The sequence below is a fragment of the Prionailurus viverrinus genome, chromosome B3 (genome assembly GCF_022837055.1).
Source record: "Prionailurus viverrinus isolate Anna chromosome B3, UM_Priviv_1.0, whole genome shotgun sequence".
In the NCBI taxonomy this organism is placed as follows: Eukaryota; Metazoa; Chordata; class Mammalia; order Carnivora; family Felidae; genus Prionailurus; species Prionailurus viverrinus.
The window spans coordinates 102,672,450-102,816,628 of record NC_062566.1 but is presented as its reverse complement, the minus strand read 5'-3'; the positions used below and the strand labels follow the sequence as shown (position 1 = coordinate 102,816,628).

The following is a 144,179-nucleotide window of genomic DNA, read 5'->3' as shown; positions in this document are numbered from 1 at the left end:
TTTCTTTTCCCAGGTTTCAGAAGTTTTCAACCTTTATTGCTTTAAATATACTCTCTGTCTCGTTCTCTTTCTTTCCCCCTTCTGGAATTCCTATTGGTTCCTCTCATTGTGTCCTGTAATTCCTGTTGATTTTCTTCACTCTTTCTTATTTTGTCTTTTTGGTTCTCTAACTGGATAATTTCAATGTCCTATCCTCCAGATTACTGATTCTTTCTTCTTCATGGTCAAGTCTACTTTTCAAAATCTCTATTGAATTCTTCAGTTTAGTTATCACATTCTTCAACTCTAGGATTTCTTGGGTTTTTGTTTTTGAGGATTGCTATTTCCTTGTCAAACTTCTTGTTTTTTTATTAAATTTTTTTTTTCAACGTTTATTTATTTTTGGGACAGAGAGAGACAGAGCATGAACGGGGGAGGGGCAGAGAGAGAGGGAGACACAGAATCGGAAACAGGCTCCAGGCTCTGAGCCATCAGCCCAGGGCCTGATGCGGGGCTCGAACTCACGGACCGCGAGATCGTGACCTGGCTGAAGTCGGACGCTTGCTTAACCGACTGCGCCACCCAGGCGCCCCTCAAACTTCTTGTTTTATTTGTCTGTTTTTTTCTTAATTTCATTTAATTGTCTGTGTTTTCTTGTAGTACACTAAACTTTCTTAAGAGGATTATTCTGAATTCTTTGCCTGACAGTTCACAGATCTCCATTTCTTTAGGGCCAGTTATGATTAGCTTTATTAGTTTCCTTTGATGGTGTCATATTTTACCTGATTCTTTGTGATCTTTGATTCTTTACACTGTTATCTGTACGTTTGGATAATGGGGCTCTTCTTAAAGGTTTGCTTTAGCAGAGATAGTTCTTCACTGGCCAGCTCAGTTTGGGTTTCTTGTTATGTCTGCTGATAATCTTTGGGCAGTTAAGACCCAGTATTATAGTCTACTTTTAGGTATGGCAATTGTTTGAACTTTGAGGACAGGGAACAGGGGTGTGCCACTGGCACAGAACAGTAGGAATGAACTGCAAGCTTGTTCCCTACTAAAATGAAGCTGTAGGATGGGCTCCACAGTTATCTGAATTCTCTGGTCAGGCTTACTAGATGATCAGGACTGGCTACTATATTCAATAGTATGTAGGGCTATAAATTAGTTTCCCTGCCTGGCAGGGCAGCAGATGAGAGCCCAGGGCCTATAGAACTCATTGTTTAGGGGCCTGAAGCAGGCCTGAGTATGCCCTGAATTCCCTGGTCTGGTGAAGTTTTGCTCTGCAGACAGGGGAATCCACAGACTGTGCTAGCTGTTCAAGTGCTATTATGTGGAGAGCTGTTGAATGAGCTACACAGCTTCCTATGTGCTCTGGCTAGGTTTCGTGGTCAGACAGGCTCCAGCTATATTCAGCAACGAGCAGGGCTACAAATTAGACTCCCTGCTCAGATGCAGCAGCAGAAGCAGCTCTAAAGCTTTTTGTTACTTTAACTCAAGCTGACCCACATCCCAAATTTTCTGGCCATACAGGACCATTGGCTCTGCCCTGCAAACTATCACTTCTGTCTGTACTTTTCTTAGCTGGAACACCACGAGGCCACATAGGTCCCAAGAGTTGTCACCAACCCTTCTAGTCAGATAAGACTAGAATACACTCCACAGAGAGTGGGGCTATGTTTCAGCCCCCTTTCCTGGGCAGAATGGATGGGGAATGTTGTAGGCCACTCTCGATTTCCCAAATAGGCTCTCCAGTTGGAAGGGACTAGGAGCTATCTTTAGCTTTGGCTAAGAATTGATCCCTCTGCCTGTTTTATAGCATTGGAAGCCTGCATTTTCAATATTGGCTTGGCTCTGGGGGTGATTAGCTATGCCCATCCACCTCTCAGCTCAAGCACCACTGGGCCACACAGCCTCCAGGAGTCGTTACCAACTTTCTGGTTAGATGGGGCTAGAAGAGACTCTTAACAGTAGATGGATCTGTGACTCAACACCTTGCTTGGGTGTAGACAAACTCTAGGGCCAGCAAAACTTCACATCTGAGGATCTCAAGCAGGCATATCTGTATCCCACCGAGTTCCTTGGTCAGAGTGTGCTCATTCCTGACTTGGTTCTGCAGATGAGCAAAGCTTCTGGTTGGGATTAATTCTTGGGCACTGCAGGTATGAACGCAGTCAGCCAAGATCCATGCTACTTATTGCAAGCCCCTTCTTGTCTCTGTCTCACAGTCAGATGCCCAGTAGCTTGGCCCCACAGATTTCCCTGCCATCCCCATATGTGAGATCAGAGTAGGGGCTCCCACAAAGTGACCCACAAGGCTGGGAGAGGTTAGCTGTACCCCTGATTCTCTTTTCCCCCTGGAGGAACTAGTGCCTCAGGGGAGGCCTCTCCATGTGGTGCTGTGCTATTCTGAGGTAGAGGCAATGTGGTGTACATGTAGTCATTTATCTTACCCTTTTAATGAAGTCTCTTGGTCTCTAAGGTGTAGGGGATTCCTTAGCCTCACCTTCATGTTCTAGAATTACGTCAGCAGTGTCTTGTTCCTGAATAGGTGTTAGTTCTTGTGAGGGGGAGTGAGGTCAGGAATGACCTATGTTGCTATCTTGGAGATGTCACTCTCAGGACTTTTCTTGAAGGGAGTGAGGAAATACTGATAGACCTTAGTATGACTAGATTTGCAGTGACATAACCGGTGATTTTTATTTCCTCTTCCTGAGGAAAGCTCCCAGGTAATAAAAGAATGTATATCCCTCATTATAAGTTACCATTTAACTTAGATGGTAGAGTTCAGATTTTGCTGAAAATGCTAATGGAAAAAGAGGATTGTTGGTTTTATTGAGTGGTGAAAAATAATATTTCAATTTTTGGGGCATAATGAAGTTGTGAGTTCTTGATATTACTGAGGCTGCACCAAATTGGCACAGAGTGAAACAAAGCAAATTATGGTTGAGGCATTTGTGCATCGTTATTTTGCTGATTAATAAAATTGTGGTAGTGCCTAAATTTGAATAATGCAACAAATAGGCTATTTTCTGACTTTCTAGCCTTAAGTGTATATACTATGCATCCGGGCAGGAAAATGGAAGATTATATGAAACACAAAACAGATCCCATTAGACCAGTTTATTATCTATACAGAGACATGATTAAAAACATGTCAATACAAAGTATAGCAATTGTCTAGTAGTTGTCATACGAAGGTAGTACTATACTGTCTATAATCGTGAACACCTGCCTGCCCTTTCTACCACATTTTCTCTTTCCACACCCTCAGGGTACAGATTTTTCTAGACAGGGCACAAGAGGGAGGGTCCAGTATTTATATCATAACCAAATATGAACCAGTTCCAAATGATGACTTCATGTCTCTGCTAGATGGCACATTCCCATATTTTCCAGATTGCTGATGGCACCCAGTTTGAGGCCTTAGCACAAAGCAGTCCAAGCATAGCACTTCTTGGTTGGATGATTACCTAATTTTAAAAAGTCATCTCGGAACTCAAGAGGTAAAGAGATTATGAAAGGTGACAAAACTGAAATAGTGCTATAAGGACAGGAACTACATTAACAATAGACCCGGGGCCCTTCTATTTTGCAGCACTTGTTAAACTGATAGCTGATAGGCTTAGCACACTTTAGTATTCCCTTCGTCCTTCTCCCAAAGCATATCTTTGCCAAAGTTTCATAGTGGGTATTTCAAGGGTTACTTCACAGTAGCTTTCTTCTTTACTAAGCGGAATCTGTTGGGAAAATAGTATCACAACAATGCTGATCAGTTCCCTATAAAAGGTGACTTTAAACTCTCAAGTGAAAATGGGCCATATCAAGTCTGCATGATGAGCCACAGAGGATTTATGAGAATGTTGTCAAAGGTTGTGGAAATATAAGAGTTAGGGAGTCTCACTCCAATAGTTTCTTTCAGAGAACATGCTTAATAACTTTGCAAATATTACCTTCTCACATTTATGTCTAATCAGTTAAACCACATTATCTACCTTCTTAGCTTTCTCATAGAAGATTATCTGACATTTAGCATTCACCAGTTTTTCTGAAAAGGTTAATAGTTCACCAGCCAAAGTTAGAACTAAACAGAATTGATCATTCCTAAAACTCTTGGTTGAAATGTGAGGGCTTTGTGTTGACAGCCAAGGGATTGTAATGAGTCTTTCGTACATTCTTAAAGCTTGTTTCATTTGCCTTGTGAATGGAGAGAGTAAAATTATAGTCTCTAGGTGTTTTCCATGGTTCTTTCACATGCAGGCTTCCCGACACCAATTAAAGAGATTATGTCATCAAGTGAAAGGAAAGCTATAACTTGTATGTTAATGCTGTGATTACTTGAGACAGGGTCACAGGACCCAACAGCATAGCAGCTGACCTTCAAAAAATTAACTTTGAGCTCAATTCCTAATTAACCTTTTTCAATGTAAGAAAGTATAATTTCAGGCCATTGGCCCTCTAAAATACTCTTATACATGAATGTGTTACGAAATCAGTTAGTAATTATCAAGATATTTTTTTTCCTTAATGATGTTATCTTTGAGGATGAATTTTTATTTCCACTCAAAGTATTCTATTTTCTCCATTAATAAAACTGCAGGAAACACACTTAAAGCTACAAAAAATTTAGTGTTAAAATAAGTTCATGCTGATGCACAAAATGTCAAATAAGTATTGTACTCTGCCACTGCAGCAACAATGTGAGATTATCATCATTTGGACATATGGAAAGATAGATAAATTTAAAAAGTTATGTTGGATTCCAAAAATTTCCTCATTTTGAATTAATGTTCCCTGTAATTCTTAAAACCTTGCTCTACTGTATAGTGTGTATTTTATTCCAGAAATTGCTCTCTGATAAAGTACTCCAATTATATTAACTCTTATTTAGTCAGACTGAAGTTAATAGCTGGTGGACTTCACATTTCTTATAATCTCTGGTATCCTCTGGCTGAACAAAAGAGAAAGTTACTTTTAAAGTAGTGCTACATAATGGTTGAAAGGTTTGGTTCTGATATTCATGATTTGCCTCTGGAGATTATAAGGGTTCTCTGAATAAATAATTTTTACATCATTTGGTAATTATTCTCTTGTGATCTCCATATTAAAGTAGGATTTATCAAATTTAAGATCAAAATTAGCATTTTTGTGTTATAGATTTAGAAAATGCTTTAAATGTAACTTGAAATGTGGGTTCTACTAGCTCACTCCTTTGACTGCTTTGAATCCAGATTGTATATAATGCAGGCCAAAATATTGTTTTAGTAATAAATTATCAGAAACTATCCTAACAACATCTGTATTTTTCTATTTTGCGTTTCCCTTAGTTTTGCCATAGCAGCATATTTTACTTGTAGAGTAGTGGACAATGCTCTACAAATTTCTGCAATATTATAATCAAAACAATTAATAATTATTACCTTTCTGGTCAAAAGACCCCAGAATTTAGATCTGAAGTGGCATTGTGGTAGAAATAGAGCAATAGACTTTTTAAAGGGCCCCACAAAATGCCCTGAAATACACTGGCAAATATGAATTTCCCACTTACTCTTTGCCTCATGAACAATGTACAGAAGAATATACTGCTGTTTTGTTTATCAGTTGTATTTCTCTTGGAGCATTTATATATACCAGAATTGAAAAGAAGAGCTAGGACCAGTAATGAGATGCAATTAATGTCTTGCATAGGTTTCACTCAAATCAGAAAAATGACACCAAGAACACAGTAGTGAGCGCAATAGAAAACAGTTGGAGCACAGCTGGAGAAGTTGCCTTGATATCTAAGTATGCAATTGGCATTGATCCTTAGGCTTTTAAGATGAAACAGGAAAAAAAATCTTCTAGCTTGCAACCCAATCTGCAAAATAAAGAAACACATAATGTTGGAAACGCAAACAAAACATGTACATTCTGAAAGCAGATTTTATGTAGGGTTAACGTTGTTCCAAAATTAAAAAATAACCCTGGAGAGGAGAGTTCAGGGTTCTTGTAAAATGTGTGTGTGTGTGTGTGTTTATCTATGTGCTTGGCATAGAAGGAGTTTAACATGGTTATGAAATAGAATTTTCCATTTCAGGGAAAGGCAAAGTGACTTATGAAGTCACCATCAACACATTTGTTCTACTCCTAATGGATTCTTTTGTTCTGTTTGATTCTCTTGAATTAATTTTAAAATGACAGGATTTGGGGTGTCTTGGTGGCTCACTCGGTTAAGCGTCCCACTTTGGCTGAGGTCATGATCTAGCAGCTTGTGAGTTCAAGCCCTGTCGGGCTCTGTGCTGACAGCTCGGAGCCTGGAGCCTGCTTTGGATTCTGTGTCTCCCTCTGTCTCTGCCCCTCTCCCACTTGCATTCTGTCTCTTTCTCTCTCTCAAAAGTAAATAAACATTAAAATAATTTTTTTAATGATAGGATATGAGGTATACTAAATAAGCCCCATTCTTCAATTGGTGACTAGAGTGACTTAGAGCACAACGAGTACATGGCTAATGCTGACTATTAATATTTACCTTTATTTGGTCAGCTTAAATACATATTAACTCACAGAAGGTATTGCATAATTATAGAAAGGTCAGTTGTTAATAAATTTTAATAGATCTTGGCAGATAAATATATTAAAATATTTGTAACACAAATGAAATAGTTACTGAATTTTTTTCCTCAGCTAGAATTATCTCCTTGATACATAAAGATAAAATGCAAGGATTCCTGTATTCTTTTTCCAGCTCTCATGGAACTCTATTTCATTCTCCAAAATGCTCTGGAATTGGGAGGAAGACCATTGCTCTCAAGTTTCCAAAGAGACTGCTTTCTTTTAAATATCCAGTAACAAGTATCACCATCAACAACTGTGCCTGCCCTCCCCCAGCTATAGAGTGCCACAAACATATACATTTCTACCTCTTCTCAAAAGTCTTTCTATTTTCTTGATTCCTGTAACAGCTGCTCACCTATTCACCAACACATCTTTTAAAGTCTCACTGAATTATTCTGCATCTTATTTAATTCACAAATGTTTAATGAACACCTCCTATCCCAGTCCCTTTTCAATCTCTGGTTAGCTCTATGCCTTTGAGCAAAGCCCTTAACCATCCTTGGCTTTTCATCCTTAAGACAAAATCTCTAGTCCCTAGTGATTCTCTATGAACTCTCATATAACTCTGTAAGTCCTTTTGAAATCTTTTTTTCTGAAAAAAAAAAAAAAAGACAAAGCATATATAAATAGGTATTAACATGTGTATTTTCAATCTGCACTTGCTTGAATCAATTTGTACATATGGCAAATCTCATGTAAAAAAATAAACTGCAGACAAAATATCTTCAAGTTCCCAAGTTATACATGATAGGAAGTAGGTGGTATCAGTCCCTATCACTTATAACCTAGTTCCTTTCATTTAGTTAAAACATAGTTGAGGCATCAAAATTCCAATATGGGGAGTTGGGTAATCCAATGAAATTCACTGTGATGAGATCTGATATTTATACAAATATAAGCATATGTCTACATATGTGTGCAATGGTAAATGCATGTATGTGTGGAAATGAGAATGTGTATGGGTACAGTATTTACATATGATTGTGTTTTATTGCTGAAAATGTTTGGATGTAAACCCCTTTTAATCATTATTGGTGCTTGCCAATAGTGTATGAAAGCAGCTGAGGAAACTTCTTGACAAAGGAGTTTGGGGACTATGTGTGTTTTCAGCGTTTACAAGCCTTAGAATCATAGTACTATGGGGAAGACATTATGAAGGAGAGGAAGGCTCTGGTGGGGAGAGAGGCTTCTTCAATTCACCTGCCTGTGAGCAGCTCAGGATGCAGACATGAGTGTAATGTAATTCTAGAAGTTTGTGTAGGCTAGCCTCCCATAGTGCCAGGGTAGGGGGAGCTGGGAAATGAGTGGTTAACAGTGAACACTTAATAAAGACATTCTTAAACCTAGACAGAGCTGTACTGTTTGGGAGAGTCATGTCACACTTAGATAACCATATATAGATCTCTTAACACAGAAAATAAACTCATATGAGTAATAAGCCATCATTTCTCTCCAACTCAGTAAGTAGTACAGTGAGAGGGAAGGAAAGAATTGTAATTTTTAAAAATGACTTTGCAATATGTTACAATGCTAAGGGAAAAAAAATACCAGTGTCAGCATTTAGCTTGACAGTGGACTTAAGTATTTAGATTAAGTATTTTTATTGCTGTAATTTTAATGGAACCTAGAATGCTACATTTATTTGAGCTGGTATTGAATTTTTAATCCGTTAATTTTCAAAGAACTTAAACATTGCTGGAATAGATTTGGGAACAGGGTTTACTCCGCCACCTGCTGGCCATTTAAAAATACTGCTGCTCTCAGGAGTTTGCCACATGAACAAGGAGACTAAACCCTAGTTTGTGAAAATGCTGTGCTATAGGGGAGAAGACTTCCTCTAGCCTGGGTGGTGATAGAAATAGCACTGGGGGGCAGGGGGGCACTGAGGTAGCGGGGGTGGTGCGTCTCATTTTTATCACTTATTCTATGGCCAGCTGCCTAAGGCTCCCTGAATAATAAGAGCCGCTCTCTTTCCCTCTCCATGGAAGGCCCTACCCAGCCCTTTAATTTCCTCCTGCCTGGGATAGGTGTCATGAGACCCACCTTACATACCTCAAGTGGAAAAATGCTTTTAAAACTTTAAGGCATTATATAAATAAATGTATTGGTCAGAAGTAGGGGTTGAATTAACAGTATGCAGTAGTCCCTTGGCTTCCTATAATCTGTATTTCATGTGGACATTGTCAGAAAACTTTTAATATCCAACATCTAACTGAAGTCACCTTAAATCATACTTAGAAAAATGGAAAGTATAAATGTGTATGCATATTTCTATGTATACCAAACCAGTTTCCAACTTCAACGGATCCCTTACCTGTATCATCCCTCCATCTTCCAAAAATATCTATTCCAATTAAAATGCTAAAAGTTTCCAAAATTTGTGCTTCAAACAGAGATAGTACAATAATCATAAAAACAAAATTGCCTTCACGATCTTTTCTAGTTATGCCAAATAGTATTCAAGGATAGCCTTAATGGAACTCAGGGAAACAAAACCAAGATACACAAAGCATAAAGGCCAAAATTGAATTGATTCAAATTGCCAAAATGAATTTTCTTTTTTTCCCCTAACAATCTCTTGATTTCCTAGCTATGGACGATTCCATTTTTTAAAGCCCCAATAAAATTCCCACAATTTATCTTTGTGAGGAACTCTGTGGTTGAGATTTAATATAAATTTGCAGGTATTCACAAAAGGCAGGTCAGGCAACATCACATCCTCCCCAATTGCTTTATTTCTTCACATAAATATCCCTTAAAATAGGCTTTTTCATGCTCCTGAACAGCATTGCAATCACCCTCACAAAACAAACGTAGAATTCTGAACCTAAGCAAGCCACTTAGTCTGCTTGAGGGAGACAATGTCTTTCTTGTCACTTGATTTTGTCCGTTTTTTTTTTTTTTTAAGAAGAGGAAAGTTTTTTCCCCTCCTGTTTTCAGACCACCCATGAATCTTTTTATTTTTCTCTTTTAATCTGAGAAAGGGGAGAAAAGGAGACTTGTTGCCCTTAGCAGTTCTTGGGCTTTTCTGCCAGTGGGGTAAGTTAATTATTTTAACCTACTGATGAGGGGTGGCCAGGGCAGTCAGCATGGGAGGGAGGGGGAAACAGGTGTTTCAAACACCTGCATTTCTAGGCTTAATTGCTCTGAAATCTTGTAGGCTCTCAACTGCATTCTCCTTTCTTTACAGAGGCTCAGGGGGAAGGGTTCGTTTGTGGAGTTCTTAACTAATTGTAGCATAAATATGCAACCACTTTTGGCTGAACAAATTATTTTCTTTAAAATGAACTCCAGGTAAATTTAATTAGGAAAAAGGTGATTGACAGGTATTACTCTGAATGCAAGGATTAAAAGTCCTGTTGTTAAAAGCAAAAGTCAGAGTCAATTGCCAGACATATTCTAGTTGTTTTCTTCTCACCGCACTAAGTTCAGGTAAAGAAAATGCAAATCAATGATTCTGGAAATCTCCATGTCGTGTGGCATAACCACCACAATTAAGTACCAAGAAGTATTTTTTTTCACTGGGTGCATGGAAAAATCAGCTTTTAAAATATGTTGGGATAACCTATGCACCCAAATGAGTGTTTAATGTGGTATTTTACATTCAGCTTGAATGTTTTCATAAACACAGCTTATCATAATTGAGTGCTTACCACATGGCAAACATTCTTTTTTCTATGTGTTGTCTTATTTAACCCACACACCAACCCTGGGAGAGATTAACTATTATTTGCCTCATTTTACAGGTGCAGAAGCTGAGACATTAGGAAATTAATTAACTTATCCAAAACCAGGTATTAAGTGGTTGAGTAGGGATTCCAACTCAAGCAGCAAGGTCCAGAGTCTGCAGCTCCCACGCATTCATTAATTCACAAGAAGTCAATAGTTAGTAAGTCTCCCTACACTGAACTGTTCTCTAGGAAATTTTCTTCGTGATTCCTGAGGGTGGTAGAGGTAATATAGGGATTGGAACTTTCAGTGCTGAGCAAAAAATTCAAGGAGTTCTGTTGCTGAGCCCTAAGTCATCAGAAGAGTCCTGGTCACACATAGTATTATTTAATAAATGGTATGGGAAGATTCTATAAAAATACAGGAGTCCAGGATAGCCTGGGTAGTCTGAAAGCAGGAAGTTTTGGAAAACCAATTATTTTGGAACTAATCCCCCTGCTCAATAAGTAATCTGTGGTCCAGAGAAATTAAGGGAGATTTCGTCAAGCTTTCACAGCAGGGCCAGAGTCTGGTGCAAGATTATAATCCAGAAATACTGCCTTACAGCCAGTACCCTTTTATTCCCAGTTATGGATTTTTCTTCCTTAGGTGAGGATAATTAGACCAATCAATTAGACCAACAATTTAATGACCTAACCATGTGACTTCTTGTGTATTGGTGTAAAGGCCACTGAAATGGAAATACAGTCTGTTACTGACTTAATGGTTCTCATCAGGCAGCAGCTAACACAGGCTCACTTGGCACAGGAAATCAGGTGTCAACACTGGCTGATTCTGGCCAGTAAATATGCTAGCCCCAGACAAGGGAGCCTTAGTTCTTTCTTCCACCTTCCCTTCTGCCTGCCCATTTTCACCTATGGGTATTCAGGATGTGGAGGTGTGGAAATAGGAAAGCAAGAGTTTCCCCATTGGGAACTGCCTAAAACTTCTCTCTGCTTCCTGATAAATCCCAGACACAGCCTTCCATTAGCCCTGGGTCTGCCTCTCCTTTCCCAGCCTTGTTTAAGTCACCTTTAAATGGAGGTCAGTGAGATATATTAGCAGGAGACCTTGTTAAAGGTTCTGACGTAGGAGGGTTCAGGTGGGGCTGAGAGTTGGCATTTCTGGCCAATTCTTAGGGAACGTTGATGCTGCTGGTCTGTTGATCCTACTTTTGAGTAGCAAGGTGATAGAGTAAATTCAGCTTATTTATTCTATTCCATTTTTTATGAATAAATTTACACTTTTAGGGAAGGTAGTTTAAAAAATAATTACACTTTTGTGGATCAATGAGTTTTGCTATCATAGTGTGGTCTGACCTGTGTTTTTCAGATATGTGAACAAGTTAAGAGAATTTCAAGTACACAATTGATAAGGGTAACTTACATGCTTAGGAATTGCTTGTTGATTTTGATGCTTAATTTTACATTTTAGATGTTTGAAGTGTTTGAGAGAATCAGATATGCTGAATTTATAATCGTACTTTGAAATAGCTAAGGGAATTAGAATAACTATGTAAATGTTATTACAACTATATAAAAGTTAAGGGAAATTTGATCTTTTAAATTGAAATTAATTGACTGTTCATCAAAGAATAAGACAAAGGAAGAAACATACCTAATTCATGGATCAATAAAGAAATTATAATGAAAATGAGAAACTATTGAGGATGGAATAATAACAAAATACTAACAAAACTTTGGGGAAAAAACTAAATTGATAGTTAAAGAAAAAATCGGGTTTTTTAAAATTTACTTTGAGAGAGAGAGAGAGAGCACAAGTGGAGGAGGAAAGAGAGACGGAGAGAGGGAGAATCCCAAGCAGGCTTTGCACTGCCAGCACAGAGCCCCATGCGGGGCTTGAACTCATGAACCATGAGATCATGTCCTAAGCCAAAATCCAAAGTTGGATACTTAACCAACTAAGCCACCCAGGCTCCCCCTGCAAAAATTCAGTTTTTAATACTTACATTAGAAAAGAAGAAAGGCTAAACATTAGAAGTTACAAAAAAAAATTGTAGAAAAGATAAATTGAGAAAGAAGAGGAAGAAAATGATTAAGAGCATAAATTCGTGAAGTAGAAAATAGAGAATCAACAAACTCCTAAATTAGCTATTTGAAAAGACATAACTTACAAATTTACATAAAGATTGATCAAGTAAAAAGTAGAGGACATATATAAACCAAATCAGGAATGAAAAGGAAGCACAACTATAGATGCAGCAGAGATTTTTTTAAATTATAAGGATATTATGAACAACAGGTTGCAAATACATTTGAAAATTTAGAAGACATGGACAGATTCTCTTTTTTTTTAATGTTTATTTATTTTTGAGAGGGAGACAGACAAGAGCATGAGCAGGGGAGGGGCAGAGAGAGAAGGAGACAGGATCTGGATCCCAAGCAGGATCCAGGCTCTGAGCTGTCAGCACAGAGCCCGAAGTGGAGCTCGAACCTACGAACTGTGAGATCATGACCTGAGCCAAAGTTGGACGTTTAACAACTGAGCCACCAAGGCACCCCTGGGCAAATTCTAAAAATATATCTATAAATCTTAAAACTGACTCAAGAAATAATAGGAAACCTGCATGGTTTTATAACCATTAAAGGAATTGAATTTAGTAGTTAAAAAATGTCACAGAGATTAAACACCAAACTCTTTCACTTTTAACAGTTTAACAAACATGGAAAGGAGCATAGGGGGGAAAAAAAAGAACACTCCCAAACACAGATCTAAATGGAAATTCCAGGTGGATTACAGACTTGAATGTGAAAGACAAAACTATCACGCTTTAAGAAGATGAATATATTTGTGGCCTGATAATGGAGAGCTAGTTCTTAAGCCACTAAAAGCACAAACTGTGGAGGAAAAGACGAACAATAAAAAAATGTCAGAATAACAGAACATTTGAGATAACATTTCATACTCCTCAAATCAGCAAAAATTTTAAAGTATGACCAAATCAAGTATTGGAAAAAATGTGGAGGAAGAGAAACTCTTCACTGCTGGTGGGAGTGTAAATTATTACAATCACTTGGGAAAACAATTTGGCCTTATCTAAAAAACTTGAAGACATCCCTGCCATATGATGCAACCATTAACTATACGTACCAGGAAACATGTACAAGAATATTCATAGCTGCAAAATTCATAATAGTCAAAAACCTGGAAATAACCCAAATATTATCCATGTGAGAATAGATAAATAAATTGTGATACTAGTCATACAATAGAATATTATACAATATTGAAAATGAATGAACTAAAATGGCACACAACAACATAGATGAATGTCAGGAACACAGTGTCACAGAAGAATATAAAAGCAGCAAGAAGCTTTATATGCATTCCTCTGCCTGGCACTCATAGCATTCTATAATCCATAAAGCCCATTTAATCTATCCAATCTCATAACCTTCCCCAAAGCACATTAAAGGTTCTGACGTAGGAGGGTCATTGAATCCACTAGGCACTACTTCTTTCATAGTGCCTCATGTAGACCATGATCCTTCCTCCTCCCTTGGTTTCACTTACATTATCACCACTTCTAGCTCCACCCCTACAGGAAGCCATTTGAGACGGTTCAACCTCTCTCTTCCGAACTTCCACTGAATTTACTATCAGCACTGTGACATTTCGTGATAAGTTGTTCTCCAGGTAAAGTTGATTTAACAGGTGCATAGTGAGCCCCCATTATGTGATTCAGCCTGTGGGATGTGCTGCAAGAGGCACAGAGATGAACAGAAAATAGTCCCCAGTCCCCAGTTCTAAGGAGTGATCTATCAAAACTGGATGGGAAGTTAGGCAAAACTTTACAGCCTCTCAAGAGGCTGCTCTTGAGAAAGTTGTGAAGCAGCAGGTGGTGAAGTGGTTTGAGCATGGAATTCACAGACCTGCCTTTGACTCCTGGCTCCATCCCATGCACTAGTAGTATGACTTGAAGCAAGTCATTTTACTTTTCATGTTTTAGATTCAGGTATTGTGTTATTACTCACTTCCTGGGTTGTGTTGGGGATTACCCCAGATGATGCACTATGGTGTGCTGAGGGCATTATCTGGAACATCATAAGCACAGGGAAAACAGTGCCTAGTAGCAATGAAGATGGCTAAGATTTCAACAGGTAGAGATGATGTAGACAGGAAAAGTTGCTTCTTGTGAGTAGTCCAGTTTGCTGGAGTACAAAGTTCAGGCAAGAGGAGTCCAGGTAAAGGGAATGGTTCGGATATATTGTACAGAAAGTAGCTTCAGTTGAGAGTTGTGTGCTTAATCCTGTGGGAAAGGGTATTGGGGAAGTTGACCAAGAAGGCCATGCTTGTTTCTAAGAAGGCCCTGTGGAGAGGGTAGAAGCAGGGAAACTGATCAAAACCTTGCAAACTTTTACTGTTTGGGCTGTAGTACAAAAATAATAATGTCATTAATAGTTGAAAATTGTAATAATATTGAGTTTATATTTTGCTTCTGTGGAAACAGAAGAGAGTAAATAAAAAATGATATAGACTTTTACTCCATAGGTTAAACTTAATTCCATTACAACTTTCAAATGTTCCAATAAGGTTGATAATGATTTTTGTTGCTACAACTCTACTATACAAACATACGAAAGATTTTTATCACCAAGGACACCATGAGAGTGACTCAGTGCTATCACTGGCAAATCTGGTTAGCGTTTCACGAACTCTCATCTATTCTGGGAGGTAGGCAGGGGGTTGGAAGCGGTTTTAAACAAGGGCTTGAGATGCTGCCTTGAATTGATAATTAGTTTTATTTTTAAATTATCATGGCAAATAGTTATCATGTAACAAATTATGGTTGTCGTCTAACAAAAACATAGGAAATTGACTTAAAAAGTGAGCTAAATCTTTCATAGTCTTTGCAACATCTTTGAAATCTCTGCAACTCACCCAATCCACTTTTGTGCCCACACTAAACTAGACAACTCCTAAAAGATCCTCTTAGCCTTATCAGTCAAAAAAATAGAAGGATCTTTTTTCCATCCGATGTACTTTACTCTGGGCCTTTGAGTCGTTTTGTGACCCTGCCAAAAATAAAAATAATTAGAAATAAATATCATGAAATTTGTTTCCTTTGTGATTTTCTGGCAAGTGACATGGAGACCCCAAAGTTTCAATTCAATGGGTGGCAGATTCTTCACGCTGCGAATATAGGCAGTGGAGATGGAGGATTGTCTTTTTCATAACTAAGAAGTAAAAAGTCTTTTCTCCCTTTCTCTGAATACCTGACTTTCCCTGCCAGCAATTCTCAAGATTATGGCTAAGTCTCCCTCACTGAATTTACCAGTCAAAAAATTTAGAAAGTGGATTGAATTATTCATTATGACATAACCCACTTACAAATTAATTATAAAAGAGTAAATCTCTGTATAAGAAAGCCAACATTTTTCTTGCATTCTATTTCTGTGGACTGCTTTTTAAAAAATATGTTTATTTTACTCCACTATAAGTTTGTTTTGAAAATCTGAAAGACTGAATTTTGGTAAATACAGATCTTGCTTATTTCCATTTCCTAGCTATTACCCAGAGAATGTACAAAGGAATATTTGTAGTTCATCAGTAAATGCTAGAAAACATGCCATGCCAGGAAGTCTGCAATAACATAAGGTATATAGCTTCACTGACAAAGAAAAAATATCCCTTCTTAAAAATGAGTTTCAAAAAAGAGTTCTTACTTTTACAATGCACCATAATGCTATAAAAAATAATCACCATGGTTTCTTTTCTTTAAAAGAAATAATTTATAGGCATTTCAATTTTCACCATCAACTGCCACAGCTTATGAGGTAGATCAAAATGCTATATGCAATTACCTGACTTCCACAAATGCTCCCTTGAAGTGGAAATAATGGGAGTTGATCATATTTCCTACTGAGGCAGGACTCCCAATGCCATAGATAGCAGCTGTCATGTGTATTTGAGAAGTGGGAGCCTAACAGGACAGTAGACAATGTGGAGACAGAACCATGTGAGAAAGGCTCTATTACTAATGGCAGATACACTATTTGTTGCTTTAGCTTTAAAAAGCAGACACATATTACGAGCATATAAATGTATTATGAACCATGTAGTCAGTTAACAAGAATAGCGAGCATTTATTGGGAGTGTGCCTGGCACTGTTCTGAGTACTTTATGTGTTACAACTTTTCTCACTTCATCACAACAACCTGATAAAGGTGGCACTATCATCTCCACTTTACAGATGAAGAAACGGAGTCCTATGCAAGAGCATTGTCCAAGGTCACACAGTGCATAAGAGGCTCACTCAGGGGGGATCGAACCCAGGTTTGCTTCTCTGAGACCCGGACTCCTAACTACTGTGCAGCCCCACATCCTTGAAAGTTCAGGTGCAGTGACCTCTGCTATTGCCTATCATGGGCCTGAGGTGGGCCTTTGCCTACAGTGATGACCCAATGTCCGTGCGGGAGAACAAGACAAGCTCATTCCAGCCTGCTCCTCATTCTAGAGACTCGAGGCACAAAACCGTGAAGTGGTGGAGGTAGGGCTCCATCTCCTGCTTTCCTCTCTGCCACACTCTGCTGTGTACCACACTCTTCTCACTTTTCACAAACTTGCTGGTTTTATGTGCAGCTATTCTAGCAGTTTTCCTATTGGCAAAGCTATTGTAAGGGGAGCTTTACTATTTAGTTGCGATAATAGGGCTTCCTAAGTCCAAGTCCCTCTATGTCAAGTATTATGTCTGTTTTCACAGTCAGGATTATCACACCATGATTAAGTAGCTGACAGACCTCCTGTTTTGCAGAACAAGATTGCATCACCAACCAGTTTCTCTGTCACTGATATTACTGTTGGGGGCAAAGTGAATTGAATCATTTGGTAAAATGGTTCAGATTGGCCATATCACAGTTTGGTCATATTTGTCATTTGAATATGACTTAGCCCAAAAGAAAATATCCTGCCCGCATAGCTATTTCTCTCCTGTTTACCTTAGACACAGAAGGCTTCTGGAGAGTGGAGCTAAGCCATACTCAACAAATGCCAGTGGCGTCTCTGTTGAAGTTGCTGGCCTCTTCATAGTTATAATCCCCTCCCTCACAGGATTAAGTCTTCCAGGGGAGAGACAATCAAACATGCAACTACAGTAAAGTGTAATAAGGGAAAGTTGGGAGGTTTCTGTGATAACAGTGGAAGGGCACCCAGTTCAGAATTTGGGGGCCTGGGGTCAATGAAGCTTTCATAGAGGAAAGATGTCAGACCCGAAGGGAGACTAGGAATTACTCAGAATGAGTGGCCTGAGAAAGGAGAGAGGAATAGGGAAAAGAGATAAAGGGAATAGCAAAGGCTGGGAATTTGGAGGGAATATGGCACATCCCTGGAACTGGCAGGGGTTCCCAGCACTATTTTTTATTTACTGATTTACATAAGGGCCAAGGAACCCCCGATAAAAAGATTTTATCCTTGTTTGCCTGGGGTTTGGAAATATGCAGCCATAATCAAAACCAAATAGTGGGAAATGCTTGCAGAAAATGAGATGAGAGTCAGCTCTATTTACATCCCATGTCATAAGATGTGGGGTTCTGTGTGTGCACAGGAGGGGCTGTGACACTGTAGGGCTCAAGTTGACTTGCGGTGGAACATATTCCCCTCTACCCACAAACTGACTACAATCCAGAAGGTGCATTCTTCTTACTGTTCCTGAGTGATAGTGTGGATCTGTGGCCTTATGGTATAACCCCACCTTGAAGGTCTATCAGTCTCAAGGAGACCACAGTCCTGTTCTGCTTGCATTGAGCCAATGAGGGTTTTCTGCTCTGTCCACATCCAGGCAGTGGTGACAGCAAAGAATGAGAATAAGTAACACTCGGGCAGCACCTCTGTGGAACCCTAGAGGCTGGAGGCAGCCGAGTCCTGAAACAGGCAGCAAAAGAAAGAAGGTAACACTCTGTACCTAATACTTGGGGGCTCAAGCAATCTTGCTTTGGGACTCCAAGTGGGCAAAAGTAAAAACAGATTCTTCTGGCTTCATGAGAACAGTGATGCCCCCTGATATTGGGGCATACCACATTTTCAGCCCTACTGTCACCTGGTGGAGGCAATGGCAACAAGTGCAGGTACCAGCCTATAGATTTGTTGATCCTGAGACTCAGTTGTGATTTGGCCTCCACCAGCAACAAGTGATGACTGGGACTATTTATGGATTCCTGTAAGGACCTTGGGAGTTTCTAGAAATACTTTAGTAAGAGGGGACTACATAAAAGGTGAGAGCGCCTGGCTGGCTCAGTCAGTAGAGGATGTGACTCTTGATCTCGGGGTTGAGCCTCATGTTGGGTGTAGAGATTAATTTACAAAAAAGCAAAGAAAAAATTAAAAACAAAAAGAAGGTGTTTTCTGTGGCCAAGTAGGGAGCATGGGATTTAAGGCCCCTAAAATTTGGGCATGAAAGGGTTTACATCCCTCCTCACCAACTGGGGAGGTTGAGAGATGTGGGTCACATCCAGAAGACATCACTAGCATAGCTAAACGTGAAGTTTCATAGAAGTAACGTGTGGTTGAATCCCCTGTAGCACTTACTACATATCTTGCACATAATAAAATTTCATAAATACTTGACAATCTAATGACTGACTGCATGTTTCTCTACTGGATCTTTCTGGAAGGAAAACCTGTAACCATGAAGGCATAAGGATTATGGTGACACAGAATGAGGTATGTGTGCCCCTAGGCATGTGCTTGGAGAGAAACATGGTGAATACTCACTGGCACACTGATTTTTCTAAAGAGTTTTTGGACAAACACTAAATGTTTGAACTGGTAAGTAATTTAAAACATTTTGTATTAAAACAGGCATGGCCATATTCAGGAATAGTATATTAAAAAGCACATTGAATCTGTTCTTGCTGTATAAGTGATGTTTGAAATAGAATATCAAACAAAGATAAAATAAATGATTTCAAACAAACACCAGCCTTGCCTTAGACACTTAGAACCTCCTCCCTCCACCTTCCTCCCTGGAGTCTTCTGCATCTTCACTGCCTTTGGCCAATAGAGATACTTGAATAGAAAAGTCTGCAAATCACTGCCGGGTGGAAGTGTGGGATGGTGGTCAGGAGATACAAGTTTTAACTTTCTGCTTAATAAAAATAATAATCCATTTTTTACTTATTAATAGTAATAACAATAGTAGCAACAGGCTAGTGTTCGGCAAATGCTTACTAAGTGCCAAGTACTTTTAATGCCTTATTTCATTTAAAACACACACACACACACACACACACACACACACATATTTTGAGGTCTGTACTATTAATGTGTCAATTTATGAGGCACAGACAGCTGAAGTGACACAGGCTATGGGATGGAGCTGGCTTTCAAACCCAGGAGTGGGTCTTCCAAATCTAATTAAGCAATGGAACCTCAAGATGCCCACTAGCTGTGCTGCCCCCAGCTGGGGACACAGGCTGCTGGTCCTAAGCCAAAGCAGTCAGCTTTGCATTTCACCCGTGGCCTGTGGGGTAGCCGGACAAGAAAATTCGGCCCCAAAGGCATGCCTGAGATTGTGATGTCCAATGACCCCATTTGTATTTTCTTGAGAAAAGTGTGAAGGTAAGACATTCAGAAAGAGCGCACCAGGGCCAGAAGCATTTATTGCTTCTGGGGAAGCAAAGCAGGAAGAGAGGCAGAGGGTGGTGCAGTTAGAAGGAGGCTATGTCCCAGTGGCCTGAGTCCCTGGGAGAGATGACATGGTGGCCGAATCCCTCGAGCTTCCCTTAAAAAGCTACGTCTGCTCAATCTGTAACAGTGAGAAAACTTTGCTCTGCCTTTCTGTGGGGCCTAGTGAGCAACTTCCTGACATGTTTCCTAGGTTTCCTCACCTCCTGTGTAAACTTTCAGTCATCCTTCAGCATCCGAGGCCGTGTTTCTTCTTTTCAGTCTGGCAGCCCAACACAGTACCAATTCAGTGTGGGTTCCAGGCAGGTCCCTTCTTCCTCCTGGGTCTCTGGTTTCACTTCAGTCAGTTAGGCAGTTGTGTGCTCAAGTGAGGACGGTACTGCCCCCACTGAGGACACTTGGGATGTGTGTATATAGAGGGGGCAGTTTTGAAGGTCAAAAAAAGATGGAGGGGCATTTAGCACCCAGGAACCATCAATGCTAAACACTCTGCCAGGCCATTAGTACCCACGCTGAGAAACACTGGGTGATCTGGAATCTTTACAGTGGCTTCTTCCTATAGAAATATAAGTAAAGCCATTTTAAGTTTTGAAGTTCTGTTAAATGGGCTTCTTAGAGTTGAAAGTTAAAATGTTAAAGGGAAGTGAAAAATAGCTCATTATTTATATGGAGATTTCCAAACAGACTTTTAAATACTGGGTGATTTTCTAAAGGAAACAGCTTTGCTGTGACTGGAGGATTTCTGGCATGTTTCTAATGCCCTTGAGCTCTAAAGATCTAAAGTCATGATCACATGAAACACAGATGTCCTATGAGCCAGAAGGTGTTCTATTGATAAACTTTCATAGCAGAATTTCCTTAAATTGCAGGAAAAAAAAAACCCCACCATTTTTTTTTAAAGCCATTTGTACCTGATTTTATTTGTCTGCTAGTGAGGAATAATGGAATGTTTGGCAAAGTCAAACTGGAGCATACTTTGTTAAGGGCCCTTTCTTTCTTTCTTTTTTTTAATGTTTATTTATTTTGAGAGAGAGAGAGAGAGAGCCAGGGAGGGGCAGAGAGAGAGGGAGACAGAGAATCCCAAGCAGACTCCCTGCTGTCAGCGCACAGCCTGATGTGGAGCTCGAACTCATGAACTGTGAGATCATGACGTAAGATGAAATTAAGAGTTGGATGCTTAACCGACTGAGCCACCCAGGTGCCCCAAGGGCCCTTTCTTTAGGGCCATGTGCAGTTGCCTTTTTTGGTCCTCCTGGATCATATATAAACCTATGACTTAAATATTTTAGGTGTTTCTTACTGCTTATGTTATTTTTGTTGTATCTGATTACTGTGTGTTATAATTAACTGAATATTTTTTATCAGCTCACTTTTTAAAAACTTGTATTCATCCTAAATAATATCTGTGAGACAATGCTTTGATAAGCCATTTATATTTTTTTAATATACCCTAAAATGTACACATAACTTAAAAATTGTTTAAGTTCACGGGCACCTTGGTGGCTCAGTCGGCTAAGCGTCTGACTTGGGCTCAGGTCATGATCTCGCAGTCTATGAGTTTGAGCCCTGCCTTGGGCTCTGTGCTGGCAGCTCAGAGCTTGGAGCCTGCTTCAGATTCTGTGTTTCCCTCTCTCTCTCTGCCCCTCCCCCACTCATGCTCTGTCTCTCTGTCTCTCTCTCTCAAAAATAAATAAACATTAAAAATTTTTTTAAATAAAAAAATTGTTTAAGTTCATTCCATATATTACCTTAAATCACCTCCAGTAAATATAACTATAGCCATAGCCATAACCTATACAATAGTACAGAGGAGCTTTAAAATCCAGATCCTATATAGAAAACACAGGGATTAACAGAGAATAAATAAACCCATGTTTGTAACGTGAGTACATATAAGTTTATGATAGAGCTGACTTAAGCATGAGTTGGAATGTGTGAGTGTGTGTGTGAGTGCAATTAGTTATATCTAATATTTTTTGTGGCCTTAAGTTGCACCCTGGTATTACCTTCCAAATACTCCTTAATAGGTAACTGGTAAAATAGTCAGTGTTACCACAATGAATTAAAAGTGCTGTAGCCAAAAGCAAAGAAATTTGACATGTATGTTAGTCTGTCCTGGCTTTATGTAGGATGGACATACAATATCTTTTGGGCTTTGGAAACCATTGAAACAGAACCTATGGCAGACACAAGGGAAAAGATATAATGCGTGGTCATGGAATTGAAGGTGGGGTAGGAGGGAAATGAAGACAGGAAGAAGGGAGGGAGAGAAAGTTAAAACAGATGAATAGATCATGTCCCCTGAAGTTAGGTATCAACTTTACCAAATTCATAAGAAGGAATTAGACCTCTTTTCTATTCTTTCAAACATATGGATTCCTCCATCAGCGATGCCTTTTTCTTTGAAATCATTCAATAATCACAGTGATAGCTTCACTGAATGGAGGATGTTCAGTGTGTCAAAATTCTCACTAAGTCAAAAGGAAGGATTCTATTTAAGGGAAACTAGTGCCACACCATTGTCAGTTTGATACTGTCCATAGATTTTATCAATTTCTCTAGCGTCTTGCCAGCTCCACGCTGACCGAGTTTCTTACCTGTTTTGTTCAGAGTCTGAGCATCTGGGCTCAACACATAGAAGGCACTTGACAAACATTTGTTGAATGAATGAATGAAACTTGGTCTTTCCCAGCTTCCGTGAAAAGCACTGTGGGCGACTGAGAAGAAAATAAGAAAGCCTCGTCCCTGACATTTGTTGATGGAGGAGACAAAAAGTCCATGAGGATTGAGGTGAGGAGGCTTTTCCATGCCACATGGGCCTGAGTGAAAGTCAGGAAATGCACCATGACCTTATTGGCCCTTCCTGAAGCCCATTTCAGACACTTAGAACCTTAGCTAGAAAGCTCAGTAGTTCCTCTGCTCCCTCACTGGGGACAGTTCCCACTTATTTAGAGATAAACTGTCTGATGGATACAATTCTTCTGACTTCAATTTTCAATGGTCTTTGCAGCTTGAAAATTATAGTGGTGCATGGCTATTCAGCCCTCAGAACTCTTAAATCCCTTTCCTTTTGCTCAGCACTCCCCCACCCCAGCGGTAACTCAGAAGCCTAACTCTCCTTCCCTGTGTTTCAGAAATCATCCCCAACTGCTAGTGCTGTCCAATTTTATCGTTTTCAATTAAAATATTTTTAATGTATCTCTAAAAGCAATTTAACTTGCCTAGCTTTGTAAGATTTTCCCCATCTGAATATCCAAGTCATAGAAAAAAGTCATTTGGGGCATCTGGGTGGCTCAGTCTGTTAAGGATTGGACTTTGGCTCCGGTAATGATCTCACGATTCCTGGGTTGGAGCCCCAGGTCAGGCTCTGTGCTGACAGCTCAGAGCCTGGAGCCTGCTTAGGATTCTGTGTCTCCCTCTCTCTCTGCCCCTCGCTTTCTCTCTCAAAAATAAATAAACATTAAAAAAAAATTTTAAGTCATTGACAGATATAAAGGGTAGCATATGGATGATTTGGGGTTTATGGATGATCGACTTGGGGTTTGGAAAATAGGCTTACCACCTGGAAACCATGGCTATGACACTTTCACACAAAACTAACTCTCAGGCGTGGTTCAGTATCATCTGTAGTGTGTGCGTGCCAGCTACTTTACCAGCCACAGCCTGGCTTTTAAGCTTACACGAGGGCGACCATGTCTTTGCTCATCTGCACACACCTCCCAGGCGAGGAGCACCCGCAGGCCTGGATAAATGCTTGTACACTTCATTAACATCCCCCTGAGAGCTGGAGCTGGGGGTATCCGTATCGGGGCGGGCGAGCCACCTGAGCGCCGCCTGAGGCCGGGCGCCCGCAGGTGCAGAGGGCAGATGAAGCCACGGAGAGGCCTCGCCTGCCCGGCGCAGCCCCCAGCCCAGGAGTTAGACCAAACTTGTAGTGTCTCGGAGTCGGGAGCCACGCTCAGCCCACTCCTGGGGCCTGGCGGACGTCGACCTCCTCCCGGGTGCTCCGCGGGCAGCGCCCTCTGAGCCTGGCTGCAGCGCCCTCTGAGCCTGGCGGCAGCTGCACCACGCCCGCCACCCCCCTCGCGCAGCCGTGAGCGCAGTGGGGCCGTCCCGGGGATTTGTCAGTGCGCCCTAGATAGCCGCAGACAGCTGCCATCTGTTATGTTTAGTAACAACCCCACGCCGCTCCCCCTTCCCGGTGAATAAGCCTGCCTCGGTCATTAAGCCGGGAAGTTATTTTTTAACGGCTCCCACTCCCTCTCGCAAGCAGGTTTTGCCCATTAGGCAGCGGCTGCGGCTGTCTTAGCGCCGCCGAATCCTCCTTTCTCCCCGCCTCCTGGCTTGGGCTGGAGGCCGTTTTCACTGTCAGCCTAGGCCTAGGGGCAGGTGCTTCACTGCAAAGGCGGAGAGAGCACCTCCCTCCAGGAGTTCACTGAAGAGAAAAATCTGTGATGTGTGCACCATTTTAATGCATCGCATTTCAGGTCTGCAAATGCGAAGTGTAAATTGGACTAGAGTATGATTGTGAATCAGACCAGACGTCATGATTAATTTATCACCGTGCTCCAGATACATCAGCTAAAATAATATGAATTTCAAGTAACGGTTCCTCTTGCCTTTGTGTTGGCTGGTGAACTCTAAAGAATAGATCACTAAAGCAAGAAAGGAATTCACTTTCTTCTGGTATTGGCAAGGCATGGATGTAATTAAACATTCCCAACCAGGTTCCTAACACCACTTGAAACTGAATTTGCCCGTTGACATTTTATATCAGCCTATATCCAACTCTCAGTGATACACCCTAAGCGGCTGGAAAACACTGAAGTGGAGATGAGCTCTTTCATATTTCAGGCAATGTTTGAAATGCCTAAGGTTCTGGTTCTCCAACTGGCTGATTATTAGAATGTTTTAGGGCATTGCCACTCAGAGTGTGGTCCATGAAGCAGCAGCACCCCATCCCTTTCAAGATGATTAGAATGCAAAATCTCAGGCCCTACCTCAGACGTGTGGAGGCAGGTCCTGAGAATCTAACTTTTTAACAAGACCTCATATTAAAGTTTGAGAAGAAATGATTTAGTTTTTTTAAAACCACAAATATTTGCCCAAACGTCTAGATGCATTTAGTAAGCAGCCCAGATGATTCTTATAGAGTGGTTAGGTTTGGAGGTCACTGTCACAAAAGTCTAAGGTTCAGGTGACTTTTATGCTCATGACATCAGCCGAATATTTGAATCAGTAGAACTGTCTTAAAATTTGGCACAAGTGGGTTTATCTCTTTGGGCATCCATGAATTACAAATGCAGTAAAGCTTATGAATTTTTTTTGGTTAAATCACAACACATTTATTGCTCCATTAGGAAAGCTCAAAACTGAGAAGGTGGGTTTTCTCCTTGCATAACTGGCTTATTCACTTCCAGACTGAATGTAGGCATCAGAAAATCTTTTGCTTGGCCATTAAAACTGCCCCCTCCCCATCCAAATGGTCTGACTTTAGTTATAACGGTACCTTTCATTCAGAGGGACACAAAAAGTCCTTTATGCTGATGCTCAGTGCTGTTTAGGGTTATACTGGAAGACTGTGTCTAATTCTGGACTTTACAATAAAAGAAGGACGTGGAGACCTTGGCAAAGGGTTCAGAAGAAAGTCCTAAAGATTATTTTTAAAATTCAAAGTGAATCTTCAAGTTGCACAGCATTTCTAGAAAGTAGACATCCATCCAGTCATTGATGTAAACAACATGAAATGAACTGTCACTGCAGCTTGAAAGCTTTTCACTTTTAGAGAAATTAATATTGTAGGAATAAGTAGAGGAAGAGGTAGGAATGTCTCTGGCACACCAGTTCTCCCCCTTGGTCGCACATCGCAATCACCTGGGGAGGTTTGAAAACTCCCAGTGCCAATTAAGTGGGTGGTAAGGAGGCTTCAGTAGTTTCTAAAGTTCTCTAGGTGTTTCTGATTTGCAGCTAAAAACGAGAAGAGAGCAGTGCTTCCCCAACAGTAGCACACATCAGCACCACCTGGGGATTTTGTTAAAATGCAGATTCTGATGGAGCAGGTCTGGGGTGGGACTTCTGCGGCTCTAACAAGTGCTCAGGTGATGTCAAAGCTCCGGTCTGTACCCCAGGCTTGAGTGGCAAGGGGCTAGAGGCCTTTGATAGTAGACAAATCTCTCTCCCAGAAAGAGTTCAGGATCTTATTTTAGGACTATACCAAACTCCCTGTGGCTTTATCACATTTGTCAACAAGAAAAAGACATCCCTTCAGGCATCACCTAAACCAATGGAAAGAAAAAAGCAACATCAGGAACACTGCTTTGGATGAAAATATTTAACAATGATCAGTATCTCCTTGAATGGAGAAGTATTTACAGAATTTAAAGGACAGAGATATTCCTGGATTTTGGGGACAATATTGCCATCCCTAATCTCATGCTACTCTTTCCTCAGAATGGTTTTATTTAGTAGCAGAGTCATCACAATGGTATCTGGTCAAGTTTAGGAGCAGCTGGGGGCGGGTACTGCCACATCTATGTTGGGAACATCTGGTCCGTCTCAGAACCGAGAGGATCCTCTGCGTTCTTGGCATAGGAGAGCCGGCCACTTTGTCATGAGACTCCATTCAGCTGTCAACATGATGGGGCAATTAACTAAACACAGTTTTAAAAACTTCAAATTTAAACGTGTCCACAGTGAAAGGAATGGCTAGCCTAGATGACAGGGCTTTAAGTGTGCTATCTCATTTAGATTCTCAACAACCTTATGGGGTGATTACTATTATTATCCATATTTTACAAATAACAGAGCTTAGAAATGATGAGAGACTTGTCCAAGACCACACAACTAGAAAGTAGCAGAACCAAGGTTGGGCCCCACTTCCATTTGACTCCAAAATTGCCACACTAAGTTCATCTGTGTGACGATAAATCTAGCTTGCTGTTTAGAGTTTTCTATGGGTATTTCTGCTGCTATAAGCAGTGTGTTCATGTTTTCCCTAGGCTGTGGTCTAAATATTTTTTAAAAAGCAGCCTTTTAATTTTTTAATTAGCTGGGTTCCCCAAAGATAAGGCTCTTTAAAGGTCAGATGTTAGCTTAATCCTCTTTGGGTTATCATTGAAAAAGATCAGCTGTATTGACCTTGACAAAACTGCCTCAGAGGCTTGGGGACAGACAGGCCCTTCAGTATCAGTGAACACAGGCAACTGCTGTTATGGGAAGGGGCATCTTCTGTGCTTTTGATAGCAGGCAGATTTGTTTTTCTTGACAAGACCCTGAGTAAAAAGACTTAATATCCATCTTCAGTGTGAATTGAATCGTGTCCTGCTGACATTAGATCCTCAGCCCCAAGGAACACCAGGCTGGCCACTGAGGGGCTGTGCTAGGCAGACTCAATGACCGTGAGAAGAAACAGAGCGTGACAGGGGCTGAATTGCATTGCCAAAAAGGGCAGGCTCGTCACACGCTTATCAGGCTGCCTCCACCGCAAAGCCTGACCAATGACACAAGACAACAGTGGCCCACAGCTTGTGGAACACTTTCCTAAGGAGAGTCAGGACTTCTAAGATATCAGCCTAAAATGCAGAGTTTGCCTGAAAAGAGAAAAACTCTATCAGCTTTGAGTCAACATGGTAACAGCTCTTCTACGTGACAGCCGTAACAAAGCATTGCAATCCTGGGTGTATGCTGGGATAAAGATGGGGGAACGCTGACCCACCCCAAGCCTGCACAAGGCTAGAGGGGGAACCGCTAGGACCAGCATTGGCAGTTGAGACAATTGGAGTCCTTCCCTGGGATTGTTTAAACTGTAAGTAAAAGAAGGAATCTTCACCCTTCCAGGGGCAGCGGTGGAGGGATCAAAGTTTAGGAGTTGTCAGCAGCCTTTCTGGAGGCGCTGGTCTAACCTAGAGGAGGCGCTGGTGTAACCCAGAGGAGGCAACTGGTCTAACCTAGAAGGTAAGAAAGGCTACGGAGAAAGCAGGGAGGGCCCTCAGGCTCCTGGGCCCAGTTGTTCCTGAGGCTCAGCTCCTCCTGACAGCCACAATGTAGTTGTTCAACAGTAGATACTACGAAGTAATAAATTCCCTTTTTGCCTAACCTAGTTAAATTTCTATCAGTTGTCGGCAAGAAAGCCCTGACTCCTACAGAGGAAGTATGAAATGTGATCTTAGAAAATCTGCACTTCTTTTCAGTGTCCTCTCCTCTGAAGTGGACAAGCAGTGCATTCCTGCAGGGGACACTGTTTTCTCCCATTTCATAACCAGCAGGCTGATGGCTCCTTCCCAGAGGATCTGGCCATCGGCTTTCTGCCATGTGGTTTTAAGAAAAAGCTGAGAATTTCAAAATGTCTCCTCTGGGGAAAATCTGCAGTTTCTCTAAGAATGGAAGAAGGAATGCACTTCAGTCAGCTGAGGAGTGCAGGTACTTTAGGAGAGCAGGTCTCCCAGCTGGTGTTCATATGACATCATAATGTCAGAAATGGAAAGGGATGTGCATTTATGGAACGTGCCTCGCAACGTGTAAGGCACATTTTATAAAATAATCATTACATCACAGATAAGAACTGCTAGTCCATTTTGTAATGCAGCCGAGAAATATTATGATTTTAACTACTTTCTAACCCCTTACCCATATCCTCTCTCTTATCATTCAAACATCCTTGGGGACTTTCTATGTGGATAGGACTAAAATCCTAGCAGAAGAAAATTCTTGCTGTTTTAGTTCAAAGGTAGATTTTTAAAAAAAATTTATAGCAGATACCAGATTTTCAAATGTAAGAGCCAAGCTCTTGAATAATTTTTGTCTTTTTAATTCTAAAATCTTGTTTCCAAATACTAAGGGCCAAAGACAAAAGGACCTAGAGTCCGGACTTTATTCTATAAACCAGGGGTCAGCAAGCTATGGCCTTCAGGGGTAAAGCTTTTGTAAATAAAGTTTTATGGAAATAGTCACACCCATTTCTTTATGAATTGTCTATAGCTACTTTTGCCCTAGAACAGCAGAGCTGGGTGGTTGCAACAGAGACTGTATGGAATGTAAAGCCTAAAATAGTTACTTACTCTCTGGCCCTTTTCAGAAAGCTTGCTGACCTCTGCATAAATCATAGGAAGGAGGAAGTATATAATAAGAGGTGGTGTTTTCTTCCCCCAAAAGGGATAAGGGTTTCACCTGCAAGAGAGAGAAATTTAATGATGGGTGACTAAAGCTTAGAGATTTCTTAGCTCTGAAGAATAGGTACAGAACTAAGTCTAAAAGAGAGAGTGGGAAATAAAAACCACAGATTGACTTGGAAGTAGAGAGTAGAGAAACTTTTGCCTATAGGTGACCCCGTGAAGGGTCTAGGGGCAGCCTCAATACAGAGTGTTCTGTAGGAGTTTCCAGAAGATTCCTATGTCCCCTAAAAAGGACTGGAGGTGACTCAAAGGGCTGAAAGCCTGGATGAAGTCTCTCAGTTATGACATGGGACTGCCACCAACAAATGAGCTGGACCATACATGTTGGAGACCCCAGCAAGACAAAAGCAGCATTAGAGACTGAGCCAGTATCCAAAATGCTATCAAGGTCCAGGACCAGATGGCTTCCCAGGGGAGTTCTACCAAACGTTTAAAGCAGAGATAATACCTATCCTTCTCAAGCTATTCCAAGAAATAGAAAGGGAAGGAAAACTCCCAGACTCATTCTATGAAGCCAGTATTACTTTGATTCCTAAACCAGACAGAGACCCAGTAAAAAAAGAGAACTACAGGCCAATATCCCTGATGAATATGGATGCAAAAATTCTCAATAAGATACTAGCAAATCGAATTCAACGGCATATAAAAAGAATTATTCACCATGATCAAGTGGGATTCATTCCTGGGATGCAGGGCTGGTTCAACATTCGCAAATCAATCAACGTGATACATCACATTAACAAAAAAAGAGAGAAGAACCATATGATCCTGTCAATCGATGCAGAAAAGGCCTTTGACAAAATCCAGCACCCTTTCTTAATAAAAACCCTTGAGAAAGTCGGGATAGAAGGAACATATTTAAAGATCATAAAAGCCATTTATGAAAAGCCCACAGCTAACATCATCCTCAACGGGGAAAAACTGAAAGCTTTTTCCCTGAGATCAGGAACACGACAGGGATGCCCACTCTCACCGCTGCTGTTTAACATAGTGCTGGAAGTTCTAGCATCAGCAATCAGACAACAAAAGGAAATCAAAGGCATCAAAATTGGCAAAGATGAAGTCAAGCTTTCGCTTTTTGCAGATGACATGATATTATACATGGAAAATCCGATAGACTCCACCAAAAGTCTGCTAGAACTGATACAGGAATTCAGCAAAGTTGCAGGATACAAAATCAATGTACAGAAATCAGTTGCATTCTTATACACTAACAATGAAGCAACAGAAAGACAAATAAAGAAACTGATCCCATTCACAATTGCACCAAGAAGCATAAAATACCTAGGAATAAATCTAACCAAAGATGTAAAGGATCTGTATGCTGAAAACTATAGAAAGCTTATGAAGGAAATTGAAGAAGATTTAAAGAAATGGAAAGACATTCCCTGCTCATGGATTGGAAAAATAAATATTGTCAAAATGTCAATACTACTCAAAGCTATCTACACATTCAATGCAATCCCAATCAAAATTGCACCAGCATTCTTCTCGAAACTAGAACAAGCAATCCTAAAATTCATATGGAACCACAAAAGGCCCCGAATAGCCAAAGTAATTTTGAAGAAGAAGACCAAAGCAGGAGGCATCACAATCCCAGACTTTAGCCTCTACTACAAAGCTGTCATCATCAAGACAGCATGGTATTGGCACCAAAACAGACACATAGACCAATGGAATAGAATAGAAACCCCAGAACTAGACCCACAAACGTATGGCCAACTCATCTTTGACAAAGCAGGAAAGAACATCCAATGGAAAAAAGACAGCCTCTTTAACAAATGGTGCTGGGAGAACTGGACAGCAACATGCAGAAGGTTGAAACTAGACCACTTTCTCACACCATTCACAAAAATAAACTCAAAATGGATAAAGGACCTAAATGTGAGACAGGAAACCATCAAAACCTTAGAGGAGAAAGCAGGAAAAGACCTCTCTGACCTCAGCCGTAGCAATCTCTTACTCGACACATCCCCAAAGGCAAGGGAATTAAAAGCAAAAGTGAATTACTGGGACCTTATGAAGATAAAAAGCTTCTGCACAGCAAAGGAAACAACCAACAAAACTAAAAGGCAACCAACGGAATGGGAAAAGATATTTGCAAATGACATATCGGACAAAGGGCTAGTATCCAAAATCTATAAAGAGCTCACCAAACTCCACACCCGAAAAACAAATAACCCAGTGAAGAAATGGGCAGAAAACATGAATAGACACTTCTCTAAAGAAGACATCCGGATGGCCAACAGGCACATGAAAAGATGTTCAGCGTCGCTCCTTATCAGGGAAATACAAATCAAAACCACACTCAGGTATCACCTCACGCCAGTCAGAGTGGCCAAAATGAACAAATCAGGAGACTATAGATGCTGGAGAGGATGTGGAGAAACGGGAACCCTCTTGCACTGTTGGTGGGAATGCAAACTGGTGCAGCCGCTCTGGAAAGCAGTGTGGAGGTTCCTCAGAAAATTAAAAATAGACCTACCCTATGACCCAGCAATAGCACTGCTAGGAATTTATCCAAGGGATACAGGAGCACTGATGCATAGGGCCACTTGTACCCCAATGTTCATAGCAGCACTCTCAACAATAGCCAAATTATGGAAAGAGCCTAAATGTCCATCAACTGATGAATGGATAAAGAAATTGTGGTTTATATACACAATGGAATATTACGTGGCAATGAGAAAAAATGAAATATGGCCTTTTGTAGCAACGTGGATGGAACTGGAGAGTGTGATGCTAAGTGAAATAAGCCATACAGAGAAAGACAGATACCATATGGTTTCACTCTTATGTGGATCCTGAGAAACTTAACAGGAACCCATGGGGGAGGGGAAGGAAAAAAAAAAAAAAGAGGTTAGAATGGGAGAGAGCCAAAGCATAAGAGACTGTTAAAAACTGAGAACAAACTGAGGGTTGATGGGGGGTGGGAGGGAGGAGAGGGTGGGTGATGGGTATTGAGGAGGGCACCTTTTGGGATGAGCACTGGGTGTTGTATGGAAACCAATTTGTCAATAAATTTCAGAAAAAACAAACAAACAAACAAACAAACAAAATGCTATCAAGGGCAGGGGATGTTACATGTCCTGGATGCCTCATTCCTAATGCCAGGATAAACTCTTGGAGCCCCTGATTCACCCTCAGAACTCCAATTACTCCTTGGACAGAAAGAGATAAAATATGGGATCCTTGTCTAAGTGGTTCCCAAAAAGTGCTGAGGAGGCTTCCTGGAAGATAGTGTGGTCTAACTGTTAGCAGTATCTTTTAGCTTATCCTTCAGAAGTTCTGCCCCAATGAAGTGTCATCAGCATTAGGACAATAATATTGGTGTCTGAAACAGCACTGTCCACAGAACTTCCTGCTGGGGTGGAAATGTTCTATATCTTCACTGTTCAATATGGCATCCACTAACTGCATGTGGCTATTGTGCTTGAAGTATGGCTGTGCCACTGAAGGACTGATTTTTTCACTTGCATTTAATCTTTATTAACTTATGTTATAATTTAAATAGCTACAGTACAGGTCTAAGAGATTAGATTATTTTCCAGGTAAAAATGAAAAGAAGTAACTGAAGAAATCCAGGTTGAGAGCTAGTGGACCTTGTGACATCTGTTTTCTAGTCTCTTCAGTTTTGTCTCTGGATTAAATTCCTAGTGTTCCTGGAATGTTCTCACACATATTACAGATTAGAGAACCCAAATGAAGAAGCAGAACACAGATCGTTTGACATGAGGATGCCTCGAGAACTTTTCTTTTGATCCCCGCAGGCCATCTGGAGCTGATGGACAAAGAGGTCTGAGATGAGGGAAAAACACAGATCGCAAAAGAAACCTAAGGTGAGGGGGCATCTGGGTGGCTCAGTCAGTTAAGCATCCAACTTCAGCTTAGGTCATGACCTCACGGTTGGTGGGTTCCAGCCCTGCGGCGGGCTCTGTGCTGATAGCTCAGAGCCTGGAGCCTGCTTTGGATTCTGTGTCTCCCAATCTCTCTGCCCCTCCCCAACTTGTGTTCTATCTCTGTTTCTCAAAAATAAATAAACGTTAAGGTTTTATTTATTTATTTATTTATTTAATTTTTTTTATGAGAGAGAGAGAGAGAGAGAGAAAGAGAGAGAGCGAGCGCCAGCATGAGCAGGGGAGGGGCAGAGAGAGAGGGGGATGGAGGATCCGAAGCAGGCTCCATGCTGATAGGCTGACAGCAACTGCAAGCCGGATGTGGGGCTTGAACTCACAAACCGCGAGATCAGGACCTGAGCCCAAGTCGGACGCTCAACCGACTGAGCCACCCAGGCGCCCCGGCGTTAAAAAATGTTGAAAGAAAGAAAGAAAGAAACCCAAGGTAAGAAAAGAAGGTGGTGGGGCACGGTTGGGGCGGGAGATGATGTAACTTCCTCAGCTGCCTGGTTTCTCATCCCCCAGTACTGTCAAAACCCCTCCTGAACCAGTCTCCACACCCAGCTGTATTTGGTCTGCTCTTATCCCTTCTGTCCTCCGTGTCCAAGCCTGTAATTATTGACACCAGGTGCACTGCTAACACTCATCTCCTGTGACTTTATCATTCACAGAACTGTGAGTGGTAATTTGCCAACTTCCATGGAAGTTTCTTTTTAAAGGCAGAAAACGCTGGGTATCATGTTACATCACTAAAGAACCCTTAGACAATAGAAAAGGAAATGGAATTTATCCAGGGAACAAAGGAGTCTGCAGCTCACTTCTCTTCAGCTCTAGACAACACTGTGGAATTGACTGCAGGGCTCTGGGAGAACAGAGACGGTGCTCAGGACAGGAAGCGGCTTGTGGCAGGACAAGCTCCTGGGGTTGGTGCTTAGTAACTCCAAGTGGGGCATTTGCCCTAATGCCAAGTTGAGATTGAAGCGAGGAAGCAAAAGACTGGTTTATCCACTCAATAGGTTGCCAGGGAAGACCACAAAGTAGTTAGGATTTGAAGGCAGGCTTCCTGGTTTCAGACCCGGGCTTAACCAGTTAGTAGTGGTGCATCCCTGTACAAGTCAGGCACCCTTTCTAAGCCTCAGTAGTTCATCTGAGTAATAGGACAATTATCATGCCTATGTCAGGGTGGTGTTTGAAGGATTTAAAGAAGATGCTGTGTGGAAAGCACTCAACCAACTACCTGACACAGAATACACACAGTGTCAACTGTGTGGCAGTGCTGGTTTGCTTTGCTTTGCTTTGCCCAGCCGTGTGCAAAGTGGTCATAAGACAGAGTAACCGTGTACTTTGGGGCATACACCTGCAAATCTGTCATGTTCGGTATCTTTGGAAGAAGAATGTTCCATCTGCAGCTGGTTTTGTGTATCTCTTGCTTCTGTTGGCCTCTGTGCAAGTCTCTTTCCTTAGAAAGGCAGACTGACAAAGACTCCTTCCTCCCTTCAGGCCTTTACTTGGCTCAGGAGACCTATGGCTCCAGACTGAGAGGTTCGGAAGTCCCCTCCAGTGAGCTAAGAGATAAGAAGAGAGTAATTAGTAAATAACTTTCACCTTGGATGACAGACGGATGAACAAATTACACATTGTGACTCAAATACAGGGGACTCTAAACTGTGTGTTCAGCGTGTCTCCCAGCTTTGGGGTTTCTCAGGGGTGGGAAAATGAGATCCAAATCCCAAGGGTCCCTGGTGGGTTCTTCAGTCTCTTCAAGACCAGTGCAGTTTCTAAGGAGCCAGTTCTGGAGGATTTAAAATCTTATCTTAGTAACCAGATTTCCTTGCCACTCCTCCCCATCAGCTCTTCTGTGGACTACATTGCTGCTGAGGAATTTGTGTGAACGCCAGTTCCCCAGTCATGCTCCTTTCTCCGAGAGAGACTGAGGAAGAATTTAGCAAAGCAAGGAGTTAGGAATAAGGTGGAGTGATGATATGGGACACCTGGGAAGGAGAGGCCATGAGGAAGGATCAGACACCTGCCCACAGATGAGAAGCATGATGATAATTCCCCACAACCCCCTTCCTGAACTTGTCTGTGAGACTTCATCTTAACCCCTGGCAACAGGTGAAAACACTGCCTACCCTCCATTTAGACAACAAATAATCGTGGTTCACAAGTTAGAAATTAGGCCAAATTTAGTCATAGGGATACAACCAATATTCACAGTGCTTGAAAAACTGCCCTGGCCATGGGGGCAGGCACTTTGGATGGCCGCCAGCCCCCCTCCCCTTGCCCGTCAGGGCAGGAGACCACAGTGCTTGCTTCTGTGCTTCCCAAAGGCTGAGAGCCTGCCTGAAGATATCTCAAAGGTGAGTTTTTGAAAGTCATACTCATGGTGATCTTGACTTTTTGTGGTGAAAAGATTAATTGGCCAATTTGAATTTAAGACCCAAATGGACTTGACAGGCAGTGTCTGCAGTGCTGCATAAAATATTTCTTGTTATTCATTCAGCTCAACTCACCCTGACCTTGAATATGGGGGAAGCATACATCTGAAACCAAGAGTTCACCCTGCTTGCAGAGTGGTGTGTGGGAGCCCCCATGGGAGCCTTCTTCCTGCCAATGGGGAACCACAAGCCTGACTCTGTAGGGGCAGTGGACACCCAGGGAAACAATCACTTCCTGTTCAGAAGGAACCTCCAGTCGACTACTGTAGCTCATGGCCTTGAGGAAGTTGAAGGGGCCCCCAAAAACCTAGCAAAAATCTATCTGAATACACAAACTCCAAGACAGACTTCAGAGCTGTGCCCACAAAAGATGGTGCCAGCTCACCTGCTCACAAGCCAGGGGTAGGGTGTGGGGACTCAGGAACAGGGTGCACTCAAAATGACATATCAGAGAAAGGGTTAGTATCTAAAATCTATAAAGAGCTTATCAAAATCAACACCCAAAAAACAACCCAGTGAAGAAATGGGCAGAAGACAAGAACAGACATCCAGATGGCTAACAGACAGATGAAAAAAATGTTCAACATCACTCATCATCAGGGAAATACAAATCAAACCACAATGAGATACCACCTCATACCTGTCAGAATGGCTAAAATGAACAACTCAGGCAACAACGGATGTTGGCGAGGATGTGGAGGAGAAACACTTTTGCACTGTTGGGAATGCAAACTGGTTCAGTTGCTCTGGAAAAAGGTATGGAGCTATCCTATGACCCAGTGATTGCACTACTAGGTATTTATCCAAAGGATACAGAAGTGCAGTTTCGAAGGGGCACATTTCACCCCAATGTTTTTGGTAGCACTATCAACAATAGCCAAAGTATGGAAAGAGCCCAAATGTCCATCAACTCACGAATGGATAAAGAAGATGTGGCATATACATACACAATGGAATATTATTTGGCAATCAAAAAGAATGAAATCTCGCCATTTGCAACAGTGTGAAAGGAACTAGAGTGTATTATGCTCAGCGAGATAAATCAGAGAAAAACAAATATATGACTTCACTCATGTGAAACTTAAGATACAAAAGAGATGAACATAAGGGAAGGAAAGCAAAAATAACATAAAAAGAAACAGGGAGATAAACCATAGGAGACTCTTAAATACAGAGAACAAACTGAGGATTGCTGGAGGGGTGTTGGGTGGGGGGGGGGATGAGCTAAATGGGCAAGAGGCATTAAGGATGGCACTTGTTGAGATAAGCACTGGGTGTTATATGTAAGTGATGAATCACTAAATTCTATTCCTGAAATCATCATTACACTATATGTTAACTAACTTGGATTTAAATTAAAAAAGAACAGGGTATACTCAGAACTTAAGTCCAAGGTGAGCACCTCCCATTAGCCCCATCCAGGTGCCCCTTCCCCATCTCAGGGCAGCCCTGAAACAACAGGTAGGAGCTTTTTGGAATGACAGTGGCAGCCCATGTGGTCTCTGCCCCCGTTCTGCTCTCTCCTATTTGCAAAAGCAGCTGTACCACTACAGACTGGCTGTGCCTGCACCCCAGACTTTCTTGGTCTAGCAGAACTGGCACAAGCACATGCCTGGGAGGCTCCAGGATGGGGCTTTATCTGCTGTCTCCATAGTAACAACTATCACTTACTGAGTTGTTATTAGGGAGCGTCCCTGAGTTAAGCAATTGACCTACATGCTTGACTCAGGGGGCTAACATTCTGCATCAGCTGAATGCTGCCATTCTTCCACTCCCTTGTTCATTCACTGGCTTGTTTCATAAATGTGAACAGCATCTGTCACTGTTTCTCAAAGACCGGAATCCAGTCTTTCCCACATCTTCATCTCCTACAGAGAATTAGCTCAGGGGCTTGCATGTACTGTTGGAAATGTGAAGGAAAATCCTCCATGTATGTACTGGATGTCATCGACTGAATGCCTGCCATGCTCACAATTGATCTTGCCTTATCCCACGTGACTTTCCTGCCCTACGTCAGAGGTTGGCACCTGAGCTTCAGGCTCCTGTCTCAGGCTGGGTGTGGTCTGTGAGATGGCTGGTCCAGAGAGGGAGCACCGTCAAATGAGACTCTTGAGAATGGATGTTGACTAGCCAGGCAATCAGATTCTCTCCCTTGGGGAATTTTGATTAAAGGCCTATGGAAGGAGTTCATCAGTTGGTGGCAGCAAAAGTAGAAGAAATAAGTTGAGTCACACATATGGTGGAATCCTGAAAGTGAACAGCAATGTCTGCCCACATATAAGAGGCTAGAGCCCTTATATCCTTGAACGATGTAACCCTGAGGCTCTATTTGTCTAACTAAAATTAAGTGCTATATTTAGGAACATGTGTACTCTTCTACAGCCATCATCCAAATGTATAAATGCTGTAAAAGAATTTGGGAACATAAACCAAAATGAAAAACAGCCAAAGGGTTTCTCTTTGCTGAGCCCATTGTTTTCAAATTCAGGACAAGGCCAAGCACTGTCCATTGCCTGCACCTGCTTTCTTCCTCCCCTTCCTCACCCGATTCCATGGTCTCACATGGCTAACTGGAATGGGGTCTCTGGCCACACAGGCTGCTATACCTAGACAATGGGTCACTGCCTTGTTCTCCAGATGGTCTGTGGGTTGGGAAATCAAACTCTGCCTGACTGTTGTATTTCTGGTTGGCCAGGGAGGGGCATTCTCTGGACATGGTAGATCTAGCATGTGGTCTACTGTTCCCTGTAGTGCCAAATGGTAGGTGCTTTTTGTCAATTTGTAGGTAATTTAATTTTTTTCAGTGTACATTGTCTTTTTCTATCCTCATTATAGTTTGTCTCCAGATAATGGGGAATTGAGTATTCTCAGTAAATCTGCATATCTCCATACATAGTCATATAAGATGCAAACATGTTTACATGATGGGTATTGCCAGCAAATGTGACATGATAACCAAAAATAACTACACTGTAGAAAGTAAGTGTTGGGTTCAGCTAATAATATGACCAGCTAATAACATAACAGGATTTTTTTTTGCCATGAAATAAAATATATTGATCAAAATACATGCACATTGCAAATAGGTATTGCCAATTGTCCACAAAAATAATGGCTGTATTAATCTACATTCAAGAGCATATACATTCATATGTTCTCATGCATTGACCAACACAGGGTCATATCATTTTTTAGTTTTCGCCCATCTGAGAGGTGAAGAATCATACCTACAAAGCAACCACTACTCCTTCTTCTAATGGGTGGTGGTTTTTATCAGTCACAGTCTAGTCAGGAAAACAGAAAATTTATTCCAGCCTTCTGGTCCATCTCCTATAATTAGCATGAAGTAACTTAAAAAGGAAAAATCAGCTGGCAAAGGAGAAATGTAGTTGAAGGGATGAGAGCCCCAGCATCACAAGGTGGAGTTGAGAAGAACAAGATCTGGAGCTGAGATGTTAGCTTCAAGACCAGCGTATTTCCATGGTCACTGGAAGTTAATATTTCTTCTGCAGTGCTTTTGCATTGTCTTTTTTTTAATTGAAGTATAGTTGACACACAATGTTACATTAGTTTCAGGTGTAAAACATAGTGATTTGGCCAGTCTATATAACATAAGATGATTTTTGTAATATTACAAAATCCCCTTTCCTAACTCATTGTGGATATGAGGACATCCAACCTGAATGCAGGTAGAGGAAATAAAATGTCATAGAGTTTCTGTTTGGATATTTTTATATAAATGTTTCTTAGAAGACAGTGGTTTCTGAAAGTTCTGATCACAGGTTAATGCATCCAAGTTAGAACTTAACAGTGTGAGGTTGTCAAGAAACAAGGGACTTAAGATTCCAGTCAAGAAGGAGTATTGGGGACCAGATTTATCCTTCCACATGAAACAATTAAGGACATAGACAAAATATATGAAACAAAGACTTTTAGGACATTGGACAACCAGGCAGTAAGGCACAGGGATCCCTGAGAGAAGAAAAACATAAAATATGAACCTGTGAATGCCCCAGCTTATTGCTGGGGAGAGGCTACATCACAGGGAGGGGGGGATTAGATGGAGCCTTGTGACCCCTCCGCATTGGGTAGACAGAGTTTGGAGTCTGGGTAAGCTCAGGCACTAGAGTTCTCAGGAGAGCGTCTCTGAGAAAGCTTAAGAGAAAGGGCTCTAGAGAGCAGCAGAGGCTCCTGCTCCAGCTGCTCCTGTCTCCAGCTGAGCTCCAGCCAGCACATGCATATGAGGAAACTACATAAGACCAGGTACAGGATCACCCAGTACTGGATAATGTATAAATATTCCACATATTCAGTAGCAAACTTTACGTGACCTCAATTTAGAGAATTTTAAAAAATATCACCCCTCTTATGACTTAATTACCTCTTAAAGGTCCCACCGCCAAACACCATGACATTGGGATTTAGGGTTTCAACATACTGATTTTTTTTTAAGTTTATTTATTTTAAGAGAGAGAGAGAGAGAGAGAAAGAGAGAGAGAAAGCAGGGGAGGAACACAGAGAGAAGGAGAGAAGGAATCCCAAGCAGACTCCATGCTGTCAGTGCAGAGCCTGACATGGGGCTGTATCCCATGAACCATGAGATCTTGACCTGAGCTGAAATCAAGAGTTGGAGGCTTAACTGACTGAAGCACCCAAGTGCCCCTTGACATATGGATTTTTATATATGAACATATTAGACATTTGAACATTTAGCTTGTTGCATAGCTTAATCCCTATTCTCTCTCTTAAAGTCATTGGTATATTTTTGAAAACTCCCTTTGAGAATAAGGTATAAACAAATAGTCAAATCAGGACTCCTGTTTTGCAAAGAAAAATTCTAGCTTTGACTTTTGGAAAAGCCAATCAGAAAAAGATTAGCAATGAAAGTATGTCTAAAACTTTCAGGATTGATGGAATAGTTGAAATCTACCTCCTTAAAAGGAGGTGAAGATTGATGTAATGTTCTCTCTGAGATAAATGCTTTTGCTAGCACATTATCAATGTCCAGTCTACTCTCCAGGGCACATTGTCCAGACTCAAGGCCAAAAATAGGGGTGAGGGAGCCAGGAAAGCTTGGGGATGGATGAAACTCAGAGATGGAGAAGGAGGCAGGCTGGGATGGCAGTCAGTCAAAGCAAAGCTCAGGATTGGATCAGGAACCAATAGAGGGTTGAAGCTCAGGACAGAGAATTCAAGGATGGAGTGAGAATATGCTAGGCATATGTATTAATTCTTAAGAAGTTAAAAGTTGGAAAGGAAAGGGAAAGCCTTTCTTTACAGTAGAATACAGAAAGTATGGAGTTACAAAATCAATTGATGCTAAAACTGGTAGGTGAGAGTTTGATGAGGAATAGACAACACAGTCTCAAAAAATCAAATTCCACATTAATTACAAGGTGAAAAACAGTGACTTCACAGTGGAGAAAACCAGCAGATATCACCTTAATTGAGTGATCAAAGATGACATAAACCACCAATAATGGGACAAACAGGTAACATGTGCCTCCTGGATGTGATGCACCAAGGAGGACATGGCATCAGTTCTGTGGTGGTCCTGCCACAACTGCATCATCTGAACTAGTAATGAGAAAGCACTGGAAAAACCCAAACTGAGGGATAGTCTCAGAATAACTGGCTTCTTTTCCTCAAAAGTGGCACAGTCATTAAAGACAAAGGTGGGCCGAGGGACTGTTCCAGAATGAAGAAACTAGAGAGACACGACAGCTGAATGCAATGCATGATCCTGGGTTGACCTTGGAGTGGCAGAAAGGGCTATGGAAGGCATTTTGGTGTAATTGATGAAATTTGAATATGGACTGTAGATTAGGTGACTGTGTTTTGTGAATGTTATCTTTCCTGGTTATGATAATTGGGCTGTGATTATGTAAGAAAACATCCTTGTTCTATGGAAATACACGTTGAAGTATTCAGAGGTGAAGAAGTACAGTGTTTCAACTCATTTTCAAATGGTTCAGAAAACAGTAACTGCTGATACAACCAATAGTGTACTTATCTAAATGTTTTAGATAATTTAGTGTTTGCCCACTCCTCCTATTGCCAGGAGTTGGTTAAATTCACCGTCTAGTATGTAAGCTACTGAAGGCAAGGACTAAAGAGTAGACATCACAGAGATGTCCTGGACTTGGAACAGTAATTGATGACACTTTGTATTGTCCCCTCTGGGGAGGGGCTAATGCAGTTTTGAAAATTGCATTATGTGAGGCCAGGAGCATTTTGGGAAGCATTTGAATGAAAAAGACGTGGATGTAGATATTGGGAGACTAGCGAGATGATTTACAGAAGACAGTTGCCATAAATTGTTGCCCAGTATTCACCCCCTCTTCCTGTGCTCTGATCTCCTCTAGGACATCTCTTATACAGCCTTATGTCTGGTCTCAGTGCATCACTAAATTTTGGCATCTGTCTTACAATGAAGCTAAGAGGATAGACCATTCCGCTGATTACCTTGGTTTTCACTCATTTCCAAGCCTGGTTTTCCAGCCTTCTTATAAGTCTGTGAGCTTCTAGGAGCCTTGCTATAAATTTCACTTTTTCCTTAAGTATTTCCTAGAGTCAAGATCTGTGGCCTGGAAAGGAAGAACCCTGACTGATCCATTCACTGTGTGGTGGGCACTGTGGTAGGTGTTTTGCATACACTGTCAACAATTCTCAGAGCCCTCTACCAGGCTCATGGAGGAGACAGGCATATAAAGGCTAATTGCTAGCAGCAAGAACCACAAATCCATTTGTCTCAGCTAATCGAGAGTTTTAAATGGGGATCCTAAGTACAGTTTTTACTGTGGGAATCGGAGTTGATCCTCACCAGCCAGATAAGAGGAAGGGGAAAAAGAGGTTTGCAAGCTCTGTGCCTCCACCCTGTGCCCACGGCCAGGTGAGGCAGGAAGAGAAATCCATCCTCATAAATAAAGTTGTTAATCTTTTAAACAAATGGTGCTGGGAAAACTGGATATCCATATGTGAAAGAATGAAGCTGGATCCTTACCTTACACCATATACAAAAATTAGCTAAAAAATGGATCAAAGACCTAAATTTAAGAACTATATAGCCCTTGGAATAAAACACAGCTGAAAATCTTCATGACTTTGGGTTAGGCAATGATTTCTTAGTTATGACACCAAAAGCACAGGCAATAAAAATAAATAAATCAGGCTTCACCAAAATTAAAAACTTTTGCACATCAAAAGACACTATCAACAGAGTAGAAAGACAACCCACAGAATGGGAGGAAATATTTGCAAATCATCTATCTGATAAGAAATTAATATCCAGAATATATAAAGAATCCCTACAAGTCAACACACCAACAAAACCAAGCAACCCAGTTAAAAATGGGCAAAAGTTAAACTAGACATTTCTCCAAAAAAGATACACAAATAGTCAATACACACATAAAAAGATGTTCAACATCATTAGTCATCAGGGAAATGCAAATCAAAACCAGTGAGAAACCACCATAGGATGGCTATTTTTCAAACAAGTAAACAAAGAGAAAAGTATTGGTGAGGATATGGGGAACTGGAACCTGCATCATTGCTCCTGGGAATGTAAAATGGTGCAGCTGCTGTGGGTGACAATCTGGCAGCTCCTCAATAAATTGAACACAGAGTTACAATATGACCCAGCAATTCCACTCCTAGGTATATACCCAAAAGAATTGAAAACATGGACTTCAAGCTGTATTACAAAGATGTAATCATCAAGACAGTATGGTACTGGCACAAGAACACTCAGATCAATGGAACAGAATAGAGAATCCAGAAGTAGACCCACAAACGTATGGCCAACTAATTTTTGACAAAGCAGGAAAGAATATCCAATGGAATAAAGACAGTCTTTTCAGCAAGTTGTGCTGGGAAAACTGGACATAACATGCAGAAAAATGAACCTGGACCACTTTCTTACACCATACATAAAAATAAACTCAAAATGGATGAAAGACCTAAATGTAAGACAGGAAGCCATCAATATCCTCGAGGAGAAAGCAGACAAAAGCTTTGATCTTGGTTGCAGCAACTTCTTACTCAACACGTCTCCAGAGGCAAGGGAAATAAAAGCAAAAATGAACTACGGGGACCTCAGAGGCAAGGGAAATAAAAGCAAAAATGAACTACGGGGACCTCATCAAAAAAAGCTTCTGCACAGCAAAGGAAACAATCAGCAAAACTAAAAGGCAACCGACAGAATGGGAGAAGATATTTGCAGACGACGTATCGGAAAAAGGGTTAGTATCCAAAATCTATAAAGAACTTATCAAACTCACCACCCAAAAAACAAATAATCCAGTGAAGAAATGGGCAAAAGACATGAATAGATACTTCTCCAAAGAAGACATCCAGGTGGCCAACCAACACATGAAAAAATGCTCAACATCACTCATCATCAGGGAAAGACAAATCAAAACCACAATCACACCTGTCAGAATGGCTAACATTGACAACTCAGGCAACAACAGATGTTGGTGAGAATGCGGAGAAAGAGGATCTCTTTTGCACTGCTGGTGGGAATGCAAACTGGTGCAGCCACTCTGGAAAACAGTATGGAGGTTCCTCAAAAAATTAAAAATAGAACTACCCTATGACCCAGCAATTGCACTACTAGGTATTTATCCAAGGGATACAGGTATGCCGTTTCCAAGGGGCACATGCACCCCAACGTTTATAGCAGCACTATCAACAATAGCCAAGGTATGGAAAGAGCCCAAATGTCCATCGATGAATGAATGGATAAAGATGTGGTGTGTGTGTGTATGTGTGTGTGTGTATATATATATATATATATATATACACACACACACATACACACACACACACACATACATACAGTGGAGTATTACTTGGCAATCAAAACAACTGAAATCTTGCCGTTTGCAACTACATGGATGAAGCTAGAGGGTATTATGCTAAGTGAAGTTAGTCAGAGAAAGACAAATATCATATGACTTCACTCATACGAGGACTTTAAGACACAGAACAGATGAACACAAGGGAAGGGAAACAATATAAAAACAGGGAGGAGGACAAAACAGAAGAGACTCATAAATATGGAGAACAAACTGAGGGTTACTGGAGGGATTGTGGGAGGGGGGCTGGGCTAAATGGGTAAGGGGCATTAAGGAATCTACTCCTGAAATCACTGTTGCACTAGATGCTAACTTAGATGTAAATTTAAAAAATAAAAAATAAAAAAAAGAATTGAAAACAGGGACTTAAATTTGTATACCTATGTTCATAGCAGCATTATGCACAGTAGCCAAAAGGTGGAAAAACCCCTGTCCGTCAGTGGGCAAATGGGTAAACAAACTGTGGCATATGCATTGTTGGGATAATAGCTGTAAAAAGGAATGAAATTCTGATACATCTTAGAACATGGATGAAACTTGGAAGCATTATGCTAAGTGAAATAAGCCACATACAAATGGACAAATAGTGTATGATTTCACTTACATAAATATCTAGGATAGGTAAATTTCTCAAGATAGAAAGTAGACTAGAGGTTGCCAAGGGCTGAGGGGAGGGGAGAATGGGAAGTGACTGCTTAATGGATACAGTTTCTGTTTCGGGTGATGAAAATGCTCTGGAACTAGACAGTAGTAATGGTTAAACAACATTGTGAATGTACCTAATGCCACTGAATTGTACACTTAAAATGGTAACTTTGTTATGTATCTCTTACAATGATAAAATTATGTGAAGAGATAATAAAGCTGGTGAGATTTTCTCTGAGAAGTTAATTTGGGTGGCTAATGATCAAAGATGTTTGAAAAAAAAGGTTGGGTTTTTGTTTTTCCCAGCTTGAGGTTATTTTTTTACGGGTTATCTAAATCATGGATGGAGGTGTATCTAGTATATTTTCATTATTAATATTCTTCAGCTTGCACAATAATCCATATACACTAGAATTTCTCTTTGTCTTTTCCCCCAGTCACAAGAAAATGATTGGAAAGACTGTCACCAAATTTGGAGGCTTAAGTTAGTCTAACTTCAAATAATAGGCTCTGTGGCAAACATCACATTCACTTTGATGCTCCCAGAAACACTGAGGGGTAAGATTATCTGCAGAAGACCGGACTGAGGGCCAACTGTCTGCGGGCACACAGGAGCAGTTGCAGGTGAGGATAGCAGTGGAGGGGCCTCTGACAGGGCGGCTTTAGCATATCTGAGGGTTAGTGACATCAGGGCTTTCTTTAGTTAATATTGGTTAATAATTCTGCCCAGCAATGGGCAGCATAGCTGGGACAGTGGGAGGATGAAGTAGCCAGTAAGTGGGCAGAGCCCACGCTGGCGGGTTTTGCTTTTCGTTTTTTGTTTTTGCTCATCACTTATATTCAGAAAATTTCTACTCCAAAGAATTGCATTTACTAAGAAGAAAAACCTATTATTGTTTTACCTCCTGTCCTGGCCACAACTGGCATAGGTTACTGGCTCAGAATGGAAGGAAGCGGAGCACAGTGTGAGGAGGGAAGCTTTCTGATAACACAGAGCTTCTGGCAGGGTTCACACCCAAACTGTCATATTCACGGTGAATGGACTTGGGTCGCGGCTTTAGAAGCAGCTCAAAAATCGGCGCATGATAATTGTACACCCGAAGAGAGTCACCTCAGAAATAAGTTGCTGATAAATTGGAGGCTCTGTTTGATAAAGTGTTTTTTGAATTGTGAAGTATGTTGTTCATTGTTGGAACTTGAAAACAATGATACACTGTCAAATGCCGAACTGCTCTTAGCTGACTCTACGTTCTGAATGTTAATGTTATTTTGTTTTGGCTGGGAGGGCGGTGGTGGCAGAGGGCAGCGGCAGCAGCGAGCTAGAGCAAACAGGAAACCTCAAACAGCATTTCATGTGGTCCCCGCCTGTCTGCTCCCACGCACTTGCCTCAAAGTACGCAGTTCAAATTAGACCACCGCTCCTGGGTCGTGCTGGCCAAGTAATAGCTAGGCCAGCTAAGTCAGGGCTCAGCTAAGGTCATGAACGTCTCCTTCATGGAGTCACAGTTCTGCCACAGATACTAAGGCTCTCTACAGCCCCTATCTCTTCCAGAGGCTCTAGAACACTCCTCAGGTGGAAGAAATAACAGATAAACTTTGTGACTGGGTAATCAGCCCAAATTACTTAATGACTGTTAGGTTTGGGGCAGCACTGTCCTGGGTGGTGTATGAGAATAACACACAGCTCCTCTATGTGTTGTGGAGATGCCACTGAACTTGACAGTAAAGCCGATTTAACATAAGCAATGCCATATTCTTAACATAGACTTAGTGAAAAGCTCTCTTCAGGAAGCAAAGGACATAAAAAGCAGGCTTTCTTAGTGTTGTGCCTCTAAACCTCTCTTACTCCCCTTTGGGGATCTGAGTGTGGGAAGTTCCTGCTAAACCAGGCATTCTCACTGGCCTCAGCCGCCTTACCTTTTCCTTTGCTCATCTGTTTTCTCTGCTGGGAAAACATCCTGTTTAGCCCTGTCTATGCAAATCCAACCTCACCCTTAATGCCAGGTAGTCCGCTTCAACACCCAAAGATGCAGAAACACTGACCTCTCATAATTGGGAGCACTTGCGATACGAGATAATCCCATGTGGTCCCTGCATCTGCCACCAGCACTTATCTCAAAGCGCACAGTTCAAATAAGACCACATCTCCTGGAGTGTATGTAACACCAATCTCATTTTCTGCAGGCACACACACATGCACAGGCTTATTTATCCAAACGCATACTGTGGCCCCCTGGTAGCTATTAGGGTTATCCACAATTATTGTGATTTGTTCCTTTCAGGTTTCCTGAAGTTAGATGCGACTTGCTTTGACCAGTGAAACAATCCAGGTGGAGTGAACAGTAAAGCAATTCCCATAAGACCCTAGGATCTGAAGGAGACAGGCATGTTTGGCGACAGCCAGACCAGTGTGGCTGAAGCAAAAGCAAGGGAGGGGAGTCTGAGAGGTCTCAAGAACATCACATAGGGGGCTTTGTAGGCCACTGTTAAGGACTTTGGCTGTTAGTGAAATGGGAGCCACCTCAGGAATTTAAACAAAAGATCCCAGGAGGGGCAAGAGGGAATGTAGGCATCACTGGGATGGTGGTGGGGTAACCTTCCAACTTAACCTTAACTGATAAAAGAGTTTTTAGTTTTCCAGGTCATTCTATCTTGCAGGCAGGTTCAGAATCACTGCTTCAGAGAAGACAGGGAAACAATGAATAGAAGGGAAACCTGCAATCCTTACCTTAAACTTCATTTTAATCACTTTCCTAATCGAACCTACAAGTGACAGTTGACAAATGATATTGGGTTATCCCCTCCTTCCCTTTATACAAGGCCTTTGGAGAGACATACTGGAGGGAGAACAAGACGACTAATCTACCGACCAGTGATGCATTATATTGACTGCTGTAAAACATAAGGAGGATTTATGGAGCCTAAATTGGTTGTTTTTAATTTCAGAAAAATAGAATTTTCTTAAGTTAAAAAAAAATACCTTGTTTTTCCACTTTAGAACCTCTTCTTGCCCTTATCTCCTTTTCTTCCCCTCCTCCACATTCTTTGCCTCTTCCTCCTTTACCAAAGAGATAACTGCCAACTTCATCAAATGACTTCAAATTATTAAAGTCTAAGAAAGTCACAGATTCTAAGATTAAAAAGTACAATTATTTTCACATAAACATTCAAATTTTTATATCTGAACCAATGAGTTTTGAACAAAAGTGTTTGGCTTTCAGTCCAAGAAATGAAAATATCAAAACAGTTCCAAGCAACTTAGAGAACCAACTATGTAATCTTCAGAAACTGCTACTGCATTCTTCCTTATTTCAAATCATGGAGACTTGCCCTCCAGGAAGTTTCCTTCTTGGAGCCCTGCTCCTCCTGAGATGAAGCTTTTACTGACACTGTAGTTCTGTCAGATGCCAAATCCATCTGGTAGTGAAGCAGCAAACCTCTCTGAAGGTCAAGTTGAACCAGTAACACTAGTGACAGGCACCTGCAGTTGACCTTGAACAAGGATATTTATATATGCATATGTAACACACTTATAACCATATTGCCAGTAAACAGTCCAACCTACCTATATTGTAGAAATCAGGGCAGAGCACAATGATATCCAAGGATGCAGAATTCAACACCCTGAGACTTCCCTTAAAAAATGTTTATGCAAGTCCTAAAGTGAATGTAGTCTAGGAACTTACATATTTAAAACAAAGCCAAAGGACAAAAACAAGGCAAGCATTCTGATTTCAGACATAAAAAATACTAAGGAAGGACACCCAAGCAAGCTTCCTTTCTGTGATCTTGGCACATTAGCAGTTTTGTTGCCCTTATTAAATGCTAAGACCTCTTTATTTTATTAAGGATCATTGCAGCAAAATCTGTCAAAATACATCAAGAAAAGTGGACAGTTATAAAAGCTGAATTTATATAAGTAACATGAGGACTTTTATTTGCCTAATGCCAAGTTAAAAACTCACTTCCCATGTGATTCTACTGTATCAAATCACTAGAACGTTTTACTTGTTTTGTTATAAGCAGTTAAAAGATCAATGGCTAAAATAACAGAATAACTCTGCTCTTATAATGATATATATAGTGAATCTTCATTTTCTTCATTAAATATGATCAAATACACATTGAAGATTGTTAGATTGAAAATTTAAAAGACAATCTTTGGAATGGTTTCAGTATGCTAATGTGAGGTACATATATAAACCCATTTGACCTAGAACAGTCACAAACTCATCTAGCAAATCCTTTGATTTTTAAATATGAAACAATTTTAGTTGATAGCAAAACAAACACAAATAGCAAAATACAATACAAAAAAGATTTTTAGGAAGGACACAGCACGACTACAATCTAAGTCAGAGTTTGTCATCTAGTTAGAGCCTTCATCCACCTATAACAAAGACAGCACTTAAAAGAGTAATTTTCAGAGACTCGAGTGATGTCTCTGTCAGACTGAGTTGGATCCATAAATCTCTATGACCTTAATGTGTGAAAGGAACTCTGCTCACCTTACTTTTATGTTAATTCAAAATAAAACCATAAAATCATTTTCCCATCTTATCTTTATGCTTTATTATAATCCAGCATTAATATTTAAACTCTGTAATTTCCTTTCCAGGTCAACTGCTGGAATAACATTTCTCATAGCAATGTCCAAGCAAGTTGATCTGATACCAGCACATCTAGAGGGCTGGCTCTACGAGAAGCTGAAATGACAAAGAATAAGTTAGTGACTTAAAAACTGGAGATTTAATTTCAAGGTAAGAATCATAAACTTAGTATTGTCTGTTTTTACCAAACTTCATATATGCAAATTTTACATACGTATGGTTTTTCTTTAAACCTGTCATCCAGTTCTAAGGGTCAATTCCAAGGAGACACAACTAAATTGCAGTAATGAGAGAAGTACTGATTTGTAGTCTGATCATTCAAGAACAACTAACTTCAGGGGTGCCTGGATTATGCAGTCAGTTAAGCATCCCACTCTTGATCCTGGTTCAGGTCATGATCTCATGGTTCATAAAGATCGAGTGCCTCGTTGGGCTCTACACTGACATTGTGGAACCTGCTTGGGATATTCCCTCCCTCTACTGCCCCACTCATTCTCCCTCAAAATAAAAAAATAAACTTAAAAAAAAAAAACCTCTAGAAACTACTAAATTTAACGAAAAAAACTGCCATTTTTATAGATCAAAGATGGTCAAATATCAGGAATTTCACTGACTCAAACTGACATCTGAAAAAATGTACCTTATGTACTCTTGTGTACCTGTAAGGAAAGCCACAGAGAAAATGCTTTGGTCTAGGAGACCCAAGCCTCTACGTAAACTATAGCAGAGGACACATATGCAGTATGTTGAGGTAAGCCACTATCTAGGTAACAGTACAACTATTAAACAATCTTATAAAAAGCTTTCTAGATACTCTGAATCACCTTATACAAGGTATCAGAGAAATTAATATGAATCTCACTAGACAACATGCAGCAGCTGAGTCCAAATCGCTTACCCATGTCTGGCAAGTGGCTGGTTTTGAGGCAAGTAAACAAAATGCTGTAGAGGGCATGCAAGCTAAGCTTGTCTGGGGCAGTTCACCTAAGAATAGATTTTTCAACTTGAATCAAAATTTCTGTGATTTGATGGGAATTTCAATCTAAGCAATTAAGTGATAGCAAGGAAAGAGCACCCCAATATTCGTTGCTAGGTAAATAATAGCTTAAAGGGAAAAAAAATAATTGAAATAAACAATTTTTACTTAAAAAAAAAAAAAAACACACACACAACAAACCCTACCTTCAGTGTTTAAAAGAATTACAAAAAAACCAAAACCCCAGGACACAAAACTGCACTTTGACACGTGAACCTGTACTCATTACATGTGAGCCAAATAAACTTATTTGCCTCAACCCTCATTTCCAAGACTTCCCACCTTTAATTAATTAACGTGTTTTCATTATACATTTCACAATGAAAATAGGTTTTGCAGTTCCTGGAACTTCACTTACGTCACTAATTCAGTGTACTTTAAAATCCCTCTAATTATGCAAGCCTATAAAGTAAGTCACACTTTCAGACATGAACACAGGTAATACAAAATACCAGAATTAGCAGAAGCATCAAAGCACACAGACACGGCACACACACTGCTGCTATGAAGTGAGCACTACATCAGGGATACTCAATGGGTAAGGCCTTTTCCAGACCACTTCCAATTCCTAATCTCAACTCTTCAAGAGAGTAAGAAATATTTATCATCTGTAAGAAGACAAATGTAAATGTTCTTGCCAAAGAACTTCTTTGTTTCTGGGATGTTTTTATGAAAACCATCAATTCAAACTTGCTTTCAGTACTCTTCCTAAAATCAAGAAGGCACAAGACTATCAGTTCCATCTTCTTTAGCCAATTAACCAAATTCAGTTGAACAAAAATTCTCTTAATTTGTCCTAATAACTTCAAATTTTCCACGTTTCTAGGCAGAACAAAAATGCTGCTTGCAATATCAAACAATCATAAATACACACACATTATGCAATTGCCTGTTTATTTAGTGGCACCAGTTTTGCAAACTAGAAATTATTTCTACTTTTCATCTCACATACAATCTGCAACCATTCACAGGCTGAATGCAATTTCTTCAACCGACTTGAAAACAAAAAGTACATTCTTAAAATTAGGACTGAATTCACATGTCTTCTTTGGACCAAGAAAATGGTACATAATACAAAATATACATTTATGGAATTTCTTTAAAAGTTTGGATCACATAAACAGCAAACAGTGGGTGAGTTAACTGTGGAGAATTTCATTATACACTGTTTAGGAAAAATATTTCTGCAGTTGTATTAGTTTTACATTTATAGATTTTTAAAAAATGAATCTATGTATAATACAACATGCTTTTAACATGTACATGGACTCTCCACTTGTAACATTTATACAAATTAAGTGAAATAAACCATTTCAAGAGTGAAACCAACTACTATTGGGGCATATTACTACAAACAAGATACTTCCTGCGGATATGCTGATGTCTTCGTGAAGGGCTAACCAAGCAAGACAATGGTTTCTGTTTCAAAATTCTCACACATGGGAATTAAATAAGCTGTAACTGAACATCTAATTTGGGCAACAAATGAGAGAAGCTAATCAATTTTTTCATGGTCGTTACATTTTAGTAGAAATCCCATTAATCCTGTACATTGATGGCCATATGTTACATCCTATTTTAACATTCTGTATCAGTAAGTAAATACCTAATACCCTAGAATCTGAAGTGAATTAAACATTTAATGAACTCTAAAACTAGGAAGCTCAAAATTTTAAAACCTGAGTGCGATCAGAGAGTTAAATGTCTTGTGAATATACTATATTTGCACTATGCAGGTCAGAAACATTCCAAACTTTCAATTTCCATCTTACCTCTTTTCTGTTGAGTTTCAAAAGTGGCAAACTTAGAGTGATGTTATCCTCCAGAACTGGTCCAAATAAGATTATTTTATTCACCTTTAATTACTCTCCTTTCCCCCAAAATACAACCTTTAAAAAGGGTATTTTAATATCAGATTCTAGCCTAGGCTCCCATCCACCTCCTCTCTCTCTCAAAAAGTTAAACACTTCCTTAAATTACTCAAATTATTTTGACACCTTTGAAATATTTTTTACGGGCTTTTTGCAGGAAAAAAGGCTGATGAACCCCTGCAATATTGTAAACTTTGGGGAGTTAGGTACATTATATGATTTTCCTGGGTAAGGAAGTTCCTAGGATTCATCATTTTCAAAGGGGCCTGGGAACCTACAAAGTTAAGAATTGTTCCTAAAATGGATTTGTAGCGCTCACTATACCTAATTGAGATATTACTAATTTTGTCCTGTGGCTACAATCTCCTACACCAATCTTCCTTCAGGTAGTACAATACAAACACAAATGTTACTCAATGTCTTCTACTGGACCAGGAGGACTATGGAAAAGAAAGGAAAAACATTAAATTTTTCTGAATACCTAATTCAATGAGAAAGCTAATAGAAACTGAGGTTTGGAGCAATTAAAAGACCGGAAGGATTGGGTTTTGTGGTGAATAAACATTTGCATTTATTTTTTCTGTTTTTAAGTTGAAGCAGCAGTATTTTTGTTTATCATTATCTCCCTTGATGGAAAATCAAATGATCTGAAGAAGCAAAGGTTGGTTCTTGCCGGTTTATGTAACAGTTCTTAATAGCCTGGCTAGAGGAAGATCTCTCTATGGCTTTTACAACAATTAAGAGTAATCCTCTCTGTCCTCCTCACTGGCATCTCCCAAATTTTCTTTTTTTCGGCCCAGTTTTGTACAGTAGAAATTGGCCTTGGTGAAGTAATGCCCTAAACTCTTGCTCAAGAAAATGGAATCAGCCTGCTTACGTTTGAAAAAGAGACAGAGAGTCAACCACCACAAAGAGGGCAGTAGAGGAAATAAAGCAACACTTCGTGCTGGATAAGGGAGGGAAAAAAGTCACTTCTTTGTTACATCAATCCAAACAACATTTTCCCCCATCTAATAAAATGCAAGTTAGTCAACTATAATTTCAATACATCTGAGTGTTTCTAGTTGGCGCACTCCTACCTGCTGGTAATATAACCAGAAAAATACGAGAGCAGAGGCCACTAGGTTAATACATAAAGCAGGTAAAAGGGAAAGAATGAGTGAAGGTGAACAAAAGTAGAAATGTTCATTTGACAATCAAGTGGAACCAAATGCCTCTCATCATTTCTGATGGCATTCTGATTATCAGTAATAACTAACACTTGAGACTTAACTATTCTGACCTACAAAACAATACAGTATTATACTCGCAACATTTAGAAAATGTATCCTTAAATATTTCAAGCATATTCTAAAGTAATATAGAATTTAAAAATACAATCCAAAACCCATGGCACATTATTGAAGAAAATAAAGTAAAATTATACTTCTAAAGTTTTAAACTATAAAGAACTCTTCCTAATGCCTAAAAGAAAAACTAATGAGAGGACTAAATCACTCAGTTACAAAATGGTCATCTCACCGGCAGTATCTGCAAGCAAAAGTATGAAACTCTTTAAGGTTCCTTCAAAGAGAAACCTCAAAAGAGAAACATTTATGTACTGAAATATTTACATATTTTCTACTACCAAATCCTAATATAATACTGTACAAATAAAACATTATAGGCTTATACCTCTAATTCAAATTTTATGAATTAAAAGTATACATCATGAAATTCAAAATTAAAAAAGAAAACCTGTAACCAATTTTGTCACTTCTTTCAGAAATCACAAATTGAATTCACATATGAACTTGTCCAGTAAAGATGGGCAGTGAAATTATTTTTAAAAATTAATGCATAATAATCACTTGGCTAAAACTAGATATTAACGGCAGTGTGTTTCAAAGAAACAGAATTTTTCTTAAATTTTAGCTGTATATAGCAGGAAACTAATTTTATAGCAGGAGTAGTAAAAGGCCATTTGTTAAAGGTAGTCAAGCATACTGAATAGATTTGAGCCTCATCAGTCCTATATTATTACTATGCTGAGCAAAATTTTCTTTTGAATGAGATTTTTAACTTTGGGGAGAGGAAAACAAATGGAAGAGTTTTCAAGTGAATAATGGAAGCATAAATGAGCTTTTTAGGACAGAGAGACCTGCCTTATTCAGGAAAATTATCTGGCAGACAGTAGGAGGGTGACAGCTATTTTTTTTTTTTTTTGGATGAGTGATTCAGCTATAATATTAACATGTGTTAGATTATAAATTCTACTCAAATGTAAACTCCTTGAGGGCAAGGATCTAGTCATTTCTTTATAGTTCCAAGGTATTTCGCCTAGAACAGTGTTTTGCAGGTAACACTCAATATGTTTCGTGGGAAAGCTGATTAGTGGAATTAATATGTGGTCAGATGGATGATCACTAAAAATGCTAGTATAACTCAGATTATTTGAATTACATAATTTACTCTTTAAATTTCTTAATGTAGTAATAAAAAATAAGTGGCTGGAGCAGTATACTAATTGCATAGTACTCTAGAAGCAAGCATTATAATTAAAAATGTTTGAAATAGTTCTAAAGCTAAATAAGAAAAATACCATTTGGATTTTGTAAAGTTAATGCTAATATTGAGAACTGCTTCTGTTATCTATAAAAGTATATTCCTTAACAAAGTGGAAATTAAGAGAGCTTACTGCTACGACAGTAAGAGACCAGTGAAATTTTTTAATGTTAGGGTTAAGAGTCTGCTACACAAAATGAGTTTCCTATTACAAGCAGCAAAATGAGTTCATCCTAAGAAAACACTTAAATGAAAGTACATTTTGAATGGTAAATTATCATCACAAAAGAACTTTCACCCTCCAAAGAAAATAACATACAACACATCGAAAAATTTTGAGGCATTGCCCTGAGATGCTAATTAGCACACAAAAGGGGGTTGGGAGGGCAAGAACTTAAGTGGTACAAAAATGAAGTGCACCATAGAGGTGCAAAAGTGCCTTTTAAAGGTGTGGTCGGTTCCCACCACCACCATTACCCCCAGGAATCAAGAACACACACAGTCTGCTATAATAATGGATACTTCCTTTTTTATAATGAAAAGTTATATCTAGGATGGCAATGCTGACTCATGTGGAAAAGATTTAGTCTTCTCAGAGAACATTTAATAGTTTTCTCTCACTTCCAAGCTTCATTTCAGTACTAATAATTTTAACAGAGGAATAGCTTCCTCTTTTTTATTTAAAAACTCTCAAAAAAAAAAAAACCACAGCTCTAAATATGCTGTTATGGTTTGAAATATAGCTCTCCATCACATATTTTAACTTGTGATTTATGATTTTGCAGATCAAAATCCAATTCGAAGTTTTGCAATTTCTAGAACTAAAAAATTCAGTCTACTTAAAAAATTAAGAACCTGGCTTCTTATAATAGGAATTTAGTTTTCAGTACTAGTATGTCTGGTAATCACTCTATACTAGAAGCATTGTATTCATTAAATGCACACTGAGATGCTTGCAAAGCCATAACTTAGAACATTATCATACTTCGCACTCTACCACAGATTTAGACACTGAGCATTTATTTGTAAGTATGGAATTGGTTCTGTAATTCCAACTTATGAATTTCTAAATATAAATAGTACTTGTTTTTCTTCATTCATGCTGGATTGAGATATAAATTAAATACAATTAAATTACATTTAATCGCCTCACAAATAAGGGGGATAATGAAAAGGTTTTGCTGGTATGTAACTACTTAAATCTGAGACATTTCACATTACTTTTCCCACTACTCCCCTAACTTTACATTAGTTTTAAGGCTATATATACAAATATGTATATTTCCAAGTTAGGGAAAAAAACAAATGTAACAAAGTTGATTATACTACCTTTTATACACAGAGTTTTGATTTTGTATTCAATGTTGTATTGTAATCTTACATTTTAATAATTTCTAGTGGGGAATCTGCCTACTGAATGATTAAATTACACGGCAATAAATACAATATTCAACCTAAAGAGACAAAAATACAGAAGGGCACAAAACAGTAGTCTTTTCAACGTGACAGATTTTAAAACTTACTTTCACATGCTTAATCAGAGGAATTTAAGCCTAAATTAAATTAGGTTATTTTTATATCTACAATTCCTTAAGCTTCGAATGTTATTTTTAAAGGCCAACAGCTAAATATTAGCAACATGCTCTATTTCAAATCACAAATACATCTTAACTACTTGGAGTCTAAAGACATGAGCCCATTAAAAATCACAGGCAAACACACGCACGTGCACACACGCGCACACCCACCCACACACACGCACACCCCTACTATAGAGTGTTAGATTGTCAAGCTCTGACAATTATTTTAATTAAACAGTAGGCAAATTCAAGCTGATACACATAGAATGAAAAATAAGCAGCCAGAAAGAAACCCATTAAAAAACAGATTAAGAAACAACAGAGATTTAAATCTTTTAGTCTTTCTAATGGAAGGGAAACAGTTCCATCTGTGCCGTGAGTAACATTATTTCCCAATTAAAAGAGACAAACCTCTTTCCCCACGAGAAACTTCTCACTTACAATGGCATAGTGTTTTAAAAGGGCGGGGTAAAGGAGGAATTACACATACATGATTAAATTTCTTGTTTGTTAAATCAAGCTTTATTGATAAAATGGAATTCAGAATACCTTACTAGGAACAGCAGCAGGCCCAGCCAATCATGATAGCAAAAATGTGGCAGTCTCCTACTATATGTAGGAAGCTGCTGCTTATCAATTAGTAATTCAATGTAAGGACTCGGAAAAGAGGTGCAAAGAATCAAGGCATTTCGGCCCCAAGATTGATATTCTTATGAATATACTGTATTACTCCTGGCAACAAGGAGAGAACCACCTAGACGACAGTTAAATGAAGGGACCAGCTTTATCAACAGTGCCAACCCCACTGCCAAAACATGAAGACAGTTTTCAGTTAACTCCCTGGATGTCCGGCTTTGTAAGATTTGGGAATTCTTCTCCTTAATCATGTGCACATTTGAGTGCCTAGCTGACATGGCTGCTGCTCTCCCTGTCCCAACCCCAAGTCCAAACACAACATGACTTGAAAGGGCTGTATATCTGTTGCATCACACAACAAGCCAAACATTTTTTTGTAACTCTGATAGTGATTTAAAGCAGTTCATAATTAAATATGAGCATTTTGTACAAGGACAATTACACTTTACAAAAAACAAAATCATACAACAAAAGTTGCTGGAGTCTGATTTACAACATGAATTATGGTTTGAAATCACGTTTACATAAGTCTCAAATTTACAAAAAGAAAAAAAAAAAACAATCAGTTCTGGGCTAGCTGTTGTACTGCTGAAGTTCTCTGGTGTGATCCACTCTCACCCATGACACATGTCCTTCTTTAAAGTTGAGGAGGGATGTTTAAAAGGTTCAAGGAAGTTGAGCTGTACTCTCCTTTGGAGGTGAAGGTAAACTCCATGGCTAGATGAGCAGTTTTACCACATATCATCAGTCGATGTAGAATCCTTTATAAAAGGAAACAAAGCAAAAGAAGGAACTACATTAAAGCTGAGAGGTGCCAAAGCACATTACTCTTGGGATAATGCAGCAAGATAAGGTTTTGTAAAGTTGAAATTCAGCCTATAAATGCTTTTTAAAGTATGTAAGTATGTGTGTGTGTCTAATATGAAGTATCAGTATTCAAGTTGTTCAAAAAATCTGTTTTGGAGTAAAATGTTTAAAATATGATTTTACCATGAGGTGGACCAAATGTATTTCTAAACCATATAATAAAAATTTCTTATTTTCTTCAATTAAAACCCAATTTATTTTTAGACCACTTTTATAAACTTTTATTACACAAGAGATTAAGACCTCAAGTCATAAGAGATGTAAGGAATACAGATGTGAGCAGTATATATTTTCGAGCTGTGCCCAAATGATTTTTAAGTTACCACTTTTCTGTAAACACCATACTGCAACAGAATTCTAACAGGAAACTGGAGAATAGGGCATTCGTTTCACATAAGTAGAATTCTCTACTTTAGTATATAAATGAAATATATACTTCAGGGTTCTCAGACAAAGTATTTCCAAACATAAAAACTATTCAGTGGAGCTGGGCAATCTGAAGTTCTATTGTAGCTCCTTATAAAACTCAGAATAATTCAAGATTCTGAGCAACTTCAAAAAAAACATTTAGTGGAGACAAACCTTCTGAAGTTGATTGCTTGCCGAGGCTTAAAAAACCAGCAATAATTCAAAGGGACTTTCTTCTTTTTTGAGAGAGGTGGCCACTCACCATGATTATGTCCTCAATCACGAGAACTTTGGTGCACCCAGAGTTCAGAACAATCAATCAGGGGTGTGTGTAAGGGCAAATGGGTACAGTGAACAGCTCTGCAAAATACAGGTACGAGGGTGTGCACATTTAGAGCGGAGGGGAAGGAGAAGCAGAGGGAGCGAAAATGCTACTTACAGTGTCATCATTTTTGTAAGGATTCAGTCTATTGTAAACGGCTTCAATTACATTCCGCCTAAATTTAAAAAAATGCAGAAAGTTAATTCTTTAGAGCACAGAACTGCTTAATAACTCATAGGTGCTCATTAAAATGTCAGATAATCTTACCCTTAGAAATTATTTTAATTCTATTTCTTACTGTCAGTAAGTGATCCACTTTAAGATATTTGAACCCCAATGTTAAACTAGATGTGAATTTATTCTAAAATGTAACATTCCACCAACCCAATTAATAGAAGACTGAAAGTCATGGTTTAAAGAAAAAAATCAGTCAGTAGGGTCAACTTCATTTGAACTGGCTTATGTGGTTATGACTCAGCAGTGATGCTAGTCTTAAGATATAATAGTAACATATTCTGGTTAAGAGTTGAACGTTAGTTTTGAAATAGAAGTAACGTCAACATCTGCTGTGGTAAAATAATTTGGATAAATTTTTACATTTGAATTTCTGCTTTTTGTAATCCCCCTTTAAAAAGCTCTATAAAACAGAAATGTCAAATATGACATTTTCCCTGCAAAGTCTAGGAATTAATTTTTGAATAATATTTTGTTAAAAACTCTGTAGTGGTATTATAAGTTATAGCCTCCCTACTTCCAAAATTGATTTGAAGCAATTTTATAGACAGTCATTTCACAGAAGGTCACATTGGAAGAAAAGAAATAAAAGCTTCAAACAGGAATTTTTACAATTTCTATTTAGACAAATGATCATAAGGAACCTGGCTTCATTTCTATAACACAGTAGAAAATCAAGGAAATTGTCAATATATCTTTGTAGGTCAATTATATGGATAGTTAAGGTACAAATGCTTGATTTATAAAATTTCCTACAAAGATGTAAGCTTAATTTTTAACACGAATTAGTCCAGTTCTGTGAACTGAGGTGCACATAGAAGAAGGCAAGAAATGCTTCCTCCTATCTTCCCTCACAACAAAATCCACCCAACCAGGAATCAACAACCAAAAACACTGGGAAAATCAGAGATATAGAAAAATGGCCCAGATGGAGGAAGAGAAAAATGCTTATCCCTGGGGTGCTAAATTATCCAGGGATCAACAAAATCAAATTACAATAGCAGCAATAAAAATGAAAATTGTAGTGCTATGTAATTTAGCTTAAAAAATTCTTTCACTATATTTATTATACTTATGCTACATGAGGAAATCAACGTAACCCACGTCTCCACTAAAGACGGCCTTCAGTGTAATAAGTTACAAACAATGACATCCTGACACCTGTTCTGAACAAGCACCATGTACCATTAATAATGAAAAACACTGAATTGCGGTTAAACATCCTGAAGATCACTTCAGAAATTAGGTAAATACACATTTGATCAATGAACACCTAATATTTTTATGTACTGAGACAAATTTTAAGAGTGTGCAGAATGTAACTTACTTGCTTGCCAATTCACCCCCCGGTGGGAGGCTGGGGATGTTCTCACTTGCTAATGTGCGCATCACATGGACTAAGTCAGGGACGCCTTCCCCCTGCTTCTTTATGATTTCTGGGAATCAGAAGTACTTTTTTTGTAAGTGTTATTCAAATTTAATTAAAAAAAAAAAAACGAAACAAAGATAACAGGTTTTTAAAGATGGCATTTACCACATCTGAGATTTTCTAAGCTGGTATTAGAAAAAAAATTAAGTTGAGTTTTGAAAATTTATGACAAAGGGATGCACAAAATGACACACAAAAATGAGATACTTTCCAGATTAAGTTGAAAGAATGAAAACGAACAAGATAAACATGTGAAAAAATTTTCATGTTAAAACCAATGCATTACCTAATCAAGGATATAGGTATAAAAATGAAATGTCAACTAGTTTACTTTGGAGGAGGTCAACTCCTCTCTTTACACTAGAAACATGTTTCCTGAATTCTACACAGATTTAAAAAAAATAATTTCAAAATTTGAAAGGAAAAAAACCCTTTAAGTATAGGGGAATTTATTGATTATATACTAACCCAAATCATTTTTACATGTTTATATTTGCAAAACGATACTTAAGTAGCATGTGCAGATTAGGTTATATAACTGAATACCACTCACAGCTTAGTTTTTGTCTGAAGTAACTTTAGGCAATAAACAGATATATAATACCATTTCTTTAGTTGATTATTTGAACAAGGCATACAGAATGGAAAAAAGTCTAAATTTCGTAACTTTTAATTTGATAAACCATACAACTGCATTTTAAATTGTTAATTTCAAAACATCCAGTTACTAAATGGGTATAGTGATATGATCTGCAGTGTTGCCATGTAGATGCATACTGTTCCTCATACCACAGAATACCAACAGTTACGTACAAAAGACTTAACTCTGAGACTAAATCTTTACATGGGAGTTTCAGCGTATTTACTCTAAACGCAAGATCATACCAAAGGTATCTGTAAATTAAAGGTTCAAGTTTGATTCAATTTTCTGTTTTTAAATGTTTATCCTAAGAGATTTTCTTTGTCATCATTAGGGCAATAAAATTATCATTCTAGTTCTCAATTTGTAAATACCCTTGAAAGTCACAATGCATATAAAGATCTTCTGTCTTCTGATCAGGTTTTAAAATACTAATTCCTCATTAAAGCCGCATATTAAAAGACAGACATTGCTACCCGTATTTCTTTAAATGGCTCAAATTGTCCTTTTGGAATTAAAGCCAAATTTTACCATGTATTATTTTTTTGCCTTTTTTTTTTTTTAAACCAGTCTTAAATCTGAACAAAAAGCAAGGATCTCAGATTTGGTTTGCCAAGTTCCTTTATTGTATAATCTTTAACATCTAGTATATTTATTCTACATAGTTCTAATGCTGGAAATCTGCCATACAAAAATAAAGGGTTTTGATGTTTACCTAAGCTGCACAATTTCACAATCTAAAGCTGTAATACACTTAACATACAGTCTCTGCTAAGCCAACACAATTATTGGATAGATAACTAAATACAATAGAAATGAACACTGATGATAAATTCAATCAATGATAGTTTCAGGTCTAAAAAACATTACCTTAATTCATCTATATTTGATGTATCTTACATCTCCTCTGTTAAAATATATATTTGGGTATTTTAATTGTGAAGAAAATTACAGGAAGACAAATTCTTTAAAAAAAATGAATGTAAGTCTTTAAAAACAGTTAATATCTCCTATTCCACATGGGACAGTAATACATTTAAACTGTCTTACCATTAATACTATACTAGCATTGCCTCTTCTGCTTTTAAAAAGGAAAACAAAATGAATCTTAAGAAATATTCCTTTAATTGCTGTTGGACTATACATTTTAATTAGAACTGTAAAAAGACTGAATGTTTTTACTAAAGAATATATATGTATAGAAGGTGTTTCTCACACTCACATATAAACACATTCTACTCTTCCCCACTCCACTTTACACCAAGTATGAGGGATTCTAGTATTTATCTCCAAATTAGCAACTTTAAAGCTTGGGCAGTCAGCAGCAAAGATTTAAAAAATATATGTGTAGAAGAAGAACAATCTTACATTGGCTTAAAAGAAGACAACCTTAAGTGATGTGGTTTAAACTATGAGCTGAATCTTTTCACAACCCTACAGAGTCAAGTATTTAGAAGGACACAGATAACAGGAGAGCTGAAAAGCCTTTTCTCTTTTCTACGGTGTGGACAGAGAAGCCAAAAGTATTCAAAGCAAATAAAATGAGGTTTGATAGGTCACAGCAATTTTGAAGGCATGTATTTAAAAAAATAAAAAAAGAAGAGAATATTCAGTGCCTGTTTTGGAGGCTGAATGCAGTCTTTTTTTCTTAGAACAACTTTTGCAATTTAAATAGTTACATTCTGTGTTTTAAAATATAGTAGCAATTTTAATTAATGTAATATATTTATTCTCTAGTTGCAGTCTTATCAAATCTATCTCAATAAGGAATATAAAATTTAACTTCTGACACAATAATCTTAAATTGAATGGTACAAGTATAACACTTCAACATATCAAAAATATTGAGTATTGATGTCAACTCTGTTCAGGTGGCAATCCTTGCTGGATAAAAAGCAATATAAAACTTAATATTGTAACATAAAATTATGTATCTAAAGCAATTATTTAGAATTGCACCAAAAACTTAAAGAGTGCATACTAAAGAGAAAAGTTGTATTTCAAAAATGTGACCCTATTTCATAGCAAATAAAACTGAAGTATTTATTCTTTATATCAATAAGAAAACATGTACACCCAAGTTAAAGTGCCAATAAATCAAATACCAATTTATCCCAATACAGATTCTTACGGTTTCATTTTTCCACTAACCAGCAGTTTGAATCAACGTGAAATAACTTGGTAGCATTCTAAATATTTTATTTTACTGTATTATATAAATAACATATCAAAATGACTCATTTAAAATATAAAAATTCCAAGATCCTTGGATAATAGTGAGAAAACAAAGTCATTGAATAAGTAGGTCCAATGAATGAAATAGTAAATAGTACATACACACACTAGATATATCGCTATCAAGTGGGGGGAGAGCAATAAAAACAAAACAGCAGCTCCAGATAGTACTGAAAATCAAAACCAATCATGATTCTAGTATCAGACTGATAATTGATATCAAACAGTAAAAAGGGAGAAAACAAAATTAAAGTGCATATTAATTTTAATAATGCAGGCACAGCAGGATATAATAGTGTGTAGGTCAATGCTTACATGCTCTTAGATCTTTAACGTGCAAATTCATAACATCAGGAGCCCAAAATGTATTTTAACGCTTTTATAAGCATGTTAAGTTTTTCTTCTTAAAGAAACTGCATAATCTACATGCTTACTGCATATATGGAGCGAAATGCAATTCTCTGGGGAGACTTAGCATTTATATCAAGTAGTAGCTGAGTAAAAGGTTATTATTTTCAAATGTTTAAAGCCATTACACTTGACAGTTACAGACATCTTTCTAATTGTCTCAAAATAATTTGCAGAATTATGACAAATCCACTGCTGGAACTCCCAATAAAATGCTGATTTTATTCAGCATTTGCATTTCTGCCAAGTAGAGACCTAGCATATCTTCTATTCAGGTCTATGTTATCTCGATTAGGCAGTTTATGTCTTATGTCTTCAAGTCTTTAAACTTGAAACAGTTTAAAATAAATTTTTTAAAGCTGTGGCACATGAAAGTTGCTAATAACCAGGCTGTGATCTTCAAGTTATTGAAAAAAAAAAAAGTCCTAAAAATCTTAAATTCATATACATAGCTTTACACAGAAAGATGGTATTTAAATTATCACCATCATAAACAATCTGTTCATCATTAAATAAATCACAAATCAGACTTTCCTGGCATAAAATTACTCATGCCAGTGAATTCATCAAGAATTTTAAAGCACACACTTTTTAGCCTTTTTAAACAAAAGTATCCTGAACAGAACGTACAGCGCCACATGAGTTCTTATTTCTATTATAACTGTGATAGGACAATCAAAAACATCTGAACAGTGACTACAGAAATGCCCTTTCCCACCTTTGTACACTAAACACTAAATGTCAAAGGCATGTAAAGGCCTAAAAGCTAAAATATTAAAGTTTGATTGTGTTGAGGTTTTTCTTTAAGAAAGCTACTTATTTTTTGTTAAATGATCCACCTTCTACTCTGCTTTCCAGGTACTTGTCCAATTCTGCCTCCTTCTTCACTGCTTCTGGTGATACTTTGGGTGCATTTGGAAAACAGATCAATATCACACTCATGTTGTCTCGACTTCCCTAGGAAGAAAAAAGTTTGAGAAATATTATGCTTTCTTCTTGCTCTTTAAAGCTTTGAGAATCTTTATAGCCACGACAATTTTAATTATACTTGTTCCAGTAAAACATATACACATATGGTTTTTAAGGAGAAAAAAATACGCATATGTGGAGAGGCACCCCCCCGCCATACACATAATAGTACGTATGGTATACAGTATAACTAACACTCCAAAAGACAGAAGAAACACTACAGGTTAACCTCCACTGCAACAATAATTTTTCTAAATGCTATAAAAAAAAATATTGCCGAACATTTACTACTGGTGGCCTACTTAACTTGCAGTGATACCTAACCCGAATACATGTACATACTCACTCAACAAAACAGAAAATTCTAGTGGTATTCCTTACAAGAGGATTTGATCTGTAGTTACATGTATGCTTGACAAATTTATATTTAAAATGAATCATAATAAATTATGGGGCTAATTAACTTGCTTCATAATAGAAACATGAAATTAAAAATACATGTATATAGTTTATAAAACAGTTTTTAACTTTCATAAGTTAAAAACAACTGACTTTTTAGGAAGCACATTAACTTTTAAAGACACCTAGGTATTCAAAATGTTATAATTAAAATACTCGAATCAATGGTAGCCTCCCCATACTCCTCTTCCTATTGGGAACTGGAGTTAACTTTTACATGTTAAGTATTTGATGCCTCTGTATGGGAAAACTGACCTTATAACATTAGTTTAAGCAAACCATACAAAGAATTTAATATTATAAAGAATCTTGGAGAAAAACAGTATAAAATGTGGCAAATGATAAGGTACTGAGTAATTTTTAAAATGGAGTGGAATGCAGAAGAAATAAAGTGGAAGCTGAGTCATAATTTACTAGTTTCTGAATGTGATAATTCTCTCAAGAAAACAGCTTTGAATTTAGCTAACAACTACTTAATTCTCAAGAGCTACAGAATGAGACCAACAAATGGATACTACTTTTATGCATACCTAAAAGGGACAAAAAAACACAAGCATCACTGTTCATCATTGTTCGCCTCTCATCAAATTCAGAAATTAACAGTGTGCACTATTAAGTTGTTGCTCTACTGATTTTTTGTAACATGTGTTGGATGTTACATAAACTTGATTTGTATTGGATGTTACATAAACCTGATTTCTAAGTATGATCAGATTTTAATTAAGATTTTAGGTAGAGCTGGCAGTATGCTTATAAAACTACACAGAACATTAGACGACTTTCATTTTCTGCACGTTGAAAGAAAATCAAATATGTAGCCTCAGAGAGTTTTATAAAATCAACATTTGCTGGGGGGGAAAAAAACCAAAGAATTAGTTAATGAACACTACTGACAAAAAATTTAATTCCTCAATAGCCCTGTGAGTTAGATACTATGATCTCCATTCAAAAGCTGAGAAAGGTTGAACACTTTGTCCAAGACTGTAGAGTACAAAAGTAACAGAGGTAAGCCTGATTCAAGGCCTGACTCTTAAGTGTGCTTCCTCTTGCTTCAGCTTCCTCACCTGTAAAATAAAGGGGCTGACCTGGCTCATCTATATATTATTACCCCTTTTGATCCTCCCCAACAACCCCAGTGACAGTATAATAATCTCTCTTACCTTTTTCACAATGATAGAAACTGATTTTTTTCCACACAGCTTAAATAGCTTACCTGAAGTCATAGTCTCAGACCAAGTTCTTCTGACTCCATGTCCAAGGCTATTCTTATTACATCGCACCAATGATCACTAAATTCTTTGCTGGTGCTACAGATTCATTACACCATAGTCTCAAAGTACATCCATGAATATACTGAGATATCACATGATAAAAATACAATATTAAAATTCTAAAATGCTTTTCAATTACAGACAAAGGCCTAACCCTCCCTTTCCTTTTAAAACATGCACTCTGATGTGATCTTTTTGCCTTTGATAATCTTCCACAATACTGAAAGACTCAAGTAGTAATGGTTAGTAAAAGACCATTCAGATCATAACTCTTGCATATTTGGTAATTTATTTCTAAAAAATGTTCCTAAATTTTCCTAATTGGTAAAGAGTATCCTGCAGTTTTTGTGCCAAAAACTTATTTCTGAGAACCATAGTTTCTAAAATGATTAAATACTAGAGTAATAATTAAGATGACATAAAATCATTTTTATCTTTTAAAAGAAAGTCTAGCTACCTTATACAAACAGGTGTCGACTACTTCATTGCAAACTTTCTCAAGGTCATCAGTGACTTCAAGTCTGGATCTTACAAAATCACAGAGCTCTTCATTTCCCATAACATCCCAAATACCATCACATGCAAGGATAATGAACTGATCATCTTCTTCAGATCTTTCAATATCATGGACTTCGGGCTCTGGTGAGACAAGCTGCTCTGTAGGACCTTTTCCATGGACACATTTGTAATCAAAGTCCCCAAGGGCCCTCGATACAGCCAGAGAGCCATTCACACGCTGAATCATTACAGAACCACCTGCATTCTGAATTCGTTCTTTTTCCAGCGGATTACTTGGTTTGTGATCTTGTGTGAAGAAGTGAACTTTCCTGTTCCTACAAAGTAAACCTCTCGAGTCTCCACAGTTAATGAAATAAGTATGTTGAGGAGAAATTAAGACACCCACAGCTGTTGACCCACTTCTATCTGCACCATGTTTCTTCTCTGACATAACTCTCATGTGTTCATCAATCTCCAGAAAACCTGTTCTGATTCCATTCTTTACATTTTCCACAGAAGGTGCTCCTGCAGACCCTTTAAAATCCTGGTTATTGGTGATGTGATCTAGCAAATGCTCACAGCAGTATTTGGCAACCTGAGAACCAGCATGCCCATCATACACAGCAAAGAATGACCATGTTTCAAGTCCACTTGGCAAACCGATCACAGCCGTATGTGCATCCTCCATTTCAACTCGCCAACCTTGCATGCTGCTTAGCCCATATCGCAACCCATTACCCTGCCCCTGGGCATTATGTTTTTCCATCTTTGGCTTGTCTAAAAATGCTCCCATTATGTCTTGATATTCTAGGTCTGCAAAGGAAGAGAAACAGGAAAGTTAATAACTATCTCACACACAAAACACATATCCAACAACCTTTTTAAGAGTGAAGGAGACAAACCTTTAAATAAGAAATCACAACTTTTTAAAAGAAAGTTTATTTATTATGAGAGAGACAGCATGAGCAGGGGAGGGGCAGAGAGAGCGAGAGAAAGAATCCCAAGCAGGCTTTGCACTGCCAGCACAGAGGACTGGGGCTCGAACCGCATTGGTGTTCGAACTCACAGACCTCAACATCATGACCTGAGCCAAAACCAAGAATGGGACACTTAACCAAATGAGCCACCCAGGCACCCTGGAAATCACAACTCTTAGATGCCCGGCTGATTGGCTCAGTCACTGGGTCATGAGTTCAAGCCGTACGTTGGGCGTAGGGTTTACTTAAAAAAAAAGAGAGAGAGATTTAGAAATCACAACTCTTATAAGCAGACATTGTGTTGCTGATGTGGAACCTGGAGATTAACAGGAAAGAGTTGGGGGAAAGGCTGATGAGGCACAGCTTAGAACCAGGCACATAGAACTAAAGCATCAGGATAAAGGTAGCTGACCTGACACTGCCCCCATGAGGCACAACCATTTGAGGTAGCAAGGAGATCTGGCAGTAGTCATCAGCTTATTAGAGCCAGGCCAAGTGTTTAAGAATGCAATAAACAGGTGAATCTCTTAGGAAATCTCAGACCTAAGTTGTATGTGTATATTAATCAAGAAAAAGCCAAATGAATTCACAACATACCAAAAGCCTACTAATTCAAACATCTTGGTTGAAGATTCAGGATTTTCCAGTTTAATTCTGAACTACCTATAGTTTTATTGCTACTACATGAACTCTCTGAAAAAGTAAAAAATGATCTACTCACAATGGTCCAAATTTGCACACTCCTTCAAGCCTTTGCTCATGTTAGTTCCCCTAACTGGAATCCCCTTCCCCTCCTCCCTACTTATTGAGAAAAGTACATCCATCTTTTAAAGTTTAGTGCAAATTCTACCATTTCCATAGGTTTTTCAGTCTTTGACAAAGCCATTAAGTTATTAAATTACTGTAAGTAGTACAGCCTCAACTGTCAAAGTGCAAAGCAATTATCATACATATAGCAAAGCTTGTTACACAGAACAAAATCAACCTACTATAATCTACTGATGTATTAATTTAATGGTAATAACATGTATCATTATTATTATACTCTATGACCCTTAGTTATAAATAGTAAAGGAGATTAGAGGGTCTAGAAACAGCCATGTGGACAAGCCTGAAGGCTTAGCTAATCTAATCCTTTCCCAAGAACCAGTAACTACAAACCCTGGTCTGGAATGGGCCCAGACAACACAGGGAGACAGTTGGTTAGAATTTAGGTCGACCTCTACTTGAGTGATAGCCTAGGAATGCAGAGACTTGGGGTGCAAGTCATCAAATAAGTCACAACTCAATTCAAACCAATCTGAACAAAGGATAGAACGAAATTTAATAGAGGTAAAGGGGGGAGGGGAAGTAGGGGGAAGGGAAAAGTACCTAGGTACATCAGGATGCAGTTATGAGACTAAAGGATTGATGATGCCAGTGATGCTAAGCTTTCAGAAGAAGATGGGAGAGAAAGGGAAAGAGTAACTCCTCAGGAAGGTAATAGTTTCCAGTAACCTTTTTTCCCTTCTTTCCCTATCAGGGCCAAAGTAATACACAAGAGAGAAGTATGACTGATTGGTGTGATAAAACAATCTCCTGCCTACTCCTCTGTCCCTTATTACAATTCCGCTAATGAAGGTAAATAATGAAAACTAGCCATTTATTCCTTATGCTCATATTCATCAGATTACCAGATACCAACTTGATACATATCATGACAAGGGTGAGTGTTTTGACTGGACAAAGGATAACATAACGATGACACCTTAATAGCAGACAACGTTTAAGAATCATTCATTCATTCTCAACAACTCTCTAAAGTGAGTAATAACACCTTCACTTTATAGATGAATCTTAATGAGACTAAAGGACTTGGCCAAGGTCACTCAACTGATTAAGTTTAGAGGAATCAGGACTCTAATTCAAGCCTGACTCTGAAGTACCATTTTACTAAGGCAATGGTCTTGATAATAGATGTACAAAAGAATTACCTGTGGACCTTTTGAAAAATAACAATTAACAAATCAGAATTTCCAGGGTAGGGTTGGAACCTAGGCATCTGCGTATCCATAGAAAAGATTAGATGGGACGCCTAGATACGTATGTGATTAGATGATGATTGAGTCATCATAAAGTTAAGTCATCTGCTGAAAGTCAACAGCAATTTGCCTCATTTCTGTACCTCAATTCCTTTAGCTAAGCTAAAGGGGAGGAGGGAGATATAGTTAAGATGTTTGATATTTACTAATCTAGCATTTCTTCTCTATACAATGGACACATTTATACTTACCTCTGAATGTTGCTTTGAGGTTTAAATGAGGCACTCAGCAAACAAGTATTTAATTATTACTACATTCTGACATACACAGTCACATCTAGATTCTGATATTACCTAAAAGGGAACTCACTCTTTTATAGAAAAGTCCAATAGTTATTTTCCAGATATATATGTATGAAATTACAAAGTAAATAATTTTTTGAAGACAAATAGGGTAAAAGTTCTAAAAACAAAACCCAAACTTTTGAAATATATGTTAGAATATATATTCTAACATATATATGTTGAAATATATATATGTTTGAAATATACATGTTAGAAATGTAAAAATGTAACAAACCAAGTCAACCATCTGATAAAATTTTAGGTCCTGCTCAATCATAAATATAAAAATATGGGTCAAGGACACATTCAAAGTTTTGTGGTTGGACTTTCACATAGCAAAAACAGGCAATTTAGAAATTTTACCTCCTGGAATTTTGAGTAATTTGTAGAATCCTAGTGAAGCAGCTAACAATAGCTACATAAATACAGCAGATGGTTATGTAAATTAATACCAGAAATATATTTTCTTATAAATACTATGTTTACATAATCATCTTCCAAAAGTGGACTATTTACTAATTATGTAGTCAAATTATTAAAATGGCATAAATCTAGAAATAGTAAATTCCAAGGGGATTCAATATGCCAATGAAAGCTTAAGCTAGTTTCTGGGAGAAATTCTAGTTCTCACCTCATCTTTTTTTTTATGTTTATTTATTTGAGAGAGAGCACTAGTGAGTGTGGGAGAGGGGCAGAGAGACAAGGAGAGAATCCCAAGCAGGTTCAATGCTCAAAGCAGAGTCCAAGGAGGGGCTTGATCTCACTAACTGTGAGATCATGGCCTGAGCCAAAAATCAAGAGTAAGATGCTCACCTGACTGAGCCACCCAGGTGCCCCTCACCTCATCTTAAATCTACTCTGCACACATGCTGACTAGATCTCACCACAACACTAGCTTATCAGTTGATCTGAACTTTTCAAAACAGTACTATGACAATCACAAGACTGTATTCATCTTTGATATAATCAGAAAATTTGGTGAATATTTTTTGTCTTTTTAAAAACTAACTCCTAAACTGAAAAATTCTAAGGCTGAGCCAGGAAATAATTCATTAAAGTCCATCCATTGGCTTTTATTAAGAAAAACTGATCTTATAATGACAGCATAAACTCTTAATCAACCTTGTCATTTGGTTTAATCTGCTCATAAATCCTCCCCTCCTCCCCATAAAAGCTCTATATATTCAACTGTTAAGATCCTTAAGCAACATATTAGTCCAGACACAAGAGTTTTTCAAGTGAGCGTCTGGGTAGTCTTTTAATAAAAAAACTGTGGTTTTTTTGTTTACCTATGGACACATAGTAAGTGGGCTCCATACACAGAGGTCAAAATACACGTATGTAAACAATGTGAAGAAATGATATTTTAAAGTTTAGGGGGGATCCAGAGGGATTATATACAAGAAAGATTAGAAGCTCCTTGGGGGAAGAGGGAAAAAATGGAACACTAACTGGTAGCAGTGTATAAAACATGGCAAAATTCAAGTCATTTGCAGTGAGATATGGGAAGTAAATCCTCTACCACTACCAAATATTTAGCATATTCTACATTGCCCACTAATGCTTATATATAGATTTTGTCAAAGAAGAGGACAAATGCTCAGCTGACCCTGGAAATGCACATTTACTAAATAACAGAATATTAAGCAATATATTCCACAGCTGGGGTTCAATAAAGAAACACAGATTCCTTGTGGACGTATATCTGCTGTAAAGGATAATTTAGGGTACACAAACTACTTTTAACTTCCTACACTATGAGACATGGTAATTCATAAATTATATTTTGTAATACAAGGCAGTCACCTCAAAATTATCTATGGTAATGATAAATAAGTGCATGAGGGGCGCCTGAGTGGCTCGGTGGAGTAAGTGGCCAACTCTTGATTTTGGCTCAGGTCAGGATCTCACAGTCATGAGATCAAGCCCTGGGTAGAGTTCCATGTTGTTGGGCTCCATGCTGGGCGTGGAGCCTGTAGAAGATTCTCTCTCCTTCTCCCTCTCTCTCTGCCTCTCTCCTGCTCTCTCTCCCCCTCTCCTGCTCTCTCTCTAAATAAATACATACATACATACATACATACATACATGGAAAAACTTTTTACCAATTTGAGGGAAAAAAGTTAATCTTTGGATAATTTTTCTCTCATTGGGAGTCTGAAATTTCTCATCTCATTTACTTTAAAAAATGATCACACAGGGGCGCCTGGGTGGCGCAGTCGGTTAAGCGTCCGACTTCAGCCAGGTCACGATCTCGCGGTCCGTGAGTTCGAGCCCCGCGTCGGGCTCTGGGCTGATGGCTCAGAGCCTGGAGCCTGTTTCCGATTCTGTGTCACCCTCTCTCTCTGCCCCTCGCCCGTTCATGCTCTGTCTCTCTCTGTCCCAAAAAATAAATAAATGTTGAAAAATGATCACATATATTTATATTTACAAATTTGATTTTGATTAACTTGTATAACTCATCAGAGCCAAAAGGTAGAAATTATCTGTCCAAACCTATTTTACAAATGAGAAGGCACCAAGAAACAGAATGATTTGCTCAAGGCCACAAAGCTAGTTCTGCAGTAAAGGTTGAGAAATAGGACCTAGGTTTTGGACTTTTACTCCAATTCTACACATGCTATCCTGTGTACTTGCAAATGAAGTAATGGAAACCTAAAAACATAGACTTTTTATTTTTATTAATGTTTATTTTTTTTAGAGAGAGAGAAAGAGACAGAGTTTGAGGAGGGGAGGAGCAGAAAGGGAGACACAGAATCTGAAGCAGGCTCCAGGCTCCGAGCTGTCAACACAGAGCCCCACATGGGGCTCGAACTCACGAACCATGAGATCATGACCTGAGCAGAAGTCGGACGCTTAACTGACTAAGCCACACAGGCGCCAAAGAAACATAGGCTTTTTAAAGACAAAACACAAAGCACATAGGCAGGGGAGGCTGTCAGAGAATAAAGCTGAAACTTCCTTAAGTGCCATTTCTTCCTCTGCCTATTCTAACTTGTCTTCTAACCTTCTATCCTACCAAAGATAAATGACCAAAACAAACAAACAAACAAACAAAAGGAAAGGTAAAGAGAAAAGGAAAAAAGGCAAGAAATCTAAACTTCAGTTTTTTTGTTTTTTTTTTTTTTTTTGTCTGGGACAGAGAGAAAACAACAGTGAACAATTAAATTTCTGGCAAAGCAAATCTCAAATACTCAGGCTTAATAAAATATGAGCAAAGAAAAGTTAGGGGATATATTTTTAAAGATTCACAAGTTACAGGGAGAATGGGAGTACCTCAATATTCATTAGCTCCAAATTGGAAACTACCCATCAACATACAAGGTATGAGAGGTCACTGAATGAATAAAAACTGCAGGCTATCAATTAAAAAAACAAACAAAAAAACAAAAGGCACTCTGAAAGTAGGTTCATGGAAATGAAAAACTATTATTGAACTAAAAATTTCAATGAATAGCCAATCAGAGACTACAGAAAAAACAAACCTATACATGAGATCACCTCAAGAAATTCTTTTAGGGGCGCCTGGGTGGCGCAGTCGGTTAAGCGTCCGACTTCAGCCAGGTCACGATCTCGCGGTCCGTGAGTTCGAGCCCCTCGTCAGGCTCTGGGCTGATGGCTCAGAGCCTGGAGCCTGTTTCTGATTCTGTGTCTCCCTCTCTCTCTGCCCCTCCCCTACTCATGCTCTGTCTCTCTCTGTCCCAAAAATAAATAAACGTTGAAAAAAAAAATTTAAAAAAAAAAGAAATTCTTTTAGAACTCAGGTCTTTCCTCATCTTGTTAATTCCAAACATACAAACCCACCCATATCTATACCCATCCTATCCTCATACACAAAAACCAAAACCAAATTCAAACAAAAAACAAAAAAAGAAAAAAGAGAAAAACAGTCACCAACAGTTGTAGGACTACAAGCTGGTAGCCTGAATTTGACCTTCACATTTATGGTTAGCCCCTTCCCTGAACAACATGCATTCTTCAGAGTCCCTACTACTTTTTATTGACCACACGGCATCTGAGCTTGTATCATTTGATAAAGAGGACAATATCTACTATGATGGTAACAGCATATAATCCATGAGGATGAACTCTAATCTGTTATTTCATGAGTGGTCACCTCATCTCAATGTAGCAAAAGAAAATATATCTGTAATAGGCTGAATGATGGCTTCCAACGATACCAGGTCCAAACCCTATAAATATTACGTTATTTGGTAAATCTTTGCAGGTGTGTTAAGAAACTTGCAATGGGGTAATTATTTTGGATTATACTGGGGTCCCTAAATGCAATCACAAGGGTCCTTGTAAAAGAAAGACAGTGGAAGAATTGTCACAGAGAAGTGATGTGAAGATAGAGCAAAGAGAGATTTGAAGATGCTGGCACTGAAGATTACAGTGATATATGGCTACAATCCAAGGAATGCTGCATTCTTCCCTAAAGCCTCCAGAGTGAACACATTCCTGCCAACACCTTGACTCTGGCCCACTGCAAATGATTTTGGACTTGTGCCCTCTAGATCGGTAAGAGAACAAACGTGTATGAAAAATAAGAAACTAGCGGTAAGAGAACAAACATGTATGAAAAATAAGAAACTAGAGTATAAAAAGTATTAATAGAGCTAAGGAAAGAAATTTAAGAGGCAAAAATTATTGTAGTATTTTAAATGGCATGAAAAACAATAATGAGCAGAAAACCTATAGAAAACAACCTGCAAGGGGTAAAATTCAAAACAGGAGAAAAATCATCCTGTATGCAGATAAGAATAAAGAGATGAAAGTGGGTAGATTAAAGATACAAAGAATGTAGATCCAACAATTTAATTAGTACATTATAAAAAGAAAATCAAATACTGGAGAATAAACTTCAAAGAAAAGAGAAATTAATCCTAAACTGAAGGAAAATTTGATGATTTAAAATGTTCATCAAATACTAGATAATTTTAGTAGAAATGACCAACACCAAAGTATAATTTGATAATGAATTTCAAGAATATACAAATTCAGAAAAGTGAAACATACCAAAAAACAAAAGCAAATCAGGCTGGCCTCAAACTTGTCACATGATATGCAATAATGAAGTCATGCCTATACATGTTGAGAGTAAAGGGGAATATTCCCAGAATTCTATACCCAGCAAAGCTGGCATTTATATGTGAAGGTAATAGAAAAGGTATCATCAACTATGACAGCATTAAACAAGTATCATCTATGTACCATTCATGAACAACCTATTTAAAGCCAAAATGATGTCACCAAGAGATTAATCAAAACCAGAAACTCAGTAATGGAGATGTCATAATATAGAGAACTTTGGGGTGGGCAAAATATGCTAAGCAAATACAGGTGACCCTTGAAAAACATGGGTTTGATCAGCACAGGTCCACTTATACACAGATTTCCTTTTTATAAATACAGTACAGTACTATAAATGTATTTTCTCTTTCTTATGAGTTTTTTAACATTTTTTCTTTAGCTTATTTTATTCTAAGAATATGGTATACAACGCATAACATGCAAAATATGCACTAATCAACTGTTTATGTTTTCAGTAAGGCTTCTAATCAACAGTAAGCTATCAATAGTTTTGGGGGAGACAAAAGTTATATGTGAGTTTTTGGCCACGTGGAGAGTTGGTACCCCTAACCTCCATGTTGTTCAAGGGTCAACTGCGTAACAAAAGTCAAGGGTTGAGATTTTAATTTCAGACAAAGAAAAGCATAAGACTAAGTCAATAAATACGACTGTCTTTTTTTAATTGATGAGAGTGTACTCTAAAATTATAACTTCCAAATTTTATGGGCTAAATATTTTTATGCCAGATAATACAGAACAATCTTTCAAATATACTATATATTGAAATCAAGACTATATGCTCTGTTCAAACATGCTTAAAACATTAGTTAAAAACCAAGCATTTACTTGATTGTATACTGGAAAACGAAAGGGGTAAAGTTTCCTAACATACTCCCACCCATCCTACCCCAGGACCCCTCTCCCCTCCAAAAAAGAAAAAGAAAAACAAATGACACAGACCATACTATCTGACTTTACTACAATAACAGTAGATGCTGGTAGCAGTAAAGAAAGAAGAACACTTCTGAGACCTGGATATTGCTTTAAATAAGGCATGCTTCTAATAAACCTTGCACTGAGTTTGTATATTTTTAGAATTATAGGATATTTAATCCTATATAATCCAATAATAATGAGAAAAACTTTGTATCAATTTTAATGAGATGTGACCAAACCTTACTCAGGAAAATTCACACTTCCTTAGTAAAAAAGTAAAAATCAGCATACTAAACATCAACTCAGTAAGTAAAAAGAACAACCACACACACCTACACACAAGACCTATGGAGAGAAATATATTAAGAAAAATTAAGGTAAGGGGCGCCTGGGTGGCTCAGGCAGTAAGACTTCAGCTCAGGTCATGATCTCGCGGTTCCTGAGTTTGAGCCCTGCATCAGGCTCTGTGCTGATAGCTCAGAGCCTAGAGTATGCTTCAGATTCTGTGTCTCCCTCTCTCTGTTCCTCCCTCTCTCACACTCTGTCTCTCTCTCTCTCAAAAATAAATAAACATTAAAAAAAAAAAAGAAAGAAAAATTAAGGTAAATATGATGTTCTAGGAGGAAAATACGAGTAAAAATAGGTTAAACCACTAGTCTAAGAAAAAATATTATACAAAATTAGAAATCAAACAAACTGTACTTGCCTCACGGATAGGTGTTTTTTTTTTTTTTTATACAAACACACTGTACAATTCCTTGCCAATAAATTTGAAAATATGGAGGAAACAGGCAATGTTCTTAAAAATAAATTATCAAAATTTTTTCAAGCAGTTATGAAATAGAGACCAGTAACTCTGGAACAAAATGAGAAAGTTATCAAAGAACTAAAGAGCTCTAGGGTTCATGAAAAATAAAATAAAAAAAACCATAACCATTCCAGGGTAAAGAAGACCAAAGAGATGTTAAGTGTAATGTATAATAGTGCACTGGTTTATACATATTTGTGTGTGCAAAAAGAACATGCATGAGTATACACACAAAGGAAAAAAATAAAATTTGTAAAACAAATGTGGCAAATGTTAATTAGTCATTCAGGTTAATATTAAAGTTCGCTGTACTTTTTTTCTTAAAATTTTGTTAATTTAAATTGTTTTCAAAATAAAGTTATTAAAAACAAAAGTGTATCAGATAATTTCACAATCAATATTTTACAAGCCTTAAAAGAAATAGTAATAATACCCAATTTACCTAAATTACCTAAAGAACAGAGAAAAAAGCTTCCCATTTCTTTTTACAACTCTACCATAATCCTGATTAAAAACTGAAAAAGACAGCGCCCAAAAATACAACTACAGTCTGAACATATTAATACAGAAGCAAAAAACCCTAAGTAAAATGTGAATATATATTACAAATCAACAAGTAGAGCTCATTTTAAGAATTTAACTATGAGCCAACATTTAACAACCTATTAAGATGTCATCTTCTTAAAAAAAGTTCAAAGAAAAAAAAACACATGATCATCTCTTCATATGATAAAAGGGATCTAATAAAATTAATTCCATAATATAACATATATTTGAAGCCAAAGAGGACACACAGTGATTAGGACAATTCCCAGGAAAAAAACGAATACAGGATACCTGCTCTTATCCTTTAGCAATGTCTAGAAATGGTGATCAATACAGTTAACATTTTTTTAAAGGTGTAAAATTATGAGACAAGATAAAATTGCTATTTGCAAATAATAATTATGTCATGACAAACTCAAAATCTAAAACATTATTAGGAAAAAAAGTTCAGTAAGGTTATCTGATTACAGAAAATCATATAAGAAAACTATTAATAACCACTTACAAAATAAAGAAAAAATGCCAACAAAAGTATATCTGAATATATATTCAAAGAAATATTCAGGACCTTTAAGAAGAGAGCCTCAGGGGCGCCTGGGTGGCTCAGTCAGTTAAGCATCTGACTCTTGATTTTGGCTCATGGCATGATCTCACACATTTCTGAGATCCAGCCCTGTGTGGAGTCTGCTTGGGATTCACTCTCTCCCTCTCTGTCTGTCCTTCCCCCAGTCACATGCATGCCCAAGTGCTTTCTCTCTATATAAATAAACTTAACCCCCCCTCCCCCCACAAAAGAAGAAAAGAGCCTCAGAATAAAAGACACTTCTATTTCTGAGACAGGAAGATTCAATATTACAAAGACAGTTATCCTCACTTTATTAATCGATAAATTCAGTGTAACCACAACTGGGTCCTTTTGTTCCCAGACCTTGATGAAATGATTCCAAAATTCTTATGAAACAATAAATGTTTGAGAATATCCAAAACATTCTAAAAAACATTAGCACTTGCCATACATAATATTAAACAATTTCAAATTATGGTAATTAAGAGGAAATACTATTGCAGGAATGAACTGATCAGTGGAATAGAATTGAGACTCCAGAAAGACAACTGTACAAACAAAAATTCAAAAAATGGTGTTAAAACAGCTGGCCTATTTTTTTTTTAATTTTTTTTTTTTAACGTTTATTTATTTTGGGGACAGAGAGAGACAGAGCATGAATGGGGGAGGGGCAGAGAGGGAGACACAGAATCGGAAGCAGGCTCCAGGCTCCGAGCCATCAGCCCAGAGCCCGACACGGGGCTTGAACTCAGGGACCGAGAGATCGTGACCTGAGCTGAAGTCAACGCTCAACCGACTGAGCCACCCAGGCGCCCCAACAGCTGGCCTCCCCTCTCCCATGGCAAGTAACTGAATCCCTATCACACAGCTTAAAATAAATATCAGGTAATTAAAGATTTAAGCTTGAAATACTAATAATAAAACAATACAAGCGCATCTAGGCAAATATTTCTATAATCTTATAGTAGGAAAGGACTTTCTGAGTATGACATTTTTTTGCCATTGTGGCAAAAAAAGACTCTAAAGGAATAAAAAGCAACTCCAGAGGAATAAAACTTCTACACTATAAAACCAGGCTTATAAAGTTGAAAGGCAAATATCTTTGAAATAACTATTTGCAGGGGTGCCTGGGTGGCTCAGTCAGTGAGCGTCAGACTTTGGCTCAGGTCATGATCTCACAGTTCATGGGTTCAAGCCCCGCATCAGGCTCTGTGCAGACAAGCTCAGAGCTTGGAGCCTGCTCTGGATTCTCTGTTTCCCTCTCTCTCTTTGCCCTCCTCTGCTTGTGCTTTGTCTCTCTCACTCTCAAAAATAAAATTAAAATAAAATGAAAAATAAATTTAAAAAAATTGTCCATACAAATGGACAATACATGGAGTAATAAGCAAGCTCGCTAGCCATTAAACATAAATTCATTTTTTACACATTATTAAAGATTAAAAATTTATAATGTCCACTATTGGCAAAGGAATACAAAAAATATGCTTCTCCTAGATAAAGAGTAAACAGCCATCTTTCTAAAGGATATATATGACACACATTAATTTTAAATGTTGATTGCCCTTTAAATGATTTTGTATATTCACACTCTGAAGTGCCCTTCTACTACAGAAGTATTTAAAAAAAATTTTTTTTTTCAACGTTTATTTATTTTTGGGACAGCGAGAGACAGAGCATGAACGGGGGAGGGGCAGAGAGAGAGGGAGACACAGAATCGGAAACAGGCTCCAGGCTCTGAGCCATCAGCCCAGAGCCTGACGTGGGGCTCGAACTCACGGACCGCGAGATCGTGACCTGGCTGAAGTCGGACGCTTAACCGACTGTGCCACCCAGGCGCCCCGACAGAAGTATTTTTAAATAAATGAACTATAAAACAAAATTAAGAAGACCAAGCCACTTGCTAAAGATAAATTCTTGAAATACAAAGCTCTTTGTGAAGCTGAAACTATGAGCCTCCTGGGTTCAACTCCCAGAGATGGACAAGAGTCTACATCCTGTAGAGATAGTAACAGAGATTAAAAATGCCCTGTGCAAGGCTGAAACAGAATTCTACCTCACTGAAACTAATGCCTGGGACGGAAGGGCTCTGCTGCCTATAAAAGGAGCTGGAAAAGGCTACTTACTAATCCTTACCTGGGGCTATACTTTGAATGAAGTTAGGTGACCAGTGAGCAGAAGTATAGAAGTCTTTTAGTCTGTCTTTTCTTGGGAGAGATAAGGCTGATTCTGATGCTATCGAGAATCAGGAACCACACCTCCAATATAAGACATGGTTTCAGACTGGACACCCTAGGGCCAAGATGTGGGCACATACAAAAACACTGGATAAGGGCGAAAACAAAAAACTTCTAACATGAGAATGCAAAACTGAATTCCAAAACACAGGAGGGAAAAAAAAAACCAACTAACATGGACAAACAAAACAATAGACATGAAGAGGAAAAAATTTTAAACAGAAACCAAATCAGAATAGGTGGCTATTAGAGACAGAGATCCTGAAAAGGAAAAAATATTCACTGAAAATTAAAACAACTGAGGCCACGTAAACTCTAGCTGAATAAAGTCAAGAGGGTAATTAGTAAATTGAAAACTGATAATTAGGTAGTATCTGGAACATAACACAGAGATTAAAACGAACACCACAAAAGCAATATTCAAAAATTTAGGGGCGCCTGGCTGACTAAGTCAGTAAAGCATGTGACTCTTGATCTCAGGAATGTAAGTTCAAGTCTCATGTTAGGTGTAGAAATTACTTAAAAATAAATTTTTTAAAAAGACGGGGCGCCTGTGTTAAGCGTCTGACTTCGGCTCAGGTCATGATCTCACAGCTCATGGGTTCGAGCCCCGCACCAGGCTCTGTGCTGACAGCTCAGAGCCTGGAGCCTGCTTCTGATTCCGTGTCTCCCTCTCTCTCTGCCCCAACCCACTCGCATTCTGTCTCTTTCTCTCTCAAAAATAAACATTAAAAATTTTTTAAAAAGAAAAATATAAAGGTTAAAGAATTTTCTAGAATTGAAAGATACTCGTCTTTAGATCAACAATGCACATCAACCACATATTTCAAGGAATACTTACATACGGCACAGCATACACATATCTAGGCATATGAGAATGTGTTTAGAATAGTAATATTTATATCACACTTAAAAACAGGACTCTGTCCTACATACATTTTACATAGATTAATGTAATCACTGCTACAACCCCCCCACAACACAGATAATATCTCATTATCTCTGTTTGCAACTTGCCAAAGGTCACACAGTAGTGACAGATACAGAAAAGGAATCTTTTTAAAACTATCAGAGAGAAAAATTATATACAAAAGCCGAACAGCTAGGTAGAAACCAGACTTCTCAGGGAGTCAAGTTTCATAATACAATGAAATAATACCTTGAGGGTACTAATAGGAAAGGGGGGTACCTATTAGCCAAAAAGTCTTTATTTGCTAAAAAAGAAAGAAATGTATAAAATATACTTTCAGACAAAAACTACAGATATCTACAGGCCACACTCTATTATTAACAATATTACTAGAGGATATACTTTAGCAAGAAAGGTAAATCCAGGAATGAGATATAAGGAACAGTTAAGCATAATAAAATATATTGGCTGATTACATTAGGTGTTAAATATAAAAAAGAAAATGACTTTTTTATGCTACAAAAAGAGGAAATAAAATTATAGACAGTTATACAGAAGACAAAGGAATGTTGTGTTTAATCAAATATGAGCTCACAGAAAAAAAAACTCACCAAATATACAAGGACATGAGTAGGAGTTAGCATGACAAATAAGATATAAAATAACTACGTAAGGAGTATTTAACAAGATTTCTCTCTCTCTCTCTCTCTCTCTCTCTCTCTCTCTCACTCACACACACACACACACACACACACACACACACACACACACGAAAATGAGAAGAAATTTTTTAAAAATCACCAGGCAAATTGGGAAAGAATTAAATGCCACTTTTGGAAATTAAGAATTAAAAATTTATTTACTTATTTTTAATGTTTATTTATATTTGAGAGAGAGAGAGAGAGAGCGCGCGCACAAGCGGGGTGGGGGCAGAGAAAGAGAGGGAGACACAGAATCAGAAGCAGGCTCCAGGCTCTGAGTTGTCAGCACACAGTCTGACACGGGGCTTTAACTCATGAGTGCCGTGAGATCATGACCAGAGCTGAAGTCAGACGCCTGACTGACTGAGCCACCCAGGTGCCCCGAGAATTAAAAATTTTTTAAAAGAATTAAAAATTTGTTGATAACAAAATTTCAAAGGATGACAACAGACTAAAAACGAACGCAATAAATGTAGTTGACTGATTTGAAGAAATAAATAAAATTATGTTCACTTCAAAAAAACCTACAACCAAAGGATGAGGGAAAGGGGAAGGAGAAATAGAAAATCAAATTCTCCATAAACAGAAAGTAGCATAAATAGTCCACATAAGTAGGTTCTTAGAAATTTAAGACTTGGACATTGTAGGACCCCTGAAAGCCCAGGAACTATTAACTAATCTCTCTCTGTTGATGTCAACTCCCTAGAACATGGTAGTAGTAGCAGAGTTCTTTATACTCTATAATCAATATTTATTCCACTATGAAATCAGAAAACACCAGTAAAATAATGGTACCTTACTCTATACATACAGCTTAATCTCATTTAACAAACGCTCCTCTAGTATCTCATATTTTATTTATTTTTAATTGTGTATGTGAGAGAGAGAGCGCACAGGCAAGCAGGGGAGAGGGGCAGAGGGAGATAGAGAAACTTAAGCAGGCTCCACACTCAGCACGGAGCCTAACATGGGGCTCAATCCCACAACACTGGGATCATCACCTGAGCCAAAAATCAAGAGTCAGATGCTCAACCAAGCCATCCAGGTGACCCATTATCTATTTTCTAAATATACATAAATCATAGTCTCTAAATTTGTACATCTTTATTTATTTTTATTTAATTTTTATTTATTTTTGAGAGAGAGAGTGCAAGCAGAAGAGGGGCAGAGAGAGAGGGAGACCCAGAATCCGAAGCAGGCTATAGGCTCTGAGCTGTCAGCCCCCCACCCACCATGTGGGGCTCAAACTCACAGACCACAGATCATGACCTGAGTTGAAGTCACTCTTAACCAACTGAGCCACCCAGGCAGCCCCATCTTACTTCAGTTAGAAGTTTCTTATAGGGTCCATTAGTTTGCAGCTCATAGGGCTAACACCTCCGGAATGTTGCTCCAATCTCCCTCAGGCCTAAAATATTTTCACAGGTTTCTTATTAAATATTCTTTTAGGGACGCCTGGGTGGCTCAGTCAGTTAAGCGTCCGGCTTCCACTAAGGTCATAATCTCATGGTTCGTGAGTTTGAGCCCCATGTGGGGCTCTGTGATGACAGCTCAGAGCCTGGAGCCTGCTTTAGATTCTGTCTCCCTCTTTAGATTCTGTCTGCCCCTCCCCTGCTCATGCTCTGTCTCTCTCTCTCTCCTTCAAAAATAAACATTAAAAAAATAAAATTTAAATATTCTTTTAATAAAGCTCAATCTGATAGTCAGTTAAATCAACAAATAACTGTACTCTTAAGTTTCTCCTACAATATAACCTATAAAAGAATTATGCAGATTTATAATAGAGTTCTTTTGAAAAGAAACACATCCTTGTTATTAAAAAAAATTATTCACACATTTTATAAACTTAGGGTTCCAATACTAAAAACATTTAAATCATATAACATATTTCATGTTAAATAATGAATCTCAATTGTTCTAAAGAAAACTATCTTCATCACCTGCTCCTTTAAAAAGTTATATACAAATACAGTACACAATATTTTTGAGAGAGAGAGTTGGAACAAGCACAAGTTGGAGAAGGGCAGAGAGAGGAGAGGGAAAGAGAGAATCCTAAGCAGGCTCCACACCCAGCATGGAGCCTGATGCAGGGCTGGATCTCACCACTGTGAGATCATGACCTGAGTGGAAATCAAGAGTTGGATGCTTAACCAACTGAGCCACCCAAGCACCCTGGCAATATTTCTGATAAGGAACTGAATATAGGGTTTTAAATATGTCATCAAAAATGTAAAATACACGCACAAACAGTTCCCATCAGTTTTGTACTCCCCTCCTCCCAAATTTTGACTTTGCTTATTACAGGATTTTACTCCTTTAAAACTTGATGTAGGACTGTGGCTCTTTGGGGGCACTTTTAGCAAATGCTCTTAAAATCCTACTGACAATTCTAATCCAACCAGAAGGCCTCTGATCTATCAAATCAAATCTTCTTTGGCAGAAGCAACCTCTCAATTAGTGTGATTCTGCCCCTCCAATTTGAAATTCTAGAGGGGACAGTGCCATTCAATTTTCTGTGGAATATCTCTGAACAATAATCCCAAGCTAATAAGGGTTTCCCATGCTGCACTGGTTCAAACCTGAAGATCTTCAAACAACCCCCAAAAAACAAAAAACATACAAACAAACAAATAAACAAACAAAACCATGACTATAGTTAAGCTTCAAAGTTCCTATACAAAGTTCTGGAAAGAAAATATATCAAGGGCATTAAATCTCATCAGAAAATGGAATTATCATTTGTGTCTCACTGACATTATGACTAAAATTCAACATTCAGAACTGAGAACTTAAAAAAATCCCTTTCTTCTACTACATTATAACATCTTTGCCTTTTCTTCCCTCTAGGTCTTATTCTCTCCTACACAGCCTCCAAGTTTTATTCTTGTATCTACAAATTCAGTCTCCTTGCAAAAACTTTATACCATTTCTCTTCCTGTTCTTACAACCTTGATCACAATCTCTTCTATTTTCCTGTTCTTGCCTTTAATTGTTTCTCATTCTTGGGTTTAGGGGAGTAAGAAGGTAGAGTTCAGGCAAGTCAGCTGCAAGGGGAAACATTTCAGTGAACTCATCAAGATTGAGTTTACAAGGTAGAAGAGAAATGGCTACTACACACACTTCAGGGAAAGCTGAGGGGCTACTGAGCAACCCACAGTACTGGAGATGAGGACTAATGGAACATGTTCTTTGAAGTTTTAATACTAGTGAAGAGCCTGATTCTTGGTTTAAATTTGGATACAGTCTTCCAATTACTGAATAATTTTTCCTGGTCAGAGGACAAGGAAACCACCATTATTCAAGCTATAAAAGGAGGCTACATTATTCATCACTGGTTATCTCATAAGATATACAACATGCTTATAAACTGATCAGAAAGTTATCTAAGATTGCATTTATATGAAATATCAAAAAAAAATCTACAGAGACAAGAAAGTAGATGAGTGGTTGACAAGGGCTGGAGGAGAGGAGAATGGGGAGTGACTGCTAATGAGTATAAAGTTTCTTTGGGGGAGATATAAATGTGCTAAAATTACATTGTGGTTAATGGTTGCACAATTCTGCAAATACGCTAAAAACTACCGAGATACAAACTTTAAGTGGGTCAATTTTATGCTATGTGAGTTATATCTCAATAAAGACTGTTCAATAAAGCCATTTAAAAAGATGGTTTTACACAGTTTTCTGTATCTGTATTTTATTTTGCATAAAAAGATTATTTTTATTTTTTTCCAAGTTTATTTATTTTTGAAAGCAGGGGAGAGAACGAGTGGGGGGAGGGACAAAGAGATGGGGAGAGAGAGAATCTCAAGCAGGCTCTGAGCTGTCATGGCAGAACCGGATGTGAGGCTCATCTCACAAACCCTGAGATCTTGACCTGAGCCAAAATCAAGAGTCCAGCGCTTAACTGACTGAGCAACGCAGGTGTTCCTGCAATAAAAGATTTTTAAAGATGACTATAGATTATATGGGACAACATGGAAAATACTACATTAAACTTTTTCACAGATTATCTGAAAACTTCCTTAGCTGCCCAATATTTCATCTTACAGCTTCAACTAAATATTGACTTCACTCCTTGAATTAAATATTTCTTCCAAAAAACCAAATTTCATCCAAAGGAATTATAATGCAAAAAGACTGTTACAGAGTTAAATAATACCTAAATTTAAATGTCCTAAATTAAAATCTTAAAAATGAAATTTCAAAAAGCAAACCAAAAGTGACCAAGCAAACCAAGCAAAATAAGTCAAATACAGCTCTTCCATGCTAAATAGCATTTCCATGAAGTCCATGACACAGGTCATTTTTTTCCGACCAAAAATTATTCAAAAATAATTAGTCTTCGCTGAATTAGGTAAAAATATACAACTACCTTGGGGGTGCCTGAGTGGCTGAGTTGGTTAAGTGTCTGACTCTAGATTTTGGCTCAGGTCATGATCTCATGGTCCGAGATCTAGCCCCATGTCAGGCTCTGCACTGAGCAGGGAAACTATTTGGGATTCTCTCTCACCTTCTGCCCCTCCCTTGCTAATGCACACACGTGCTCAATGGCTCTCTCCCTATCAAAATAAATAAATAAACTTAAAGAAAAATGTACAACTTACCCAAACCATAGTTACTTTGTGCAGGCTATGAGCAGCAGTCTCAATTTCACATGGTATGTGCAAGTCAGAGCTTGTTGCTTTTGATGTTTCCTCCATGTTTTCTCACAATTTATTTACTTTATTTTTAAATTTTTAAAATTTGTATTTATTTATGGGGGGGGGGGGGGTGGAGAGCAAGGTGCAGGGGGAGAAAAAGAATCCCAAGCAGGCTCCATGATCCAACGTGGGGCTCGATCCCAGGACCCTGGGATCATGACCTGAGCTGTAATCAAGAGTCAGTTGCTCAACCCAGTGAGCCATTCAGGTGCCCCATATTTCATGATTTTTTAATGTGTCAATATCTTCTAGACATGTGCTGTGATATGAACTACATGCTCCATAAGGTAGTCTTATTAAACTTCTAGGTATGTACTAAAAGTACATACAAAGGTATGTACTGCATAATTTTTAAAAGTAAACTTTAGAAGTACATAATTACCTGAAAAATATCTAAGCTCAATTTAGTTTGAGGTTTCTAGTGACTATAAAAATTAGACACTGACCTATTTTCACTAACAGCTATAGTATGAGCAAAACATTGAAAAGATGTGGAAAACATGGAGCTATTTAAAGTTTTCTAAGAATGTTCTATAGTATTCACAATTTCAATTTGCCTCATCTGTCAACTATTTCAAATTTCTCAGTTTTGAATAACTGTCTACAGAAGTGGATTCAATTTCCAGTCTGTTATTTTTTAATCCTTGCATATTTGAGGATTCAGACTCAGACTGACCTAGAAAATAACTGACTCCCTTAGCCAATCCATCCTTTTTCCTTTTGCTTAAAATAAACAAACCCCCGTGTGACTGAGCATTTATATGTTTGCTGATAACCTGAAAGCGGAAATAAAACTTACTAAATATTTAAGACAATAAAAGATTTATTGTCTTAACAATATGTAGCAATTCTAAGTATTTTACACAAAATACAGAAAAGAGGACCAAAAAATATTTGCCTCTAAGAGAAAGGCTTTGGTCCATACATTTCAAAACAGATTCATTCACTGAGTCCACAAGTTTTGATGAGATGTTTTGTGTATGGAAAAGGGTGTTGGGGAAGAGAAAACATTTGTTTTTTTTTAAGTGAAGATTCTATCTTTCTAAGAGCTTAAAAAAATATATACCCAACTACCTCCTATACTTGATTAGCCACACCTCAAATGACATGACCTAAAGTGAATTTTTCAATGCCCTGCCACTTCTACTCAGTTCCCTGTGTCAGGAAATAGATCTACCATTAGTCATAAGCTCACAGAATCCTGTATTCTACCCTTATCATAGCACAGAAGACCCTGTGAATTCTCACTCATTTTAGATTGTAAGATCCATGAGGGAAGGGATTATGTCTTTTTTGTTCATAGTACTTTGCATATAGTCAGACACTTGTTTAATATGTAGGACAAAGGAGTGACAGCCATTATCATGACTTCTCTCTTGTCAACAGAGTTAGGAATTCTTTTCTACCCAGGAAAGGTATTCCCGGACGATGACCTCTGCAAACAAACTATATCCTACCATTTCCATCTTGTTATTCTACAAAATGCATAATCTAATTTTTAAAATCTCTACAGACATTTAATTGATTTCTAGTAAGAAAGTATTGGACCCTAAAACAAATGTGCAGCCTATTAATCAAAAATCTGATTTTCAGATTAGTGTTCATTAATGACTTTTAAAAGTTTCTTGACATCATTAGTTACATACTCTTATTGTTGAAAAATGCCACAGAAGACATACCAGAGGAAACAAAAGAGAAAGATGTTGTTTTGACTGTAAGTTAGAGCCTATACAGTCTCTTTCCCTGTGCTATTTATCTGCTCAATCAATAGTCATGAATGGGTAAAATTTTAAAAGTCTTTTCTATATGAGAAGCAAAGTATAAGGTAATTTAAAAAAATTTTTTTAATGTTTATTTTTGAGACAGAGAGAGAGACAGAGCATGAATGGGGGAGGGTCAGAGAGAGAGGGAGACACAGAATCTGAAGCAGGCTCCAGGCTCTGAGCTGTCAGCACAGAGCCCGACGCGGGGCTCAAACTCACGGACCGTGATATCATGACCTGAGCCGAAGTAGGACGCTTAACTGACTGAGCCACCCAGGCACCCCAAGTACAAGGTAATTTAGACACAAAGGAATAATTTCTGAGAGCTAAGAAATCCACTTTCAATATATTTTAGACAAAAGTATCTTTAACTTAGTCTGGGAGTTTTAGTGTATAAAATGAATTAATCTCATTTGCACTTAAGGAGCTCCTTATTCTATTGACTATAGCAAACCATTACACTAGATCACACTAGACCCCTGACTAGTAGAAATACTTACTTATACTATCAGGAAGCATTTACATAGATAGAGAAAAATGAAGATGACAGATATGGAGTAATTAATACAGGGTTAAGTTGTGGGTTGACAGCAAAACAAAATCTGCTATTTCTAAGATCAGCCCCTAACATCCCAAACAGGCTTACACACTCTCAGCAGGGATAATAACTACTGTTTTAAATAGTGAAAATTTTATTTACTATCTATTTACATTCTAAAGCATAATGGCATACTGCAAAGATGTTTTTCTAAAGCCTGGTAAGCAATCTGTAAACAATTGTAAACCTTGTAAACAATCCTGTTTGCAAAACAAGAGAAGAAGAACCAATATATAGCCACTCATTGTTTACCCTTAATATTTTCATTTCTGAAATTTGGTAACAAAGGTAAGTAAGCAAGTTGCATCTCCTATAGATATAATGTCAAATTAGATGCACTTTTCTACCACTCACACTAAAGAAAAGGAGCAATAGTTAAAAAACAAAAACAAACAAAAAAAGCCAAGGCCTTTATTCAGTCAGTAATGAATTACATTCTTAGAAACACCAGAATAGTTCTTGAATAACATATTAAGAGAAATAATTAAGCTACATATAGCATGACTCAAAACACACAAAAAACCCATTTATCTATCTACATCCCTGCCTGAGATAGTCATAACACAGATTTGAATAAAAAGAACGAGCCTAAATTTAAAATGGATTGTACGTGACCTATGCTCTCATAGTTTGCTATATTTCTGGCTCACAATCAATTTTCTTTGTCATGTGTTCATCAGAAAGTAAGCAAGGAGACTACAAGGATTAAACAATCCAATATTGAACACCTACTTAAAACAAATGAAACCTGGTCCTTGCTTTTAAAGATTTATTTTTAAAAAATCTTAATAAGGAAATATTCCATTTATAGTATAACTTTTACTGTAAGCCCAATTAGGTAGCTTATGCTATATTCTTAAATTCACTAAGAATTCTTCTTAAATTCACTAAGAATTTCATTTGAATAAAGGAATGATGAAATCATGTCAGTGGGTTGCAAAGTAGTGAACATAAGTAAGGTAAAACTGCATGTGGCTTATGGTACCAGTTATATTATGCCTTTATCTTATATTCTTTTTATGTAACAAAATTTAATAGTTCTTGGTAAAAAGCTCCTTTTTAAAAAAAAGATTTTATTTTTAAGTAATCTCCACATCCAACAGTGGGGCTCAAACTCACAATCCAGACATCAAAGGTCACATACTCCATGGACGTGAGCCAGCCAGTGGCCCCAGTACTTGGTAAAAAGCTCTAAAGAGAGCTGACATGATGTGACATATGACACTATACTTTTCAAATTTAGTGTACACGTCTACCTCAGACCCAGCTCAATCACAAGATTCACTCATTGAGTATGATGGAAATGTAGTTATAAGCTTCAAAATCAAAGATTTTCTTTGTATCTATTTATTTAGAGAGAAAAAGAGAGAGCGCGTGCATGAGCAGGGGAAGAGCAGATAGAGAAGGGAAGAGAGAATCCCAAGCAGGCTCAGCACTGTTAGTGCAGAGCCCGATGTGGGGCTCGATCCCACGAACTGTGAGATCATGACCTGAGCTGAAATCAAGAGGTGGATGCTTAATCAGGTCACGTAGGTGGCTCAGTTGGTTAAGTAAGCATCTGACTTCAGCTCAGGTCATGATCTCACAGCTTGTGAGTTCAAGCCCCACGTCGGGCTGTGTGCTGACAGCCTGGAGCCTGGAGCCAGGAGCCTGTTTCAAGTTCTGTTTTTCCCTCTCTCTGCCTCTCCTCCCCCCCTCCCCCCGCAACGCTGTCACTCTCTCAAAAATAAATGAACATCAAAAGAAAAATTTTTTTTTAAAGAACTGGGTGCTTAACCGACTGAGCCGCTCAGGCACCGCAGTATAATCAAAGATTTTCTAAACCATCACAACTGCCAACAATTTCTTTTAGCAGAAGCAATAAAACTGCATATATATAACAACTATGAGAAGTCCAAGGACATGTGTTTAGCTTCTGTTACTAGCTGTGAAACTGAACAAGTAACTTAACCTGTCTCAATTTCCTCATCTGTTAAGATACAACTAACAGTAATATCTACCTCATATACAGAAATATGAAGATTTAATGAGATAGTAATTAAAAATTTTCTATGATAATGCCTGGCATACTGCTCAATAATATTAGCTATCAGTGTTAGTAGCTAATGTTAAAGCTAGAAAAACTTAAAAGGCACACAAAGAATCAAATTTATGATTCTGGTCTCATTAGTATCATACCTCAATAAAGGAGTCTAAGCAGCCACAGACTGTCTATATAAAATTATTCATTTTAAAATTAAAAAGGAAATTTTACTATGCATTTTTCAAATACTGGAAATAGTTTAACAGTTTGATATGGTTTAAAGTTTAGCTTTAAGGTTCATATGAACAGACTATTCATAATGTTAGACATTTATTTTGGTTAAAATTAAATCAGTTGAGTTATCTCCCATCTTTAACTAATACATCATCTAATTACTGTGATTCCACCACTCCGGTTAAAAGGTTGCCTAAGTCATAATATCTGCAAATATAACTCTGGAAAGAGATGCAAGATTATGAATGTCCTATTAACTCTTAACTGGAAATTAAAATGAAACCATTAGGTCTAGAATCAATCAACCTAATTTTCTACACCAAAGGAAGAACTCTCCCACATTTCTGATTTGTATGATCTTCACACTTAAATATCCAGGTTCAACGAAAATAATACACAGGAAGAAAAGCAGCAATGTCCACTACTTGAAAGCTCTTAACTTTTTCCACCACCTCCAAAGCAATCACTCCCACTCTCAGGTAGATTGTGCCTAATATTTACAAAATATCTGAGTATCTACTATCCACAAGGTCCTGTGGTAGGCTTCAGGGATAATAAAAAGCTATTGTATTTTCCCCGTCAGAATTTGTAATTAAATTGAACAATTATAATTACAACACAGACACCTAGCAGTATACTATTAAAGCCACACAAATAATACAATAGATACTACTATAGAAGTACAGAGAAATGAGAGATGAAACATTGTGATCAGAGAAGGCTTTGTGGGAGAGGAAATACTAGAAAAGAGCTTTGATACAGAGGAAAGCAAAAGCTGGAAAAGGAAGGGCAAGAATTCCAAGCTACCACTTAGCATGAGTGACAGACAATCCACTGAGAGAAAAGTACAGGGTGTGTTCTAGAGATGGAAAGCGTACCAGTTCGGCTGAAATAGAGCAGTCCTGAGGTTCAGTCATGGAAAGTGTCAAAAGCCCAACAAAGATTTCTAAACTTTATTCTGGAGGAAAAGGGAATCACTGAGTATGCTGAGCAAAGAAATAATATGGTGCAAATAGTTTATTAGGACGGGGTTTGTAATGGTTTATAGAATGGGGGAGGGAGATGCAGCACAAGATGAAAGTGGGAAAGACCAGCTGGAGTGCTGAAACCATGGTCTGGTATGAAGTGACAAGACCTGTAGTATTTCAATACAATTTTTCAACCTTAAAGGACACAGGAGCCACCTGAAAACCTTAATATATTTATGTAAAGACTCCCTATTTTTTTTTTTTTTACAAGAACTGGTTAATTAGAATAATTTAGTTTTCTCACTCTCTCACATTTTTTTCCTGTAGCAGTATCTTCTTGCCCATTTCTAATCATAGACTGTAACTCCTCTTCAAAATAGCAACCCTTGTCTTTCCTCACTTACTGATCACTCTAGTCTAAACATTCACGGTTGCTTTATTACTCTTATTCTTTATCCTCTGTTTAACTGTCTATTCCCACCTAACCAACTCCAAACCCATGACCTCCCCAGCTTCATATAATCAAATAGATCTAATCATACTCTCTTCCATTACCTCTTAACTTTTTCACTTTTATAGATATATATAAGTTCTATATGCCTACAATCTTTACAACTTCTTCTAAAGTCTCTACTCAATCTCTTATAGTATGGCTTTCAGGTTCACTGCTAAAACTGTGCTCAAAGACTCAGTAAGTCTCTATTCCTGTATCTCAAGATTTCACAAACTCAATAGCAGCTACTATTTATCTAGTACTTTCTTCATGGTAGAAGAAGTCAAGTATTTTACACAATCATCTCACTTAATCTTCAAGAATATCTTATGAGAAAGACTTTTCCATATGACAAATAAAGAAAACTAAGACTTAGAGAAATCAAGTGGCTTGCTCCAAATAACCCCACTAGGAAATTCTACCACCTTCTCCCCTCTAAAGCCTTTAATGTTGTTGTATTGACTGTATGTACATAGAAACATTTCCCTTAATCCTTCATTAAGGATACCAACCATTTGAGAATATTGATTCCATTCCTCAATCTGAACAATGATAGGTGAAGACATAAAACTGTCTAGCTCTGTTGACTTCTGAAACTTGGGGAATGACAAAATGAATTTAACTTCTGAATGTTTTCAGAAGACACTCTTGTAATGGATGACTTAATCTGAATCATAGTGTTAACATTCAGCTTTTCAATTTTTGATTCCTAGGAACAAGAAGGCTCATTTAATTGGGACAAATTCACTTAGGAAGATTTTGAAAATACTTTTATATCTACATAGTTCTGATTCTGGCATGTTACTTAGATTCTGAGTCTGTATTTCTTCATTTGTAAAACAGAGATAACATCATATATGTTAGAGGGTTGTGGTGAAAATTAAAGCTTGACAAATAATAAACTATGGCTTTTATTATTCACTTTATCTAGAAGTATTTTGGTCTCATAGGATTTTAATTTAAATCATACCAGTGACAAAAACTCTAATGACTTTCAATCCAGATCCTACATAAACTCAGTCAATGGATTCCAAATAAACATATTAAGAATTATAAAAGCTCAAGCTCCCTTCTTCATCACACATTCAAGGAATGTTTAAAACATCTCTTATTTTTATAAACACATGTATCAATAGTCTACTTTATTAATACACATTAACATCTAGTACTTTTCCCTCAGTCTCTTTAAAAAATTCTAAAGTCTATTAGATTTTAGATAAAGGTACACAGAAGCTCACCTCTCTTAAACCTTTACTTTCTCCAGCTCCTCCTACCTGCCTCAGCAAAAGAAAAGCTAGGTAAAGAGATTATCTAGGTAGAATATAGATAGCTAGGACTTGCAAACGTCAAAATCATCAAGCAATATATTCTGGAGACTCAATCAAATACAAAATCTTTACTCATGTAATATGAAGCACATTAGAAAGAGCAAAAGAAGAATATAATCAACCTTTTGATTTTGATATCACTTAACCCAAGCTCCTTTCATATTAGGGCAGTTCGTCATCCCAGACAGAAATTCATTGAATTTCTTGGTTAATAATGCAATAATAGATGAAGCAACTGAATTTTAAAAATTTTGCCACCAACATTATTTGAAATGTAAGAACACATTCTGGCATAAAATTACTACCCAAGGTACAAGAAGAAACAAACTTTTGCCCAGTTGCCTCACACCTTCCCTTCACCCATCGTCCACATATTTCACAGGGCCACACCTTGTTTTATCTTCTTGCTTAACTCTTATAGGACTCCACTTGAGCCAATTTTCTTACATGGCTGCCTCACTTCTCTGATCTAAGGACGGAAAGTAATCAGTACCACTCAGAGGCAGATGCTCAGGCAAGAGTTCGATAATCACTTGGGGGGGGGGGAAGGAGGAGGAGGGGGATCATCAAAATATCACCCTATAATTAATTATTTCTACATGATCATAGACTTACACCTTAAGAAATTAATCCAGCTCTCATGCGTGAGCACTTCAAGGATAATAAGCTCTCTGTGGACATGTCAGTCTTTAAATTATTAAATAAACATTCATAGTTAAACCAGAATCAGCTACACATTCTGTTGGCCATTATACAGTCTAGGCATAATGTGAACAAATTCAAAGACTGTAAGTTTTTGGTAACTGTTTAGCAATGTTTACAATGTGACAACATGACGTTGCTATAGATTCCTTTGGAAAAAAGTTAGGTATTAGGAAACAAATTTTCACACAAAGGTTTATTAACAAGTCAAGATAGCAAGACCCAGCCTGAACTCACAGAAAGATATAATGTGTTCTTATAACGCCCTTCACATCAAACTACCCAGGGTCCTGTGCTTGTTCAAGCCTATAGTCTCAACCACCCTCTGTCTCCGACCTAAGAGTTCTTCCTTCCTCTTTCTCCTAAGAGTTTTTCTAGACTTCCCAATCCCAACAGAAAAATCAATAAAGCCTACCTACAGGACTATCTTCCCTAAAGAAGAATCACAAATTTAAAATTCTTTTAATTAAGACACTTATTTCTAAGTAACACACATCTTTAGAACACTGAAACATCTAAATGCCTGGTATGGTCAAGGCATACTGAATAGACAATGTTAACAGAATAAAAAAATTTAACTGGGCATGCATTTGACAATAGAGTATACCACTTTAGCTTTACCAATATGCAAAAGCTGAGACTTAAAAGGTTAAAGGATTTGTCCATGGACACAGATATTTTGGAGCACAGCCATGACTAAACATTTCTTATCTCCCAGCGCAGTGTCCCTTCAACAGGTTATATTGTAATTATGATCATCACTTCAGCCCTTCAATCTAAAATATAAAAAAATACAACCTGTGTTTTAAAAGAATGTGAAAACAAATTTATGTAAATTTCCACCAAAAAAGAAATTTTGATGACGCCAGCATTTAACACAGTTATTTCTCAAATATAACCTGAGATAGCTAGCCAAACCTTACTGGTCTTCTTAATATACCCCTCCCATAATAAAATTACTTCACTGAGGTCAAAAATGTTTGAGGATATCAAATCAAAAATGTCTTAAGCAACTTCCATGTGAAGTTCTCATTAATGGCTGCAACTTGCAACTTAAAAGTAATCATCCCTACATGACTGAATGTTTATTCAGATATATGTGAGTTATACATAAGAACAGAACTACAACACGAGGCCAGGGATGTGACTTTGGGCTTCAATTTTTTGACCAAAGAAACATTAAATCAAAGGTAACATCTAGGATTAGAAAATAGGCAGTGGGGTGGGTCACCATCTCTCTAATCAGTTTTCTACTCTGTAAAGAGTTACAGAAATGCAGTATTTGTAAAAGGCCCAATATGTTAAAAAGATAAAAGCTGTAAAAGTGAAGTTGTTCCAATTAGAGAGGAATTGGGGAGTAAGCCCAGTTGGACTCCTGTGAGCTCTGGAACTCAGAAAGCTCAGCAGAGTACAGTTTAAATAAATAAATCCTCTGACTCTTCAGAGCTCTTTGCATCTTAAAAAAAAAAAAAAAAAAAAAAAAGTGGTTGGGTTTAAAATCCCATCGTGCGAGTTTGAAAAGATTAAGCCTTTTTCCTCAGAACCATTTTTTTAATTTCGAATGTCTAATACCTATATCCCACTGATTTTTACACCTCCCATTACTCTTCCAATCACTTCTTACAATTCATTCGGCTCATTATTCCAATTAGCAGAAAATTCAGTGGGGAGGGTAGGGGCGGCGCAGATTTCTTTGGACAACTTAAGAACGACCTTTGTGGATTTGTAAGTCCCATGCGGTGCTTGAGAAGAGAGAAGGAAAAAGACCTCAGGTGGGTGATGAAATGTTCAAAACGTATCTAAACTGCGGTGCTAAAAGGCTCTCCACAGCCAGCTGTCTTTCAAGAAAATATTTAAAATCTACAGGCAGAACAGAACCATACCTCAACCATCAAACTCTGACGTTAAGAACTTTTACCAATTTACACAGTTAAAAATACGAGAAGAAATCAGTGTGATTTACTCCAATGCATTTGTTCGATGCCTTAATAATGAATGAACTGGAGGCATCACAGACTGGAGTTCAGAAAGAGCCTCACTCTCAGCTCAGCCCCCCTATAAACCTGAAGCAAACCGTCCAGAATTTGGTGCCTCGAGGCTAAGTCCGGTCCAGAGGAAGCCAACCCCCTTCTTTCTCCCGGCCTCCCTCCCAGGGGTTGGAGCCCTGGGCGGCCCGGCGGGCAGGGGCGGGGGGAGGGGGGAGGGGGCGGGCGCCGCGACGCCCCACTCCTCGCCCCGGAAAAAAGTTCCGCCCGCCGCTCTCGAGCCAGGATGGCCTGCGGCCCTCGCCCGCGTCGCGGCCACGAACACCCGCCCGGCCTCGGCGGCGGGAGGGTCGCGCCCCCTCCCCAAGCCGCCGCCACCAACACTCCGCCCCCGCCTCCCTGCCGCCACCGCCCTCGCGGAGCGTTAACCCCTCGCCGCCCGCCGCCCGGCTTCGGGAAGGAGGCCGGGCCAGGGGGTGGAGTTGTCGTGTCTCCTCCCGGGAGCGCCCGGGCAGACGCCCGGCTTGTTTACAGGCCCCAGGCCCAGGCCTGGCCGCCACCGCCGCCGCGCAGGCCCGCGCCGTCCGCCCGCCCGCCCTCGGCCCAAGCGTCGCGCTTACCCGGAGCAGCCGCGGGCGGGCAGGTCCCTGGTCGGCCAAGGCAGCGGCGGCGACGGCGGCCGGGGAGGGGGCTGGAAGGGGGTCACCGCGGCGGCCGCCGGCCAGGTCAGGCCGGGGAGGGGGCGGAGGAGGGGAGGAGCCGGGCTGCGTCCGGGCCCCCGGCTCTCGGCGCCCTCGCGACTCAGATCATCCGGGCGTTGGAGCGGGAGGCGGAGAGCGGGTCCCGGAGGAGGAGGAGGAAGAGCCAAAGATTCATCGCTTTCGCGCCCCACCTGCCTTGCGCCCCCCCACCCCCCCTCCCCAACCACCCGTTCTGGCGCTGCAGCCGCCCGAGCACCCGAAGCTGCGGGCCGGGCCGGCGCCGAGACCACTGCTCCCTCGCTCCCGCGCGCGCTCCCGTCCCTAGCGCCGGCGCCACCGCCGCCTCGAGCGCGTCCCCGCGCAGGCGCGCTCACGACGGCGCCGTGCGGCCCCTCCCCGACTCCTCTGTCAGCCCCGCCCCGGCGGCTCAGCGGCCGCTACAGCTGCGGCGCGGCGGAGCAGCTGGAGAGACCCGGATGTCGTTGGGCAGGAACTGCGGCGAGGGCCGGCAGGCGGGGGAGGGGCGGCCGCAGATGACATCACTGCCCTACCCTGCTTCTCTCGCCGCAGCCCCCTCGCGGCCAGGGCCCCAGGCGAAGGCCGAACGGAGCATCCGAATGCCGGATCAGAACCGGCACTGGGGTCGTTATGCCCCTGGTGTTGGGGGCTGGACAGAGTGTGTGAGTGTAAGGCGCCCCGGCCGTCGAGAGCTTCTCCAAGCCCGACAGTCTGTCCAGCAGGGACTCGGGAGCTCCCCCTTAGGGCGTCGGCTCCTCCCGCCCCGGCGCTTCCACTTGTCTTAAATACCCCACTCCCTGCAGAGACGCCGTTTTCTGAGCACCGAGGACCGACCTCTTTTCGGCGCAGTCGCGGCCTGGTTGCCGCCTCGCTGCTGTGGTTTAAACGCACTGTTGGATACAGGCTGCGGCCAGACCCCCTCCCCCTGGGCTCTAAGCCACCCTCACTAGTGACCCTGGGAGCCCCACGCAGGTGCTTCTGCTACCACACACCTCGAGTCCCGAAGGGCAGCAACACCCTGCAACCACCCATTCACACGCGAATGCAACCGATACACGGGGCACATGCTCTGAGTTTCTGGCAGGTTTTCCATCTGTAGGTCATCAGATTCCACATTGTATTTATTTGCACATGTTAGACAGTCACGTGATTCTGTCACAGGGGACCTCCTACGACCTCCAGCGAGGTTTAAGGAACTAAAGATTTTTCAAAATCTGGAGGATAATCAGAAACGTAACAGCTGTTTCTGTTAAGAGTTAGAGATCAACTGAACCTAATTGAAACTGCACATGCAGGCGGCCACAATCCAGTTTAGCTAGCTGGTCTACGGAAAACCGACCCACGCTGTTTGCAGACGCCGGGATAGAATGACAAACCCTAGGCGGCCAATGAATCAGAACTGGGAGCAGTACATCACCAGCACGAGTTCCCATTGGCTGGGGTGCCTTTCCCTTTCTTGTCAGAGGCTTAACCTGTTCAGGGATTTGACCTATACCACATTTGCTGGAAGAGAAGTTTAAAAGCAAGATCCGCGTTTTAAAAAGATGCTCTTGTGTATACAAAGAAAAACCAAATAGTTCAGTGTAGGAGGCAGGTACTTTAAAAAGAACACCTGAAAATATTAACCAAATTGTGTTCTGGCCAATAAAAAGGTTAGTATGTGATGAGTCCTATCCGTTTTTATCTGAGGAACTCACTGTAGCAATTTTTACATTGCTACTTACTATCTCCTAAAACCACTTTGCCCCACACCTCCTAGATCAAAAAGCAATCTATTTTTTCTTTTTGTCATTCAACGAACACTTAGCTGTTTTTGAAGCTGTGAAAGGCATTTCCAGTTTTTTCTACATGACTTTCTTTGAGGAAGTTTCTGTTCCTTTCACGTTTAGGCCTGGAACCTGACAACAGGATAAAACAGTATCACCAAATAGTCACTGGGAGGCCCATTCTTCAAGGAACCCAAAAGTCACTCTACCCAATATCTATGGTGTTTGAATTTCTTAGAGTAAGATGACGATGGATCTTTTCCAGGTATACAACGTGAAAATAAAATTCGCTTATGCATTTGGTCCCAGTATCATCTGAGGACACATTTCCTAATTGCTTCTCCATACACTTGCCAAAAAAAAAAAAAAAAGGAAATTAGATCAAAGATCTTTGAAACTGTTCTGTATTGAAATCCTTAATACTTCAGACAAGTAACAGCATGATTTGCATGCTAGTGGACTCATTACCATTCTGAAACTGAAAAGCCCATGTGGCAACCACCATTTGAAGTGCCCTTGGAAAACAAATTTTCTTATTCATAAGGCAGAGCCCGGACAGCCAATGGCAGTAGTGGACCACAGTGAACTTGAAGGGCTTTCCTATCTTTCTGCTTCCTTCGTTCAGGCTCCCATATCTTTCTTCTCTCTGTTCTACACTTGGAGGAGAATCTGGGTCAATTATAGCAGAAGAGGCAGAAAAATAGAAAATATGAGCATAAAGAGATTTTGAAGAAGGCTGCACAGTGTACCACAGACTGCTGATAAAGTTGTACCTTCCTACTATTTCTTATTTCTGGATACAGCTTGCAGGGACATTTTGGTATGAACTAGGAAACTCATGGGTTATAAGCTAACATTTTAAAGTTTGGAACAAAGATATCTTAGTATTGTCTGAATAAATATGCTCGATCTTATAATATCCCCCTCCTTATTATTATACTAAATATTATGTTTCCTAAATATGCTATGGGCAAAACCCAACTATTTAGAAGGGAGGAAAGGACATTGAAAAAAGAGAGTTAAAAGTTTTCTTTTCGTTTGAACTACAAGGCTTTGCTTGGGCCTCCTACACATATTTGGGATGTTCATAGTGAGTTTCTGTGAAACATCAGTGAGCATATATTCCCATAATTGTTTAGTAATTTTTATAGGTACAACACAATCCTACTTTGCGTCAGAAATCTGTTTACATTACAACTACCAAAGAGGAAGATTTTCTGAAAGATTGGCTTTCAAGTCCTGAATTTAACTGTATGTGATTAGCCTAGTAATTGGGAGGCATGCAGTGAGGATGGGGGTGGGGGCCGAGGTGAGGAGTCTGAAGCTCAATCTGGTTAACAATAACACTCTCTCTTCTTTCCCTCCACAATCGTAATTTAAAGTGAAGGTTAAATCACTTGTTCCCAAATTACTATTGTGAATCCACCCAGGAGAGTCACCCATGAGACATCCTAGCTTGGGCCTCTCAAAATAAGGGTCGCCCTTTAAGTGACCCCTCTAGGAAGCACCTGAGAATTCCCCTCGCCTCAGCCATCCTTCCTTTCCCACTGAAGTCAGTCACTCACTACTCAAGAATCACAAAGTCAAGCAGAATGAGATCCAACTCTTCCTCCTCCACCTTCATTACCTGTTCCGCGTTTCTTTCTCACATATATCCTCTTCATATGTCTTCCTCTTCTCTCTTTTCTCATCACTCTTCTCCCTTTCTTCTGTTCTTTTTTGATCTCCTTTGCCCTTCTTTTCCCCATTCTTCTCTTCTCACTTTTTCTTATCTTAGCCCAAATTACAGCCTCTGCTACGCACTTTCTCCTGAAGCAGTACAAATCAGTGGATAGTGCCCCTAAACTAATTTTGTTGGTGGGGGGTGTGCCCCCCACCCTGGTCCTATTTTCTCCATCGTCCTCCTCCCCTTGCACCATGTCAAGTCATGAAACACTTAGGTCTTTAAAGGACTGTCACAGAATGAGAAGGATTAGAGAATCCTGCCCTGTGTGACATCACTGAGGCAGCTCCATTAGGGTGGAGCAGACTCGAGCCAGCAGTCTTGTGTTGCCACTGTGACTCCTCCTAGGCCTTTTGAGGGAAGTGCAGGCCACCATGAACACCACAGGCCAAGGCTTGGAGAGTCTTTAGAGGAGGCTATCACCTCAGGAGAACTGTATATGGCCACAGCTCCACAACATTGGTGTGGATCCTTTGAGACAAATTCATTTGTTCAACAGATAGATAGCTATGGTACGCTAGGCTGGAAGTAGATAAGGATATGAATGGGCAAAGTCCTAGCCCTCAAAGATCTGATATTATAATCAGGGATATAGACACAAAAGCAAACAAATAAGGAAATTAAGATTGTGATCAGTGCTATGAAGAAAACAGATTGGGGAGATGATTTGAAACAGGTGTTCAGAGAAGACCTTTGTAAGAAGGTAGCATTTGAGCTAAAGGATGAGGAGGAGTTAACTTTGCAAAGAATCAGGGGAAAGCTTTCTTGGCAGAGGGGTCAGCATAGGCAAAGGGCCTGATGTGGGAAGACTCTGGCAGAAAAGTTGTCTACAGGCCAAAGAGAAGTTCACCAAGCATAAGGTATACATTTTTTATAAAGGCAATCAAGTTTAGAATTTCAACTTGGGATATTTGGGATACTTAATCAAATTCACGTAGAAACCACCTTCAACAGAGGGGCATGATCCATACAAAATAACTTAGTGAATTTGTGTGGCCCCAAAAGGAAAGCAGCTTGAAAAATCAAAATTACAAAATCAAAAGATCTTTATTCAATAATTAAAAATAAGAAGCATTCTATCACCCCAGGGAGAGATCCCCTCAGACAATCCAACAACAGCTAGAAATGAGTGAAAAGAATCTCTTTTCTCCCAATATAGATAGCTACTCTCAGTAAGTGAAGACTAGCAAAAATTTGGACTTCTCAGAAACAGTTTTTCTGGGTTTACTGTCTATGGTAGGCATTACAGAAGATCTCAAACCATATCTTTGAAAGCGGCAACACATTTTGCATCCTTTTTTTTTTTTTCATGTTTATTTTTGAGAGAACACACATGCGAGCAGAGAGAATCCCGAGCAGGATCTCTACACTGTCAGCACAGAGGCTGATGTGGGGGTTTGAACTCACAAACCATGAGATCATGACCTAAGCCAAAATTAAGAGTCAGATGCTTAACCATCTGAGCCACCAAGGTGCCCCCCCCCCCACTCCATTTTGTATCCTTACTGGTGGTGGCCTGGTTGAACACCAGTGATGAAATGATAATCATAATAAAGACTTTTTTCTGTATCTGGCTCTGCAGTCTTCAAAGCACTCTCACTTAGACCAACCAGTTTAATGCTCACAACATCCCTTGTGGATAGGCAGGGCAAGGACTGTTGTTCTCATCCTTTCCAGAGGAGAAAATGAAGTGTCCAGTAGCAGCAATACAGGGGCACCAGAAGTAACGGCTGGTACCCAGATTTTCCCCTGCATCCTACAGATCATCTCTAGCTTTTACATGCCAGTAATAAAGGCAGCAAGGAAACTGTATGGGCTTAGAGTCAACAGCGGTGTGTGGAGCTGGCTTATACTAGCATTGAGAGCACACTTAGATTTTCAAGGAGTTTGCCAGTAGTTTGTTAAATAAAGCCATTATTAAAATTTAAATTATATAAAACTTCAAAGTAAATAAAATTTAAGCAAAGATAATGTGTATTAAAAACTCACCACTTATGGGGCGCCTGGGTGGCGCAGTCGGTTAAGCGTCCGACTTCAGCCAGGTCACGATCTCGCGGTCTGCGAGTTCGAGCCCCGCGTCGGGCTCTGGGCTGATGGCTCGGAGCCTGGAGCCTGTTTCCGATTCTGTGTCTCCCTCTCTCTCTGCCCCTCCCCTGTTCATGCTCTGTCTCTCTCTGTCCCAAAAATAAATAAGCGTTGAAAAAAACAAAAAACAAAAAAAACTCACCACTTCCAAATTATTTTAATATAGCTTATTATTATCTGTGCTCTTGAGGTTACCTGTCTTGTGTCTGTGTGGTGAAAATTCTCTGTAATGTGTTATTGCACATCTCTTCTCACTGCTCTATTCAGTGACTTCACTTCAGTGGCTTGAAATTGGCTATGAAAGGAGTATTTACACCATAGAAATCAGCAAGTGCCACCATTCAGGACTTAACTTATCACTTTGTTGATTGTCTAGACTTAAGTGACAGAGAAACTGTCAATGCAGATTAAACTTTAAAAAGCATGTTGTGGGTACCTGGACAGCTCACTTGGTTAAGTGTCTGGCTCTTGATTTCAGCTCAGGTCATGATCTCATGGATTGTGAGATTGAGCTCCATGTGGGGCTCTGAGCTGGGAGTAGAACACTCTTAAGGTTCTCTCTTAAGGGTCTCCCTCTGTCCCTCCCCTGATTGTGTGTGGGAGCATTCTCTCTCTCACTCAGTAACTAAATAAATAATAAATAATAAATAAATAAATACAAATACAAAGCATATTATGTCTATAGCTGTTACATGGTGACTGGTACACAACATCCAGTTCTGTACTAGAGCTATTCAGATCATTGACAAAGTAAGTCCCCATACACGTTTGCTGTTTCAGTTTTATCTTAAATATTAACCAACAGACATGTCAGAACTACATTTGGAAAAGCTGATTGTTACACATTTACCAGCATTCCACTGGTTCTCATCCACTGTGCCAACTGGGCCACTTACTGGCTCTGTGACCTTAAGCAAGTCATTTAAATTATTAGCCTCAATTTCATTCTCCATGTTCAACCCCCTTGGACATGGCAGGGATTTAGGGATGCTGACCCCTTGTACAGTTGAGAATCTGCCTATAACTTTTGATTCACCAAAAACTCAACTAATAGCCTACAGTTGATCAGAAGCCTTACCAATAACACAAAACACATATTAACACATATTTTGTATATTATATATATTATATACTGTATCATTACAATAAGCCAGAGAAAAGAAAATGTTAGTAAAAAAATCGTAAGGAAGGGGAAATACATTTATAGTACGGTACTGTAAAAATTCTGCGAAAAAGTGGACACGCGCAGTTCAATCCCATGTTGTTCAAAGGTCAAGTACACTTCTTCTCATTGTATTGTAAGATTTAGAATAGATGAGGCACCCTTGACCACCATGTCCTTTTTCCTTCTCACTGGTAGATCCTTCTCCCACTACAGTTTGTATATGGATAATGCTCTCTCAGTCTCTCTTGTAGTCTAGAGCACAGTGTCCCAATCTATGTGCCAGCACACGCTGGTATGTCTTGAATGGGTTAGAGATGTGACACAGTATTGATCCCTTACGCCTTTGGAATATTCCAGTAAGGGTCAACTACTGAAACCTGAGACTGTCTTGTCTGGCCACAAGCAACCTCACTCAGGTACCCCTGTATGTCATAAAAACATACATAATCTTCCAGGACACCTGGGTGGCTCAGTAGGTTAAGTGTCCGACTTCAGCTCAGGTCATGATCTCACGGTTTGTGACCTTGAGCCCTGTATTGGGCTCTGCACTGACAGCTCAGAGCCTGGAGCCTGCTTCAGATTCTGTCTGTCTGTCTGTCTCTCTCTCTGCCCCTCCCCTACTCACACTCTGTCTCTGTCTCTGTCTCTGTCTCTCTCTCAAATAAACATTAAAAAAATAAGTAAAACATTAAAACAAACAAACAAACCATTATCTTTCTTATTTGTGTCATGATGTGAAAAAATTGGGAAGCACTGGCTTAAGGCATGGGTATGTGATGCAATTCTAACCAATGGAACCCAGGGAAAAGGCTTGGGAGATGGATCTGGGAAAGATTACTCTCCCTAATGATAAGAGTCACCCAAGAGAAAATGCCTTCTTCAACCATAAGCTGTTACGTTTATGTCTGAGCCTGGAACTTCTGAGCCATCTTGCAAAGAACCAGTGTAACACGGAAGAGGTGAATGATGACAAAGGTTGGGTCCTGCACATTGTTGAGCCATTGAGCTCTCCCTGCAATTGCCTACCTTGGGAATCTATTTGGGGACAAGGGTGGATAATAAATATTTCTCATTGTTTAAGCCACTCTTATTTTTGTATTCAGTTATTTGTAGTTAAGAGCAGCTCAATACTGCAGAAGACCTGGACATCCTTGACATCTAGTAAGTACTTAATAAGGTGCTTGCTACCAAAATACATCCTTTGCCTTTAGAAAAGCTACAAGATGAGATGTATACTTATCTTATTCTTTAATAGTTGAAGGATTTGTTCAGTATGTTGATTCATTTTTCATCTCTTTCTTGTTTCATAAAAGTGTTTCTAATTGAGTAGTAAAAGCAGTAATTGAAAAGTTAAGTCATTTAAAGCTTGAGAGGGATTGATACAGAGATGTTGATATGCCTTTTCTTGAAAGCTCTAGACAAACTAGAGCTTTATCACATGAAGATATCAATGAAGAGCTTCTATCATGAAGGTAATAGAATGTCTTCGTGTTCTGCAGAGTAGAGCTAGAGCCAATTCTTAGGAACTACGGAGAAGACAATTATAATTCAATAGAAGGGGAAGGGAATGAATGTGGCCTAGAATATGCCAAGCTCCATATCAGGCCCCTATGGGTGTTATTTAATTCTTACAATAACTTTGCAAAAAAGTTACTTCCCCTTTCCTCCCACCTCTCATTTTACAGAAGAGGAAACTAAAGCTGAGAAAAAGAGCTCTTTTGCAGACCTAGGACCATCTGAGTCCAAAGTCCCTGCTTTTTCTGTTCCAGAAACTGATTGGGCCTTCTTGGGATGACTTTCTCCCTTCTTTAGGCCCTTTCTACTGCAGTTTCCCATCCAAGAAAAAAGAACCAGTCCCAAAACGGTGTCCTTACTGAAGATGTCTTAGGAGAGGAATTACACAGCATGTTACACAGCAAAATATTTCTCATGCTCCATATAAAATCATAACTTTTCTTAGAGTTTTGCTTCCAACTGTCACCAATTCCATTCTCCTGCTCTTTACATTCAAGGAAAACTTCTCTCTTCCCTTCGTGGAAGACTCTCTCCTTTCTTTTTGGCTTATTATTTATAAAACCCACTTAATAAGATAAAAGCCAGCATAACGGCCTTTAACCCCCACTCAGGGGGTCCTTGGAGAACATCCTCAACCTGTTATTGGTACAAACATGGCAGAGGCCTCTTTGTAGAGAAGCAGCCCATAGAAGGAAGAATTCAGATTAGCATCAGAGACTGAAAACCCTAGGGGTGCCTGGGTGGCTGAGTCTCAACTTTGGCTTAGGTCATGATCTTGCAGTTTGTGAGTTCTAGCCTCACGTCAGGCTCTGTGCCTGAAAAAAAAAAAAAAAGAGATAGAGATAGATAGAGATAGAGAGAGACATACAGAGAAAGAGAGAGAGAGAGAGAGAGAGAGAGAGAGAGAGAGAGAAAAAACTCTAGAGTCTATGGTAGAGGCCAGACAGATCCATAAGTGTGAGATCAGGCTGGGTATGACCCAACAGGCCATGGTGAAAACTGTGGAGGGGGAGAGCATATTTATTCATTTTGAAGATATTCAAAACAATCATTTTTAAATACTTTAAACATATTAGAGCCAAAGAGGATATCCCAAAGCCTATCTCTGCTCTATCTTGTGGACAAGTTATTAACCTCTCTTAGCCTTGGTTTCTTCATCAGGACATGGAATAATCGCCTTGCAGAAACAGATGAGATCTTGCACAGAAAGAACCTACCACATTCCTGATACCACGGTGTGCAGACACACAAGAAAATGTAACTGTTACTTTAAAGCACATAATGTGATATTTTTAATAATAATACATTGTAAATGATTTGACACCTGCTGTGCAATATTTTATCTCTTCCATAGGCCTAGTTAGGTTCATATAGACTTGTCCCTTGCAGGGCTAAAACTATTCTCTTGAAGGTTGTTTTGACTTCTAGCCCTTTGGCTTACTGAGGCCTGCTGGAGTGTTCTGCCAATCCCACCACTGCTGACCCTTTTTATGTGAGTTTCACTTCATGTCATCTATACCAGAGGTAACCATTTGGTTCTGAACCTAAACCCTGGATTGTTCTTCTTATATTGCTTTAAAAGACTGACTCCAAACCCTAGATTTTATGTGTGTGTGTGTGTGTGTGTGTGTGTGTATGAAACTATATAACTATATGTTATATATATAAAACTATATATATATATATAGTATATATAACATATATGTTATAGTATTTGTAATTTTTATACTATAGACTTGAGTCACCATGCATTTTATTTAATCAATAGATATTGAGTACCTTGAAAATGCCAGCTACTGCTCTAGAGGCTAGGGATCTTTTTTTTTTTTTTCGACTGAACTCCCAGGCACCCACCTAGAGGGATCTTATGGTGAAGAGGAGGGGCAGTTTTCATAGACCTTACTTGGGATTAATAGAAAACAAACAAGATCATTACAGAGGAATAAATAATGGATGTGGAGCAAAGTATGATGTAGGCAAGTAGTATGGGAGAGGGGGCAAAGGAGAGGTTACTTTATACCAATTGGTGAAAGAAATCCTGTTAGAGGAGGTGGCAGCTGGGCAGGCCTGAATCACAGAGGAAGCCACCATGTAAAAATCTAAGGGAAGACCCAAGCAAGAGCAAAGGCCCTGGGGTGGGGGTGATCTTGACATGTCAAGGAACAGACAGAACTCAGGGATGTCTGGGGCACAGTCAAGGTGGGAAAGAGTGCTATGTAGTCAAGGGTACCTATAGGCCACAGTTAAGGATTTTGATTTTATTTTAAGTGTGATGGAAAACCGCTGGAGGTTTTTATGCAGGGGGATGATGTGATCTGATTTGCGTTTTGCTCTGGTTGCAATATGGAGAAGAGATTTTAGAAAAGCAAAAGTGGAAGTAGAAAAATCCTTTCATGTCAGTTTCATAAATCCTTAAAGAGGAAGTGAAATTAGTTTCAGCTTTAAATGGCATAGAATGATTACATTTTGGTGATAGGAATATGGTCTTTTAGAGAGCTCTTGTTACTGGAGCTTATGTTTTCATTTTCTGAGAACTATAGTTAGATATTTTTGCCAATGACTCATCATGTAACCTTTCTTGGTAAGTATAGTGAAATGTTGCAAGAAGTACCTTGTAGGAAAGGCCAAATTAAGAGTAGGTAAGACAGACACCCATTTAAGTGGTTCAATTTCAGGTGAATACTTAGTGCCCTCAAAAATATTCTCCAAGAACCTCATTACCCTCTCTCTCTCCCCTTGATACTCTCCCAACACACATCTGAAGGCTGAAGACTAAAATTCGACTAATTATTTATACCTTGTGCTATCCAGTGAGAATGATAGTTTAGGTGTCCTTACCTAGGGCGGACATTTACATCTTAATATGAAAGTTTTTAGATCTTTCGAATAGTCAAATTTTAATACTTGGGAAGCAAGTTCCATGGACATGCATTAGTGGGATAGGGGAAAAGAAATTTACAAAGGAATTTGGTAAAGACCTCAATAAAATTAAAGATGAATTCTACTTCTTCCATAGCCATACCTAGTTTCAGTCTTGCTCATGGACCAATGAAAGAAATACAAACACTTCACATGTTTAATCTTATTTACTACGAGTTTCCTTCCTTTAATTTAATGGTCATATATAGGTAGTTTTCAAAGTAAACCTAGAATAGGCCCTTGGAAAAGGATCATGACTAATTTTACGTTCAATGATCTTATAACTTGTACATTATAGATACCCAAGAAATATTTCATAATAAAAATTATTACGGCTATTATATTACAATTGTAGAATCTGTAGTCTCCGCATTGATGACCAAACAACAATTTCTGCCTATAGTGCCAAATTCAGCCTGTGCACTAGATGGTATAAATCATAAGTATCTACTACTGGGAAAATAATCCATCATTCCAAACTAAGTACAGATGAAGATCCTATGTGTCAAATCCATTAAACATGGAAAAGGATGCAAATAATAGTTGACATAATGTAGCGCAAACCTCCAATTTGCCAGACTCTGATATATGTCATATCCATTCTATTAGAAATACCTGTTAGAAATAATTTGTTCTTTAAATTGTATTTTATGGAAATCATAAGTTCTTGAAATAAATATTTAATAAAATATGTGAATGAATCTTTAGTTTTAAAGAGCCACATGTACATGTCCTGGGGAGGGGTCAGTAAAATTACTGACCTTTATCCAAGTAGGCAAGACATACAAAACTCTTTTGTGTTGTCAATCACAACAAAAGCATGGAAAGGTTAAAGGGAACAATGTGAGTACTTGAAACATGGGATGCCAAAAAAAAATCTTGGCCTGATATAAAATACCAGTGATTTATATGGCCTGGTGAGTCATGTGTATCATATGTGGGTTATGTACCCATAAACATTGCCTTAAAGGCAGTTAGACTATTTGGATTGTCATCACGAAAGTCATCATCACATGTCAGTCCTGCCTGAATTCAAAAGCAAAAGCTAAAATACAGAAACACATGGAATTGATAACAAATAAAATTTCTGCTTCCTACGCCTAGATTCCCAAAAGCAATGTTACAAAAGGGTGTTTAAAAGTCCATGATATGCTCCTTGTAATTCTATCTAACTTGGATTAGATACATCCTTTTTGGTTATTAATATTTGTCTGAAGGCTGTTAAGGGCAAGAACTTTCACTGACTGGATAAAATGCTCTAGAAGATGTAAATCACAACCCCCACACCTATGGAAAGAATTGTTAGCCAAACACCAAGTTCAAAATAAAAAACACAGTATGTGTCAAATCCCATTAAACATAGCAAGAGATAAAAATAATGACTACCATTTATTGGGCACTTTTTTTTTTTTTTAATTTTTTTCTCAACGTTTATTTATTTTTGGGACAGGGAGAGACACAGCATGAATGGGGGAGGGGCAGAGAGAGAGGGAGACACAGAATCCCAAACAGGCTCCAGGCTCTGAGCCATCAGCCCAGAGCCTGATGCGGGGCTCGAACTCACGAACCACGAGATCGTGACCTGGCTGAAGTCGGACGCTTAACCGACTGCGCCACCCAGGCACCCCTGGCACTTCTTTTTTTGCTAGAATCTTTATCTCTGCAGTATCTAATTGAATCCCAACAATATTCCTTCAAGGTAGCTGTCATTACTGTATTTCACAGATGAGAAATGGAAGCTCAGAAGGGTTAAGTCACTTGTCCAAATTCATAGAGCAAGTGAGTGGATAGAATGTGAATCCCATGTGACTCCAAGTTTTGCTGTTTTTTATAACATGAAACTACAGTTTAAAATATAATCTTGGCATCTATTAAGACATCAGGTTATACAAGGACCCTCTGGCCTGGGGAATTAGAACCCAGGGTTTCAGTCTTGGCTCTGATGCTATGCCACCAAGTGCAACTTAGGCAAGTCATTTAATCTTTTTTGAATTTCAAATTTTCACATATGTAAAAGGAAGGTGTTGAATCAAATAATTTTACAGTTACTTCCATCTTTAACATTCCACTACTCTAGCAATGAAATTGGAACTGGACTCTGGAATTGGGCTTCTATCTCTTCCATATTCTGGTAACAGTAATGCACATTTCTTAAGAAGGAACTGCTTCTTCCTCACAGTATAATTCCTTTATTTGACCCCAGAACCTGGTGAAGGGTTGGACACATGACCTACATGGACAAATTGGAGTAAATCCTAGGAATTGTTTGGGAGTCCTTAGAGGAAAGCCATCCTGTTCCTCTATGATTGTTAGCAGGAAGAATGATGAGAGTTTAGAGCTTCTAGGGGCATGTACAAAGATAGCCCCTCCTCTGGATTGTTCAGTTTCTAGAGGCAATGAATTCTCTATTTTGTTAAACCGATTTAAATGCGAATTTTCTCTGACTCCTAGAGTCACAATAGGGCTACTCCTTGAAGGATAGGTTGGATTTGCATTTGGAGGGGACTTTTCAGAGGGGAAAGTTTTGAGATGGGCATGACTGACTGTCTTAACTGGATTGGAAGCTAAGTGTGAAGAGGCAATTAGATACCAGGAATTAAAAGTATGAGACTGAATTGTCAAAGACATTGTAAGCCTCCGGGAGGACTTTAGCCTTGGACAGTTAGGTCAGATTTTATTTTTCAAAAAAGACCCTTATCAGGGGCACCTGGGTGGCTCAGTTGGTTAAGCATCCAACTTTGCTTGGGTCATGATCTCGTGGTTCATGGGTTTGAGCTCTGCATCAGACTCTGTGCTGAGAGTGGGGAGCCGGCTTGGGATTCTCTCTCTCTCTCTCTCTCTCTCCCTCTCAAAATAAATACCCCTCTCCAAAAGGACCCTTATCATATTTCTAGGTCTAGGCCTACCTCTCCTCTTCCAAACCTTGCCATTCTTCCATCAAAAGATGGGAGACGATTTACATCTTTTCCCATTGATCTTAGGTAAGTCTTTATTTTTTCTATTTTTATTTATTTTTTATGTTTGTTTATTTTTGAGAGAGAGAGACAGAGTGTGAGCGGGGTGTTGCAGGATTTTTTACCACGATACCCGGGATTCATTGTCTTGCCGCTTCAAAGAATTAAGAGGTGGACACAAAATGAGCAGTAGGCAAAAGTTTATTAAGAGTATAAGATTAGAAAGGAAGAATAGTAGGAAAGCTCTCTATAGAAAGGGCACATTCAAAAGTGAATGCCCAAGACTATAGGCAAGGGTCCTTGTTTTATAAGGTTCGGGTCAGCCCCCCTTGTTCCTTCTCAGGATCCACCCTTATTGCCTTGATAGCTCTAAGTGCTGGGTTGTCCATTCCTGATTGGCTCATTTTCATTATATGAGGAGTGGTCTATGGCCACACTTAACGTCTTTCTCAAATTCCTGAGGGAAACCTGAGGGAGAGTAGGTGGGGTCTGTTACATTCTTAAGAGGAACCTTAAGCCTGAGGGAGTTTGGTGTGGTCCAACACTCCCAGCATTGTTCCAAAATATGTGTTTTTTCCCCACCCAGGGACCTCAGGTTCTAATCCTTCCCTTTTCCTATTACAGGGAGAGGGGCAAACAGAGAAGGAGACACAGAATCTGAAGCAGGCTCCAAATTCTGAGCTGTCAGCACAGAGCCCAATGCAGGGCCTGAACTCACAAACTGTGAGATCATGACCTGAGCCAAAGTCAGATACTTAACCGACTGAGCCACCCAGGCACCCCTGATCTTAGGTAAGTCTTTAAAATTGCCTCAACCAATAGAATATGATTGACACAACATCGCATCACTCCCACGGCTAGGTCTTAAAAGGCAATATGGTTTCCATATGGTTTTCTCTCTTTCAGAACATTTGCCCTTGAAACCATACTACCATGTTGTGAGTAGAAGCCATGTGTAGGTGTTTTAGTTGGCAACCTGTGCAATAAAGAATTTGGCCTTTCTCCCCAGTTCCTGGGAAGCAGCCCTTAAAACCTTGGAATGTCCCAAGTGATAGGAGTATCTTTGTTATTCATCCTGTTCCCTGATAGTTTATGCTGATAGGCTGACTAATGTGGGACCTTAGGTAATTAAAACAAATATGATGACTCAAGATAGAAGATGCCTATGCCTGAAAGACCAGTCATGTGACTAGAAGTTTGGGGTTTTGAATTGGGTGATATTAACTCAACTTATGAGATGGGGGTGGGGGTGGGCGTGCGCCAGCTGGAGACTGAGTCACATGGTCAGCGATTTAGTCAATTATGTCTATGTAATGGAACCCTAATTAAAACTCTGGACACTGTGGGGCACCTGGGTAGCTCTGTCGGTTAAGCATCCAACTTTGGCTCAGGTCATGAACTTTCAGTTCATGATTTCGCGTCCCCCATCAGGCTCTGTGCTGACAGCTCAGAGCTTCCGAATCTGTGTCTCCCTCGCTCTCTGCCCCTCCCCCGCTGGCGCTGTGTCTCTCTGTCTATCTCTCTATGTCTCTCTCTCTCTCTCTCTCTCTCTCTCAAAAATAAATAAAAACTTAACAAAAATAAAAACACAACACAAAACAAAAAAACCTCAGGACACTGAAGTTTGGGTAAGCTTCCATGGTTGACAATATTCTGTATATTATCATATATCGATGTGCTAGGAGAGTGACATGCTCTAGCTCCACAGGGAAAGGACAAAGGAAGCTTCATATCTGGAACCCTCCCAGACCTCACCTCATTTGTCTCTCCCTTTGGTTAGTTCTGATTTGTACCCTTTAAATTAATCATAAGAATAGCACTTTCCTGAGTTCTATAAGTTATACAAATCAATGATCTAACCTGAGGAGTACTGAGAACCTCTGAATTTAGACAGCTGGTCAGAAGTGAAGGTGGCCTAAAGACCCCAAACATGTGGCTGGTGTCTGAGGTGAGGGAAATCTTGTGGATGACTGTGCACTTAACCTGTGCATTTTGGCCCAACTCTGGGTAGTTGGTGTCAGATGTCATTGCACAGCCCCAGCTAAGGTCCAAGCTAACTGCGAGCATCAGCCATCAGTCATGAATAAGACTTCATCTGACTTCAGTACACAGTCATCAAGTTATCCCTAGACTTTGGGTCTTCCAGTTGATGCCCTAGACAATGTGGGCCAGAGAGAAATCATCCCCACTCCATCTGGCCCAAATTCCTGACCCACAGATCCATTAACATAATAAATAATTATTTTATACTACTACATATTAAGGAGATTTATTACAGAGTGAATGACAACTGGAATGTATTTTTGTACCTGGGAGTGGGATGGAATTGTAACAATATGTAAAACATGAGGCAGTGGCTTTCTGACCAAGTGGAAGACAGAAGGTGAAAAGCTGAGGAGAGTTAGTGAAGAAAGTTGTTTGTAGTGTGAAGGGGCAGGGACAGAGGATAGATTTCAGGCAGGAATAACATTAAAAAAATTTTTTTTTTCATTTTAGAGAGAGACAGAGAGCATGTGTGAGTGAGGGAAGGGCAGAGGGAGAGAGAGAAAGAGAGAGATAGGGAAAGAGAATCCCAAGCAGGCTCCTCACTCAGCACAGAGCCCAATGCAGGGCTCAATCCCACAGCTCTGGGATCATGACCTGGGCCAAAATCAAGAGTCAGACACTCAACTGACTGAGCCACCCAAGCATGCCAAGCAGAAATAACATTTTGCACACAATATTGGGCAAAAACATATGAAGTTATCAAGCAATTTCAAATAATTTAATAGTGCCTGGTTATTTTGTTTGGGAAGGAGAGTAATGCAGTAAAAAATTATGGGGGAGAGGTGGGCCTCAGCTTAGGAACTGAGGTGCCTATATGCTATATTGAAGTTTTATAGAAGGACACTGGTAAGCCATGCAAGATTCAATAGGGAAATGATAGGATTTGATAAGCCTTTTGGAAGGATGAGCTGGAGGAAATTTGGAATCTGGGCTGGAAGGCAGTGATCTCAGAGGTTTAACATTATGCACACAGTTGGAAGTCATTGTAGGGTTTATCGACATCTAAAAACATATTAGAAATGACAGGGTCATTTTGAAAAGCTAGTTGCATCCATTCCTGTAGTAATCATGACAAACCCAGTGTGACTGGCAGCCAGAATAAGGGAAAAGGGGGTAGGTGGTCATAAAGCAATACAACAGGAGGGTCCATAGCATCTAAAGTAGACAGCCTTCTAAGATGGCCACAATGATCCCCACCTCCTGCTATCCACATCACATTGTAATTCCTTCCCCTTGAGTGTGGGCTGGACCTAGTGAGTCCTTTCTAACAAACAGAATGTGGCAAAAGCAATGATGTTACTTCCAAGATTAGGTTGCAAATGACTGTGGTTTCTGTCTTGCTGGAACTCTCTCTTTCCATTCCAACTTGTTTGTGCTGATGAAGGAAGCTGGCATGATGTGAGCTGTCTTCTCCACAGAGAGGTCCATTTGGCTGGGACCTAGAGGCTGCCTCCAGCCAAGAGCAAGTGAGGAACTGAGGCCCTTGGTCCAACAGCCTGGGAGAAACTGAATCCTGCCAACAAGAGCATGAATGAGCTTGGAAGGGGATCCATCCCCAGTTGAGCCTTCAGGTCACAGCAGCTCTGGCCAACATTTTGATTGTACACTGTGCCAGAGGACCCTTGAGGAACCTTGAGCCAGAAAACCCAGCTAAGCCACCCCCAGATAACTGACCAGAAATTGTGAGGTATCATGTGTTTGTTGCTTTAAGCCACAAAGGTTTGGGGGTAATTTGAAAGCAACAATAGATAACTAATATAGCATTGAAGCCCATGATTTCTACTCTACCCCTAGCAAGATTACAATGATACTTAAAAATTTTTTTGCAACATAGTTCTTTATACATCCCTAAATATATATGGTACATTTGCTTCAAGTTATGGTGAATAAAAACAAGTTTCATCTTGAAACATTTTTGAAAATTTAACATCTTAAAGAAATTTTTTTAAATGTTTACTTATTTTTGAGAGAGAGAGAAACAGAGCACAAGCAGGGGAGGGGCAGAGAGAGAGGCAAACACAGAATCCAAAGCAGGCTCCAGGCTCTGAGCTGTCAGCACAGAGCCCGACATGGGGCTCAAACTCAGGAACTGTGAGATCATGACCTGAGCCGAAGTCGTATGCTTAACTGACTGAGCCACCCAAGCGCCCCTAAAATTTAACATCTTTTGGAGTGATTAGAGAAATCCTGTAATGTCCCAAACCCAGGAAGTCTATAATTTTGGAAACTGGAATGGGTTAGGAGAGATTATATTCTCTTCTTTTCCAAAGACATTCAAATACTAGCAAGTTTATTCCAAATGTGTTACTAATAATTTTCTTAATTGAAAACTAGAGTGTACAGAGGGCAGTCTGCAAGCTGCAATAGGCCTAAAGAGTCCAGAATTATAAATAGGGAGGGTGTGGACCATTAACATCTTACAATTATAATTCTTTAATTCTGTGTGTGTGTGTGTGTGTGTGTGTGTTTTAAAGCAAATACTCTCACAGTGTGGTGAACAGAATAATGGCTCCACCAAAATGTTGACCTCTAATCCCTGGAACGTGCAAATATGTTACGTTACATGGCAAAAGGAACTTTGCAAATGTTATTAAATTAAGAATATTGAGAGGGCGCCTGGGTGGCTCAGTGGGTTGAGCGACCGTCATGACCTCGTGGTCTGTGAGTTCGAGCCCCGCGTCGGGCTCTGTGCTGACAGCTCAGAGCCTGGAGCCTGCTTCTGATTCTGTGTCTCCCTCTCTCTCTCTCTGCCCCTCCCCCACTCATGCTCTGTCTCTCTCTGTCAAAAATAAATAAACATTAAAAAAAAAAAGAATATGGAGGTGGGGGGGTGCCTGTGTTGCTCAGTTGGCTGAGCGTCTGACTCTTGATTTTGGCTCAGGCTGTGATCTCACAGTTTGTGGATTTGAGCTCTACATAGAGGACTCCTCACTGGCAATGCAAGTCTGCTCAGGATTCTCTCTCTGCTCCCCACCCCAATTCAACAGATAAACTTAAAAAAAAAAAAAAAAGGATATTGAGGTAGGAAGATTATCATGGATAGCCTGAGGTCTAGTGTAATCATAAGTGTCCTTGTAGGAGTGAATCAGGAGGAGCAGAGTCAGAGAAGGATGTGATGATGGAAGCAGAAGTCAGAATGATATGAAGAAAGGGTCACGCGTATCTCTAGAAGAGGGAAAAGGCAAGCAAACGGATTCCTCCCTAGAGGTTCCAGAAGGAACGTGGTGCTGTAGGGAGATCTTACAATTTCTGATCTCCAGAACTGTAAGATAATACATTTATACTGTTTGAAGCCACTGAGTTTCTGATAATTTGCAATAGTAAAGCAAATTTGCAATTTGTAAAGCAGCAACAGGAAGCTAGTGCATATACTTTACTTCTTTCGGATCTAAATTTGCTTCTTATTGTAATCAGGCTATATTTTCAAATCTAATTAAATAATGGCATTTTATTACAGAAAACCAGCTGACTATCAAAATCATTTGGAAAACTTTTAAAAAATACATTTCCCTAAGCGTCATCCCCAGGGATTCTAAGGTGGGAATTATTGCTACAGAATGAGTATGGCTAGAAGGGAGAGCCCCCTTTAATGGGGTGGGTGGTTAAAGTGTAAATGGCAACTTTAAACGCATTTATGGTTAAGATATATTTTTAATGAGACTTTTACGATCAGACCAATTATTTTTTAAACCTATTTTTTAATCCTAGGTTTCCTTTTCCAGCATTCAAAGATTTCCCTTCTGATGATCTCTGACGAATGAACTTGGCTGCAAGCATTGCAGAGAGAACCTGATTGCAATCCAGTGATGGTAAAACAAAACAAAAACAAAAACCAAAAACCCTTTATGGGACTGAATAGGTACTGACACAGATATACCAGCACCACAGTGGGTAGAAGATTGTATTAGCGCCCTGGGGCTCCCATAATAAAGTACCACAAACTGGCTGGCTTATTGTATTACAGTTTGAGGGCCACAGTCCAAAATCAAGATGTCAGCAGGACCATGCTCCCTCTGAAAGCACGAGGGAGGCATCTGTTCTGGGTCTCTTTCCTAGCTTTGATAGCTTGGTTTGTGGCAGCATAGCTAAAATCTTCACATGGCATTCTCCCTGTGTGTGTCTGTCTCCAAATTCCCCCTCTTTATAAGGATACCAGTCATACTGGAATAGGGGCCCACCCTACTTCAGCATGACCTCAACTTAAGTCCTTACATCTGCAAAGACCCTATTTCCATAGAAGGTCATATTTTACAGTACTGAGGGCTAGGACTTCAACATATGAATTTGGGCAGGACACAATTTGACTCAAAACAGGGATGTAGGTCCTGGGAGACTGAAAACAAGGCTTGTCAAGGAGATGGTGGGGTAGTAACAGCTGCCTTTTTTTCTCACAGAGACTCTCAGAGTAGGTGCTCTTCTCTCTCGCTCAGAGATGATGAAACAGAGACTGAGGAGGACTAGGCAATTTCCCTGAGTTCGCACAGTTAGGGGCAGAGCTGGGTGCCTGCCCAGGTTTATCTGGCTCCAGAGCCCAAGCTTTCAATCACTCTGCCACCTCCAGGAATAATCACGAGAGCAAAAGCCCTGGTTTGTAGGCCTAGTCCTGCCACAAAATAACATGAGACATGTAATGAATCATTTAACTTCTCTAGGGCTTAATTTTCTCTCCTGTAAAATGAGCCTAATAATAATATATGGGGAAGTACAAGTGCTTCATAAACTGTAAAGCACCCTGCCATTGTAATAAGTGTTATTAAGAGCAGCATCAGCATAAGGCAAAGACAATTAACATGTTCTCAGTGGAGAATGAGGATAGATTTCTCTTCCCTGGGTTTTTAGACTCTGTATTGCTTTTATGACCCTCCACCTTTCCTATGTGGGCCTCTCCCTCAGTCCATATACCTATCGTCTCATCTTTCTCTTAATTCAGACCTCCTGCCTTGAGTGAACAAATGAATTCCAGGCTCCTTTTTGTTTTGTTTTAATGAAGTTTCCTAAATTAAAATCATTGTTTCATCGAGACAGTTCTTTGGGTAGCTGAGAAAAAAATATAGTGTCTCAGTTCAGGCTGTTAAAACAAAAGTACCATGGACCCGGTGGCTAATAAACAACAGAAATTTATTACTCACAGTCCTGGAGGTTGGGAAGTCCAAGATCAAGGTGCCAGCAGATTAGGTATCTGGTGAGGCCTGCTTCCTGGTTCAGAGATGGCTGGCTTATTCCTGTTTCCTCACATGGTAGAAAGGATGGGGGAGCTCTCTGGAGTCCCATTTATAGGGGCAATAATCCCATTCATAAAGCTTCCACTTTCATGAGCTAATCTCTTCCTAATACCATTACTTTGGGGCTTAGGGTTTCAAAATATGAATTTAAGGGGGATACAAGCATTCAGTCTATAGCCTACAGAAAATGGGGTATTAGGTCTCTTCAGAAGCTTGTTAAATTCTCCTCCATTCTTTGCCAGTTGAATATCTACTATCAAACTGCAAAAGGGAAACACAACTAAACAAAAGACCAATTTACCCATTTGATAATTTCATCTATTTTGTTTTCTTATTTAGCTTTTGTTCGCTTTTTTTGGATATCAGCAAAACAATACATGTTCATTATAGAGGATTAGAAGTTGCCCAATACAGGAGTGCCTGGGTAGCTCAGTCAGTTGAGCATACAACTCTTGATTTCAGCTCAGGTCATGATCCCAGAATCATGGGATCTGGCCCCACTGCATCCATGCTGAGCGTGGAACCTGGTTAAGATTCTCTCTCCCCCTCTGCTCTACTGCCCTGCTCTCTCTCTCTCTCTAAAATAAAAAAAATAATGAAATATAAATTAAAAAAAAGAAGTTACCCAATACATACAAAGAAAACTTAACCAATAATCTTATATCCAAAAGAAAGAAGCCATTAACATTGTGGTTATTTGTGAAAAACTGGACTTTTACTGAAAATTTTGCTTTTTAAACTTAGTATTATGAGTATACATCTTCTAATATTCTTTAAGAACACAATTTTTAATCACTATGTAATATTCCACACATATTTTCCCTATTGTAGAGAGATTGTATTCAGATTGTTCCCATGTTTTTGCTCCTCTCAACAGGGCATAGAAGGAAATCCTTTACTTAAATGTGCACATCTAGTTATTTACCTAAGATATGTCCTGAAAGTGAAATGATAAGGTTGGAAAGCTTTCTGTATATAACACTGTATCAGTCAAACAACAGACACTACTGTGAGATTTGATTGCAAGGTGTTGGGCAGCCCACAGATTTGTCAGGAAAGTTAGAACCTAAGGCTTAGGTAATGGGCAGCAATGGAGGAAGGCTGGGCAGCCAGAGCCCCAGCCAATGGCTCACTACTGACCCAGTGCAGCAAGGATTCCTCTGCTACTGCCACTGAGGCAGAATGGGAGCCTGCACTTGCTGCCACTACTGGCCCTGGGCCTGGACATCAGACACCATGCTGGCATCACTACCTCGGCAGCTCCCGGAAACTGGATGTTGCTGTGGCAGCCAGAAAGAGTTCTGCTCTCTTCCAGTTTCTAGGCATGACAAGCAACAGATGCACAATCTTGGGTCATTACATCTGAGTGCCCAAGCCTAGAGGCTGGGAATGAGAGTAGCTGGTGTGTGTACCTCTCATAGGAAGGGATGAGCCATGCCTCCCAAGACTCACAAGGTGGGAGAGCCCACTCACTGCCGGTTTGATAAGCAAAAATTAGTATCTTCATCTTAACTTTAATTTGTAGTTATTTGTTTGCTGGAGATGATGGATCTTTTGGATAGAACTATTGGTGGTTTGTATTTTTCTTTTGTTAACTCCTTAATCATACCTTTTGATGCTTTTTCTGTAAGAATATTTCTATTGGGGTATATATATCTGTCTTTTTTGTGAGTACTACTTTTAGTGGTAAGACCATGAACACATTGACAGCCAAATCTGTTTTATCTTTTCCCCAATTTGACCTTTCACTTCACTTAGGAATTTATAATTTTAGAAAAAGTTACATCTACCGCCTTTTCTCATTAGGACTTCTTACTTTGCTTTTAAACTTAGGCCTTCCCTAATCAGGAGTTAGGTAAATATTCACCTATATATTCTGGCTAATGCAAATAAATCTAATTTTTAAATCTTCAGGTGAACTGGTCAGACTGCCATAAAGTTGCAGAAGGGAGATCTATATCCTAGAATAGGGGAGGAATCCCCCAATATTCAGTAGAGGTAACACAGGAGGGGTGTTCTTTTTCCCTTCTGACTCCTGAGGGCATGTGAAAGCCTACTGTACAAACTGTAGTTAGAAGTAGATAGGTTAGTTAATAGTGCATTCTACCATGACCTTACTTTGGTGAGTTTCCATGTTGTTAGAAAGTGAAAAAATGAAGTGGCTTCTTATTCAGAGTAGTGGAGTTTTATTTTTTTTTAAGGTATACTATTGTATAACTATCTGACATTTGAGTCTCCATAGCAGAAACTCCCTTTATCCCCAGACTATGTGTGTATGCCCTCAGCATGGTGGGATGGATGTAGGAAAATACTGAAGAAGATTTGGAGAACATTAATGCTACCAGACAAAGACAGTGATATATTTAATAATTACTTGTTATTGACTGGAAGAAGTGGCTCCTGAATCCTTTCCATGTTGTTGTTGGTATTGCAAGAGCCAGTAACTGGCTCAGTGTGAAGAACTGAAGGTGGGTAAGTCTGGGGAAATGCAGCAGAGAGCCCTCCAGAAGGGCAGCAGAAGAATCCAAAACTCCACAGGGAACAGATGCATCTTTAGAGTTCTGAGAAACAGGCACAAGAACTAATAGCCAGAGGATTCACTTCAGGAACGGGGTGGGCGTAGCTGTTTTAATCGCCTCCACTTCACCCCATCAGTAAGGGGAGGATTCCCGCCCTGGGATTATGGGCATGGCTGTGACACCTGACACTGAACAGACGAGATCAACAGCAGTTTATTGGTCATATATACTTAGCTTGGGGGAAGAGGACACTCAATGCCACACAGAGTCACATGAGGGTTGCACTTGAGGTCAGGGTGAGCAAGTGGGGGCTGTGGGAAGCAAACTTTGTAGTATCAAGACAGTGAGGTGCCCCCTGGCTCCCAAGAAGGATGTGATTGGCTTGTTTGAGTAATTCTGTGGGCTGACAGGGAACTGAATCCTACACACGATGAATGATAAACAGGTGGTGTGCCTGGTCCCCATGATGAGGAGGGCTGTTTGGCTAAGAGACATCCGCATGAAGAGACAAGGGATGGGAACTTGCAGTTAGGCCACCGGGGAGCCTCTGGACTTTATAACATGCTAAAGCAGCAAATAATATTGAGCCTCCATTTCAAGCCTGACACAATAGCGCTTCAGGAGATTGGTTGGTGTGGGCTCTAGTGGTTAGAAGGAGAGAAAGTCAAATCCTGGGCAAAAGTTACTTTATGCCTTCAGAAATCAGGGATCTCAACACCAAATGGCACAAGCAAGACAGATTATTAGGACAGGTTGGGAGTCAAAGCTTTGAGCTACGAAGGATCCCACCCGTGGTGGCAGTCAGGAGACTGCTTGTTGTCCCAAAGCAGTGCCTGGTGCTGTGAGTAGTGAAGACAATGCCTATGTGTAACTTAATCTGCTCTCCATAAAACATACGTATCCTTCAGCCAACAGTGAGCATGTTGCTCTGTGAGAAAAGGAGAAGGCAAAGTCTCTCTCTGGAGACCCACATGTCACTCAAGTGATGGCAACAACAGAAAGCAACCAGACAAACTTCTGGGGGCTTCCCAGGGATATTTTGTCATAGTCTGACATAAGGTACAGGGGTGGTACTTTCCACAGAAGCCAGCCCTATCTTGGACCTGGAGTTAGGAGCATAAAGTACAAGGTCCACAATATTCAATGTTCCATGAAGTATTTGATGAGCACTTACCAAACACCCAGAATTCCACATTGGTTGCATAGGATAGAATCCCTTCCCTCAAGGAGCTCCTAATCTGCTCGGCGGCATAACAAAATTTTTATATGAAATGACAACATTAAAAAGTGTATAAATATGTTGAAGAGCATGGGGCAAAATGCTATAATAAAAGTCAGAAAATTTTCCTTATAATTGTATTGCTTGTATTCTATACTTTAAATAGCTTACCATACAAAAGACATCATATGGTGAAACACTTTCTTGACCTGTGAGCTGAATCTCTTATGTACCTACAAACTAATAGTAGCTAAAGTTTCTTCATGCCTTAGAATGTGTCCGTTTTAGTCCAAGTATTTACAGGCACCAGTTAAGTAGGGTTCGGTAGAGAAGTCTCCTCACTCACTTTGCACTTTGTTCCAAGTACACTGTTTGACAGCCCTTAAGCCTGACAGTGTTCAGTCTCTCCAACCCTTCAGCCAACCTTGCTGTGGCCATTTTTCTTGCTCCCACTGAGACACTTTGGAGATACCTAGGGGAGACAATTAGAGGAATACATTGAGATTTGGTCATTTTGGATGTTAAGTTGGATAAATCTAGAAGGTATAAGTCACTTGGAGACTTTCCTAATATATTGTTTCTTGTTCCAGACAAATTCCTATTCAAGGGTAGAGTTTGAGTCAGACTGGGTAGGGTTCTGTCCTTGCCATCCATAGAACTTGATCATATCAATAGCCCCAGAGAATTCTGCCCCAACTCCAGGTCATTCTTGATCCTTAGGTCAGTGGTGAGCAGTCTTGCCTGTCCTGCAGTCACCTGTGGGCCTGTAAATATATAAGACCAGCTCCTATCCTCAGAGATTCTGATTTAATCTGGGACTTGTGCTACAAAATCCATGTGTCAGGGTTGAGACGAAGACCAGGCATCTCTTTAATGTAAAGGGAAAACTTCAAACAGCTATAACTGATCAATAATATGATCCTTTCTGTGAACTCATTGTTACTGGAAGTTTCCCAGCAGAGGCCAAATTTATGAACAATTACTTCTCTGTCTCCATCATAAAACATAACTATACCCTAAAGCACCTTTTTACATTGTCTCATTAATCTGCACAAATGCACTGTGGGAGAGGTGTCATCATTATTCTCATTTTACAAATGAGAAGAGTGAGATGCAGGGAGCGTAAATTATTTTTAATATCATGAAGGCAGAACTATTGTGAAGATAATTCCTGATCTACTACCCCTCGTGGCCTCAATTCTGAAGACACACCCTGGCTCAGGGAGATGGCTGATAACCCAGACCACCTGTCAGCCCATTCAGGAACCCTTAGGTCTAACTGGAGGTTAGAGTGGGTAGAGGTAGGGTCACCAGAGCCAGAGATTACACAGCTGCAGACTTTCTTTGCTAGACCCTTCTGCTTACTCATCTGGGGCCCTTGATTTCTTCTGTTTGGTAGTCACTGAGGAAATAATTACCACCATTTATTAAGGACTTACCATATATCCAGGATTTTGTGAGCTGATTTATATGTGCTCATTTAATCATTGCAACAGCCCCAGCAGGAAGGTATTAGATCCATTTTAAGATGTAGAAACTGAGGCTGAATGTCTTGCCCAGGATCACATAGCAAGACCATGAATCAAATTCAGATGTATTTGTTGTGAAAGACTGTGCCCTACAAAGAGGTCCCTCTTTGGGTGGCAAGGTTCCGAAGGGCAGTAGGATCTACAGGAGTTAGCTGCACCTTTAGAGTCTCCCACTATCTCTCTATGGAAGCCAGTGGGTATTCACATGGCTAGCCCAAGGGAGCATCCTGAAGGCTAGCCTCAAAGATGACATTTCATTGGGATATCTCCAACTGGGACCATTATTAGATTTAAGGAGCCCTAGGAGTCCTGGAATTTAACTGCCTTTAGGGTTATAGCTGGTACAAGGCACAATGTACTCAGTTGGAAAGCATAGTGTATGTGTGCACACCCAAGCACGTGCATGCACACACACGATTACATGATATAGAAGATGTCAGGAGCATGGGGTTCTGGCCCTGTCTGCCACTGTACATTTAAGAAAGTCCAGAGAGGAAGTAGATCAGACCTAGGGATTTTTGAGGACATGGTTTTACTTATCAGATAAAGCTTTAAGTCTAAAAATCCTAAAACCAACTCCTCCTTGCCTCACCATCCAACCTCAAGCACTTTTTGGCAGCCATGAATCTCCTCAGGCATATTCACATCACCAAAAACTTTCTCTAAGGGCTCTGGGGCTTCCCAGAGGGGGCCTGGGATCTGCAGCACTGGCATGGAGGTCCGTGAGATGACACAAGGCTTCTGCTCCTGGGGCATTTAAAGGCCACTGCCACCTTTCAGGGTCAGAGCCACGGGAGCATCAAGACCTCCGAAGGGCACCCTGGTCTTCCTTTCTGAGCTTGGGTGTACAGCCTACTTTAAAGCATTAAATGGAAAATTGTGTCCACTTTTGGCACTCACAATTATACTCTGAGTCCTGAAAGGTGCCTTTTGGTGTCCCACTCCAGTGCTCTCTAACACTTAATGTGACATGTGTGTGTCATATCCTCAGGCTGTGCCCTCCCCAGGGCACAGAAGCATTTAGGAACTAGGTGCTCTGAAGAGGCTATGCATGACGGTACAGGCAGCTGTCTCCAGGGCGTTGTTAGATTAGCACAAGGCTTTGGACTCAGACGGACTTGAGTTTAAATCCTGACTCTGACCCAAGTGACTGTATGTTCTTGGGAAGGTCACATGCTTCTCTGACCTTTGTTTCCTCCTCTGGAAAACGAGGGCATTGATGCCTGTTGTGCAGTTACCTGATAGAGCCTCTGCCTGGAACCTGGCAAGTGCCGAGTGGCACAGAGGTGGTGTGATTTTAGTGGCACTGGGAAGGACCCTCAGGCCAAAACAAATCCTTTCCCAACCAACTTCCTCACTAGATCTGGCCTCCACCCCCTCCACCTCCAACAGGGGAAAAGCTCTCACTCTGCTTCTTGAATGGCACCATGCTTTCTCCTAATGCCAGATATTTGTCCCTGTGTTCCCTGTTCCTAGAACCTTGTTCTTCTTGTACTTCCTACCTGTTCATCTGGTTAGTATCTTCCTTCAGATGTCTTCAGTCATTGGCTCAGCCACATCCTCACCTGAGTGATTATATTAGTAAGGTGGGGGAAGACATACATTGTTTAAAGAATATAAGCTTCATAACGGTGCCTGTTTTACTCACTGGTGCCCAGCATACACTGTGCCTCAGTGACTGTTGGCTGAAAGAATGACAGAGGTATTTGTTTAACCTAAAGAAACACGTTTCTCACAAGGCTAGTTCCCTCTAAAATGATGTTATTCAGAGGGCACAAAAAAGACCATGGTCAGATAAGTTGGGACACTGTGGACAAAACAAAGTTAGACAGGTTCCTTCTCTGTGGGTCTTCTCAATACTCCAATATGATAATGTGTATTGTGAATTTCTGTTAGGAGAAGGGTCAAAACCAAACAAGGAGCTACATTTGTCATTTACACCCCACTGTGAATGAGTTTAATCAAAACCTGGCCTGGGAGTGAGTGAGTAAGTGATGAAGTAGAAGAAGTTGTGGACTCTGAAGATGGAACTTCAGAGTGGAAGTGGAACTCTGCCTCTCTGCCGCCTGCTCCCAAAGTCAGAGCCCATGGGCTCCTGGGAGCAAAATCAAGTCAAGTCTTATACATCAGAGGTAAGGGAACTATTCACAACTCCCCCTTCACATCTGAATCTTGGCCCAGCAATCTCAGCCAGGACCCGAGTTCTCTTTATTTCTGTTCTTACCAAAAGACTTCTTTCTTACATCAGCTATGGAGGGATTTTATCTGTTTGTCATCTTCAATAAAAAGTGACTCCGGCAACGTGGTGTAAGGTTGATGTGTCCCAAGAAACAGACCTGCTCTCTGTCTGGTTTTGTTTTCTTTTATTGCTTTTGAAATCTCACATTCCTCTTTTCATTGCTGGCTTGGGCTACAGGGCAGTACTGGTTTCACTCAAATGGAATATCTATTTGGAGCTGATTGAAAAAACAAAGCTGGCTAAAAGAAGGGTCAGGCCAGTCCTAAAGACAATTGCAAAAGAAATAAAAGGGCGGGTATCCAAAACTTGGTTGGTTTCTATATTCCCAATACTGACTTCTGGGAAACTGTGTTTGAGCACGAGCGTGGGGCCAGGCCTGAAACCTCACAATGGAGGCAGCGTGTGAATGAGGTTGAATAGAACAGAGCTGAAGTGCCTGCTCTGATTCCTAGCGCTCCCGACACATCCCCACAGTGACAGGGATAGTATTGAGAGGCACAGCAAAACTGCTAGTAGGAAGGGTTTGTCTCCAGCCCTTCTTCTCCACATCTAGCCTGGGGACTCAGCCTGCTTCCTCACTAAAGGTTCCATTGCTGCTTCCTACCCCAGCCAGCTGGAGGATCCCACTTATTTCCATCCCATTCATTCAAGGTCCTGGTCCTGCTTTTAAAGTAATGGTTTAAAAATGTGACTTCCTCCTATGTAAAGTAGTTGGATTTTAACAAGGGTCTTCTGGCTGACACCAGACAGTGGGAAGTCAGGCACTGGGTGGATCCTTCAGGGTAGATTGTCCTTCAGTTCCCTTTGAGGGCTGCACAGAGGCAGCTGTCTGCTCTGGCTTGGTAAACCTGGCACAGTTACAGGTCTCTGCTGTGCGGCAAAGGTGGGTGAAAGGGCGGCAGTGCACCAAGTGGGACCGAGAATAGAAAACAGCGCATGGAGGTGGTATTTTGTCCATGGATTGGGGATTACTATCCTAAGCAGCCAGGATTTTTCCAGTAGGGTTTTACACAATAAAATAAACGTGTTCTGCACTTTTAGTGTTTAAATAAACATGAAGGATTTATTTCTAGCCATAATGTAAATTGGTGATGTGGAAAGTTATGGAAAGAGAATGCATGCTAAAACTTCAGACCTCCTGGTTTCTGTCACTGCTCTGTGTGCTTAAACAACACTGATATCTACATAAATAACTTACCTCTTATATAATATCCGTAAGATATTTTATTCTAAGAATTTATCCCTTTTTTAAAAAAGACACTGTTAATGTGAACAAAGTTTATGGAAACTAGCATGAGTAAACCAAGGGCAAAGTGCAATATCTATCTATCTATCTATCTATCTATCTATCTATCTATCTATCTATCTAATTTTTTCCTGCCACTGGAGTTTCTGATTTCCTATAATTTGTGTTTAAAATTATAATTGGACACTGTGACCCAAGATATACATTCCTAAAATATACCCTGGAATAGTGGCTTTCTAACCATTTTTTACTTTGACCTGCAATAATAAATCTATTTTAACTTGTAATCCAACACACACACACACACACACACACACACACACACACTAAAAGTTTAATGAAACAAAGCTTACATTTACTTGTTACATGCAAGGTACTCTAGTATTTTATTGTATTCTCTTCTATTTATTTTTCTTTCTTATTTTTTAAAAAAAATATTATTACTACCCACCAGCAGATTGGGACCCCCAGTTTGAAAACACTGCCTTAGAGAAACTCTTCATACATATGTAAAAATGTTCATAGGAGGACAGTTCAAAGTAGCAAAAAATGTAAGAAAAGTAATCCGGCTGATGATAAACATTGTGGATAGAGTAGTGTAAGGGGTAAAACTTGGATTGTGGCATTAGGAAAAGACTTTCTGAGGAAATGACATTTAAATTTAGACTAGAAGGCAAAGCCTGGAAAAGGGCATTATACACTGAGCAGGCCTTGAATAGCAAAGAACTTGGCACTCTCAAGGAACTCTGTCAAGCAGAGACAGAGACTAATGTGGTTGGGTCACAGTGAGCCAAGTGGAGAGACATATGATGAGATTGGGATGGTAGGAGGGAGATAAATTAGGTAGTGCTTTATAGGCAACATCAAAGGTAGTAGACTTTTTTACAGAGAACAAACTGATGGTTGCCAAAGTGGGGTGGCGAGTGGGAGGTTGGGCAAAATGGGTGACAGGAAAGGGAGATACAGGCTTCCAGTTATGGAATCACTAAGTCACAGGAATAAAAGGCATACCATAAGGAATACAGTGATATTGTAATAGCAATGTAACTGGACAGATTGTAGCTATACTTGTGGTGAACATAGCATAATGTATAAACTTGCCAAATCACTATGTTGTACACCTGAAACTAATGTCACATTGTGTGTCAACTATACTAAAAATAAATACATTTATGGTGATGAGCACTGAGTAATGTATAAGATTGCTGAATCATTATATTGCACACCTGAGACTAACGTAACACTGTATATTAGTTATACTTGAATAAAAAATAAAGAAAAAAGAAACAAACATAGCAGAGTTTTATCCAAGTACAATGGGTAGCCATTGAAGGATTATTTCAAAATGAGAAATGACATGATTAACTTTATCTCTTCAGTCATTGCCTGGCTCTTTTGTGAAGAACGGATTAGAGAAAAGATTAAGGAAAACCAGGTAAGAAGCTACAGTAAAAGTCTTTGGTGGTTTAGATTGTTGCTAAAGTGGAAACAACTAGAAGTGAATTGATACAGGGGCTATTTTAGAGGTAAAATTGATAGGACTTGATGATGGCTTATTTGGGATTGAAATCGGGGTTGAAGGAGAAAGAGGTGAGATAGGATTAGGGCTATGTCAGGGATGATGCACTCAGTATTCTAGCAAGACCATCTGCAGAAATGAAGATGTCATTTATTGATGTTTACATCAATACCAAAGGGGGAAGCACATTTGAGTGAGTAAAGATTAAGAGTCTGATTTTGTAAATCATAAGTCTGAGAGGTGCCTGCGAGCCGCCCAAATAGAGTCAAGTTAGCAATCACTTATGCAAAGGTGGAGCTCAGCAAAAAGATCGGACTGGAGATACACATTTGAACGTCAACTGCCTATACACATGAGATCATTCTGGGCTGACAGAACAGAGCACAAGAAGAGGAGAAAGACAGGGAGAGAGCCACAAGGAGGGCCAAGATTCAGAAGCAGTTTGAGAAGGAGGAATCAGAACAGGAGTCTGAGATGCCATGGCCACAGGGTGCAGGAAGCCAGGAGGGTGTGGTCTGATAGGAGACAAATGACAATGGTTTAAGAACTGGTCAGTAATCAACAGTGTCGAATGCTGCTAAGAAGTTAAATATGATAAGACTGAGAAGTATCTGTTGGATTTAGTGACATAATTGTCACAACTGTAAGAGCTGCTTTTATAGATTGGTGGTGTCCAAGAAGAAAAGGAAGCAGAGATGGTGAGTGCAGTAAGTCTTGTGAGGCTTGGCTGGAAAGAAGAGCAATACAAAGAATACAGGCAGGGGAGCTGGTGTCATCAAGGGAGGTATTTTTTGTTTGTTGTTTGCTTGAGGTGGAACATAGAAGAATGCTGTTTGGAAAGTTTGGGTGCAGAGGAAGAGGCTAAAGATGCAAAACAGAGAGGGTAACTACTCTGAGGGCAAGGTTCTCAGTTGGCAGGCAAACCACATGTGGCTGAATGGCCTTCACTCAGAGGAAAGACGTCTCTTCCACTGTGGGGAAAAGGAGAGAAAGAGTGTGTGGGGGTCCAGGAAATTCTGTGGGATTGATGGTTGGGAGGCACAGTCTGATGAATGCAATATTCTCTGTGAGAAATGAATTAAGAGGGCGAGTCAGTTTGGGACGGTTTGGTTGCAAATGACAGAATACCCAACCAAAAGCCGCTTCAACAAATAGAGGTTTAGTTTTCTCCCTTCACATAAAGTCCAGGGCTGAGCAGTTAGAACTGTTTGAAATGAATACCTTAATCTGAGAGGATGGAGATAGCTTTACATCCTCATTTGCATTTAATGAACTTACTGTCCTAAACTTATACCTAAATAGAAATTCTACTTTCCACAGTACAGTTAAATCTGTTTTGTGCAAATTTACAGAAAATAAGAGAGAAAGAGGAGCAGAAGATAATGGGCCCTTGTACATTCAGGCTTACAAAGGATCAGTAATGATTGTTGTCAACAGGACTGCCTAGGAATGGCGCTCTCCGGGGTTGTACAACGTTGTAGCAATAGGTGTGAAGTGCATACTAGAATCCACTGCATGTTTCTGTTGGGATAGTCCAAAACATGTGCAACGATGGTAGGTCTAAATAAACTAGTAAGTAAGTGTTTGATGCTGACAGCCAGTTGGAGATGTTCACTTAAGGAAAAAATGAATGTGGATTTACAACACTCAATAATCTTTGGGTAAATAGTAGTGAAGATGTTTTCCTACTAGTCTGGACAGATATATAACATTAACTTTGATTCATGTTTCTTTTACTCTAAGCTGTATTGCTTACCTGTGAGAGGTCAGTATAGAACTTTTCACCTCTTCCTCCTTGAAATCCAACAAAATATACAACTGAGGACCATCTGTAGACACAGATAAAAGGAAAGTATTCATCTGATGCTTTTTCACTACTGTGAATGGTGAAGATTCAGAGACTAGCTTTCCTGCAGATTGGTACTGGCCAGCATGCTTTTTACAATCTTGAATACATGAATCCAAGATAGAGAAATCCCGGAATCTTGCCACAGATAGAACAAGGTACACCGCCTTCAACATTTCTTATACGTTATTAAATGAAAATTGTCATCCCTCCAACTGTCACACTCTATATCACAATTCAGAATATTTTGATATGGGTCAAATGCCCCATTTATAAACTTATGCATCACTTCTAAAGGAAACATGTTATCAAGACATGAATTCCTATCATGAGTTTATGGTGCCTTAATTAAAGAAAGCTTCTCTGATAACATTTCAGACTTACTGCATCAGAGCTTGCAGCACTGCACAATGTCTCAAAGTAAGACTTTAAAACAGTGAAATGCATGAATTTCTTTTTTATTTCTTTTTTCAAATTTTTTAATGTTTATTTATTTTTGAGAGAGAGAGACAGAGACAGAGACAGAGAGAGACAGAGAGAGAGAGAGAGAGAGAGAGAGAGAGAGAGAGAGAGACAGAGCACGAACAGAGGAGGAGCAGAGAGAGAGGGAGACACACAATCTGAAATAGGCTCCAGGCTCTGAGCTGTCAGCACAGAGCCTGACGTGGGGCTCGAACTCACAAACTGTGAGATCATGACCTGAGCCGAAGCCAGACGCTCAACCGACTGAGGCACCCAGGCGCCCCTAAAAATATTTTAACGTTTATTTTTATTTTTGACAGGGAGAGAGAGACAGAGCATGAGCAGAGGACGGGCAGAGAGAGAGGGACACACAGAATCCGAATCAGGCTCCAGATTCTGAGCCGTCAGCACAGAGCCTGACACGGGGCTCGAACTCACAAACTGTGAGATCATGACCTGAGCCGAAGTCAGACGCTCCACCAACTGAGCCACCCAGGCGCCCCATGAGTTTCTTTTATAAAGTCAAAGAAGGAATTGCCAGAGGGAGGTAAGAATAGAGGACCAACAGGACACTTTCAGGTGGATCAGTGCAGAGAAATTTACACAAGGTAATTGAGGATCAAAGCTCATCTTCCCTCGGAAAGGCTTTGTGTTCCCCTGAAAGTTCACATAACAGGCTAAAAACTGCTGGCTTAGCCCAAATGTGATTCCATGTCACTGAAACAAAACCAGGATTTCATAAATAAGGACAAATCAACAATGTTTGCAACAGGTGATCTTCTGAGACTGAGGGAGTCAGAGAAATAGTAGTTGGGAAGAACAGGAACTCAAACTTTCTAGAGAACAAAAGTAAGATTTCTGGGCCATGTAGACTACCCACTGAAATCTGTAATTGAGATTTTACTGTGATACTAACGTGAATTGGTTTTTTGACTTTTGTAACAATACTCAGTTGCTCAGGCATCGACACAGGGGAGGTGGATGGTGAAGTTCATCCAGGACTGGGGGCCTGTAAGTAGATTCTATGAAAGAAGAGGTTGAGTAAACCTAGCATATTTGCAACAGGGTAATTATAATGATGAGCCCAGGAATCTAAGCTGGTATGGGGGAAGTGAGGGCAAAAGTACAAACAAAAACAAAACAAAACACCCCAAAAAACCAAGGCGCAAGGATCCATGGATCTAAAAGCTCAATAAGGCCAAGCGAGAAAGCTGGAGGGGTGAGATCATGAATAAGAAATGGGATGTTTGAAACTGTGATTTGTGAGGTGATGAATGTTTGGCGGTAGCAAGTGCAGGGTGTAACCAAAGGTGGCTGTGGAGGAATGGAGATAATCAGGAATCAGGAATCAGGAGGTAAAGGAACTGAGATGTAGGGATACTGGGTAGGTCATGCCCTTGCATAATGAGATCTTCAAGGGTAATGGTGGGAGCCATGTAGACAGGAAATTCCTTCAGTTGGTGGGAGCAAGAAGCAAAGAGGTGATCAGCAGAGTGTTATTACAAGGTGGGTAGGGCATGTCTGTACAGTGTGAACCAAAGAGCAGAGGTGTGTGTTTTTTTCATTTATTCATTTTGAGAAAGAGAGAGAGAGAGAGAGAGAGAGAGAGAGAGAGAGAGAGGCAGAGAGAGAGAGGGAGAGAGAGAATCCCAAGCAGGCTTCTCACTGACAGCACATGAGATCATGACCTGAGTCAAAACCAAGAGTTGGATGCTCAACCAACTGAGCCACCAGGCACCCTGAGAGGTTTTCGTAAGAGTGTAGGATGAAGGGGAATAGTGTGAAAGTGTCTCTGGAGAGCGAGAATACTTCCACGTCCTAACTCTGAGGGGTCTGGTGTTCATCAGATCGCATGAGCTCTTTGTATGCTAACCAGGATTCCACTTGCCCTCCTACAGTTGAAGCAACTTTGTGATTGTTTATAGTTCTCCTGAGTGCTCTCATGGGGTTAACCCTGAAACTTTGCATACCCAACATTGAGAAATAAAACCAAAGTGGCAAAGATGCAGTTGATCCTTGAAAAACACAGGATGCTTGAACTGCAGTGTCCACTTATATGCAGATATTTTTCAGTAAATATATGTACAGTACTGTAAATATATTTTCTCTTCCTAATGATTTTTTTTCATTATTTTCACAGTTTATTTATTTTGAGACAGAGAGAGAGCATGAAAGAGCAGGGGATGGGCAGAGAGAGAGGAAGAGAGAATCCCAAGCAGGCTCTGCATTGTCAGTGCACAGCCTGATTCTGGGCTCAGTCCCACGAACCATGAGATCATGACCTGAGCTGAGATCAAGAGTCAGACGCTTAACTGATTAAGCCACCCAGGCACCTCCCCGCCTTATGAATTTCTTAATAATATTTTCTTTTCTCTACTTTACTTTTCTGTAAGAAAAGAGTACATAACATACAAAATAAGTGTTAACTGGTTATTGTTGTTGGTATTGGTAAGGCTTCCAATCAATAGTAGGCTGTTAGTAGTTATGTTTTGGGGAGTTAAAAGTTATATGTGGATTTTCTGCTATTCAGGGATCGGTGTCCTTAACCCCTGTGTTGTTCAAGAGTTGACTATGTTTAAAAATTCATATTTTCCAAATGCATGGTTGCTTATTTTATAGAGAAAACAATGAGAAGTTCCCAACATTTTTCAATTTTCAGCCACTGTTTTGATACCCTTTTTTCCTGGGTTTAGGTAAGATGTAGGCCTTCTCACTCTGTAGAAAAATATTGAAATATATGTATTTTCTCAAATTCTACCAACAGAATAATTTTGGATTCCATGGCTCATACCTACTTTTCCTGTACTTACATGAACATAGTGCCAGGCACAGAGTCAATGGCTAACAAAATATAGTCCTTCTCCCTCCAAGGAGATTAATATGAAAAGAAAGATAGTGTAAACTGCCATTAGATACCACATTCATTCGTTTATCCATCCATACATTGACTTATCCGTCATTTATCTATTCATCCACTCATTAGCAAACATTTATTAAGCATCCAATTTGGGTGTAACCCTGCCTTAGCAACTTTGACCATTGTGTACCTGTGGAGATCCATAAACTATAATTATGGGTCTGATCAGTAATTTCTGGTATTCTTTAAAGTAAAAAGTACATTTTATTAATACTTGACATTTGATAAGAGGCATGCATGTCACCACAAAAATGCTCTAAGAGGCAGTATAATGTGGCTAAGAGCTGAATTTTGAAGTCAGATAGATTTGGATTCAATTAGACTTCAGGCAAATTTAATCTCTGTGCTCTTCAATTTCCTCATCTGTAGATTGGGAATAACACTTACCTCACAGAGGTGTTGGAACTGAACACGGTAATATCCATATAGTGCTTAGGAAATGACGTGATGCCACTGAAAAATAATTATTATGCCAAATAGAAACAGACAAGACTGTACGTCAGCACTCCATCACTTCCTCCTTGCCTTCCTTACTGTAAAATTCAATAACAACCATTTTGAAAAGAAAGGGTATGAAAACACAAGTATGCACACAAATCTGTGAACCTACAGGCAGAGTGGAGCGCCCACTCTGAACCAAGGGGTTCTTGTAGCTTCTGTGACAAAAGGCTATCTTCATTTTACCAAGGAATGAGCTGTTGAGAGCACTAGTCATAAAATCCAGGTGTCTAACAGAATTTGAGTTACTTTGGTGAGATTCTTTACCTGGGGCTGAGAAAGCCACTGGTTCAGATCTAGCAGTGTCAGAATTTTGCCATGTGTCAATTAGTAGGTGCTTCAGCAGAAGCCATTGTGGCTTCACCTGATAATGATAGCAATGAGTGGAGGTTGTTAATTCCTCCATAATGTAGATTAACTAATGCATCTGCTTCCTGTTGAACAGAGCTTTTTAACTGCCTGCACATTGGAATGGCTGTGGAGGTGTTAAAATGTTCTGATGCCAGGTTCTCACCCCCAAAGATTCTATTAACTGATCTGGGATGCAACCTGGGCATAGGGATTTTTTTAAGGTGCCCAAGTGACTCTAACGAACAGGTGGTGTAGAGAATCCTGGCTCCGGAGCTTAAGCTTCAACTTAGGTCACAGAAGAGTCCCATCTACATTGTGAGAAGCAGATGGTCCCTGTACACACACACACACACACACACACACACACACACACACACACTCAAGCCACCTGCTATCCTTGCAACCTCACCAAGAAACCACAGATTTCATGTTTGGTTAGCAAGGTGGCAGAGTGCAAGACTAAGCTTTTCTATCTTGTTGTTTAGCACCCCGGAGCAGAGCTCAATGCATTATATCATTCTTAGGCTTTTCTCCTGGGCTACAATTATGAAAGTGCCACAGGCAACAGTGCCATGGGCTCTCATCATATGAAAAGTCATCAGAGTCTGTTCACAGGCTATGGTGAAGACAGGACATCATGTGGATTGCAAGTCCAGATTAGGCTGGAGAGAGGAGTGTATGCTTGCTTAGGTAATGAATGGGAACCACTTGCTTTGCTCAGAGCTGGTCACAGTTGTTTCTATGGTTTACACTGTAGAAAGCTGCTGATGCTCATGAGGGTAAACAATTGCTACAGTGGAGGCTTCAGATAATTGTGTGTGTAGAAATCTCTTGGGAGACTTGTTAGTGTGCAGATTCTTGGGCCTTGGTCCCTTTCCCATTCTGATTCATTAGGTCTGGGACAGGGTCAAGGAATCTGTATTGTAACAGGTGCCATAGGTAGTTTTCATGCAGGTGGTCCAGGATCCACTGATATTTGAGGACCATAAGCAAATTGGTTGCCAATTATATTTAACAAATCAAAAATACGAAGTTGCATTGAAGGCGCATATAGTCTAGTTGCTGTTAGAAGATGTGTGTATATGCATGTAAGAAACAAGGACCTTATAAGAGGAGATAGGATATTTACTGCTATTCAGAGATGCAAACCAAGCATGTGGGAACTGAAATGAAACAGATGTCACATTTGGCTGAGAGGATCAGCAAAAACTTCATGAAGGAGGTAGTACTGAATTGGACTTGGAAGTATAGATAGGCATTCTGTAGGTGGCAATGGGATAGAGCAGAGAAGAATATTATTGTACTGGAGATGTCAAGTATTTCCTGCCTACCCATAGTCCCTTCTAAGGAGACCTGGTGCACCCACAGCCCTAGCTGATTGGACAGTAGATCTCACCCTCTGATAAGAGTTGATTGGACCAAGTATTGCCATCTGATTAGGGTGAGCCCACTTATAGGCTTGCTGGCTATCTGCCTTTGATATGGCCTGCCCACAAAAATGTGCTCTTCTCTTGGGAATAGGGGACTGGGAAACTGAGAGACTGAGTGACTAAAAAGAAAGGTTATGTCAAGGTAAGTTGTTTGGAGTTATTGGGAATTGTTTTGGGGCATAAAAAAACCCAATTTGTGTTTTGGAGGACTTTCAAAATTGCTATTCAGTATATTAAAGTATACAACTTTATTAAACTAGGTTTAGTGAAATATAATGAAGTGGAATGGAGGATGGATTAATGATGGCAGGACAATTAGGAGGTTACTTTGACCATATAAGGAAAAATTAATAATAACAGCTAGCATTTATCTAGCATTTATTAGATTCTAGGCACAGTACTTGACAAGTATTATTTCATTTAATCCTAACAACAGCCTTATTAGGTAAACATTATTGGTATTCCCATTTGAAATGGGAAATGAGGCTCAGATGAGCTAAGCAACTTGCCCAAGGTTATGGCTTATAAGTAGTGGAGGCAGAACCAGAGTCTGAACTTCATATGCCTAATTACAGAACCTCTGCTTTGAACCAGTACTCTATGATCCCCACTTGGCAAAGTGAGGGGCTTATGGCAATGGTGACAATGGGCATGTAAAGAAGAGCATGATGACTGGAGGCAGCATCTACTACAGCATTGGCATCTATACAATCATGGAATGTTGGGGTGGAAACAGATCTTAGAGATCATTTAGTACCATAGCCTTTCTAAGACAATGCTTTGAAAAGGAGAACATTTCTTCTCCTGTGAGTTCAACAGGCTACAGGCAAAGTTTTAACATGGGAATTAATGTCAAGGAGAAGGGAGAAGAAAGAATCAACAATACTTCCAAAGTTTGGCATCCAGGTGGCGAGAGAACAGAGGCAGGATCAGGTCGTGATGCTGAGTTTGAGGTACTGATGGAACACAAAGATGAAGATGTCCCATAGACCATAGGCTAAGTTTAAAGATTGGCTGAAGTCATAAGAGAGGGTGAGATCATTAGAGAGACCTTAAATAGAGAAATGAAAGTCAAGACAGAATGAGAGACAATGAGGGAAATAAAATAATCCACAAAAAAGTATAGAGAAGGAATAGTAAGAGAGATAGGAGGACATTCAGAGAGTATATAGTAACTAAATAGTAAGAGAGATAGGAGGACATTCAGAGAGTATATAGTAACTAAAGACAATATAAAAGAAGTTTCAGGAGGGAGAGGAGCCAGTTTCAAATGCTACAAAGGGCTAAGGGAGGATGCAACTCAGAAGGGGTCTTTGCATGATGAGGACATCTTTATCAGTCAGGGTTCGTGGTGGCAAGCAATACAAACCAACTCTGGCTAACTTCAGAAAAGGGTGCGTTGGAAGAATATTGGATAACTCAAAACAGTAAGAATGAAGAACCAGACTAAGAACACTGGCAGGAACCAAAGAAGCTGAGAATTAAGGAACATGATTAGGGTCTTGCCCAAGGAAAGGTCTCGTGAAAAATTGCCACAGGCTCCTGCACTCTGAGGTATTCACTGCATTTAACCAGAAAGTTCAACCTCACCCTTGCTTCTGTGAATAATTTCTAACTGACCCTGTCATTGCTTCATTCTTTCCGAAATCAACGTTCCTTTTGCCTTTTTGGCCAATTCTATTGGCCAGACCTAGATTATATACTCACATTCCCATAAGGAGAAGGGTAAGTCTGATCCTCTTCAACTTGCATAAAGGGTCAACGAAGTCTGTATCTACTAAGCTTCATGAATGGGAGAGTTGTCACATATGAAGGTAGTTCTGTGCTGGATATCCGCAAATGGCCATCACATCACTTGGAACATTTGAGACCATGGTTGCAGAAAAGGCTTTAGTGGCAAAGACTGGTTAAAGAGTGAATGAATACTGGGGTGCCTGGGTGGCTCAGTCGATTAAGCCTCTGACTCTTGATCTCAGCTCAGGTCTTGACCTCAGGGATGTGAGTTCAAGCCCAGCATTGGGCTCTGTGCTGGGTGTGAAGCTTACTTAAAAAAAAAAAAAAAAAAAGAGTGAATGGATACTAAAACAGTTTTAGCTATAGTATAAACTATTCCCCCAAAAAATGAAAACAAAGGAACAAACCCTTTAGAATGGGAAAGCCAGAGATAATTTGTCAGTAAGGAAGGAGGCTTTCATAGAGACAGAGAAGTGATATAGGTCTCATTTGCCACTGGCTTTTCAGCACCTATGACAGGAAGAAGGAAGGTAGGAGAGGGAGCAAGAAGAGAGAGAAAGAGATGCAAGAGAACAAAGAGGTACACATATACAGAGCCTGCTGGGGAGGAGAGAAGATCCGGCTGGTTCTAGGCACATATTTGTTGGGTTCCTATCACTTTCATTTGTAACTTTCTTTTGTAGCCACATCCCAACACTGTCATGGAAATCGCAGCTCTAATCCCTGACCCTGACTTACATATTTTCTGTTTCTTTTTCTTTTCCCACTGATTTTACAACAGGCACCATGGCCTGATTCTCAGCCTAGTCCAGCACAGCCTGCAGTCCGCGAACTAAGGGTAAGGCATTCTAATTTGCTCTGACGTTTTGCTGCTGCTCTTTGAGTGGGTTAATAGATCTGCCTTAGTGCTATTTACACGGTCTTGGTTGGTCATAATCTCCAATTCTCATTTGTTAAGTCCAGCTAGGTTTAAAAGTTCAGTAGGCATTGATGAAGAAAGTACAGCTAAGTGGCCCTGGAAGAGATTGTATACAAGACTTTGATCTCTTTATACAGTGTTCAACATAAAGGGAAAGGGTAGTCCATTGTTGTTAGTAGCCCCTTCCCAGATTCTCTCTTGCAATCCAAAATAATCAAGCCTAAAAATGTACACTTTTTCTACCTAACTCATTTTCACCAAAATGTTCATAAGATTTAATTACATGACAATGAACACCAAGAACATAGAGTCTCACTCCTTTGTTATGGCTGTCTTTTCATGGAAACTTTTCATTTGCCAGTATCTTGAGGTCTGATGATCCTAGAAAGATTTCTTTAAGATCTAAAGAACAAAAGATGCTCCAAATATGAGAATCTGTGAGTTCCCTATTAGCCTAACACACATTTCTCTCAACTGTGAAATGGAATCAGAAACAACAGGGCAGGAGAGGAAGTTAAGATGGCCAAGTAGTGAGGGGACCCCGTTCCTGCCTCATCCCTTGAACACACAGCTGGATTAACATCAAATCATTTTGAACACCTAGGAAATCCATCTGAGGATTAAGAGAACAATCTGCACAATTAGAGGAAGAGAACATGGCCCGTATGAGGTGTGGAGAAGCGGACTGGGGGAGAGAAAAGCCGTGGTACCACAGAGAGGGGAGAGAGAGAGAAAGAGAGAGGAGAGAGAGCAATGTGTCAGGTTTGTGCAAGAAAAATTCTTCCCCAAAACCATTGACTGGAGGATCAAGAAGAACTGACTATTGCAAGTTTTCACAAGTAAGTAGTGGAGCTCAAATTCTAAGGTTTTAGAAGTCTGCACCATTCTCCAGAGTAGAGCCAAGCAGTTGTAGTGGTGCTCCTATGGAGAAGGAGGGAGGAGGCCCGGAAGTGGACAGTGTGGTGTGGGGATCCCTTAGGTCACACTGGGAGAGAACGTTCCCCTTCCTGGAATACATTTGGAAGAGGGTATATTGCCTCTCCAAGGACAAAAGACCTGGTGGGCACCACTGAGCAGCCATTCATCAGCAAGGGACAGAGGTGTGTGCAGAGGGCAGATAAACTGGTTGCTGCTTTTCACTGTGCTTCACTATAAACTCCAAGCACCTGCACGGCCATGTGACTGCTTTTCTGGGACAAAACTGCATGAGACACAGTGTGCCAAGGCTCTCCTATGGAGGAATGGAGCAGGTCTGTGCTGTGCCAGGTCCTTTAAGATTTGGAGTTTTGAATCCAAGCCACTTGTCAGAGACAAAACACAGAAGAACTGTGGCACCAGCCGTGTTGATGGCCTGGGCACAGATAGGGTGAAGGCAGAGATCTGATAGAAGCCTGGGACATTAGAGGTGATACTGTTCGTTTTTTTTTTTTGTGAGGGATTCCTGAACAGCACCTGGCACGAAGTCCCCGCTCCAGGGATGAGACAACTAGGTGATACAATTTCCACCCCACCTCCCCTCCCCGCCCCCCCTCGCGCCCCCCCCCCCCCATGGTCTGACTTCAGTGTAGCAACACAGTGCCCCCAGTGGAGGTTAAAGCTGCTTAAACCAAACTCCACCCCTCTGTGCCCTGCAGGAGCAACTTTACTAGGGCAGGTCTGACGAGAGCCCAGGACCTCTCCCCCAGAAGACCAGTGCAGGCCCCCTGCACACACCAAGTCTACTGATCACAGAGTGCTCCAAAGCATCAGCTTCAGTTCTGGTGGAAATAGGACCAGGTTGTTGTTGTTTTTTTTTTTCTCCCCTTTGGAATCAGGCTTATAGTTTTTTGTTTGTTTTAATTTCCCTTCCTCTTTTTTTTGGATCAGGCTTTCTTTCTTTCTTTCTTTCTTTCTTTCTTTCTTTCTTCTTTGGAATCAGGCTTATAGTTTTTTGTCTGTTTGGTCTTTTTGTTCCTTTTCCTTTGTCTTTTTTTGGATCAGCCCCCCCCCCCCCCTTTTAAATCAGGCTTATTTTAACAAACAAAGCAAATCACACCTAGTTAAAGGTTTAAACATTCCCCACTGCAAGCAAGGAGGAACTCTGCAGAGGACTGACCCGTGGGAAAGAGCTGGCAACACACAACAGCAGAGTACACACAGCATACACTGGAAACACTCTTTGAAGTGCCAGGCTCTGGACAGTATAAGACCCCTTCTTAATATAGCATTACTCTTCGGGACAGGAAACATAACAAACTCTCATAACCTGCAAAAGACAGAAACCTACACAAAGTGACAAGGCAGAGGAATTCCCCCCCAAAAGAAAGATCAAGAAGAAATCACAGCCACGGATTTACTCAAAACAGATATAAGAAATATATCTGAACAAGAATTTATTTATTTTTTAAAGTTTTATTTATTTATTTGAGAGAGAAATAACAGGGGAGGGTCAGAGAGAGAGGCAGAGAGAGAATCCCAAGCAGGCTCAACACCAGCAAGCAGCACAGAGTCCGACACAGGGCTTGTACTCATGAACTGTGAAATTATGACCTAAGCTGAAACCAAGAGTCAGACACTTAACCAACTGAGCCATCCAGGCACCCCATGAACAAAAATTTAGAAAAATAGTCATAAGAATACTAGCTAGACTTGAAAGAAACATAGATGACACCAGAGAAACCCTTGCTATAGAGATAAAAACCTAAAAGCTAGTCAGACCAAAATAAAAAATGCTATAGCTGAGACGCAAAACTGACTGGATGTAATCACAACTAAGATGGAAGAAGCAGAAGAACAAATATGTGATACAAAAGATAAAATTATGGGAAATAACGAAGCTGAAAATAAGAGGGAAAGAGGGGCACCTGGGTGGCTCAGTCAGTTAAGCTTCTGACTTTGGCTTAGGTCATGATCTCACGGTTCGTGAGTCTGAGCCCCATGTTGGGCTCTGTGCTGACAGCATGAAGCCTGGAGCCTGCTTCGAATTCTGTGTCTCCCTCTCTCTCTGCCCCTCAAGGGGCACTCACACTGCCCCTTGCTCACACTCTGTCTCTCTCTCTCTCAAAAATAAATAAACATTAAAAAAAAAAGAAAAGAAAATGAGGGAAAGAATGATTAGATTACAAATGTAGATTAGGGAACTCAGCCACTCCATAAAGCACAATAATACTCCTATCATAGGAGTCCCAGAAGAAGAAGAACAGGAAAAGTGGGTAGAAGGTTTATTTGAACAAATTATAGCTGAGAACTTCCCTAATCTGGGGAAGGAAACAGGCATTCAAGTCCAAGAGGCACAGAGAACTCCCCTCAAAATCAACAAAAACAGGTCAACACCAAAACATATCATACTGAAACTTGCAAACTACAAAGATAAAGAGAGAATTCTGAAAGTGAGGAGGGACAAAAGGTCCTTAACCTACAAGGGTAGACACATAAGACACAGAAACTTGGCAGGCCAGAAAGGAGTGGCATGATATAGTCAATCTGCTAAATGGGAAAAATATGCAGCCAAGAATACTTTATCCAGCAAGGCGGTCATTCAGACTAGAAGGAGAGATAAAGAGTTTCCAAGACAAGCAAAAACTAAAGGAGCTCTGCAAGAAATATAAAGGGGACCTTTTGAATGGGAAAAAGAGACCAAAAGCAACAAAGACTAGAAAGGAACAGAGACAATGTACAGGAATAGCAACTTAACATGTAATGCAATGGCACTAAATTTATATCTATCAGTAATTACTTTGAATGTAAATGGACTAAAGACTCCAATCAAAAAACACAGAGTTTCAGAATGGATAAAAAAAAACAAGACCTATCGATATGTTGCTTAAAAGACATTCATTTTAGAAACAAAGACACCTCTAGATTTAAAGTGAGGGGATGGTGAACCATTTATGATGCTAATGGACATCAAAAGAAAGTTGAAGTTGCCATACTTATATTAGACAAGCTAGATTTTAAACCAAAGACTGTTATAAGAGATGAAGAAGGGCACTATATCATAATAAAGTGGTCTATCCAACAAGAAGATCCGACAATTATAAATATGCCCCAAATTGGGAGCAGACAAATATATAAATAAATTAATAACAAACTTAAAGAAACTCATTGATAATAATACAATAAGAGTAGGGGACTTTAACATCTCACTTATTGCAATGGGCAGATCATCTAAACAGAAGATCAACAAGGAAACAATGGCTTTTGAACCACACTGGACCAGATGGACTTAACAGATATATTCAGAGCATTTCACCCTATAGCAGCAGAATACACATTCTTTTTGAGTGGACATGGAACATTCTCAAGTAGATCACATACTGGGTCACAAATCAGGCCTCAACCAGTACAAAAAGACTGAGATCATACCATGCATATTTTCAGACCACGATGCCATGAAACCTGAAGTCAACACAAGAAAAAATTTGGAAAGACCACAAATACGTGGAAGTTAAAGAACATCCTATTAATGAATGAGTGGGTTAACCAGAAAATTAAGGAAATATAAAAATACATGCAAGCAATGAAAATGAAAACATGACAGTCCAAAACCTTTGGGATACAGCAAAGGCAGTCAAAACAGGAAAGTATATGTTAATACATTCATTCCTTAAGAAGGAAGAAAAGTCTCAAGTACACAACCTAACCTTACACCTAAAGGAGCTGGAAAAAGTACAAATAAGGCCTAAACCCATCAGGAGAAAAGAAATAATAAGGATTAGAAATTTAAAAATTAGAAATAAATGATACAGAAATTAAAAAAAAAAACAGTAGAACGGATCAATGAAACTAGGAGCTGGGTCTTTGAA

At 39.6% G+C, this 144,179-nt stretch overlaps 1 protein-coding gene and 2 long non-coding RNA genes across 6 annotated transcripts in view; 1 reads left to right on the top strand and 2 right to left on the bottom strand.

The window, feature by feature from the left end:
• The first annotated feature begins 45,385 nt into the window (after nucleotides 1–45,385).
• On the top strand, nucleotides 45,386–69,514 carry LOC125167970 (uncharacterized). The gene is made up of 3 exons (XR_007153012.1): nucleotides 45,386–45,551; nucleotides 49,546–49,687; nucleotides 69,444–69,514. It is a non-coding gene; the product is annotated as an uncharacterized LOC125167970 (long non-coding RNA).
• PPM1A (protein phosphatase, Mg2+/Mn2+ dependent 1A) lies at nucleotides 51,451–101,279 on the bottom strand. Of its 3 annotated transcripts, XM_047862916.1 has the most exons (7): nucleotides 100,966–101,034; nucleotides 99,381–99,470; nucleotides 66,904–67,757; nucleotides 64,587–64,704; nucleotides 60,363–60,471; nucleotides 58,919–58,976; nucleotides 51,451–57,965 (listed from the first exon to the last, which is right to left on the bottom strand). In XM_047862916.1, the coding sequence occupies exons 1-7, from the start codon at nucleotides 101,027–101,029 to the stop codon at nucleotides 57,936–57,938; spliced, it is 1,323 nt and encodes a 440-aa protein (XP_047718872.1). In that variant the 5' UTR covers nucleotides 101,030–101,034; the 3' UTR covers nucleotides 51,451–57,935. The 3 variants fall into 3 exon arrangements, with proteins under 3 accessions (XP_047718872.1, XP_047718871.1, XP_047718873.1); XM_047862915.1 differs by lacking the exon at nucleotides 99,381–99,470 and having other exon boundaries at nucleotides 100,966–101,279; XM_047862917.1 differs by lacking the exons at nucleotides 99,381–99,470; nucleotides 100,966–101,034 and adding an exon at nucleotides 97,474–97,606.
• A 21,549-nt stretch (nucleotides 101,280–122,828) lies between these two features.
• The window catches only part of LOC125167969 (uncharacterized), a 55,637-nt gene continuing 34,286 nt past the window's right edge, over nucleotides 122,829–144,179 (bottom strand). Inside the window, exons 2-4 of one of the 2 annotated variants that reach the window (XR_007153010.1) lie at nucleotides 132,463–132,568; nucleotides 130,995–131,067; nucleotides 122,829–123,177 (exon numbers count right to left, since the gene is read on the bottom strand). This is a non-coding gene — a long non-coding RNA (uncharacterized LOC125167969). The remainder of the gene's footprint in view (nucleotides 123,178–130,994; nucleotides 131,068–132,462; nucleotides 132,569–144,179) is intronic. The other variant, XR_007153011.1, reaches the window with a different exon arrangement.

Bases quoted from the DNA above. Each gene is read 5' to 3' on its own strand.
- PPM1A (XM_047862915.1), bottom strand. From the start codon at position 101,257: ATGGTGCAAGGGGAGGAGGACGATGGAGAAAATAGGACCAGGGTGGGG. The intron at 67,758-100,965 runs GTAATGAAGGTG...CTTCCTTTGCAG, and splicing joins GAGAAAGAAACGCGGAACAG to ACCTAGAATATCAAGACATA. The intron at 60,472-64,586 runs GTGGATCATTTA...TCTGATTCCCAG, and splicing joins CCTGGAAAGCAGAGTAGAAG to AAATCATAAAGAAGCAGGGG.